The following is a 144179-nucleotide window of genomic DNA, read 5'->3' as shown; positions in this document are numbered from 1 at the left end:
GGGTCTCCACCTCTAGGATGCCTTTTACTCATATGACCTTCACCCCTAACTGGTCGTGTGGGTGGTGTAGTAACTGCAATGGGGCACGTAGCCTGAGTGCTTTGATGAAATAAGTCTCTCCCAAGTTTTTGACAATTTTTCTCATGATGTGCCTAGTATCACCGTATTCATAACAACTCCTTTGCGGGTTAGGCTGCTCATATTGAGTCTGTGCCAGAAAACTGGAATAACCATTGTAGGAACTCATGTCGGTGGTGCATTAAAAGAACTTACTGGAGCACCCCGAGTAATCCGATGTGCAGACTGGGCTGGACGACTGCCTGAGCCAAGTGGGCGGTGTTGCATTGGCTGGTCTGCCCTCTTCATAGGCTTACCACGAACACTGGTGGAGAATTATCTCTCCCAAGGCAAATTTCTTCTTTTGTTATGCTGACTCAACACTGTTGAGCTGACCCATTTCTTAACATACTCTTTGATTCTTCTTTGGGGTAATCCTTACCCCTATTTATACACAACGATCACAAAAGTAGAGCTCTGTACAGACAAATCTTGGCACGAACCACATAGTCCAGAATCTCGTCAACAACTATACTTACTCCGAAGCACTCCAAAATCCGTAACAGTGACGTCCACGCTGAGTAGACCTTCTACAAATTTAGAGTTTTTTCTATAACTCCTTTGCTATTGAAGTATAGGATTATTAAGGAGGCGGACATACCGCAAGTCCCAACCTTATCCTCTACAAAATCTCAGGTCTTAAACATGTGTAAATTTTAGGGAACCTTTCAGTACCACATATATACATTTCAGGCCAAAACTGATATAATACATGACCCCGCAATCCACCCATTGGTAGTGGACTCCCCCTACTCAGCGCGAAGTCATAGGTCACAACGTCCGATAATCCACAATAATAATCTTCACAACTTGTATAAATCAACCAGACGCCAATGTCCGTTGCACCCCGCACATGATTCACTAGGTGATCTCTCAATACGCCCACATCTTCAGTCGGAACCACACGTTAAGGAAATGTTTGAGCATCTCTGGCTCCCTCGTAGTCCATCTGCGGCATCACGAACCGTCGACACATAACTGATATTGAGTGCGCAATGTCATACATGAGTGGATACAAAGGAATATGAGATATATGTTTCACGCTAAATCAATGCCGCACGATAAGGAATCAAGGAAGTGAATATTTTCCTAACAGTTCCATAGCCTCCCAAAGATAAGTACAGACGTCTCTGTACCGATCCGCAAGACTCTACTAAACATGCTTGTGACTCATAATACCTATGAACCTAGTGCTTTAATACCAACTTGTCACGACCCCAAATTCCCTCCGTAGGATGTCGTGATGGCACCTAGTCTCTAAGACTAGGTAAGCCTATCAATGCGGAATAATAATAAATATCTGAAATAAATAAACTACAATTCAAACAATTTCAACTCCCAAAACCCGGTAGAAATAAGTCACAAGCTTCTAAGAATTTATTCTCAATGTCTCTATATGTCAAGGTCTAAATAAAATATAAGGAAGCAACATAAAATGATAGAAGGGGACTCCGGAGTCTGCGGACGCTGGCAGATATACCTCGAAGTCTCCGTGCGCAGGTAACTCAATGACGTCTAGGCTGGTAAAATGTACCTGGATCTGTACAAAAGATGTGCAGAAGCGTAGTATGAGTACACCACAGCGGTACCCAGTAAGTGCCAAGCCTAACCTCAGTAGAGTAGTGACGAGGACAGGTGAGGCCCTACTGAAATATAATAATGGCATGGTAAAATGTTTATCAATGTAGTAAAATAAAATGACATTGAAAATGAATCAAATAGTATGTCACATTTAATGACACCAAATAATTGCAAATAATATCTCGTGAAAATCAAAACAGAATTTCCTTCAACTTTATGAAAATCACAATAATAATCAAAGGCAACTACGGCCATAAATCAATATCAACAAGGGCACTCCCGAGGTACCGCCTCGTAGTCCCAAATCATAAATAAATTCACAATATCTCATTTCCTTATATCACCGCGGGAGCCTTCACAATTTATTTAAAGAAAATATTTTTTCCGAAATAGCATCCCGCGTTTTAGCCACCCTTATCACACCGCATGACTTCTAGTAGTTCCCCTACTAGCCACGCGTATCAAGCCACCCTTATCTCACCGCATGCGTTTCAACACCCAGACCTTATACCACCGCACGCGTATCAATATCACAATATATCACAATTTGCACCTCAAGTGCTCAAATAATTTAACTTGCCAAAATAATTCAACAACAATATTTTTTCACAATAAAGAGCGCACGGCTCATGCCAAAATAAATCATCAATAATAGTTTGCCACAATAAAGAGCTCACGGCTCATGCCAAAATAAATCATCAATAATAGTTTGCCACAATAAAGAGCTCACGGCTCATGCCAAAATAAATCATCAATAATAGTTTTCCACAATAAAGAGCTCACAGCTCATGTCAAAATAATTCATCAATAATATTCTTCCACAATAAAGAGCTCACGGCTCCCTCACAATGAGTATAAAAATATTCAGGAGTAAATAATTTAGGAAAATAATATTTCAAAATCTTTACTACGTTGCTTCAATATCAAGTTTAAAAATGTCAAATACTTCATATTAATAATATTTAATTTAAAAAAAATCAACCTTCAAATAATGCACAGAATAAAAGAAACCAAGTTTTAACTAAACAGGTAAAACAATTAGTAAGAAAAGATCAAACAAATTGAAGTATATATCTCAGATCAATGATGAAAAATATAACAAGATAAAATAATTAAATAAATGTGCAACAGTGATCTACACAATTTAAAAATATAATCTTTCGCAATTTAGCCCGTGTACACACTCGTCACCTCGTGCACATGACTTTCAACACATTTCAATAATTAAATCAATACCAATCCTAGGAAAAATTTCCCCCACACAAGGTTAGACAAGTCACTTACCTCGACTTGCTTCAATTTAACCAAGTATTATGCTTTTTCCTCGAATTTCCGACTCCGATCGACTCGTATCTAGTCATAATTAATTCGATACAATCAACAAAAATTATAGTAATCACTTTCATAAGAAAATATTACATTTTCATTAAAATCCGAAATTAGCTCAAAATTTGCCCGTGGGGCCCACATCTCGGAATCCGGCGAAACTTACAAAATCCGACAACCCATTCAATTACGAGTCCACCCATACCAATTTTACCAAAATCCGATAACAACTCGACCTCCAAATCTTAAATTTTCGTTTTTGAAAGATTTTGCAAAAATCTTGATTTCTTCCATTTAAATCCGAAATAAATGATGAATATGACCATGGATTTATGAAATATAATCACATTTGGATATAGGACACTTACCCAAGTTGAAGTCTTGAAGAAATCCTCAAAATCGCCCAAGAACCGTGCTCCAAAACTCCAAAACGAAATGAAGGAAATGATCATTTTTGGTCCTTAAGTTTCTGCCCCAAAAACACTATTCCGGTCGCTAAAAGTCCAATCCTGTCGCTAAAAGTGTCACATCTGGTCGCTAAAGGTGCACACCAGGACTATTTATACCAACAGTTTTATTTCACTAAAAAAGCTCTAACTCCATCATACGAACTCGGAATTCGACGATTCTTGTTCCTATGAGTCACAAATAAAACTACGAACCCATTCGTTCAATCGAAACTCAATTCGGAGCTCATTTGCTCAATGTGATACCAATTTTGCTCGTTAAACAATTAACTCATATTTCGCGCTTAAAACTCAATCGCGACTTGATGAAATTAGACCAAACTTTCCAGATCACTCCTATAATTCATTATCAAAATGTCGAAAGTCTCGAAATCGAATTTCGATCTCTAGAACTAAAAATGGACTTTTGGATCATTACATGCTTATGTTGAAAATATCAAACTCTTCCTCGATAGCCTGTAGTGTATCAATCATAACTTCTTGTACTCAACTCCAACTGCCAAACGGTTTAAAGTTCTGCAAACTAGATACAAAGTACTACAACTTTCATGTTTTGCTCATTGCCCAACTCCTTATAGATTGCCAGATATAAGCTCCCAAAGTCAGCCCTGTGCAGCAGAAATTTCTGGCGATGCACACTGCTGTAGCAAAAATCTGCAGTAGCAGCTTCAGTCAATCGATCATAACATTTTGTATAAATGTCTGAATGATAAATGGTTTATCATTCTAGAAACTAGAATCAAAGGGCTACAACTTTCATGGTTTGAAAATGTTCAGATTCCTTATAGATTTCGAGATATAAGCTTCCAAAGTCAGCTGTGCGATTGCACCGGTTGCTGTCCAAAAACAGCTTCTGCAGCAGAAAAATTCCAGCAGCTCCTTTTTGTCCGAAATTCATTCCGTTAACCTTTTGAAATCCACCCGAGGCCCTCGGTACCTTAACCAAATATACCAACATGTCCCAAAATACAATATGAACTTAGTTGAGGCTTCAAACCATGCCAAACAACGCCGAAATTACGAATCGCGCATCGAATCGAATTATGAGTTTTCAAATCTTCCAACTTCTATATTTTGCGCCGAAACATATCAAATCAATTCCGATTGACCTCAAATTTTGCACACAAGTCATAAATGACATAATGGATTTATAAAAAATTTCAGAATCGGATTTCGACCCCGATATCAAAAAGTCAACCCCTCGATCAAACTTCCCAAAAATTCAACTTTCGGCATTTCAAGCCTAATTCTACTACGGACTTCCAAATAAAATTCCGATCACGCTCCTAAGTTCAAAATCACCATACGGAGCTGTTGGAATCATCAAAATTCTATTCCGGGGTCGTTTGCACATAATTTGACATCCGGTCACTATTTGAACTTAAACTTTTAATTTTTTATCAAAATTCCATATCTCTGGCTAGGGACCTCGAAATTTGATTCCGGGCATACACCTAAGTCCCAAATCACGATACAGACCTACCAAAATTGTCAAAATACTGATCCGAGTCTGTTTGCTCAAAATGTTGACCAAAGTCAACTCAGTTGAGTTTTAAAGCTCTAATTCACATTTTAATCCATTGTTCACCTGAAAACTTTTCCGAAATTTTTTTACGGACTGCACACTCAAGTCGAGTAATGGTAAATAGTGCTTAGATCACATAATTAATCATTAAATTTAAAGATGACATTTTGGGTCATCACATTATGTAATAGCACACATATGGTATATAGAAGTTTTAACAATAACGTCATACTTGCAAAAATTATGATATTGGTTAATGTGCTTCAAAGTATATTCTTATCCCTGAATTGTACTTTCGTCTTCCGAAACTAAGGAATATCCTTTTAAATTTGTGTGAAAATAATTTTTAGTATGTTTATATTTTGCAAATATAATAAATAAAGCATAAGGACATACATCCTAAATATTCACTACTAAAAAATAGTTGTTTACCGACGCAGTAGTACCGATAAACCTTTTTCCGTCGGTATACCGAGGGACTTTCCGACGGAGTCCCTCGGTACTTTTGAACTTTTTAATTTCTAAGTTTTTAAAAAATAACCTACGGACAACTCTCAGTAAATAATGATATTTTGATCAGTCAAAATTTAATTAGTTGTACCGATGCATTCTGTCGGTAATTTACCGACGGACTCCCTCGAAACATTTTGTATTTATATTTTTGAATTATTATTTTAGGTACCGATGGGGTCTCTCGGTGCTTTTAAAAAACATAAATGAAAAATAAAATAAAGTTATCGACATACTCAATCGCTATTGCATTTATATAATATTTTGAATTTTGTTCTTACAGTACCGATGGACTTCCATCGGTAATTTAAATATATAATATTATACATAATTATTTTGTATTTCTTATTACACAATACCGAGGGAGGCCGTCGGTAAGTCTTTCGATAAGTATTTACTTAATTATCTTAGTGGTTGATAGCCTATTTATTGAAATTTACACTAAGTGGAGGTAATTACACTACTTAAATATATAAGCTTAATAATTTATAATTACACTAAGTAAAAGTGAATTTGTAGTATCCTTAACTACATTGATTAACCTATATATTAATAGTTACACACTAAGAAGAAGTGTATTAGTCATTTTTCGTAAGAAATATTAGTGATGGTTTATCTTATAAATTGATAATTACTGTAAGTAGAAGTGTATTAACGGTGTCCTTAAGTAACGTTAATGTGATGACCTAAAATGGCATCTTTAAATTTAATAAGTAATTATGTGTTCTAAGACCTCGAAAAGCACTATTTATCATTCCTCGACTTGCGTTCGCAGTCCGTAAAATTTTTCGAAAAGTTTTTATGTGAAAAATAGATTAAAATGTGAAATAGAGCCTTAAAACACAACTGAGTTGACTTTGGTCAACATTTTGAGCAAATGGATCCGGATCAGTATTTTGATAGTTCCGGTAGCTCTGTATCGTGATTTGGGACTTGGGCATAGGCCCGAAATTTAATTTGGAGGTCCCTAGCTCAAGTTATGACCATTTAACGGAAACTAGTAAATTAAAGGCTAAAGATTTTCAAGTTTGACTATGGGGTTGACTTTTTGATATTGGAGCCGGAATTCGATTATGGAAATTGAAATAGCTTCGTTATGTCATATAGGACTTGTGAGCCAAATTTGAAGTCATTCCGGATTCATTTAATATGTTTTGGCACGAGATTTGCAAATTGAAAAGTTTAAAACTCAAAGTTCGAATCGAGGTGTGAATTGTAATTTCAGCGTTGTTTGACGTGATATGAGACCCCGAGTAAGTCCGTATTATGTTACGAGACTTGTTGGTATATTCAGACGGGGTCCCGAGTACCCCGAGAGTGGTACGGATTGAAATCGGATCAAGAATTGGACTTAAGGAAAAATCTAAAATTTCTGCCTCTGATGTAATCACACCTGCGAGGGTATTGGCCGCAGGTGCGGCGGAATTGCGCAAATGCGGGACTGGGCGGGCTTGGAGTCTTCGCAGGTGCGGCCATTTTATGCAGAAGTAGATGTCGCAGGTGCGACGGGAATGTCCGCAGATGCGGAACTTCTCCTGGCAGCCTGGCTTCGCAAATACGAGTCCACAAATACGGAACGTTTATCCGTAGATGCGAACATGACTAGGCAGAGCCCATAAATTATGAAATTTCCATTTTTACTCATTTTTTAGTTTTAAGTGCTACGACCCAAAATCCAATTAGTCGTGATGGCACCTAACCCATCCCGTCAGGTAAGCCAATTTCCAACTAACCAATTTCAATAATAATTATTAAAGCAATTTAAGTGAATAAAGATCCTGATCTTATACAATCCCCAAGAACTGGTAGTACAAATCATGAGCATCTAAGAATAGAGTATACAAAGCGGAAATGAAATAAATACATAGTCCGTTTGAATAGTACATAAACAAAGCTTTTATAATTTAAGGCTACCATGAACAAGAGGCAGCTACAACAGGAACACACGTACATCTTCAAATCCCGCAACCATCAAGAACAGCAACAACATCAGTCAACATCTGCACGCAATGTGCAGAAGTATAGTATCAGTACAACCGACCCCATGTACTGAGTAAGTAACAAACCTAGCCTTTGGTTGAAAGTAGTGACGAGCTTCTACCAAAGTCGGGTCCAAATCCACTAATCCACAACAGTTAGTAACGACATAAAGCAAATAATACCAGAAGTAATTTAGAGATAAAATGCTTAGTCACATCATGATTTCAGCAATAATAGTTCTTCCTTTCAAGTACATCAGTGAAAACCTAAATCTTTTTCCAAAGTTACCAAAAATGTAAATAAGTTTGAAAACAGAAAATTTTCCAAAATCCTTTCAATAATAGATAAAATATCTCATTTTCTTTTCAGATAACCATTGTAAAACAAAGGCATCACTATGCCCATCTGTCAACATGTGTGAGAAATCATGAATAATGTGATACCGTACAGCATGAGAAAAACACATCTCTATGCATATATGTCATGTGTGCATGTCAATGCAATGTATCTCAGAGATTGTACTCATGTAATCACACTCTCAAAGTACTCAATCTCACTGTTTCGCATTCTCTCTCACTGTGCTCAGCACACTCAATAACTCAGCGCTATACAATACTTGCTGCGGCGTGCAGCCCGATCCCTGTTTATAGTCGACTGCGCTCACTGGGGTGTACAGACTCATGAGGGGCTCCTACAGCCCAAGCTCTATAAGTACGGACAACTCACGTGCTATATAATAATATCTGGATCTGCACGACCGACTCACGTGCTATAACAATAACTGGATCCGCACGGCCAACTCGCGTGCTATAATAATATCTAGATCTGCACGGCCAACTCATGTGCTATAATAATATCTGAATCCGCACGGCCAACTCACGTGCTGCACGGCCAACTCACGTGCTGCACGGCCAACTCACGTGCAATAGTATAATATATATATAAAGCCAACATGACCTGCTGCGACGTGCAACCCGATCCCAAAAAAATATCCTCACAATCTGTGATGACCCAAAATGTCATCTTTAAATTTAATAATTAATTTTGTGTTATAAGACCTCAAAAAGTACTATTTATCATTTCTCGACTTGCGTGCACAGTTCGTACAATTTTCCAGAAAGTTTTCAGGTGAAAAATGGATTAAATGTGAATTAGAGCTTTAAAACTCAATTGAGTTGACTTTGGTCAATATTTTGAGCAAACGGACTTGGATCAGTGTTTTGACAAATTCTGGTAGGTCTGTATTGTGATTTGGGACTTAGGCGTATTCCCGGAATCAAATTCCGAGGTCCCTAGATATGGAATTTTGATGAAAAATTAAAAGTTTAAGTTCAAATAGTGATCGGATGTCAAATTATGTGCAAACGACCCTAGAATAGAATTTTGATGATAACAACAGCTCCGTATGGTGATTTTGCACTTAGGAGCATGATCGGAATTTTATTTGGAAGTCCGTAGTAAAATTAAGCTTGAAATGCCAAAAGTTGAATTTTTGGGAAGATTGACCAGGGGGTTGACTTTTTGATATCGAGGTCGGAATCCGATTCTGAAAATTGGAATAGGTCTGTTATGTCATTTATAACTTGTGTGAAAAATTTGAAGTCATTCCGAATTAATTTGATGTGTTTCGGCACAAGATATAGAATTTGAAAGTTCAAAGTTCATAGATTTTGATTTGAGGTGTGATTCGTCGTTTTGATGTTGTTTGATGTGGTTTAAAGCCTCGACTAAGTTCGTATTATAGTTTGGGACATGTTAGAATAATTGGTTAAGGTCCTAAGGGTCTCGGGTGGATTTCGAAAGGTAAACGGAATGGATTTCGGACAAAGAGGGTTGCTGGAAATTTGCCGAAATTTCCCCAGAACTTTCTGGTACGTGGAGCCAAATTTGAAAGCTTATATCTCGCAATTCATAAGGAATCAAAAGGTTTACAAAACATGAAAGTTGTAGTCGTTTGATTCTAGTTTCCATAAAGTTGAACCATTCATTATTTGGACATTTGTACACAACGTTATGATGGATTGAATGAAGGCTCCTAGAGCAGTTTCGTCATAAATTCGGATGCGTGAAGCCGACTTTAGAAGCTTATACCTCGCAATTCATAAGGAATCGAAAAACTTGCAAAACATGAAAGTTGTAGTCGTTTGATCCTAGTCTCCAGAAAGTTAAACCATTCATCATTTGGATATTTGTACATAAAGTTATGATCGATTGAAGGAAGGTTGATAGAGCAGTTTCTGGTGGACCTTTAGTGACGGAAAATAGACTTTAAGTGACGCATGGACAGAAACTTAAGGACCAAAAATGGTCATTTCCTTCATTTCTTTTTGGATTTTGGAGCACGGTTCTTGGGCGATTTTAGGGCGATTTTCACGGGAAAATATTGGAGTAAGTGTTCCTTATCCTATATTGTTTATATTTCATGATTCCATACTCATTTACATCATGAATCTGTGAATTTATGGAAGAAAAATCAAGATTTTTGCAAAATTTTCCAAAAACGAAAATTTAAGATTTGGAGGTCGAGTTGTTGTCGGAATTTGAAAAAATTGGTATGGGTGGACTCGTAATTGAATGGGTTATCGGATTTTGTAAGTTTCGCCAGATTCCGAGATGTGGGCCCCACAGGCAAATTTTGAGCTAATTTCGGATTTTATTGAAAAATGTAATATTTTCTTATGAAATTGATTACTATAATTTTTGTTGACTGTATCGAATTAATTATGACTAGATACGAGTCGATCGGAGTCGTAAAATCGAGAAAAAGGTATAATACTTGGTTAAATTGGAGCAAATCGAGGTAAGTGACTTGTCTAACCTTGTGTAGGAAAAATTTCCCTAGGATTGATAATTGTAATATGTGAAAAGTCGTGTAAACGAGGTGACGAGTATGTACACGGGCTAAATGTGAAAGATTATGTTTTAAATTGTGTAGATCACTGTTGCGCATTAATTAAATTATTTCATTTTTTTATATTTTTCATTATTGATTTAATGTTTATATTTTTAAATTTGCTTAACCTTTTCCTGCTAATTATTTTATCTGTTTAGTTGGAACTTGGTTTCTTTTATTCTGTGCATTATTTGAAAGTTGATTTTCTTTTAATTAAATATTATTAATATGAAGTATTTAATATTTTTAAACTTGATATTGAAGCAACGTATTAAAGATTTTGAAATATTATTGTTGAATTATTTTGACATGAGCCGTGAGCTCTTTATTGTGAAAAAATATTATTGATGATTTATTTTGGTATGAGCCGTGAGCTCTTTATTGTGAAAAAATATTATTGATGATTTATTTTGGCATCAGTCGTGAGCTCTTTATTGTGGAAAAATATTATTGTTGAATTTATATTGACATGAGCCGTGAGCTCTTTATTGTGGAAAAATATTATGAGCCGTGAGCTCTTTATTGTGGAAAAATATTATTGATGATTTATTTTGGCATGAGCCGTGATCTCTTTATTGTGGAAAAATATTATTGTTGAATTATTTTGACATGAGCCGTGAGCTCTTTATTGTGAAAAAAATATTATTGATGATTTATTATGGCATGAGCCGTGAGCTCTTTATTGTGGAAACATACTATCGATGATTTATTTGGGCATGACCCGTGAGCTCTTTATTGTGGAAAAATATTATTGTTGAATTATTTTGACATGAGCCGTGAGCTCTTTATTGTGAAAAAATATTATTGATGATTTATTTTGGCATGAGCCGTGAGCTCTTTATTGTGAAAAAATATTATTGATAATTTATTTTGGCATGATCCGTGAGCTCTTTATTGTGGAAAAATATTATTGTTGAATTATTTTGACATGAGCCGTGAGCTCGTTGAATTATTTTGACATGAGCCGTGAGCTCTTTATTGTGGAAAAATATTATTGATGATTTATTTTGCCATGAGCCGTGAGTTCTTTATTGTGGAAAAATATTGTTGTTGAATTATTTTGGCATGTTAAATTATTTGAGCACTTGAGGTGCTAATTGTGATATATTGTGATATTTATACGCATGCGGTGGTATAAGGTCTGGGTATTGAAACGCATGCGGCGAGAGAAGGGTGGCTTGATACGCGTGGCTAGTAGGGGGAATTACTAAAAGTCATGCGGTGTGATAAGGATGGCTAAAACGCAGGATGCTATTTCGGGAAAAATATTTTCTTTCAAATAAATTGTGAATGCTCCCGCGGTGAGATAAGGAAATGAGATATTGTGAATTTATTTATGATTTGGGACTACGAGGCGGTACCTCGGGAGTTCCATTGTTGATATTGATTTATGGCCGCAATTGCCTTTTGATTATTGTGTGATTTTCTTAAAGTTGAAAAAAAAATTGTTTTGTTTCCACGAGGTATTTATTTGCCATTATTTGATGTAATTAAATGTGACATACTACTTGATTCATTTTCATTGTCATTTTATCTTATAATATTGTTTAAACATTTTACCATGCCATTATTTATTCTCTAGTAGGGCCTGACCTAACCTCGTCACTACTCTACCGAGGTTAGGCTTGGCACTTACTGGGTACCGATGTGGTGTACTTATACTACGCTTCTGCACATCTTTTTGTGCAGATCCAGGTACATCTTATCAGACCACGCATTAGTAAACTAGTTGTACGAGGAGACTTCGAGGTATATCTGCCAACGCCGCAGACTCCGGAGTCCCTTCTATTCTTGTTATGTTGCTTCCTTATTTTCTTTAGACTCTGTTATATAGAGACATCGAGGATAAATTCTTAGAAGCTTGTGACTTATTTCTACCGGATTTTGGGAGTTGAAATTGTTTGAATTGTAGTTTAATTATTTCAGATATTTATTATTATTTCGCATTGATAGGCTTACATAGTCTTAGAGACTAGGTACCATCACGACATCCTATAGAGGGAATTTGGGGTTGTGACAAGTTGGTATCAGAGCTCTAGGTTCATAGGTGTCATGAGTCACAAGCATGTTTAGTAGAATCTTGCGGATTGGTACGGAGGACGTCTGTACTTATCTTCGAGAGGCTATGGAACTGTTAGAAAATATTCACTTCTTTGACTCATTATCGTGCGGTATTGATTTAGCTTGAAACATATGTCTTATATTCCTTTGTATCCACTCGTGCATGACATTGCGCACTCGGTATCAGTTTTGCCTTGACGGTTCGTGATGCCGTAGATGAACTATGAGGGAGCCATAGATGCTCAAACATTGCCTCAACGTGTGGTTCCGACTGAAGATGCGGGTATATTGAGAGATTACCTAGTGAATCATGTGGGGGTGCAACAGACGTTGGTGTCTGGTTGATTTATACAAGCTGTGAAGGTTATTATTGTGGATCATCGGACGTTGTGACCTATGACTTCGTGCCAAGTGGGGGGAGTCCACTACCAATGGGTGGATTGTAGGGTCATGTATTATATCAGTTTTGGCCTGAAATGTATATATGTGGTACTGAAAATTTCCCTAAAATTTACACATGTTTAAGACCTGAGATTTTGTAGAGGATAAGGTTGGGACTTGCGGTATGTCCGCCTCCTTAATAATCATATACTTCAATACCAAAGGAGTTATAGAAACAACTCTAAATTTGTAGAAGGCCTACTCAGCATGGACGTCACTGTTGCGGATTTTGGGGTGCTTCGGAGGAAGTACACTTGTTGACGAGAGTCTAGACTATATGGTTCGTGACAAGATTTGTCTGTATGGAGCTCTACTTTTGTGATCGTTGTGTATAAATAGGGGTAAGGGTTACCCCAAGGAAGAATCGAAGAGTATGTTAAGAAATGGGTCAGCTCAACAGTGTTGAGTCAGCATAACAAAAGAAGAAATTTGCCTTGGTAGAGATAATTCTCCACCGGTGTTCGTGGCAAGCCTATGAAGAGGGCAGACCAGCCAATGCAACACCGCCCTCTTGGCTCAGTTCTCATAAACGCTTTTGAAAGAGTTTGTTTCCCGGACTCTCCTTAATGCGTGGCGTATAGGGTTTGAACGGTTGCGTCAGGTCACCATTGACGATGTCAGAATATGCCATCAAGTTCAATAAGTTAGCCCGTCATACTCCTACTTTGCTTCCTACAGCTAGAGGGCGAGTCCACAGACTCATTAAAGGACTCAATTATGATCGTAAAATTTTTTACGACTCGGGAGCTACAAGATGATACTTCATTTCTGCTAGTTGTATAAATTGCCAAGATATTAGAATGTGTTCGGGGTGAGGAAAAAAGGAAACTAAGGAGACCAAGATGTCTTGAGATTCTGGGGGATTCAGTGGATTCTACTCTGCAAGTATAAATCATTATGGAGGGGGCTCGGGCAGTCGGCCAGCCCAGTTCGCACATCGGACTACTCGGGGTGCTCCAGTAAGTTCTTTTAATGCACCAACTACATGAGTTCCTACAATGGTAATTCCAGTTATCTAGCACAGACTCAATATGAGCAGCCTAACCCGCAAAGGGGTTGTTATGAATACGGTGATACTAGGCACATCATGAGAAAATTATCCCAAACTTGGGAAAGACTTATTTCATCAAAGCACTCAGGCTACGTGCCCCATTGCAGTTACTACACCACCCACATGACCAGTTAGGGGTAGAGGACAGACAGGTAGAAGGCGTCCTAGAGGTGGAGACCCAGCCATTGATATATTTGTTTTACGGTATGGCAGAGGTCGCTACATCAGATGGTGTCGTTACAGGTACGACCTCGATTTAATATAAATGAATAATTTCCTTAACTTGATTCGATTCTCAGTATCGAAATGAGTCCTCTTATTGTGCTCCACTTATGAGTGAGATTCATAATTCTATAATCTACTTATGTGTTTACCCTTGTTAGGAGATTTTATGGAGATAACTATGCCTATCATTTTGTGTTGGTCACTAATAAGAGCTGCGAGGCTAAATGTGACTTTCTGTTACTCATTTCGGTAAAATTTGATGTAAATTCCAAAATATTAATTGCAAATTGTGAATTATATGCCCTACCAGTGTGGGGTTCATTATGTGTTGTGATTTGGTGTAATCAAAATTATTTAAAAGAAGAAAATGGAAATTTTCAATTGGCACGATGTGCATATTACTTGTGATTCAGAACTGAGGACGAGATCCTCACATTTTTATATAAATTGATATGTTTAAACCGGGCTACGAGCTGCAGTGGAAGTTATATAAGGATGAGATCCTTGTGAGGAACATTCTTGTGTTTAAGTTCTCCCTTGTGAAATTAAATTTGTACTATAGTACTAATAGGGAGTCATGCCTGTTAGGCTTATTTGAAAATTTTATATGAAATTCTCTGTGCATACTTGCCAATTTTGTGTTGTAATTATTGAGTTTTAACCTACGAGGTAGGTTCCCGCCTAAGTGACGTTAAATGTGACTCATTAATTCGGGTAAATAATTATGAGGTCTTCATGCCTCGTATCTCGTCATCAGTATTGTGAAGGTTTAAAATGAGATTTTTTGTTAACATGAAGTTAATTGATGATTTTGTAATTGATTATGAACAACTATTAAGACCAGATTGACCCAGAAGGGTGCTCCGTTCATATGGGCCGAGGAATATGAGGAGAGCTTCAAAAAGCTCAAGATATATTTGACTACAACCCCAATATTGGTATTACCTACAGGTTCAGGGTCTTATATTGTGTATTGTGATGCGTCGCGTATTGACCTCGGAGCAATGTTGATGCAAGACGGTAGGGTGATTGCCTACGCGTCCAGATAGTTAAAGGTGCATGAGAAGAATTATCATGTACACAACCTTGAGTTAGCAGCTATTGTTCATGCCTTAAATATTTAGCGGCATTATTTTTATGGTGTCCATTGCGAGGTCTACACCGATCACCAAAGTCTACAACATCTATTTAAACAGAAGGATCTTAATTTGCGGCATCGGAGATGGTTGGAGTTGCTTAAGGATTATGATATCACCATTCTCTATCATCTTGGGAAGGCCAATGTAGTGACCGATGCCTTGAGTCGTAAGACGGAGAGTTTAGGCGGCTTAGCATATTTACCGGTAACAGAGAGGCCTTTGGCCTTCAGATGTTCAGGCCTTGGCCAACCAGTTTGTCAGATTGGATGTTTCCGAGCCGAGTCACGTTTTGGCTTATGTGGTTTCTAAGTCTTCTCTTTATGACCGTATCAGGGAACGTCAGTGTGATAACCCCCATTTAATTGTCCTTAAGGACACAGTTCAGGCACGACGATGCCAAGGAAGTCACTATTGGAGATGAAGATGTATTACGGATGCAGGGCAAGCTATGTGTGCCAAATGTAGATGGTTTGCGCGACTTGATTTTCCAGAAGGCTCACAGTTCGCGGTACTCCATTCATCCGGGTGCTGCAAAGATGTATCAAGACTTGAGATAGCACTATTGGTGGAGGCGGATGAAGAAATACATAGTGGAATATGTAGCTCGGTGCCTAAATTGTTAGCAGGTGAAATATGAGCATCAACGACCGGGTGGATTGCTTCAGAAGTTGGAAATTCCATAATGGAAATAGGAGCGGAACACTATGGATTTTGTTGTTGGTCTCCCATGGACTCGGAGAAAGTTCGATGCAGTTTGGGTGATTATGGATAGATTGACCAAGTCATCTCATTTCATTCCTGTGATTACTACTTACTCTTCGGAGCAACTGGCTCAGGTATATATTCGCGAGATTGTCAGACTTCACGGTGTACCGGTATCTATCATCTCTGACCGGGGTACATGGTTTTGGAGGGTTGTACATTGAGAGTTGGGTACTCGTGTGGAGTTGAGTATAACATTTCACCCTCAGACGGACGGGCAGTCCGAATGCACTATTCAGATACTGGAGGATATACTTTGTGCGTGTGTGATAGATTTTAGGGGTGCTTGGGATCAGTTCTTACCACTTGCGGAGTTTGCTTACAACAACAGTTGCCAGTCAAGTATTCAGATGGCTTCGTATGAGGCCTTGTATGGTAGGCGGTGCCAGTCCCCAGTGGGTTGGTTCGAACCGGGCGAGGCTAGGCTATTGGGTACAGACTTGGTTCAGGATGCCTTGGAAAAGGTTAAGTTGATTCAGGATTGACTTCGTACAGCCCAATCTAGACAGAAGAGTTATGCGAATCGGAAGGTTAGTGATGTTGTATTCATGGTTAGTGAGCGGATATTGCTCCGGGTTTCGCCTATGAAGGGTGTGATGAGGTTCGGGAAGAAGGGCAATTTGAGCCCTAGGTATATTGGGCCTTTTGAGATTCTTGAAAGAGTTGGAGAGGTGGCTTACAAACTTTCACTACCACCTAGTCTCTCTGCGGTTCATCCGGTATTCCATGTTTCCATGCTTCGAAAATATCACGGCAATCCGTATCATGTGTTAGACTTCAGTTCGGTTCAGTTGGACAAGGATCTATCTTATGTTGAGGAACCAATGGCTATTTTGGATAGGCATGTTTGAAAGATGAGGACAAAGAATATTGCTTCCGTGAAGCTTCAGTGGAGGGGTCATCCAGTCGAGGAGGCGACTTGGGAGACCGAGCATGATATGCGCAGCTGTTATCCACACTTATTCACCAGCTTAGGTACTTTTTCTAACTCCGTTCGAGGACGAACGTTTGTTTTAGAGGTGGAGAATGTGATGACCCAAAATGTCATCTTTAAATTTAATAATTAATTTTGTGTTCTAAGACCTCAAAAAACTCTATTTATCATTTCTCGACTTGTGTGCGCAGTTCGTAAAATTTTCCAGAAAGTTTTCAGGTGAAAAATGGATTAAATATGAATTAGAGCTTTAAAACTCAACTAAGTTGACTTTGGTCAACATTTTGAGCAAACGGACTTGGATCAGTGTTTTAACAGTTCCAGTAGGTCCGTATCGTGATTTGGGACTTAGGCGTATGCCCGGAATCAAATTTCAAGGTCCCTAGCCCGAGATATGGAATTTTGATGAAAAATTTAAAGTTTAAGTTCAAATAGTGACCGGATGTCAAATTATGTGCAAACGACCCCAGAATAGAATTTTGATGATTCCAACAGCTCCGTATGGTGATTTTGGACTTAGGAGCATGATCGGAATTTTATTTGGAAGTCCGTAGTGGAATTAGGCTTGAAATGCCAAAAGTTAAATTTTTGGAAAGTTTGACCGGGGGGTTGACTTTTTGATATTGAGGTCGGAATCCGATTCTGGAATTTGGAATAGGTCTGTTATGTCATTTATGATTTATGTGCAAAATTTGAAGTCATTCCGAATTGATTTGATGTGTTTCGGCACAAGATATAGAATTTGAAAGTTCAAAGTTCATAGATTTTGATATGAGGTGTGATTCGTCGTTTTGATGTTGTTTGATGTTGTTTGATGTGGTTTGAAGCCTCGACTAAGTTCGTATTGTATTTTGGGATATGTTAGAATAATTGGTTAAGGTCCCGAGGGTCTCGGATAGATTTGTGGAGCTAATTTTGGAAGCTTATATCTCGCAATTCATAAGGAATCAAAATATTTTCAAAACATAAAAGTTATAGTCGGTTGATTCTAGTTTCCATAAAGTTAAACCATTCAGTATTTGGACATTTGTACAGAACGTTATGATGGTTTGAATGAAGGCTGGTAGAGCAGTTTCGCCAGAAATTCTGATGCGTGGAGCCGACTTTGGAAGCTTGTATCTCGCAATTCATAAGGAATCGGAAAACTTGCAAAACATGATAGTTGTAGTCGTTTGATTCTAGTTTCCAGAAAGTTACACCATTCATTATTTTGGTATTTGTACATAAAGTTATGATCGATTGAAAGAAGGCTGGTAGAACAGTTTCTAGTGGACTTTTAGTGACGGAAAATGGACTTTTAGTGACGGATGGGCATAAACTTAAGGACCAAAAATGGTCATTTCCTTCATTTCGTTTTGGATTTTTGGAGCACGGTTCTTGGGCAAATTTTGGGCGATTTTCACGGAAAAATATTGGGATAAGTATTCCTTAACCTATATTGTCTAAATATCATGATTACATACTCATTTACATCATGAATCCGTGAATTTATGGAAGAAAAATCAAGATTTTTGCAAAATCTTCCAAAAATGAAAATTTAAGATTTGGAGGTCCAGTTGTTATCGGAATTTGAAAAAATTGGTATGGGTGGACTCGTAATTGAATGGGTTGTCGGATTTTGTAAGTTTCGCCGGATTCCAAGATGTGGGCCCCACGGTCAAATTTTGAGCTAATTTTGGATTTTATTTAAAAATGTAATATTTTCTTATGAAATTGATTACTATAATTTTTGTTGACTGTATCGAATTAATTATGACTAGATACGAGTCGATCGGAGTCATAAAATCGAGGAAAAGGCATAATACTTGGTTAAATTGGAGCAAGTCGAGGTAAGTGACTTGTCTAACCTTGTGTGGGGGAAATTCCCATAGGATTGATAATTGTAATATGTGAAAAGTCGTGTACACGAGGTGACGAGTGTGTACACGGGCTAAATGTGAAAGATTATGTTTTAAATTGTGTAGATCATTGTTGCGCATTAATTAAATTATTTTATTTTGTTATACTCTTCATTATTGATTTAATGTTTATATTTTAAAATTTGCTTGACCTTTTCCTGATAATTATTTTATCTGTTTAGTTGGAACTTGGTTTCGTTTTTCTGTGCATTATTTGAAAGTTGATTTTCTTTAAATTAAATATTATTAATATGAAGTATTTGACATTTTTAAACTTGATATTGAAGCAACGTATTAAAGATTTTGAAATATTATTGTTGAATTATTTTGACATGAGTCGTGAGCTCTTTATTGTGGAAAAATATTATTGATGATTTATTTTGGCATGAGCCGTGAGCTCTTTATTGTGGAAAAATATTATTGATGATTTATTTTGGCATGAGCTGTGATTGATGATTTATTTTGGCATGAGCCGTGAGTTTTTTATTGTGGAAAAATATTATTGTTGAATTATTTTGACATGAGCCGTGAGCTCTTTATTGTGATTATTGATGATTTATTATGGCATGAGCCGTGAGCTCTTTATTGTGAAAAAATATTATTGTTGAATTATTTTGACATGAGCCGTGAGCTCTTTATTGTGAAAAAATATTATTGATGATTTATTATGGCATGAGCCGTGAGCTCTTTATTGTGGAAAAATATTATTGTTGAATTATTTTGACATGAGCCGTGAGCTCTTAATTGTGGAAAAATATTATTGATGATTTATTTTGGCATGAGCCGTGAGCTCTTCATTGTGAAAAAATATTATTGTTGAATTATTTTGACATGAGCCGTGAGCTCTTTATTGTGGAAAAATATTATTGATGATTTATTTTGGCATGAGCCGTGAGCTCTTTATTGTGGAAAAATATTATTGATGATTTATTTTGGCATGAGCCGTGAGCTCTTTATTGTGGAAAAATATTATTGATGATTTATTTTGGCATGGGCCGTGAGCTCTTTATTGTGGAAAAATATTATTGTTGAATTATTTTGACATGAGCCGTGAGCTCTTTATTGTGGAAAAATATTATTGATAATTTATTTTGGCATGAACCGTGAGCTCTTTATTGTGGAAAAATATTGTTGTTGAATTATTTTGGCAAGTTAAATTATTTGAGCACTTGAGGTGCAAATTGTGATATATTATGATATTGATACGCATGCGGTGGTATAAGGTCTGGGTATTGAAACGCATGCGGTGAGATAAGGGTGGCTTGATACGCGTGGCTAGTAGGAGGAACTACTAGAAGTCATGCGGTGTGATAAGGATGGCTAAAATGTGGGATGCAATTTTGGGAAAAATACTTTCTTTCAAATAAATTGTGAAGGCTTCTGTGGTGAGATAAGGAAATGAGATTTGTTTATGATTTGGGACTACGAGGCGGTACCTCGGGAGTGCTCTTGTTGATATTGATTTACGGCCGCAGTTGACTTTGATTATTGTGTGATTTTCTTAAAGTTGAAAAGAATTTTATTTTGTTTCCACGAGGTATTTATTTGCCATTATTTGATGTAATTAAATGTGACATACTACTTGATTCATTTTCATTTTTATTTTATCTTATAATATTATTTAAATATTTTTCCATGCCATTATTTATTCTCTAGTAGGGCCTGACCTGACCTCGTCACTACTCTACCGAGGTTAGGCTTGGTACTTACTGGGTACCGCTGTGGTGTACTCATACTACACTTCTGCACATCTTTTTGTGCAGATCCAGGTACATCTTATCAGACCACGCATCAGTAAACTAGTTATACGAGAAAACTTCAAGGTATATCTGCCAACGCCCGCAGACTCCAGAGACCTCTTCTATTCTTGTTATGTTGCTTCCTTATTTTCTTTAGACTTTGTTATATAGAGACATCGAGGATAAATTCTTAGAAGCTTGTGACTTATTTCTACCGGGTTTTGGGAGTTGAAATTGTTTGAATTGTAGTTTAATTATTTCAGATATTTATTATTATTCCGCATTGATAGGCTTACCTAGTCTTAGAGACTAGGTGCCATAACGGTATCCTACGGAGGGAATTTGGGGTCGTGACACAATCAGGCCCTCGGCCTCCCTCAGTCATCAATCTCTCCAGTCTCTCTTTCATGGTCTCACAATGTCATGAGAATAGCCCAAAATGATGATATGATATATCAATAAATAACAACATAGACTGAGATATAATATGAAATGAAATGAATATGACTGAGTACGAATTTTCAATTTAAACAAATAATCCACAGCAATATGACCTCCGTGGGTCCCAATAATACTGGCACATAGCCCCAACATGATTTTTAATATGCTTTTCAGCTCAATTTCTTTAACTCATAAAATCGCATAGAAAATGCCAAGATTATTTAACTACAAAATTCCACAAAAATAATTATGTCACAATTTCTATAGTGCACGCCCACACGCCCGTCACCTAGCATGTGCATCACCTCCCAAATTTACATAATACATATATTTAGGGTTCATACCCTCAGCTCCAAGATTAGAAGAGTTACTTACCTCGAACAAGTCAAATCCAATGCCGAGCAAGCTAAATAATGCTCCAGAAATCCCATTATGCGCGTATCAACTCCCGAATGGTTCGAAGCTACCACAATTAATTTGATTCAGTCCACACAATTTATAGGAATTAAATTCCATATCAAAATACTAATATTTTCCAAAAAATATCCGAAATTGCGCCCCAAAAATCACCTATGGGGCCCACATCTCGAAATCCGACGAAACTCATAAAATACGATAATCTATCCAATTACAAGTTCAACCATACTAGTTTCACACAAATCCGACTCCAAATCGGTATTCAAACTTGAAAAGTTCATTTTGTAACATTATAGAAATTTCCTTCTATTTCTCTTGAAGATTCAATATTCTTACACCAAAAATGAAGATTAATTCATGGAATATAATCACAAGGGAGTTAAGAACACATACCCCAAGTTGTGTAGAAAATTTCCTCTCCAAAATCACCCAAACAGTGCTCCAAAATCCAAAAATGAGAAAACATTCTCGAAACCCTCATTTTAAACACCGACATGCATTTCCGCACCTGCGGTGCCTGGGCTCGCATTTGCGGAATAAATTGCGTGCCTGCGGACAATGCCAACCTCTCAAAACCTCGCATCTGCGGCACCCTTCTCGCATATGCGGGCTCGCAGATGCGCAAACCCTTTGCACCTGCGTTTGCCCCAGGCCAGCCCTAGTCCGTATCTACGCCAACACCTTCGCACTTGCGGCCTCGGAGATGCGGAAAATTCCTCGCACCTGCGAGCACTGCCTAATCCCACTCTTGGACGCTTCTGCGACTGATCTCTCACACATGCGGCTTCGCACCTGCGATCAAAAGCTTCGCAGGTGCGATCACACCAGTAGGCAGCAGTTCCAGAAATGTTTCAAGTTGAATTTGATCTGTCAACCATCCGAAACTCACCCGAGCCACTCGGGACCCCATCCAAATACACCAACAAGTCCTAAAACACACCACGGACCTACTCGAGGCCTCAAATCACATCAAACAACCTCATAAATATGAACTACACACGGATTCAAGCCTAATATATTTTGAAATTTTCAAATTCTACAAACGACACCGAAACCTATCAAATCACGTCCGATTGACTTTAAATTTTGCACACAAGTCACATTTCACATTACGGACCTTTCAAATTTCCAGAATTTTATTCCGACCCAGATATCAAAAAGTCAACCCCCGGTTAAACTTCCCAAAAATTTAACTTTCAGCATTTCAAGTCAAATTCCACTACGTACTTCCAAATAATTTTTCGGACACGCTCCTAAGTCCAAAATCACCATACGGAGCTATTGGAATCATCAAAACTCCATTCCGGGGTCGTTTACACATAAGTCGACATCCAGTCACTATTTTAACTTAAGCTTTAAACCTTGAAACTAAGTGTTCCAATTCATTCCAAAACCTCACCGGACCCGAACCATTTACCCCGGTAATTCACACAACAATTGTAAAGTACAATTTGAGCAGTAAAGGGGGAAGCAAGGTTGTAATACTCAAACGACCGGCCGGGTCGTTACATTAAGTCTCGAATTTGGGCGATTTCAAAGGAGATTTTCACGACTTTGAAGTGGGTAATTATTCTATAACCAAAAGTGATTATATTTCATGAATCCATGTCTATATTTATCACTTATTTCAGATTTAGATTCAAGAAATTGGAATTTTTGTATAACTTTTCAAAAACAAAAAATTTAAGATTTGAGGGTCCATTTGACATCGGAATTTGATAATTTTTGTATGGTTGGACTCGTCTCGGAATGGGTGTTCGGATTTCGTAAGTTTTTTCGAGATTTGAGACTTGGGTCCTACTGTCTAATATTTAAATAAATTTTGGATTTTTATCCGGAAAATTAGTAAATTCATATGGAATTAATTCCTATGATTTGTATTGAATATATTGAATTGTTTGTGAATAGATGTGAAGCTTTTAGAGACAAATTTAAAAAGAAAAGCTGTGGTTGAGTAATTTATTGGAATTTGCAAAGTGAGGTAAGTGTCGTGGTTAACCTTGACTTGAGGGAATAGAACCCTTAAACTATTTGTTATGTGAAATGCATGTGAACGATGTATAAGTGAGGTGACGAATGTCTATACGTCGTCAAATTAATTGTTTGCATAATTACTTGAAAAATCAAAAATCGTTTTAAATCATGAATTAATTATTATAATAATTGTTTCTCTCCTATTCTTTGTCAAATATTAATTCTTTAATTCCTGCATTAATTGTTACATGCTATTTGAATTATGTGTCTTAATTGTTATTTGACATTTAGCATATTAAATATCAAACTGCCTATTTTCTATATGATTTCCATAATAACTTGCTATTTGTCATTGTTGTTTCATAGTTAAATCATAATTATTGTATGCTTGTTGTTTTATAATTTTATATTAATTATTGCATTTATTGGGGAAATTTCTTCTATAAGAATTGGTAAATGAATATATTAGAGGATCGGGTTGCACGCCGCAACAGACTTATTAAAAGTCAATATTGGAGGATCGGGTTGCACGCCGCAACAGCCTTATTAAAAGTCAATATTTGGTGGATCGGATTGCACGCCGCAATAGACTTATTTAAAAGTCAATATTGGAGGATCGGGTTGCACGCCGCAACAGACTTATTAAAAGTCAATATTTGGGGGATCAGATTGCACGCCGCAATAGACTTATTTAAAAGTCAATATTGGGGGATCAGATTGCACGCTGCAACAAACTTATTTAAAAGTCTATATATACTTGATTGAAATAAATATACAACAGACTTAATTAAAAGTCTATATATACTTGATTGAAATAAATATATAACAGACTTATTTAAAAGTCAATATATATATTTAAAAGTCGACATACATATATATATATTGGGGGATCGGGTTGCACGCCGCAACAGACTTGATTAAAAGGAATATATTGTGAGAGCGGGTTGCACGCTGCAACAAAATTGATGGAAATGATAATTGGTTATGACTGCTGAATTGGCTTCAATTTTTATAAATGAGTTACCTGATTATTTCTATTATTTTTTGTTGCTACTAATATTGCGTACAAGTTAATGTAAGTGAATCGCCTTAGCCTCGTCACTACTTGGTCGAGGTTAGGCTCAGCACTTACCAGTACATGGGGTCGGTTGTACTAATTACTACACTCTGCACTTCTTGTGCAGATTTCGGAGTTGGTCTCAGCGGCATACCATAGACTTGCTCGGATTTCAGCTACTCAGAGGAGACTTGAGGTATAACTGCACGGCGTTCGCAGTTCTGAAGTCCCCGTCTATTTTACTTTAGCTGTGTGTTTATTTTCAAACAACTTTATTTTATTCAGACCTTTATTTGTATTATTCTAGAAGCTCGTGCACTTGTGGCACCAATTCTGGGAAGGTATTTAGACACCGTTAATTTTATGAATTATTCACTATATTTCAAACCTTACTTCCGCATTTAATTCTTTGTTATTAATAAATTTAAAAAAATTGTTTAGAATATATTATTCTAACGTTGGCTTGCCTAGTAAGTGAAATGTTAGGCGCCATCACGGACCAAAGGTGGGAATTTCGGGTCGTGACAGTTAACAATTGATTATCATACACATTGATAATATACTAAGTAAGCGTGCATTAGTTGTATTTAGCTTGTAGATTGATAATTACACGAAGTATAAGTGTATTAATAATATATTTGTAAGTAATGTTGGTGACTGATATATTAGCATGTATACATTGATAATAGCACTAAGTATTAGTGAACTAGTGGCATCCTTATATAAGTAATGTTAGTGATTATATTGATTAGCCTATACATTGATAATTATACACTAAATGGAAGTGTATTAATGCTATTTGTGAGAAATGTTAGTGATTGTTTATCTCTAAATTGATAATTAAAGTAAGTAGAGGTTTATTAGTGGTATCATTAAGTAATATTAATAATTGATTAGCCTATATATTGATAGTTACACTAAGCAGAAGTGTAATAATTATAATTAGCTTATAGATTGATAATTAAAGTAGAAGTGTACTAATAATATATCCTTAAGTAATGTTAGTGATGCACTAACTTATACATTGATAATTATACACTAGGTAGAAGTTTATTAATGGTATACTAACAAATATTAGCAATTGTTTAATTATCTTAACTTGACAACTAAAGTAAGTAAGACTATATTAGCAATATCGTTAACTAATATTAATAATTTATTAGGCAATTCATTGATAATTGTATTAAGTAAGAAGTGTAATAGTTACAATTAGCTTATAGGTATTGATAATTACACTAAGTAGAAGTGTACGCACTAAGGATATATCCTTAAGTAATGTTAGTGATGCACTAGCCTATACATTGATAATTACACACTAGGTAGAAGTTTATTAATGGTATAATGACAAATATTGGTAATTGTTTAATTATCTTAAATTGACAACTAAAGTAAGTAAAACTATATTAGCAATATCGTTAATTAATATTAATAATTTATTAGGCAATTCATTGATAATTACATTAAGTATAGAAGTGTAATAGCTACAATTAGCTTATAGATATTGATAACTACACTAAGTAGAAGTGTACGCACTAAGGATATATCCTTAAGTAATGTTAGTGATGCACTAGCCTATACATTGATAATTACACAATAGATAGAAGTTTATAAATGGTATAGTGACAAATATTGGTAATTGTTTAATTATCTTAAATTGACAACTAAAGTAAGTTAAACTATATTAGCAATATCATTAATTAATATTAATAATTTATTAGGCAATTCATTTGTCACGACCCGAAATTCCCACCTTCGGAACGTGATGGCGCCTAACATTTCACTTGCTAGGCAAGCCAACGTTAGAATAATATTATCCATTTTAAAACAATTGTTTTAAATTTATTAATAACAAAAATAAATGCGGAAATAAAGTATGAAGTGTAGTGAATAATCCTTAAAAACAACGGTGTCTAAATACCATCCTAGAATTGGTGTCACAAGTGCACGAGCTTCTAGAGTAATACAAATAAAGGTCTGAATAAAATAAAGCTATCTGAAAATAAACACACAGCTAAAGTAAAATAGACGGGGACTTCAAAACTGCGGGCGCCATTCAGTTATACCTCAAGTCTCCTATGGGTAGCTGATATCCGACCAAGTCTACGGTACGCCGTTGGGACCAACTCCAAAATCTGCACAAGAAGTGTAGAGTGTAGTATTAGTATAACCGACCCCATGTACTGGTAAGTGCTGAACCTAACCTCGACGAAGTAGTGACGAGGCTAAGGCGGGTCACTTACATTAACCTGTACGCAATATTTAGTAACAACAACAAATAATAGAAATAAATCAGGTAACTCATTTATAATAATTGAAGCCAATACAGCAGTCGTAACCAATTATCATTTCCATCAAATTTGTTGCAGCGTGCAACCTGCTCTCACAACATATTCACATTTAATTATGTTGCAGCGTGAAACCCGCTCTCCCAATATATTCCTTTTAATCAAGTCTGTCATATATTTATTTCAATCAAGTATATATAGACTTTTAAATAAGTATGTTGCGGCGTGCAATCCGATCCCCCAATATTGACTTTTAATAAGTCTGTTGCGGCGTGCAACCCGATCCTCCAATATGAACTTTTTAATAAGACTATTGCAGCGTGTAACCCGATCCTCCAATATATCCATTTCAATCAATTTTGTTGCGGCGTGCAACCCGATCCTCCAATATATCCATTTACCAATTCTTATTGATGAAATTTTCCCAATAAGTATAACAATTAATATAAAATTATAAAACAACCAACATACAATAATTATGAAACAAACAATGACAAATAGCAAACAATGAGGGAGAAAATAGACAGTTTAATATTTAATATGCTAAATGTCAAATAACAATTAAGACACATAATTCAAATAGCATGTAACAATTAATGCAGGAATTAAAGAATTAATATTTGACAAAGAATAGGAGAGAAATAATTATTATAATAATTAATTCATGATTTAAAACGATTTATGATTTTTCAAGTAATTATGCAAACAATTAATTTGACGACGTATAGACACTCGTCACCTCGCCTATACGTCGTTCAATTGCATTTCACATAACAAATAGTTTAAGGGTTCTATTCCCTCAAGTCAAGGTTAACCATGACACTTATCTCGCTTTGCAAATTCCAATCAATTACTCGACCACAGCTTTTCCTTTTAAATTTGTGTCCGAAAGCTTCACATTTATTCACAAGCAATTCGATATATTCAATACGAATCATAGGAATTAATTCCATATGAATTTACTAATTTTTCGGATAAAAATCTAAAATTTATTTAAATATTAAACAGTGGTACCCACATCTCGAATCTCGAAAAAACATACAAAATCCGAACATCCATTCCGAGACGAGTCCAACCATACAAAAATTATCCAATTCCGATGTCAAATGGACCTTCAAATCTAAATTTTTCGTTTTTGGAAAATTTTACAAAAATTCTAATTTCTTGCATCTAAATCCGAAATAAGTGAGGAATATAGACATGGAGTCATGAAATATAATCACTTTTGGTTATAGAATACTTACCCAATTCAAAGTCATGAAAAAACTCTCAAAACTTCGCCTTAACCGAGCTCAAAATAACCAAAATGAGTAAAAATGTCGGACTCTTCGATATATACACTGCCCAGGCATTTCCGCACCTGCGGTGCCTGGGCTCGCACTTTCGAGCTCGCATTTGCGAAAAAATCTTGCACCTGCGAAATGGGGCTGCCAGGTGAGGCCTCGCATATGCGGAGGAAAAATGCGCACCTGCGCTGACCTCCTCTTCTGCGATTATTGTGTCAGCTTCTGCGGACACGCGGGTGCGTGCAGATTTCCGCACATGCGGACCTTTGCCCAGCCTGCCTAGGCCACTTTTGCAATGGAAGGCTCGCTTTTGCGAGCTCGCACCTGCGGTCAAAAATCCACAGGTGCGATTACAACAGAAGGCAAAATTTCAGATTTTGCTTACGTCCAATTCTTGTTCCGATTTCGATTCAAGTCACACTCGGGGTACTTGGGACCCTGTCTGAATATACAAACAAGTCCCGTAACATAATACGGACTTACTCGGGGTCAAAAATTACGTCAAACAACATTAAAATTACAATTCACACCCTGATTCGAACTTTGAGTTTTAATCTTTTCCATTTGCAAATCTCGTGCCAAAACATATTAAATGAATCCGGAATGACTTTAAATTTGGCACAAAAGTCATAAATGATATAACGGAGCTATTCCAATTTCCAGAATCGGAGTCCGGCTCCGATATCAAAAAGTCAACCCCGTGGTCAAACTTGGAAATCTTTAGCCTTTAAATTCCTAGTTTCCGTTAAATGGTCATAACTTGAGCTGGGGACCTCCAAATTAAATTTCGGGCCTACGCCCAAGTTCCAAATCACGATACGGAGCTACCAGAACTGTTAAAATACTGATCTGGGTCTGGTTGCTCAAAATGTTGACCAAAGTAAACTCAATTGAGTTTTAAGGCTCTATTTCACATTTTAAATCCATTTTTCACATAAAAACTTTCCGGAAATTTTTACGGACTGCGCACGCAAGTCGAGAAATGATAATTAGTGCTTTTCGAGGTCTTAGAACATAGAATTACTTATTAAATTTAAAGATGACATTTTGGGTGATCACATCATTGATAATTACATTAAGTATAGAAGTGTAATAGTTACAATTAGCTTATAGATATTGATAATTGCACTAAGTAGAAGCGTACGCACTAAGGATATATCCTTAAGTAATGTTAGTGATGCACTAGCCTATATATTATTAATTTCACACTAACTAGAAGTTTATTAATGGTATACGTGAACAATCTTAGTGATTATTTAATTATTTTAAATTGATAACTAAAGTATGTAAAAATATATTAGTTGTATCGTTAATTAATATTAATAATTTAATAGGCAATTTATTGATAATTACATTAAGTATAGAAGTGTAATAGTTATAATAATTAGCTTATAGATATTGATAATTACACTAAGTATAAGTGTACGCACTAAGGATATATCCTTAAGTAATGTTAGTGATTCACTAGCCTATACATTGTTAATTACACACTAAGTAGAAGTTTATTAATGGTATACCTGAAAAATCTTAGTGATTATTTAATTATCTTAAATTGATAACTAAAGTAAGTAGAAATATATTAGTTGTATCGTTAATTAATATTAATAATTAATTAGCTAGTATCCTTAAGTAATGTTAGGTTCAATTACATTGTAAATTGATAATTACATTACGTAGAAATGTATCAGTGATAATTAATTAGCTTATAAATTGTTAATTACATCAAAATTATGGGTCATTAATTTTGGTTTATATAATTACATGTTTGCTAATTACTTAACCAAACTTAAACATAAATTAATTTGGTTAACAAATAAGCACTCCGCCTCCCTGCTTAAACATAAACATAAACATAAACTTTAGAGATGTGAAATCCCCGCTTCATTAAACATAAGAATATACATTGACCAAATTAAACACTCCGCCTAACTGCTTCTAGGGCAAATCCCCGCTTCACCGGCGTCGTCGGCACTCAATCCAAGCGGCCATCGTCGGCGGCGGCGGCAATAAGCGGCAATCGTCGGCACTCAGACTCCTCTCCATCTCCGGTAAGTTTTCTTTTTCTTCCACCTCTCTAACTGATTTTAGAGATGTGTTTTCCATGGTTGACATTGGATTGTTAGCCGAGCTTCTGGGGTTGTTTTGGGGGCCATTTCAATCTACTTTTGTTGGTGGTTTGGGGTTGTTTTAAGGTGGAATAGAGCTGGTTTTGGGGGTGGTTTGAGGTGGGTTTTGGGTAGTCGTTTTTGGGTGTTTTGAAACTGTTTTTTCGCTGTGTTTTGAGCTGGTGCTGCATATTATCTGTTGTAGATTGTGCTGGATAGTCACATAAATAACTTCTCAAGTCTGTTCATTATTGCATTTGTGTCACGACCCAAAACTAACTCATGTCGTGATGGCGCCTATCGTGGAACTAGGCAAGCCGACTCATTTCCAAAACAAACCGATATTTTTATTTTGAAGATAATTTCAAGGTTATTTAACATAAAACCTCCATTTAAAAAGTTCAAATCAAAGAAAAACAGAAGTGCGGAAAAGAAAAGCCCGACATCAGGGTGTCACTAGTCATGAGCATCTGCTACAATCTGTCTAACAATATCAAAGCTAACTCAGCCTGAAAAATAGCTAAATACAACTAGAGGAAGATAAGAGGGAGAAGAGCAGGGGACTGCGATCGCCAAATAGCTACCTTGCTACCTCCAAGAAAATCTGCAACCAGAACACTCAATAACCGCTACCGTGTCCAGCTATACCTGAATCTGCACATAAGGTGCAGGGAGTAACGTGAGTACGCCAACTCAGTAAGTAACAACAATAAATAAAGACTGAGCAGTAGTGGCGAGCAATAAAGCATATAACATTCATATCAGGAAATCTCAGTAAAATACCACATGCTTTAAAATCAGGATTTGAATCAAACATCTCGTTTAAACCCAGTTCCAGTAAAAATCATTTAAAGATATTTTTCCAACAGTTTTTCAAATGAAGGCTCAAAGCAAAAGTGAGCAAAAATGATGAAATCATAAACAGTCCCTCTGGCAAAACATCACTCATATATAGCCCATCGGGCAAACCTCACAGTCACTCGTGCCACTCGGGCATACCTCACAATCACTCTTGCCACTCGGGCATACCTCACAATCACTCTTGCCACTCGGGTATACCTCACAATCACTCATGCCTCCCAGTCACTCAGCACTCGGCACTCACACTCAGTAGGTACCTGCGCTCACTGGGGGTGTGTACAGACTCCGGAGGGGCTCCTTCAGCCTAAGCGCTATAATCTGCACGGACAACTCACGTGCGATAATAATAAAGTATGCTGCAGGCGGGCAGCCCCGATCCACACTCATCCTCACAAATCAGGCCCTCGGCCTCACTCAGTCATAAGTATGCTGCAGGCGGGCAGCCCCGATCCACACTCATCCTCACAAATTAAGCCACTCGGGCATTTCAGTAAAACAGGGCATTCGGCCCAAAACATTTATATGCATCAAAATAGAGTCATAAAACTGAGTTATGCGGTAAACAAGTGTAACCATGACTGAGTATAAAATTTTCAATCCAAAAACAGTGAGAGGATGGTAAGAAACATCCCCTAAGGGTCCAAACAGCATTGGCGCAAGGCCCAAACATGGCATTCGGCCCAATTTATAGAAAATCTTTCTAAAACATATAAGTATCAATGGTTTCAACAAAGTATGCAACTTTACAGTTGCTACGGGATGGACCAAGTCACAAATCCCCAATAGTGCACGCCCACACGCCCGTCACCTAGTATGTGCGTCACTTCAAAATAATAGAATGATACGAAATCTGGGGTTTCATACCCTCAGGACTAGATTTACAATCGTTACTTACCTCAATCCGAGCAATTCTTTATTCCAATAAGCCTTTTCCTCGTGATTCGGCCTCTAAACGCCTCGAATCTTAGTCAAAATAATTTGATACAATCTACACGAGTTGTAGGAATCAATTCCATATGAAAATGCCAAATTTCACAAATAAATCCGAAATTAACTCAAAAATCAACAGTGGGGCCCACATCTCGGAACCCAACAAAAGTTATAAAATATGAACGCCCATTCAACCACGAGTCCAACCATACAAAATTTTCTAAATTCCGAGTCCGATTCGGCCTTCAAACCCTCAAATCAATTTTTGAAACATTTCTATTCTAATCCCCCAAATCATGAAATAAGTGCTGGAAATAATGTTAGATTCATGAATAACGGACCAAATCAAGTTAAGATCACTTACCCCAGTCCAATTTGTGAAGTTCGCCTTTGAAAATCGCCCAAACTGAGCTCCCCAACTATTTTTATGTCAAAAATGGCCAAAAGACCCGTTTATAGAGCCTCTGACATTTTCGAGCGTCACAGGTAGCGTGGGGCGCTGCCTGTGGCGCAATTTCCAATACCCTTAAATATCCCAGTGCCAGAGCTAGCGCCCCACGCTACCCTGGGCGATCGCGGCGATGGAAAATCTTTTTCGATACGGAAATGGGCATAACTCTCTCATACGATGTCCGAATTCGATGATTCTTTTTGGTATGGCTCAAAATTTTCAATACGGATCTAATTCTTCAATCAAATATTAATTTGGAAATCATTTGCTTAATGTGATACCACTTATTCTCGAAGAAACGACGTCGGAACATTCTACATTCGATGCCGAAACCTAGCAAATCAAGTCCGATTGACCTCACATTTTGCACATAAGTCGTAAATGACATAATGGAGGTATTTCAATTTTTAGAATCGGATTCCGGCCCTAATATCAAAAATTCAACTCCCCGGTCAAACTTCCAACTTAAATTTCTATTTTAGAGACTAAGTGTCTCATTCCACTTCGAAACCACTCCGCACCCGAACCAACTAACCCGGTATATCATATTATAGCTTAAGAGCTTAAAGGAAACAGAAATGGGGGAAACGGGGCTATAACTCCCGAAATGACCGGCCGGGTCGTTACATCCTCCCCCACTTAAATATACGTTCGTCCTCGAACGTGCCGAGAGTTGTTCCAAAAGCCAATAAATGGCTGTGTAACTTTCCCATGCACATACCCGGGGGTGATCCCACGTCACCCTATCCCATACAGGTCTGATAGCACAGCATAACTGAAATTCCTCAATTCAACCTAGCCCACAAGCCTTCGAATCAAATTTTCGACATCCAAAATTTCTTATAAGATTAGAAGTTCGCATCTACATACCGTATAAATCTGAACAAGCTGTACCAAAAGCCGTAACCATAACTCAAATACTCAAATTCAAATAAACCCAGTGCTGGTAATAAACCTCATATTAGACAAAACCTCGTTCTAAAACCTTCGTACACTGCCGATGATAAAAGAAACATACCGAATTCATAACCATTCATTAGACCAATAGGTCATGGAGCTCCCGTTCCTTCTATAAGAACTATAGCCAATTTCAAAGCTGACTTCTGATATTATCCTCCCAATTATACCACAATCAAATCTGATAGCATTCATTCTAGGCCCCATGACCCCGTCTCATCCAACACGACCACTATAGTGACATGACACATCAATACAATCTAAAGCCACAACCTGTGCAATCCGTGCACCAGATGACAACATTCCAAATGTACCTAATCGTAACAATGACCCAAAACAGGAGAACCATTCTGCAAGCTCGACGAGTACCACCCCGACGCAATGCTAAGAACCCATCACACACCGCAGAACCATAACACATGAATCTTACATGAGGGATCATATTTCCACATAACTCTGCTGCAATACGCGACCCTATCCAAATACTGGTCCATATGAAACACCTCAAGCCACCCTGCTAAATCAATAACCATGCGCAAATCGACATCAAGTACCCAAAGTGCATTACCATAACCATGGAGAAGCAAACGACACAATGCCACATAAAACCCAAAAAAACATAACCAATACGTCATCAATCAAGCAATATCCAATACTATTCTCACTCAAATTCCGCTATAAGGCCACAATAGAGCCGCACCTTATCTGCATATTACCAACGAATCACAACTCCTCGTAGCATAGAAGAGTAACTCACAGATCATTTCAGAACACGAATAAGCTTCACATCAACCGAATGGCACATCCTTCAACAATAGCAGTATGAAGCCAATCAATCCGGCTCGGTGTAGAATACACATCCTAATTGGGCCTACCAATGGGCTCCAAATCAATTATGGTCAGCCACAAATAGATAAACAACCTCCGAAAGTCCAGAATGACGGAATCATAACACTTTCTATCATCTGGCTAGCTCCGGCCACAACTTCACAGTCCACAACCATGAAACAATCTGCTCCTGAGAACTCCCAATCTCCAATTCCATAGAACACATGAATCACCATATTTGATTCCACCTCCACCGCCTGAATGCCTAACACCTCTCTCTTACACAATCATCCCACGAGAAATACTTTAAAAATTCTTTCGTGCCACCTGGCAAAAAAAAAATTTGAATATCAACAGTCGATCAACCAGGAGAGTGCCGCAATACCAGCGAAGTACCCATAAATCAAAACACACTGCCCCTTCTGAAATGTACACTCTCATCAGGTCATACCAAATAGTAATATCATTGTCATACCAAATAGTAATATCATTTACCTAGATCTGAAACCGTCCATGCTGCCTACGAATTTATGTCCTTCCCTTCAAAACTGAACTGTGACCTTGTACATGTAAATTTTATTCCCGCACAACACACCACATATATTATGCCATCATGTGACAAGCACAAGAATTCCATTATCAACTCTGAGTCACTAGCAAATTACATACCTTATTAGTCAGAAACCTCTTTCTTGCTTCTTTCTAGGAGGAAATCATAATACACAATATGTTCCGTACATCGGTAGAAAATATCTGGTTCAAACCATGGTAGAACCCATCATGAACACTTTGAAATCGATTTGCACATAACCAAGCTATCTGAACTGAATTTCTCTAACTCCACCAAGCCACACAGGTTGCCAAATTCGAGCGCATTGCCACGAAACACCTGTAGATACTAGCCACATCATAAGTACCCAAAGAACCGATCATACCCATTACTGTGCTAACCCAACCTACTACCAAGCTGTCCTATTTCTCCAAGTTCTTTCTAAATTGCCTTCAAATTGCTACTTTTTCCTTGTTAGAACTCTACTATCCTTAACTAAAACTTACCCCACGAACTATAGCATAGAATTACGCCGCCTTAAGGCTTATAAGCCGCCAAATTCCCTTTTTATATATCCCAAAGGTTCCACAACCAAAAATGCTTACTCCGAAGAGACTTCATGTGAACCTAAAACTGTTTCCTTCACCTTCTTGATACTGAAATGCATAATTCACAATGATATAAGATGCCATGAGTCTCAACAACATTCAATGCAACTCCTAGTTTTCTAGTCATATTTATAAATCTTAAATTAACCAACCAAATGGAACGAAACGACCTGTGCCCCATTAGCACACCAACACCCCAGGGAATAAAGAATAACCCATATTCCTACGCAACCGAGCAAATTCCCGCTCCATGTACACTACATTCTCTGTGAATAACCACTCAATTATTTTATGGTCCTCTTATAACCATAGAGTATAATACAACTTGTGTCCAGAAATTCTTTTACCCGAGTCATCCTCGATCTCGACCTCTGCAAGTCATAACTGATTCACCGGTATACCCCGAACCGAAACTAATACGACCCATAATCGTGTAATCAACTCGTCGATAGCAGACTCCCCCACTTAGCCTTAAGCTGCAATTATATAAAATTAGAACCCGCAAGGATTTCTCCTTCTCAATTACCAAGATCTCGCACCGTTAACCCGCCAGACTTCTCGAAGTCTTTTTGTAACGACCTGGCCGGTCGTTTCGAGAGTTGTAACCCTGTTTTCCCCATTCCTACTTCTTTTGGTGTCATTCAACAATATTAGATTATATCGGGTTAGTTAGTTCGAGTCCGGAAGGAACTCGGAGTGAAATGAGACACTTCGTCTCATAATTGAAAATTTTAAGTTAGAAATGTGGACCGGATATGGACCTATGTATAAACGGCCTCAGATTTAAATTTTGATGATTCCAATAGCTTCGTATGGTGATTTTGGGCTTAGGAGCGTGTATGGAATATTATTTGGAAGTCCGTAGAGGAATTAGGCTTGAAATGCCGAAAGTTTAATTTTTGAGAAGTTTTACCACGGGGTTGACTTTTTGATATCGGGGTCGGAATCAGATTCTGGAAATTGAAATAGCTCTGTTATATCATTTATGACTTGTGTGCCAAATTTGAAGTCATTCCGGATTCATTTAACATGTTTTGGCACAAGATTTGTAAATTGAAAAATTTGGAAACTCAAAAGATCGAACCGAGGTGTGAATTGTAATTTTAGCGTTGTTTGACATGATATGAGACCCCGAGTAAGTCCATATGATGTTATAGGACTTGTTGGTATATTTGGTTGAGATCCCGAGGGTCTCGGGTGAATTTCAGATAGTCAACGAAATTTAATTTTGGCATTTCAAGAACGTTCGACGTCGTTTCTTCGAGAATAAGTGGTATCACATTAAGCAGATTAGTTCCAAATTAATATTTTATTGAAGAATTAGATCCGTATTGAAATTTCTGAGCCATACCAAAAAGAATCGTCGAATTCGAACATCGTATGAGAGAGTTATGCCCATTTTTGCATCGGAAAAGATTTTCCATCGCCGCGAGCGCCCAGGGTAGCGTGGGGCGCTAGCCCTGGCACCGGGATATTTAAGGGTACTGGAAAGTGCGCCACAGGCAGCGCCCCACGCTACCTGTGACGGTCAAAAACATCAGAGGCTCTATAAACGGGTCTTTTGGCCATTTTTGACATAAAAATAGTTGGGGAGCTCGGTTTGGGCGATTTTCAGAGGCAAACTTCACAAATTGGACTGGGGTAAGTGATCTTAACTTGATTTGGTCCGTTATTCATGAATCTAATATTATTTCCAGCACTTATTTTATGATTTGGGGGATTAGAATATAAATGTTTTAAAAATTGATTTGAGGGTTTGAAGGCCGAATCGGAGTCGGAATTTAGAAAATTTTGTATGGTTGGACTCGTGGTTGAATGGGCGTTAATATTTTGTAACTTTTGTTGGGTTCCGAGACGTGGGCCCCACTGTTGATTTTTGAATTAATTTCGGATTTATTTGTGAAATTTGGCATTTTCATATGGATATTGATTCCTACACCTCATGTTGATTGTATCGAATTATTTTGACTAAGATTTGAGGCGTTTGGAGGCCGAATCGCGAGGAAAAGGCTTATTGGAATAAGGAATTGCTCGGATTGAGGTAAGTAACGATTGTAAATCTAGTCCTGAGGGTATGAAACCCCGGATTTTGTATCATTCTATTATTTTGAAGTGACGCACATGCTAGGTGACGGGCGTGTGAGCGTGCACTGTTGGGGATTTGTGACTTGGTCCGCCCCGTAGCAACTGTAAAGTTGCATACTTTGTTGAAACCATTGATACTTATATGATGTAGAAAGATTTATGTAAATTGGGCTGAATGTCATGTTTGGGCCTTGCGCCAATGCTGTTTGAACCCTTAGGGGTTGTTTCTTACCATCCTCTCATTATTTTCGATTGAAAATCTATACTCAGTCATGTTTATGCTTGTTTACCGCATAACTCAGTTTATTACTCTATTTTGATGCATATAAATGTTTTGGGCCGAATGCCCTGTTTTACTGAAATGCCCAAGTGGTTTGAGATACTTATGACTGAGTGAGGCCGAGGGCCTGATTTGTGAGGATGAGTGTGGATCGGGGCTGCCCGCCTACAGCATACCTGAGTGAGGCCGAGGGCCTGATTTGTGAGGATGAGTGTGGATCGGGGCTGCCCGCCTGCAGCATACTTTATTATTATTGCACGTGAGTTGTCCGTGCAGATTATAGCGCTTGGGATGAAGGATCCCCTCCGGAGTATGTACACACCCCCAGTGAGCGCAGGTATCTACTGAGTGCGAGTGCGAGTGCCGAGTGCTGAGTGACTGGGAGGCATGAGTGACTGTGAGGTATGCCCGAGTGGCAAGAGTGATTGTGAGGTATGCCCGAGTGGCAAGAGTGATTGTGAGGTTTGCCCGAGGGGCTGTTTATGATTTCATCATTTTTGCTCACCTTTGCATTGAGCCTTTGGTTGAAAAACTGTTGGAAAGATGTCTTTAAATGATTTTCTTTTTACTGGAACTGTGTTTAAACGAGATGTTTGATTCAAATCGTGATTTTTAAAAGCATGTGGTATTTTACTGAGATTTCCTGATATGAACGTTATATGCTTTATTGCTCGTCACTACTGCTCAGTCTTTATTTATTGTTGTTACTTACTGAGTTGGCGTACTCACGTTACTCCCTGCACCTTGTGTGCAGAATCAGGTGTGGCTGGACACGGTAGCGGTTATTGAGTGTTCTGGTTGCAGATTTTCTTGGAGATAGCAAGGTAGCTGTTTGGCGATTGCGGCCCCTGCTCTTCTCCCTCTTGTCTTCCTCTAGTTGTATTTAGCTATTTTCCAGGCTGAGTTATCCTTGACGTTGTTAGACTGATCGTAGTAGATGCTCATGACTAGTGACACCCCGATGTCGGGCTTTTCTTTTCCGCACATCTGTTTTTCTTTGATTTAAACTCTTTAATTGGAGGTTTTATGTTAAATAAACTTGAAATTATCTTTGAAATGAAATTATCGTTTTACTTTGGAAATGAGTTGGCTTGCTTAGTTCCACGATAGGCGCCATCACGACAGGTTAGGTTTTTGGGTCGTGACACTTTTATTAAGTTTTCACGAACATTCTGAATCGCCAGCCACAATCACACACGCGACCTCCTACCGGGTATCAAGTAATATTCCTCGCAAAAGCTTCATCAACATCACGCCACCGCTAGCTGCACACAGGAGATAACCCACCTGTGGAATCCCTTACCAATATCTCCCAATGACACTGCACTGAGTGCAATGACCATGAAATCCGTAAATTCTCCTGAGTTCATGCTCGCCCACCATAGTATAAGTCTGCACTTTCCCTATTGACATCAATTGTACGTCAACAATACCTTCTGAACTCAAGTCATATTGCACCTGGCATGATAATCAGATCTTCACGCCTCTATTCATTTCAAACACACTCCTTTCTGCCATATTCAATTTTCCTTTGTATACTAAGCATCACTCCAAATAGAGTTTGCAGGCCGTTTCACATACTAACACGATTCCAAACCATTCTACACTTTCTTAAGGTGCACGACTACCCTACCATTGAATTCATATGCCAATCTGCCACTCTTACTTCGGTTAAATCATCTCTTTTAAGAAATTTCTCAACCTTTACTTCTCCTACTTGACCTGCTAGTACTTCAACCACCGTGAAACACTTCCCGTCATATCTTCCCTCGTACTTTGCTACCCAACTGCTGCATCAAATCGAAATGTATCTCTGTCGCACCTGAACCAATAAAATATTACCGACTCTAAGTCTCTTCGAAGATTATCTTTCTCGAACCATCAACATCAAAAATACCCATTCGCAATCACAATTACTACACAATCACTTACTCTTCTTGAGTCCAAACTCATTGACAAGACATGAGGATTTAATTTTTCCCAAAATTTAACAACGTGAAAGATCCTTCAAAATATTCACACTCGAGACTGTACGTCACATCAAAATAAAATTCAAGCCCCCAATGGCCTTCCTTTACATTTCAAGGAAACACTTCTCGTCACATTCAAATCGTCTTAACACATCCCGCAGTTACATCATACTCATCACAAATCCATTCCACCGTTCATCGAGCCACGAATTCCACTCATAGGGGTATTACCGGACATATGAATCCAAATGTACAGGTTACAACTGAAGCTACCGAGACAAAACTACGGTTTAAACCTGGACTCAAGTCCTCCAGACTAGCCCATCACCAAAACACATAATACACACCTCGAACCTCGTTCATAGAATCACAAGCCGGCGATGCACAACTGATACCGAGCGCTTATGTGCGCATATGAATGCGTGGAAGGAATTTAAAGAGTTATGTTTCAAGCTGAATCAATTCTGCATGATAGAATACAAGAAAGTAAAATTTTCCTAAGGGTTCTGCAGCCTCTCGAAGATAAGTACAGACGTCTCCGTACCGATCCGCAAGACTCTACTAAACCCGCACATGACTCGTGAGACCTATGTAACCTAGGCTCTGATACCAATCTGTCACGACCCAAAACTAACCCCTATCGTGATGGCGCCTATCGTGGAACTAGGCAAGCCGAATCATTTCCAAAACAAACCGATATTTTAATTTTGAAGATAATTTCAAAGTTATTTAACATAAAACCTCCATTTAAAGAGTTCAAATCAAAGAAAATCAGAAGTGCGGAAAAGAAAAGCCTGACATCGGAGTGTCACTAGTCATGAGCATCTGCTACAATCTGTCTAACAATATCAAGGCTAACTCAGCCTGGAAAATAGCTAAATACAACTAGAGGAAGATAAGAGGGAGAAGAGCAGGGGCTGCGATTGCCAAACAGCTACCTTGTAAGAAAATCTGCAACCAGAACACTCAATAACCGCTACCGTGTCCAGCTATACCTGAATCTGCACACAAGGTGCAGGGAGTAACGTGAGTACGCCAACTCAGTAAGTAACAATAATAAATAAATACTGAGCAGTAGTGGCGAGAAATAAAGCATATAACATTCATATCAGGAAATCTCAGTAAAATACCACATGCTTTTAAAATCAGGATTTGAATCAAACATCTTGTTTAAACCCAGTTCCAGTAAAAATAATTTAAAGATATTTTTCCAACAGTTTTTCAAATGAAGGCTCAATCCAAAAGTGAGATAAAATGATGAAATCATAAACATCCCCTCGGGAAAAACATCACTCATATATAGCCCCTCGGGCAAACCTCACAGTCACTCGTGCCACTCGAGCATACCTCACAATCACTCTTGCCACTCGGGCATACCTCACAATCACTCTTGCCACTCGGGCATACCTCACAATCACTCATGCCTCCCATTCACTCAGCACTTGGCACTCGCACTCATTAGGTACCTGCGCTCATTGGGGGTGTGTACAGACTCCGGAGGGGCTCCTTCAACCCAAGCGCTATAATCTGCACGGACAACTCACGTGCGATAATAATAAAGTATGCTGCAGGCGGACAGCCCCAATCCACACTCATCCTCACAAATCAGGCCCTCAGCCTCACTCAGTCATAAGTATGCTGCAGGCGGGCAGCACCGATCCACACTCATTCTCACAAATCAAGCCACTCGGGCATTTCAGTAAAATAGGGCATTCGGCCCAAAACATTTATATGCATCAAAATAGAGTCATAAAACTGAGTTATGCGGTAAATAAGTGTAACCATGACTGAGTATAAAATTTTCAATCCAAAAACAGTGAGAGGATGGTAAGAAACAGCCCCTAAGGATCCAAACCGCATTGGCGCAAGGCCCAAACATGGCATTCGGCCCAATTTATAGAAAATCTTTCTAAAACATATAAGTATCAATGGTTTTAACAAAGTATGCAACTTTACAGTTGCTACGGGACGGACCAAGTCACAAATCCCCAATAGTGCACGCCCACACGCCCGTCACCTAGCATGTGCGTCACTTCAAAATAATAGAATGATACGAAATCCGGTGTTTCATACCCTCAGGACTAGATTTACAATCGTTACTTACCTCAATCCGAGCAATTCTTTATTCCAATAAGCCTTTTCCTCGCGATTCGGCCTCCAAATGCCTCGAATCTTAGTCAAAATAATTCGATACAATCAATACGAGCTATAGGAATCAATTCCATATGAAAATGCCAAATTTCACAAATAAATCCGAAATTAACTCAAAAATTAACAGTGGGGCCCACGTCTCGGAACCCAACAAAAGTTATAAAATATGAACGCTCATTCAACCACGAGTCCAACTATACAAAATTTTTTAAATTCCGAGTCCGATTCGGCCTTCAAACCCTCAAATCAATTTTTGAAACATTTCTATTCTAATCCCCCAAATCATGAAATAAGTGCTGAAAATAATGTTAGATTCATGAATAACGGACCAAATCAAGTTAAGATCATTTACCCCCAGTCCAATTTGTGAAGTTCGCCTCTGAAAATCGCTCAAACCGAGCTCCCCAACTATTTTTATGTCAAAAATGGCCAAAAGACCCGTTTATAGAGCCTCTGACGTTTTCGAGCGTCACAGGTAGCGTGGGGCGCTGCCTGTGGCGCAATTTCCAGTACCCTTAAATATCCCAGCGCCAGGGCTAGCGCCCCATGCTACCCTGGGCGCTCGCGGCGATCGAAAATCTTTTTCGATACGGAAATGGGCATAACTCTCTCATACGATGTCCGAATTCGATGATTCTTTTTGGTATTGCTCAGAAATTTCAATACGGATCTAATTCTTCAATCAAATATTAATTTGGAACTCATTTGCTTAATGTGATACCACTTATTCTCGAAGAAACGACGTCGGAACATTCTACATTCGATTCCGAAACTTAGCAAATCAAGTCTGATTGACCTCACATTTTGCACCTAAGTCATAAATGACATAATGGAGGTATTTCAATTTTTAGAATCGGATTCCGGCCCTGATATCAAAAAGTCAATTCCCTGGTCAAACTTCCAACTTAAATTTTTATTTTAGAGACTAAGTGTCTCATTCCACTCCGAAACCACTCCGCACCCGAAACAACTAACCCGGTATATTATATTATAGCTTAAGAGCATAAAGGAAACAGAAATGGGGAAAACGGGGCTATAACTCCCGAAACGATCGGCCGGGTCGTTACAATTTGGTAGTACTGTTAACTGCTTTTGTTTTTCCATTCTGGGACAAGAATAATTACCAACTCATGTTGCTACAATTTATCGTGAATTCTTTTGCCTGATAAGGTTCAACATAAAGTGACCAGTCATTACATACAATAAGAATGTATGCAATTAAGAAGATAAAACATCAGGCTACCATACTCTTTAAGGAATCATTTTAGTGTTTAGTGAAGCTTAGTTTTTTTTTAAAATCAAAATGCTTACTAAAAGACCCTTTATAGGTAGATGGTTTTCCACTCTGCTTTTTTCTGGTTCTTGGTCTAGAATATGGAAATTCTGTGATAGTTGTTCCTTTGGAAGAGCTCGTTAGGAGTCAGCCAACCAATGAGCAAGGCCAGCCAATTATGCCATCGGAGGAAGAAACTCTCCCATATTGGTTGAACATGGTTGGATGAGTGTATAAGGGTAGAGCATACGGCCTTTCCTCCGAGCGCAACTATCATCGCCTCGAGTGTGGACTACAAGGTATATACTTTTTTGTTAATAACCTCTTCTTTTTGTTAGCTGTGTTTCGGGGGCTGTTATTGGCAAAGATTACCAGCGTTTCACTAATGTTTGAGAACATATATGAAGCAAATGTTTTACTATATAAAGTGCGTAGTTGTGGAATTAAGTACATTTTGGTTATATTTAGATTCTGCACTTCTGTTTTAGGCAGTGATGCAAACTTATATAAAATTTTGCACTTATGATAATTGTAGTAGGATTTGTTTAGATTCTGCACTTCTGATAATTGTAGTAGGATTTGTTTTGGTTCTCCCAAAGAGTTTGAGAAGGCAATTTATACAAGCAGTTGAAGAAGCAGATGAAACTTCTAAGATGCTGAGCTCATAGGGTCCATTCCATGTGCTAGCAAGTTGCAACATATTGTAACATCAATGAATGCAATATCTAATTAATCTTTTCCAGTCGTTCCATTATAAAAAATTATTTCTATTTGTTACTCTCTTCGAATCGTATTAACGAAATTCATAGTATGAGGGTTAGATTATTTAATTTTCTATGTGAATTTGGATATAGATTCTTTAATTTTTTAAAATAAACTTTACACATTCTAAAATAATATAGTATGAAAGTACTATACTGAAGCCAAAAAAAAGTACTATGTCTATGTATATTACAATAATTAATAGCTTAAGATATTGAAATAACACTTAAAATGATAGTTAAGGAAAAATTTCTTTAAATAGAACACATGGAATAGAATTTTATATAAGTTTGCACCTCTATTTAAATTATACTATTTCCTGTCAAACCGTAAATTGCAAATATTGCATCGTATTGTTCAAGTATTGTAGTTGTTTTCAGTAGATCTGACTTTTTATGTGTTAAATGTAAGTCAAAGATGTAATTTTGATGACAAAAACAATGTTGTTTGAGCTCAATTTTTCCACACGTGTGTCTCAATTATAGCCATTCTTAGTGGGGTTTGTTTTGTTTTCTAGATCTTCAAATTTTCCTCTATTTAATGATGCTATTGTGAAATCTGCTAAGAGGAGATTGGTAATTATTTAAAGATCTCATTCTTGATTTTTTCTAACATTACTTGAATTTATTAACTCGTTTTGTTTCATTTGCAGAAAGCTGCTCTTAAGAGACCCGTGAAACGTGGTGAAGTTTGGAAGAAGACCCACACAAAAAGCAAAGTCGGGAAAGAAGCTTGGGTGTATAAGGGTAGAGTATACGGCTTTTCCTCCGAGCGCAATTTTTATCGCCTCGCGTGTGGACTTCAAGATATATACTTTTTGGTTAATAAGCTCTTTTTTTTGTTAAGAAACTCTAAGGTTTGCAAATACTACTTTATAGGCTATCCTTTCCAGCTAAATATTTTAAGTCTTCTATGAGAACCCTTAGAGATATTGTCACGACCCGAAATTTTCTACCGACGAGACCGTGATGGCGCCTAACATTTCACTTGCCAGGCAAGCCAACGTCAGAGAATCATTAAACCAATTCCTTATTTCCATTCAGTAAATAACAATAATTGACTAAAATAAAATATAATAAGTGCGGAATATCAAACACTGTACTAATTACTACCACCCGGATCTGGAGTCACAATTCACGAGTATTCTAGAATTTTACTACAAGTAATAGTCTGAAAGAAATATAACTGTCTGAATGAAAGAAAACAGTAGGACATAAAAAGATAGACAGGGACTTCAAGGTCTGTGAACGCCGACAGATCTACCTTGAGTCTCCGGACAATGGACCAATAGCAAATCTCAATCAACTTGAGTCGGTATCAAAATCTGCACAGAAAGTACAGAGTAAAATCTCAGTACAACCGACCCCATGTACTCGTAAGTGTCGAGCCTAACCTCGACGAAGTAGTGACGAGGCTAAGGCAAGACACCTACAAATTAACTTGTACAATTTAACAGTGTATACGCAAATAACAGGAATGAACAACTAAACAGGAAATGTCGGGAGGGGAAACATACTGAGGTGAATATAAGATAAAGAACTACAACAGAATAATCACCGGAGGAGTCAATATACCATGAATCAACAGGAATAGTGAATACAGTAAAGAAAAATGCACGGCATCACCCTTCGTGCTTTTACACTCGATATCACCATAAAATTTATAGAAACGGCACGGCATCACCCTTCGTACTTTTACTCTCATATCATGGCACGGCATCACCCTTCGTGCATTAACACTCACAATATGGCACGGCATCACCCTTCATGCATTAACACTCATAATATGGCACGACATCACCCTTCATGCATTAACACTCTCCATTACTATAATGCAATGCGTAAATAACAACAGGGAGATAGAATAACAAGTACAAACCTTACTTCAATATTTGGTTCCATAATATCAATCTCAACTTGAAATAAAAACTCAATTATTACCAGAAAATTCCGTAAACATGATAAGAACGATAATTTGAACAACACTAGTATAACATGTAGCAATTTGGCATAGGAATGAGACAATATCAGAAAAATAGAGAAACATGGAAAAACAGGTAAATTGGCGGTACATAGGTACTCGTCACCTCACATATACGCCGCTCACATGAATTTCACTTAGCAAATAATCTAAAGTTCCTAATTCCCTCAAGTCAGAGTTAGACACAACACTTACCTCGCTCCGAAGGCCACTTAATTCTCAATCACAGTTTTTCCTTTGGAATTCACCTCCAAATAGGGGTGTTCAAAATCGAACCAAAACCGAAAACCGAACCGAAACCGAAGCTTAATGGCTTATTGGTATCGGTTTAACGGTTTAACGGACGGGGAACGGATTAAAATTTTTTTATTAACGGCTTATCGGTTTGGGGGCGGATTATTCAATTTTCTTAACGGATAATCCGTTAACCCGTTAAGAATATATATATATATATATATATATATATATATATATATATATATATATATATAAATCCTTCTTCCACTACTAGTACTCTATCTATTACTAATTTACTATTAAATATTTAGTTATAATTTATTATTCCAGTTAGTTACTATTAGATAATTTTGATGTCATGTGTTATACCCGGTGTTCTCTTCTATTTCTTATAATAGTTATAAGTTGTTAATAGGCTCATCCCCAGAGATGATTCTACTGGGAAATAAGCTGGAATGTAGCTCTATATTTCTTCTATTTAGCTCTTTTCTTAGGTGCCATATTCTATAGACTGGAATGTAGTCTGTTGAGCATAGAAATTTTATTTTGAGTCACAGCAGTCAGCAAACAATCCGATAAACCACCCGATAAGAGCTAAACCGATACCAATCCGCTCGATATCTTATCGGGTGGCCAGCGGATTAATATATTTAAAAGCCGATAACCGATAAGCCAAACCGTTAAGAGCAAATAACCGCCCAATCCGCCCGATAAGCAGCCCTACCCCCAAATCACCCATATCTATTAAAAAATGACTTAATAATATCAAATATTGCTAAAGGAATCAATCATGTTGCATAAATTAAATTTTCCAATTTTTCCTCCAAAAGTCGAAGAATCGACCCCGGGCCCGCTTGGTCAAAACCCGAGGTTCGGACCAAAATCTTTTTACCCATTCACCCACGAGCCCGAATATGTAATTAGTTTTAGAATCCGACCTCAATTTGAGGTCTAAATTCCCAAATTCCCAAAATCCCTATATTCTACCATAACCCCTAATTCTACCATGAAAACTCTAGATTTTAGGTTAAAAATTCATGAAATGTAATGGGTAATAAAAAGAAAATGGTTTAGAATCACTTACCAATAATTTGGGGAAGGAATGACTCTTGAAAAATCGCCCCTCACCGTTTGGTTTTTTGAGAAAAATGAGTTTTTTGGTAAAAATCCCGTTTTGGATTTTGTTAAGTGATGGGCGACAGTGTTCATCGCGTTCGCGGGAGCACTATCGCGTTCGCGAACTGTATGGGCTGCCAAGCCTTCGCGTTCGCGAGGCAATGCTCGCGTTCGCGTAGGCTACCCTTCCCTGGTCTTCGCGTTCGCGAGACATTGCTCGTGTTCGCGATGAAGAAAAGGCTAACTCCCCCTCCCCAGTGCCTAATGCTACACGTTCGCGAAGGGTAACGCCCCCATTGCATCGCGACCAAGCCTTCGCGTTCGCGAAGAAGAAATCCTCAGCTGCCCAATTTACTCTTCGCGTTCGCGAGAGTACCTTCGCGAACGTGAAGAAGGACATGCCAGAACACAGATTCTGCAGAAAAACCAGATTTTCAAAGTCCAAAACATCACGTGACCTATCCGAAACTCACCCGAGCCCTCGGGGCTCCAAACCAAACATGCACACAAGTCTAAAAACACCATACGGACCTGCTCGCGCGATCAAATCGCCAAAATAACACCTAGAACTCTAAATTTAGCACCAATTCAAATGAAATTCTCAAGACACTTTAAGATTTCTATTTTCTCAACTGGACGTTTGAATCACGTCAAATCAGCTCCGTTTCTCACCAAATTTCACAGACATGTCTTAAATATCATAATAAACCTATACTGGGCTCCGAACCAAAATACGGACCCGATACTAACAATGCCAAATATCAATCAATTCTTAAAAACAAATAATTTCCAAACTTTTAATTTTTATCAAAAAATCATAACTCAAGCTAGGGACCTCCAAATTTGATTCCGGGCATACGCCCAGGTCCCATAATTCGATACAGACCTACCGGGACCGTTAAAATACGGAGCCGTGCCCGTTTACCAAAAATGTTTACCAAGTCAACTAAAATCAACTTTTAAGGCAAAAATTCTTATTTTCATTAGTTTTCAACATAAAATCTTTCTGGAAACCTGCCCATACTGCGCACGCAAATCGAGGAGGGTAAAAATGAGATTTTAAAGCTTAAGAGCGCAGATTCGAGTTCTAAAATATAAGATGACTTTTTGGGTCATCTCATTCTCCACCTCTAAAACAACCGTTCGTCATCGAACGGACATAGAAAAATACTTGGGCTGGTGAAAAGGTAGGGATATCTACTCCGCATATCGGACTCGGACTCCCAAGTAGCTGCCTCAATAGGCTGACCTCTCCACTGCACTCGAACTGAAGGGTAACTCTTTGACCTCAACTGACAAACCTGCCGGTCTAGAATGGCCACCGGCTCCTCCTCGTAAGTCAAATCCTTGTCCAACTGGACAGAGCTGAAATCTAACACGTGGGACGGGTCACCATGATATTTTCGGAGCATAGACACATGGAATATTGGATGAACTGAGGATAACCCTGGAGGCAATGCAAGTCGATAAGCTACCTACCCCATTCTCTCGAGGATCTTAAATGGCCCGATATACCTAGGGCTCAACTTTTCCTTCTTCCAAAATCTCATAACACCCTTCATGGGCGATACCCGAAGCAATATTCTTTCTCCAACCATGAATGCAATATCACGAACTTTACAGTCAGCATAACTCTTTTGCCTGGACCGAGCTATACGAAGTCGATCATGTATAATCTTGACCTTGTCCAAGGCCTCCTGAACTAAATCTGTACCCAATAACCGAGCCTCCCGGGGCTCGAACCACCCAACTGGCGACCTACACCGTCTACCATATAATGCCTCACAGGGAGCCATCTGAATGCTTGACTGGTAGCTGTTATTGTAGGCAAACTCCGCTAACGGCAAAAATTGATCCCAAGAACCTCCAAAGTCAATAACACAGGTGCAGAGCATATCCTCCAAGATCTGAATAGTACGCTCGGACTGCCCGTCCGTATGAGGATGAAATGTTGTGCTCAACTCAACCCGCGTACCCAACTCACGCTGAACTGCCCTCCAAAAGTGCGAGGTAAACTGCGTACCTCGATCAGAAATAATAGACACGGGCACACCGTGAAGACGGACGATCTCACGAATATAAATCTCTGCCAACCGCTCCGAGGAATGGGTAACTGCCACAGGAATGAAATGCGCTGACTTAGTCACCCTATCCACAATGACCCAAACTGCATCGAACTTCCTCTGAGTTCGTGGGAGTCCAACCACAAAGTCCATAGTGATACGCTCCCACTTCCACTCAGGAATATCTAACCTCTGAAGTAAACCGCCAGGTCTCTAATGCTCACACTTTACCTGCTGGCAATTTAGGCACCAAGCTACATAGGCAACTATGTCCTTCTTCATTCGCCTCCACCAATAATGCTGCCTCAAGTCCTGATATATCTTGGCGGCGCTCGGATGAATAGAATACCGGGAACTGTGGGACTCCTCAAGGATCAACTCACGAAGTCCATCCACATTAGGCACACAAATACGACCCTGCATCCTCAAAACTTTGTCATCTCCAACAGTAACCTCCTTGGCACCACCGTGCCGCACTGTGTCTCTAAAGACAAGTAAATGAGGATCGTCATCCTGTCGATCTCTGATGCGCTCAAACAAGGAAGCCGAGCGATTGTACAAGCTAGAACACGGCTGGGCTCAAAAACATCTAACCTCACGAACTGGTTGGCCAAGGCCTGAACATCCAATGCAAGCGGTCTCTCACCAACTGGAATATATGCAAGGCTACCCGTACTGACTGACTTTCTACTCAAAGCATCGGCCACCACATTGGCCTTATCGGGATGATTCAATATGGTGATATCATAGTCTTTTAATAGCTCCAGCCACCTTCTCTGCCTCAAATTGAGTTCCTTTTGCTTGAACAAATACTGCAAGCTCCGATGATCAGTGAATACCTCACATGGCATACCGTAAATATAGTGCCTCCAAATCTTCAGCGCGTGAACAATGGCTGCCAGCTCTAGATCATGAACAAGGTAATTCTTCTCGTGAACCTTTAGTTGCCGTGAAGCATATGCAATAACCTTGCCACCCTACATCAATACCGCACCCAAACCAATACGAGATGCGTCACAATATACTGTATAAGATTCTGAACATGTGGGTAACACCAATACCCGTGTCGTAGTCAAAGCTGTCTTGAGCTTCTGAAAGCTCGCTTCACACTCGTCTGACCACCTGAACGGGGCACCCTTCTGGGTCAATCTGGTCAATGGGGCTGCTATGGAAGAAAACCCCTCCACAAATAGACGGTAATAGCCCGCCAAACCCAGTAAACTACGGATCTCTGTAGCTGATGTGGGTCTAGGCCAATTCTGGACTGCCTCAATCTTCTTAGGATCCACCTGAATACCCTCTGCTGATACAACGTGACCCAAGAAAGCAACTGAACTCAACCAAAACTCGCATTTTGAGAACTTAGAATATAACTGGATGTCTTTCAGAGTCTGAAGAACGATCCGAAGATGTTGCTCATGCTCCTCTCGACTGTGGGAGTAGATCAAGATATCATCAAAAAACACAACCACAAAGGAATCCAAGTAGGGATTGAACACCCGGTTCATCAAATCCATGAATGCTGCTGGGGCATTTGTCAGCCCAAATGACATCACTAGAAACTCATAATGCCCATACCGAGTCTGAAAAGCTATCTTAGGAACATCGGATGCCCTAATCCTCAAGTGATGGTAGCTAGATCTTAAATCAATCTTTAAAAACACCTTGGCACCCTGAAGCTGATCAAATAAATCATCAATCCTCGGCAATGGATATTTATTCTTGATGGTGACTTTGTTCAACTGCCGATAATCTATACACATCCTCATCGATCCATATTTCTTCTTCATAAATAACACAGGTGCACCCCAGGGCGAGACACTACGTCTAATGAAGCACTTATCAAGCAAATCTTGCAACTGCTCCTTCAATTCTTTCAACTCTGGCGGGGCCATGCGATATGGCGAAATGGAAATAGGCTGAGTGCCCAGAGCCAAGTCAATGCAGAAATCAATATCCCTATCGGGTGGCATCCCCGGCAGGTCTGCAGGAAACACCTCTGGAAACTCACGAACAACCGGCACTGAATCTATGGAAGGAACCTCCGCACTAAAATCGTGGACATAAGCCAAATAAGCTAGACACCCCTTCTCGACCATATGTCGAGCCTTCACATAAGAGATAACCCTGCTGGCAGAATGGTCAAGACTCCCTCTCCACTCTAATCGAGGCAACCCCTACAAGGCTATGGTCACCGTCTAGGCATGACAATCTAATATAGCATGATAAGGTGACAGCCAATCCATACCCAGTATGACATCAAAATCAACCATGTCGAGAAGTAGAAGATCTACACGAGTCTCAAGACTCCCAATGGTGACCACACATGAACGATAAACACGATCTACAATAATAGCATCTCCCACAGGTGTGGACACATACACATGAGCACTCAAAGAATCACGGGGCACAATCAAATAGGAAGCAAAATAGGATGACACATAGGAGTAAGTAGATCCCAGATCAAATAGAACTGAAGCATCTCTACTGCAAACTGAAACAGTACTTGTGATAACAGCGTCAGATGACTCAGCCTCAAGCCTGGCTGGGAAAGCATAACACCGGGGTTGGCCCCTATCACCCTGAACTGCGTCCCTAGGACGGCCTCTAGCTGGCTGGTCTCCACCTCTAACGGCCTGACCTCCACCTCTAACTGTATGGCCCCTACCTCTGGCTGCCTGACCCCTGCCTCTGGCTGGCTGAGCAGGTGGTGCAGCAACTGGTGCCAGAAAAATGGCACGAGAACTCTGATGTTGTGAGCTGCCCGTTGCCCGAGGGCAAAATCTAGCAATGTGCCTCGGATCACCACAAGTATAACATAACCTCGGCTGCTGTGACTGCTGACCCTGTTGACCTGAATAGCCACCCTGATAACTCTGGAGTGGAGGTGCACTAATAGGAGCTGGTGGTACACTATAGGCTAGCTGGTCTAAATAATGCATCTGAGGGCCACGACCACCTGAGGCACCGTGGTATGCCTGTAGCGTTGAATGAAACGGCCTGGGAGGATGGCCTCTACCAAAAGTACTCCTGCCTCTAGATGAGGCACCGCTGAACTCACCGAAATGACGAGGCCTCTTGTCAGACCCCTGAACTCCTTGAGTAAGAACCATCTCGACTCATCTGGCGATATTAGCAGCCGCCTGAAAAGAAATCTCACTCCCAGTCTCCTTAGCCATCTGCAATCTGATAGGCTGAGCAAGTCCATCAATAAACCTCATCACCCTCTCTCTCTCGGTGAGAAGCAGAAGAATAGCATGACGGGCCAAATCCACAAAATGGGTCTCATACTGAGTAACCGTCATACTACCCTACTGGAGACGCTCAAACTGACGGCGACGCTCCTCTCTCAATGTGATAGGCAGAAAATTCTCTATGAAGAGTTGAGAGAACTGGTCCCAAGTAAGAGCAGGCGACCCAACTGGTCTGGTCAACAAGTAATCTCTCCACCATTTCTTGGTGGAACCAGTCATCTGAAATGCAGCAAAATCGACCCCATTGGTCTCCACTATACCCATGTTCCGTAGAACCTCGTGACAGCTGTCAAGATACTCCTGGGGGTCCTCTGAAGAAGCACCACTAAAGTGAATAGGAAAGAGCTTGGTAAACCTGTCCAATCTCCATAAAGCCTCAGAAGACATAGCTAGCCCATCTCTGACCTGTGCCGTAATAACCGGCTGAACTAATCCGATTGGCTAAGCTGCTGGAGCCTGATACTGTGGAGCTATCTGCTCCGGAGTGGGAGTGGTAGGACTCCGGGCTCCTTCTCCAGCCTGAGAGACTACTGGTGCCATGGGAAATGCGCCATTCTGGGCAACACTCTCCATAAGGCCCACCAAACGGACCAAAGCGTCCTGAAGTACTGGGGTAGCAATGAACTCCTCTGGAACCTGAGTTGGTCCGACAGGAACAGTCTGGGCTGGAACCTCCTCGCCAATCTCTATCTGAGGCTCCACTGCTGGGGCTGCTTCTCGGGACCTAGGTTGAGCCCTGCCCCTGCCTCGGCCTCTGGCACGGCCTCGGCCTCTGCCCCGCCTAGGAGCTATCACTGGAGGCTCTGGCTGCTGCTCAGCTGAGGAAGCGGTACGTGTTCTCGCCATCTGCGAGAGAATAAGAGTAGAAGAGTTCAATCAGTATTGAGAAAGCAAAATCGCACAATAGAGAAGAATATAAGTGAAACTTGTTCCTAAACTTCATAGCCTCTGGAAGATAAGCACAGACGTCTCCGTACCGATCCTCCAGACTCTACTAAGCTTGCTCGTGAATCGTGAGACCTAGGCAACCTAGGGCTCTGATACCAACTGTCACGACCCAAAATTTTCCATCGACGGGACCGTGATGGCGCCTAACATTTCACTTGCCAGGCAAGCCAACGTCAGAGAATCATTAAACCAATTCCTTATTTCCATTCAGTAAATAATAATAATTGACTAAAATGAAATATAATAAGTGCGTAATATCAAAAACTGTACTAATTACTACCACCCGAATTTGGAGTCACAATTCACGAGCATTCTAGAATTTTACTACAAGTAATAGTCTGAAAGAAATATAACTGTCTAAATGAAAGAAAACAATAGGACATAAAAATATAGACGAGGACTTCAAGGTCTAAGAACGCCGACAGATCTATCTTGAGTCTCCGGACAACGCACATGTATAATTTAACAGTGTATATGCAAATAACAGGAATGAACAACTAAATAGGAAATGTCGGGAGGGGAAACATACTGAGGGAAATACAAGATAAAGAACTACAACAGAATAATCACCGGAGCAGTGAATATACCATGAATCAACAGGAATAGTGAATACAGTAAGGAAAAATGTACGGCATCACCCTTTGTACTTTTACTCTCGATCTCACCATAAAATTTATAGAAACGACACGGCATCACCCTTCGTGCTTTTACTCTCATATCATGGCACGGAATCACCCTTAGTCCATTAACACTCACAATATGGCACAGCATTACCCTTCGTGCATTAACACTCATAATATGGCACGGCATCACCCTTCGTGCATTAACACTCTCCATTACCATAATGCAATGCGTAAATAACAACACGGAGATAGAATAACAAGTACAAACCTTACTTCAACATTTGGTTCCATAATATCAATCTCAACTTGAAATAAAAACTCAATTATCACCAGAAAAATTCATAAACATGATAAGAACGATAATTTGAACAACCCTAGTATAACACGTAGCAATTTGGCATAGGAATGAGACAATATCAGAAAAACAGAGAAACATGGAAAAACAGGTAAATTGGCGGCGCATAGGTACTCGTCACCTCACATATACGCCGCTCACATAAATTTCACTTAGCAAATAATATAAGGTTCCTAATTCCCTCAAGTCAGGGTTAGACACAACACTTACCTCGCTCTGAAGGCCACTTAATTCTCAATCACAACTTTTCCTTTGTAATTCACCTCCAAACCACCCGTATCTATTAAAAATGACTCAATAATATCAAATATTTCTAAAGGAATCAATCATGTTTCATAACTTAAATTTTCCAATTTTTCCTCCAAAAGTCGAAAAATCGACCCCAGGCCCGCTTGGTCAAAACCCGAGGTTCGGACCAAAAAGTTTTTGCCCATTCACCCTCCCGGCCCGAATATGTAATTAGTATTGGAATCCGACCTCAAATTGAGGTCTAAATCCCCAAATTCCCGAAATCCCTATATTATACTGTAACCCTTAATTCTACCATGAAAACTCTAGATTTTAGGTTGAAAATTCATGAAATGTAATGGGTAATTAAAAGAAAATGATTTAGAATCACTTACCAACAATTTGGAAAAGGAATGACTCTTGAAAAATCGCCCATCACCGTTTGGTTTTTGAGAAAAATGAGTTTTTTGGTAAAAATCCCGTTTTGGATTCTTTTAAGTGATGGGCGACAGTGTTCATCGCGTTTGCGAGAGCACTGTCGCGTTCGCGAAGTGTATGGGCTGCCAAGCCTTCGCGTTCGCGAGGCAGTGCTCGCGTTCGCGTAGGCTACCCTTCCCTGGTCTTGGCGTTCGCGAGACATTGCTCGTGTTCGCGATGAAGAAAAGGCTAACTCCCCCTCCCCAGTGCCTAACGCTACGCGTTCGCGAAGGGTAACGCCCTCATTGCTTCGCGACCAAGACTTCGCGTTCGCGAAGAAGAAATCCTCAGCTGCCCAGTTTACTCTTCGCGTTTGCGAGAGTACCTTCGCGAACGCGAAGAAGGACATGCCAGAACACAGATTCTGCAGAAAAACCAGATTTCTAAAGTCCAAAACATCACGTGACCTATCCGAAACTCACCCGAGCCCTCGGGGCTCCAAACCAAACATGCACACAAGTTTAAAAATATCATACGGACCTACTCGCGCGATCAAATCGCCAAAATAACACCTAGAACTCTAAATTTAGCACCAATTCAAATAAAATTCTCAAGAACACTTTAAGATTTCTAGTTTCTCAACTGGACGTCTGAATCATGTCAAATCAGCTCCGTTTCTCACCAAATTTCACAGACATGTCTTAAATATCATAATGAACCTATAACGAGCTTCGGACTAAAATACGGACCCGATACTAACAATGCCAAATATCAATCAATTCTTAAAAACAAATAATTTTCAAACTTTTAATTTTTATCAAAAATTCATAACTCAAGCTAAGGACCTCCAAATTCGATTTCGGGCATACGCCTAGGTCCCATATTTCGATACGAATCTACCGGGACCATCAAAGCACGGATCCGGACTCGTTTATTAAAAATATTGACCGAAGTAAACTAAAATCAACTTTTAAGGCAAAAATTCTTATTTTCATTAGTTTTCAACATAAAAGCTTTCCGAAAATCTGCCCGAACTGTGCACGCAAATCGAGGAGGGTAAAATGAGATTTTTAAGGCTTAAGAGCGCAGATGCGAGTTCTAAAATATAAGATGACCTTTTGGGTCATCACAGATATACTTTGTATAACAATGATAAGACCTCAGTTAAGAATTTAAATTTATTGTACTATCGTGATGTCACTCAATATCTGCACATAACTGATTAAAAGTTGCATTTTCATAAGATCTGTAGCCTCCAGTCTGTTATTAGTAAGGACAAATTGGATTTTTAGAGGTATAAGAAAGACGACAAGAGATATAGATTCTTCTTGTGGTCAGAGAGGCTGAAAAGCTAAAGGTGTTTAAGAGGGAGTTATTGGTGCACTCTTTTGACCTTGAGTTTGCTTGGTCACCAAATTAATTTATAACATTCGGCTCCAAGTCATAGTAGAAATTTAGCATCACTAGGAATCAAATGGTTGGACAACTTTCACTTACAATTTGTTGACAATGCTGATCACTCTTTACGGGAAAAGTTAGACAACTTTAGTTTTTCTAGTGTTAATAGTTACGTTTTGTTAGAGCAATTTCAAATTTATCAACTTGCCTGTTACAAAATCAACTCCCTCCATATCATAAGAATTAATTGAACTAGTTAGTTTTAAGTAGTTGAAGATGTTCTCTACCATACTAAGAGTATCCCTATATCTAGTGAAAGTAATATGCTGCTCAAAACTTAACCGAAGTTTCTACTTCATGGTATGTATGGTAGTCGATGTTCCCTAGTTGAAGTTTATGAAGTTAGGTGCTGAATTATTCAATTCTAACTCTTCGTGTATTTTTTCCATTTCTCTTTTTTAGATTACAAGGTATTGGGACATCCGCCATCGTGCAAAATGAGGACCTTGAGGAGATGCGGCGAACAATTCACCAACTTTCTAGGAACTATGTGGATGAACGAGAAAAAAGAAAGCATGAAGAGAAGATTAGAGACGCACTTAGGAATGACATCGACTCCCTCAAGGCTCAAGTGAACCACTTAATCGGTCTGCCCCGCTCTCCGCCAAAAAGCCACATTCATAAAGAGGATGAAAGTGATGGAAATAATATAAATGATGAAGAAGATGAGGGGGAATCCGAAGACGAGGAGTGATTTTATGTTTGGTTGGATGTTAACTTTGAATGTTACATTTTGAAGTTTGGTTGGATAGTTTTGATGTTTGATGGGATAATTTGGATGTTTGGATAGTTTATAAAGTTTTGTTGTTGTTAAGCTGAGTTTTGTTGTGGTTGCATTTTTGTTTCTATTATAATGTTCTGGCTGGCAAGTCTATTGTAATATTCTGGCTGGCAGGTGGTGCAACAAAAAATAGGCACTCCCTGGCAAAAATGTACCAGATTTACCGAGGGACTTACTGACAAAGTCCGTCAGAATAATTATTCATTTTCCATCCAGCATTCTTAATTAGTGAGGGAGTCCGTCGGTAGTCTTGAACCAAATTTTTAAATTTTGTTGAAAATACCGACGGATATCCATCGGAATATGAATTTATTCATATTTTAGATTACTAAATTAAAATTCTAAACTTACCGATGGTGTCCGTCGGTATTATTAAATTATTATTTTTAATTTACCGACGGACATCCGTCGGTATTGATATTATTAATATTATATTATTTTATAATATACCGACGGATATCCTTTGGTAATTACTGACGGATTCTGTCAGTTTATTTTACCGAAGAAGGATTTACCTACCAACCACTTACCGACGGACTTCCGTCGGTAAAGCCTTGTTACCGAGAGACGTCCGTCGTTAATTGACGTCGGTAAACATGTGATTTTTAGTAGTGTATTGGATTATATTTACCGCAATATATTTTCTTGCACGAACAACTGTATGTTGCACTTTCAAGAGTGATATCAAGATCGACAACAAGAGTTCTGATTAAGGCAGAGCAACCAACGAATTAGGAGGAAACATAAACAAAAAAAAATATTGTCCACAAAGAAATGTTCGTTAAGATACCATCACAATATATACTTTTAAACTATAATATATAATTATCTAACTAGCATGACAAAATTGATCATTTGTGTAAGTTTTGATGATGTCCTTTTATTTTAAATATTATTCTAATGTAATAATATTTTTCGGCATTTAGATGATTGTTGTAATATTATACAAAAAATTTCTCTCATTAATTAAATTTTATTATTCCTTCATATAAATAAATATTTAAATCAACACGTGTCATTATTAACGTGCAACATAGGTATTAGTTTTCTGAAAATTTGTTTTGACACGCCCTGCCTCATTAAGACTTTGCCCCGCCCTGCCCCATTTGCCATCCCTACCGATCAGGGTGGTGGGTCATAAGTGTGTCTGGTTGTTTTGGCGTGATAGCAAGCTACTACTGACCAAGACTAAACTGAAACCGCGTAAACTAAGATTAACATTATAGTAGTATATAGTAGTAGTAGCAGCCTTATATGTCGTCGTCTTAGGATTTGTAATTGAGCTTGCTCGGAACTTTCACCATACTAAATTTATCAGCTCCCTCTGCCTTAGACAAACTATGGATACACAAGTAGGTGTGATTGGGGAATAAGTACCAGACAAAGTTCAACCAAATGAATTTAGTCACTATGTTCAGTTAGTTTTGATTTGGTCAAACGAGGAAGCTTACTAGCTCTGAAAGTCCTCTCTCTCAATAACCAAACGAAATATCTTCAACTTTTCCTTCTTTCAACTTATATTTGACTTTTCTTTCTACAATTATTGGGTTTTGGTCTAATTATAGTAGTTAAGGAATTTACTGGTCGAAGAGTAAGAAGTTTCGTGATACTGAAGCCCACCCATTTGAGAGAGCTTAAACACATCTTTGATAGAGCTTTAGCTTTGAAAGGTGGTTGCTTGCACAAGCACAACTGCTTTCCCAACTCTCGGACTAACCGAGTTTTCAAAATGCAAAATTCACGATGCCACTTCCTAATTTTTTTTTGTTCAATTTGTCTCCATCATTAGCTTTTGCCGATACATAATGCCAATAAGTGGTAAAGATGAAACTAGTGTTGTAAAGCAGGTGGATGTAGGCATAATTCTTGATATGGAAACAAATGTGGCAAAAGTAATGCACACATGTATCTTGCTAGCTCTTGAAGATTACCATGCCGCTAATCGCAGTGCCATTCGGATAGTCCCTCACTTCAGGGATTCCAAGAAAGATGACGTTGAAGCAGCATCCGCTGGTAAATTCAGCTCTATGATTTACTTCTATCAAACTAGCTCATCTCTACTCGCTTTGTTCATGACATACTTTGGTAGTTAGTACTCACTTCATCCCAATTTATATGATGATCTTTGATTAGGCACGAAATTTAAGATAACTTACTAAATACGTAAAGTATCGAAATTCGAAAGTATCCTTTTAAATGAGTGGTGGTGAGAGTTTCTCATGTTTTCTCATTTTAATTGTGTGGAGGTGAGGTCCCGACAAGTTATGTTAATAAGAGTATAGTGGGGATGCAAAGATTAAGTAGTTTCCACAAAAAAAGGTATCTTTGTTTTTTTTTTTTTTTTTTTGGGGGGGGGGGGGGGGGAATTCCTTTCCCTTTGGTTTTCCTATTTTGAAAGGGATGTTCAGACAATTTCTTATAGTTTGATTGTGTATGTGCAGCCATATACTTGCTAAAGGATGCCCAAGTACATGCTATCTTTGGGCCACAAATGTCTACGCAAACTGACTTTGTGATTGACATAGGGAAAAGAGCAAAAGTCCCTATCATTTCTCCAGCAGCAAGTCCTTTACTTACAGTCAAGGAAAATCCCTACTTCATCAGAGCAGCACTTCCTTCTTCCAGCCAGAACAAGGCCATTGCAACAATTATTAAGAGCTTTGAATGGAGGGAGGCTGTAGTCATCCACGAAGATAGCCTCTATGGGACCGGGATAGTTCCACATTTGACTGATGCCTTACTGGAAATCAGCACCTTAGTCTCCTATAGATGTGTTATTTCTCCTTCAGCCAATGATGATCAAATCCTCAAGGAGCTATACAAGTTGAATACAATGCAGACCAGGGTCTTTGTTGTACACTTGCGACCTTTTCTTGCCTCGCGCCTTTTCCTCAAGGCCAAAGAAGCCGGGATGATGAGCAGTGGATATGCATGGATCATAACGGATGTGCTAACGAGTCTTCTGGACTCGGTAGATCCTTCAGTGATTGAATCATCAATGCAAGGTCTTCTTGGTATAAAGCCTTATGTTCCAAGATCAAATGAGCTTAACAATTTCACCAAGAGATGGAAAAAGAGATTTCGTCAAGAGTATCCAAACATGGACCAAGTAGAACTCAATGTTTTCGGGCTATGGGCCTATGATAGCATTACCATCTTAGAAAAAGCAGTAGAGAAAGTGGGCACCACTGCCATCCCAGAATTCAAGAAACCAGACACTAGAGAGAACTTAACGGACTTAGAGGCACTTGGAACCTCAGAATTGGGATCTCTGCTCATCAACTTTATGCAAAACACAACGCTAAAAACCGGACTAAGTGGTGATTTCCGTATCATTGATCGAGAATTGCAGCCATTCCCATATCAGATTGTGAATATAATTGGAAAAGGAGAGAGAAGCGTTGGTTTCTGGACAGAGAAGGATGGAATTTCCTATAAACTGAGGATGAATGGTAAAACATCTAATAAGAGTAATAATAAGCAACTAGGGACCATCATTTGGCCCGGTGATTCTACTATTGTTCCAAGAGGCTGGGAGATTGCCACAAGTGGTAAGAAGTTAAGGGTTGGAATTCCTGTCAAAGGAGGGTTGGAGCAATTCATTAAAGTGGAAATAGATTCAACTGGTTTCTTTGCAGATGTCTTCGGCGAAGTCATCCAAACTTTGCCATATGCTCTCCCTTACGAACTTATTCCATTTCGAATACCAGATACCCACACTCTTCCAGACTATGATGATCCTGTTTACAAGTTCATTTTTAAGGTAATATATACTCCCGGTTCGTAGTAACCTCTTTGGTTGAATATCTTGCTCACATGCTCCTATTTGGGACCTTCTTATCTACTTTCTGCTTTTGTGACCAACCGTAATTAATGCCATAATCATTGTTTGCTTTAACCAGGAATATGATGCAGTTATAGGTGATGTGACCATTTTAGCTAACCGATCCGAGTATGTAGATTTCATACCTTTTACGGAGTCGGCTATTTCTGCAGTTGTGCCAGTACGGGATGATGAGAGGAAGAATGCGTGGATTTTCTTGAAACCTCTACAGAGCAAACTTTGGATAACAATTGGAGCATTTTTCGTCTTCATTGGTTTGGTGGTTTGGGTACTCGAACACCGTGTAAACAAAGAGTTTCGAGGACCCAAAGGCAAGCAAGTTGGGATGATATTCTGGTTTTCCTTCTCAACTCTCGTTTTTGCTCACAGTAAGTCTCTAACTCAAAGCAAGTTACATATGAAAGCTTTATATTCTCCTTGTTTCTTAACAGATCATATGGCTGGTTGCAGGAGAGAGGGTAACAAGCAACTTGACAAGATTTGTGGTGATTGTGTGGGTTTTCGTGGTTCTGGTGTTGACATCAAGTTATACAGCCAGCTTAACATCTATGTTAACGGTTCAACAACTACAACCTACTATAACAGACCTCAATGATCTCATCAAGAATGGAGAATATGTTGGGTACCAAGAAGGTTCCTTTGTCAAAGATATCTTGAAGCACATGAGATTTGATAGCGCCAAGCTTAGAAGCTATAGCAAATTGGAAGAGTATAATGATGCCCTCTCGAGAGGAAGTAATAATGGAGGTGTTGGTGCAATTGTTGATGAACTACCTTATCTCAGTCTCTTCCTCAACAAGTACTGCTGGAAGTATATTATGGTTGGTTCGACTTACAAGACTGCTGGCTTCGGATTCGTAAGATTTTCTCTGCATCATTTAATTGGAAAGGTTCCATAACTGAAGTTATACTACCAATGGTAGTTTACTTTATCTATTCCTGTATTCCACTCTTTTCTCCACAATTTCATGCAGGCGTTTCCAAAAGGATCTCCATTGGTACCTGACGTCTCAAGAGCAGCCTTAAGAAGGGAGGGGTTATGAATAACACAATACAGAACTGGTCTGGGAATGAAACAGATTGTCCAGAGAAGGATGGAATGCCTATAACATCTGATAGCCTCAAGCTAGATAGTTTTAAGGGCCTTTTCCTCATAGCTGGTTTATCAGCAAGTTCCGCTCTTCTCATATTCTTCCTCGTCTTTCTTTATCAGAACAGGGAAATCTTAGCCACTGATGATTCTATATGGCAAAAGCTTACTGCTATAGCAAAAGTCTTTGATGACGAGAAAGAGAAACCTAACTCTAAGTCAGAAAAGCCGGGTGAAGGCAATGAAAGCCAAAAGACTACACCATTCACAGCAAGTGCAGCTTCCCCTGAAATATTGCCCAACTTTCCATCGCAAAGCCCAGAAACCAGAATTGCATTGCCTCCAGATGAAGGGTTCTCTACAACAGAACCTGGAACTACACTTGAAGAAACCATTACAGAGGAGAATGAAGAGAGATGATACATATAACTGCCACTAAAATTATGTAACAGCCTAAGAGAGATCACATAGTGATGAACTAGCTTGAGAAAAACTCAACCAAATTGCACTATCATTTTGGCACTCCTGGCCATAATATTTGTATCGAGATTTTAGATGGATAAGCAAGATTTAAGAAGATATTTTTGCGCTCTTGGCAAGATTTTATGCGGATAAAAGCAAGATTTAGAGGAAGAGTAACAGCTATTTACTTTGAATGTCTTAAATAATTCAACTCCAAGTGGTTCATGAAAAGATAAATATTAGGTTTGCTAACTCACCACACTTAGCCAGCCTAGAATGGCTGGTTTGAAGTTATATGCAATCTGTTATGGTCGTGCATCAACATAATCCATCAAGCATCAAACTTATTTCCAAAGTATTGTACTGGAGTAATGAAGGAAAAGAGTTCAAACTTCCAACCATGATTTTTATGGTGGTGTTAGCATTCAAAATTAGAAGATTTATTTTTGAAAAGTATTATATAATGTAAGTCGTATTGGTATTATTTCATTAGTTTTAGATATTTAGTTCAAGCTCGTAGGAAATAAAGCATACAACAATTCTACTCTACCCTCTTCTTCCTTCTCACCCTTTTTGAAGACGGAGAAACGCTGCTTCGCTGACCCTGGCGGTTACTTTCGGTTATGTTCCGCAACAATCTTCAAAGGCTCAATGACTTATATTACACAGGTGAACATTGGGGTTGATGCATTATGACAACCCCATGGCCATTGGACAAGTTTCGTTAGAAAAACGGAAATAAGTTTCTTGACAACAGAAGCAGGTTCTAAAAATAAACATTATCTCAATTCTATCCAACAAGTATCAAGGTCTATCGGCTATATTATTAGCATATAAATGTTTTTATGCAAGCTCCAGCAGACGAGCACCGTATGTAATGCCAGGAAAGTACAAAATTCATTTGAGAGAAGAAATAAAGCCCGAGATCCAACCTTGTTCAGTTGGTCTCATTCTTCGGGAGAATCTGAGCGGATGGCTGTTTAAAAACCAGCAAAAATGTTTATCAGTAAGCGGAAAGCACAGCTTGCAATGGCATTAAGAGAAGAGAGCAAATAACATATATACAGGCCATATAACCCATCCTCCATGCCCCATACCCTCATCTAAAACATAAAAAAGAAACGTATGCAGAAATATGGAATTAATATTTTCAGAAGTGCATACAACACATGACAATGCAGACATGACATTTCTTAAAGATACAAAAGGAGACAAAAAGATAAATTCCTATTTACCATAATTCATTTGTTTTAGAAATTTTAACATGCGAGGAGAGTCACTCCAATTAAAGAGCATGTATAAACACAAATAGAAGCATCTATACATCAACCATATACATTAACAACAATCAGCAGTCGCCAGTCGCACGTGGTGTCATCATAATGATCCTCTGATTCTTTTTCTTTCTCTTAATGAGTCCAACTTCCATAATTTCAGTTAGACCTTGTACTATGAAAAGAGAACAAGAGAAGAAACACTTTTTGAAAAAGGGGAGAAAAGATGATATAAATTGCATAATTTAAGCATTTCATCTTGACATGTTGAGAATATAAATGTATAGGTATATGATGAAGTGGGTGAAACGATATCCCAATGCACACTCTACAGCAGTGATTAGAAGTGAGAAAAGAATATCTTTAGGGGGAATAAACAAGAAAGAGCAGAGAATTAGTAGGCAACCAGATGGACAATATTAAGCAAATGATCGACTCTAGACAACCACAATTTGGGGAATATTTGAAGGAAGTAAATGAGTTGACTGATTTCAGACTAAGCTTTTTAGAGAGGCAAACAGCACCATCTGAATATTCAAATAAGTGAGTCTCAGCATCGCAAAATCTGCGGAAGTGGATCTATGATTTGAACTTTATGGCTTAAAAAGCTACCAAAGGCCATTTGATTTACTAGGTTCAAAATCTATTATTTGTATTAATTTAGTAAATTTTCTAGCACTATACAAGATCTAAGCTAAAGCTATTGGGTTGAGATGATCACGTATTGATTACCCTACATCCACCCCTGAGTCTGCCAAGTTAATTATCAACCGTTCGAGGTTTAAGTGGATATGATATCCACATGCAAGTCAGAAGAGCAAAGATTTCACACTCCACCAAATAAAGAAACTGGAGTGGATAAACTATTACACTAATTTTAGTTTCAACTGGTTGGTTATCTCTCTCATCAAGCCAAAGAGCTTAATAAGAACATTTCGTGTCTAGGAGCTGAAAAACGATGGCCATTTTCTACTGATTCTAGCTAGGAATTCTCCTTTTATAATTAATAGAACGGTTAAGAGAACAACTCTTACAAAAATCTAACAGAATTAATAATATTAACAATAATCTCATTGCATTCTGCAATATGAACAGAAAACCCTAGATTCAGAAATGCCACCTACTAATCACACAAAAGAGACCGAAGATAGCCAATTTGCGAATTTTAATCCATTCACAAATCCTACCACTAAATGCCCGGTGATAAAAAAGAGGAATTATTGAAACATTAATACGAATTGATACACAAATAAGGAAACCAAAGATCTGAACTTTAAGCTTCTTAATTGAAAGGGAAAAAGTAAAAAAAAAAAAACAGAGAGATTGCTTACTGGGTTTCTGAGGCTTGCCATCGACCCATTTGGAGACGGAGTAGTGGACCTTCTCACGGGTCAGGGCTTCGGACTTGTAAGGCTCTTTAAGGCAGTTCCTAACCAGGTTAGCGCATAGGTTTGAGTATGTTATGTAAGTCATCCCCGCCGACCTCCAAAACGGCGCCGCTGCGTTTGAAGCCATTTCTCTGCTGCTCTCACGTTCTCTTTCTGAATCGCACTCTCTTTCTCTCTCGCTGTTTTTTGTAGTCACAGATGAAATGAGTACTCCGCTAAATAGATCAATTCAATTTATAACCAACTAATGTGATACTTTATTTATCCTCGTCGTTAATTTTTGTTTAAGTACACCCTTACCCTAACAAAGCTTAGGCTACAGGCAATATACTACAACAACAACATAACAACATGCTCAATATTATCATATACTGTAGGGTCTGAGCAATATGGGAAATATAATGTGTATATATACCTTACCTTACCTTATGAGCAGGGGTGACAAAATGGTTCAAAGAAAATAATTAACTACCCATTAAAAACGGATCAAATATGGATATGAACCATATTATCCATTTAAAAAGTGAATAACCAATGGATTAACATTGAATAATTAATGAGTTTAACTTTTACATTTGTAAAGCCTCAAATTGGGGATTTTTTAAGTTTGGAGAGTATGAATTCTCCCAAAATTGATCATATTCAAAAAGCCATGGATAATATGGTTACTCATATTATTCGTCGGTTAACCCGTTTTTTATCTGTACTAAATATGGGTCAGGTTGGGTAATTTATCTGTTTTTTCATTATCCGTTTTGACCCGTCTCATATCCGACCCGCCTATTTGCCACCCCTACTTGTGAGGATAGAGAGGTTGTTTCGAATAAACTTTCGGCTCAGGAGGCTACATGCAATATATAAGTGTAAATTTTGTTGCTTTGCAAATTTATATGAGGTATTTTGAATTGACACAAAAATTTAAAGGTAATTTGAGTTGACACAAATTTAAGAATTTTTTTTTTTTGAAACTTATGATTTTAAACTTATTTTAAGCTAGCGTTTGGATATAGATTTGGTTGAAACTTGAGAAAATGAGTTTTTAAAGATGTGACGAAAAATATTTTTTGAAAGTTGAAATTGTACTTGGACAAGCATTTTACTTGAAAAGAATTTGAACTTTTGTGAGTAGAAAAGTGCGAAAACTACTTTAGAGGAGTTGGGATTTGAAATTTTTTTCAAAATCTGTAAAAAAAAAAAAAAAAAAAAAAGATTAAAATTTATAAACAAACAGATATTTAAAAATAAAATTAAAAAAAAAACTCCCAAATTTATGACCAAACCGGAGCTAATTATCTTCTAAATTTGTTAAGTTTCAACCCTTGATTAAAAAACTCCAAGTTAAAAATGTAATTTAATTTTCTTGATATACTAAAAATAATTACTCGATTTTTCTTCAACTCTAAAAATTACTCCAATGCAATGGTTTTCACGGCTGCACCTTGTGCCTTCACAATGCAGTATCCTCAGGCAGCAGCTGCCCCGGAGAGGGCGTGCGCCCATAACCTCGTGGTCCGGCGATCAATTTGCTTCTCCACCAAAATAATCATTTCGGGGGGTCGACAGCTAGCCTTCAATTTCAATTTCAAATCCACAAAGTTCAGCTCAGCACTTCCGTCCAGCGGTTTGAGGTCTATGTCAATATCGCGTCCGGCAAACCACACTGTTGTACGAGCAAGTTCGACATCTTCGTCGTCGTCATCTTCATTCTCCAGCTCATCCTCACCGTGGGATGAAAAACCTTACCAAGTTTTATCGAATGGCAAGATAGTCTACTTGGACGAACAGGATGTTGTCACATTCCTTGACCCTCCCAAAGAGCTTATTCCTTTAGACCCTTCTTCTTATAATCCCGCTTCTTATCTTTGGTATATCTCTATTACTGACTTGCTTCATTAGTTAATTTTGATGCATTACAGTTCAATTCCCCAAAAAAGGCCTAAACAATTATTTATAGAAAGAGTAAGGTTAACTTTGGTCACGAATTTCTTTACTCTCAGCATTTCTCATTATTATGTGTTGTTGTGGTTAGGAAGAAAATTGGGGATATTCCCGACGAAAGGCGGCACAGGCTATTATCCTTGCTTAACCCAAGGTTTGTCTGTTACTTGATCTGCTTTCTTCTCTTGCTATTATGAGTTGTGCTTCATGAAGCAGAGAATGCTCCCTATATGACCATTTATGATGTGTTTGAGTGAGCATGGAGTTTAATAGGATAATTTGACTTTATGACTATTCCTACTATATTGGTAAGACCAGATGATAATGTTAAATTCATTGGTGCGAAATCAGTGTCGTTAGCAAAATTACCTTCACGCTAAATTTGAATTATTTAAAATGAATTTGAAATCTTCAAACAAGTTAAACTTTATTTTATGAACACTTGAGTATAGGAAGTATATTTTAACTGTTGAAATTGGAGGAAGTGCTGGGCTTTTATGTATTCGTGGTTGTTAGACATCTTAAGATAGTTCTCCCCCTAATCATCAGCTATCTAAAACCCTCAGGCCGTCCTTTTGCTTTGTTATCTATGAGCTATTACAAATTTGTGACATAAACTTGCTTGTGTGAATTTTATTATCTTGCGGAGTCTCATGGTATAATTGCTTAAGGTGAGGGGAGAATCTATGGGTATAAGACAAAGCATGATTATCTCCCCCTTTCCCTCCAAGAAAGCTTGCTATGTTCATCACATATAATTGCATCTCCAGCTTTAAGCAATTTGTGCCTCTTTTAAAAATAGCACATCCTATGTGCGCTTAGCTTATGCAACATAACATATCACACAATTGATAGTGTTACAATTTTCTCATATTTTTAGTTGAACTTCAAGCAGGTTGATATCACAAGCTTGGGAGATTGCTGGCACACGGTACAATAATTCAAAGCTGGTACAGAAAAGTGCATCTAGCTTGCTAGCAATCGGAGATACTGAAACAGTTGCTGAATTTTGGAAGTGCCGGACGAGTGGAGGTTACTCATCTTGATTTTGTCATTTCATGATCCAAATTGTTCTCTTTTCTGATTTATGCTTCTAATAGTACTGGACTATGATAAAAAAAATTGTCCAAGTTTAGCCAACATTGGTGATCTGATCTTTATTCTATTTTGCCCTTACCATCTGAAGTTTCAAGAAAATTAGACGAGAAATTTAGATGATACTGGATTTTAAAGTCACCTGTACTCAGAAGGAGTTTGATGTTAATTCATACCCATCTGTACGCATGTTTGATTGTGGGTGAGGTAGGGTAGTCACGGAGGGAGAGTTTGATGGTTGTGCCATATGATCTTTAGGTCCTTAGTGCAGCCTGTCCTACTTTTCTTACGTGACATGTTTTCTATCCGTTAGTAACATACCAGTGTTTCTGTTGTTTTCAATTCAATATTCAGATAATGATTTAAGATACTGCAAATATGAACAGGGCCACTGCAGATTGCCTGGTTAAACTTCTTCAAAAAGGTTATTCCCCTTAACTGGTGTCTTTTGGACCGATTTTCAGAGGCATTCAACTCTGGTAATTTGGTGCTAATACGCGAGTTCTTTAAGACTTTAACTAATTTTTATTCCAGGTTGTATTTCGCACCGGTGATGGGAGGGCATACGGGCGACTCATTAGTAAGTTCATTAAGAGCTATCTTCAGCTATATGCCAACACATTATGTCGATCTTTTTTTTTTTTTTTTAAAAATGTAAAGAAGATAGTTGTTTGTTTCAATCCTGTTGCAGTTTGTTACTTGTCTATTTATAAATGAGTATTATGCTAGCTTGGAAATGTTGCTTTATTATTATTACAAAGACAACAATCTCAGATATATGATGTATGTCTGATAATGGTCAGGAACAATATTTAAGAATCAGGCAACATATGTTAAGCAGCTTATTAGGTTCCACACTTACCACTGATTAACTTATGATATGCTTACTGCTCAATCGATTGCTTGTCTACATTTTCCTAACCAATCATCCACATTATGCAGGCGAATCAGTTTTCTCTGGGCTCTCAAATTCATTTTATCCTCTGTACTTTACTGTTAGTGAACTCAAAGAAGTGATGTCAACAGAACAGCCTTGTGATTTAGCATATGAATTCAAAGATGGACTCTTGGATCTCCCAGATTTTCCTCATGGTTTCCCTAAGCCAGGTGAGAGTTATTGCATCAGATATCTTGTTAAACAGGGATAGAGAGCTTCTTGTGCAAATCTCGCATTGCCCATATGCAATTTGTGCTTTGTGGTTAATTTCTTACACTTCAGTGACCTATCTACCCTAACCACTCTTGAACAATTGTTGCTTTACATGTCTTGAAATACCAGTTTTGGTAGTGAGTCTTATAGTTGTTTGAATTTCTATTTTCCTTTCTATTGCCAAGTTGACTAGCTCAAAACCTTCTCTAGCCGGTTCACATGGAAAATTTTATGGACCCTATGAGAGCCCACTATGTTCTGTATGGCACGAATTGTACAAATAAAAATGTTATGCATGAAGTTTCTGCTTAGGTCAACCTTTAGACACCTTTAAATGCTTTTCTTGCTTTCGAAGTCATATCTGACTCTCAGCTGCCAAATCTTCTAGTTCTTCTGTTTCTCTTCCAATTTCCATGGAAAATAAAAGGTTTGGGTTGGGGGAGGGGGGGAGTGGGGGAGGACTGGGGCAATGCTGGTAGATTTATTCCTCGATTAGGTTGATATTATAAACATTGCTAGTAAAGAAATACCACGTCATGGATCCTCTTCCTTGGCAATGATATAGTGTAGGCGAGTTTTCTTTGTTGTTTCTTTTAGTGCAGTTGAATTACTTACCTAATTAAGGTGTTTTAACATCTCAGCTGAGCATCCATGGCCCTTTAACGATGAGATTGTCATATACGTACGCCATGTGGGGCCAGGAGTGATGGTAGGGCAAGCCTGGCAAGAAGGAAAAGCGTTGCAACAGGTGCCTAAGAAGCTATGCGGTGAAATCTTGATGGTGAAAGAGTATTTATCTTCTCAGCCACAATCAAGCTAGTTATGCACTGTTTTTTGTGTCAACTCTTTATTCTCTGTTGTTTCTGTGACCAGAAGGTGCAGCTTTGTACAATAGGTTCAACTGAACTCAATAGTTCCGACGCCTAACATAAAATTCTAAAGGTTGAATTCAAAAAATTTAATTTCTAGACGCTGACCAACTTTCGGGCTGTAATTTTCAAGTGTACATGTCGTTCCTTCTAAGCTCTTTTTCTTGTTGTTCCAACTTTTAAGGACACTAGTACTTTGTTTAAGTTTTATTTATGAAATTGTATCTATTCTTTCTAAAAATATCTTAGGGCTATGCATAATATGGTAAATACCGAAATACCGTACCAAAACCGAAAATTTTGGTATTTGGTATTCGATATTTCGGTATTTGATATGGTATTTGGTTTATATTTTTTAAAAATTTGGTATTAGGTATGGTATTTGATATTTAATTTTTTTTACCGAAATACTGATTCCATACTGAAATATATACTAAGTTATGCATTACAGATATTATTGATTATAAAATACTATAAGTTACACAATACTTTTCTTTGGCTTACATGTTGAGGTCGGCTACGTAATGTTTCTATGATTTCAAGGTGTTTCTCACTTCATTACTCGTTTATTTTTGTTGCATCAGTTGCACTAATCTTTATTGTATTCTTTAAGTTCAACAAATAACTCTAAGCAAGTAATAAGATATTTCCAAAGATCAAGTTATTCCTTTATGTACCTTTTTTCTCCTGGTTGATACTAGGATTGTTTAAAATCGAACCGTAAAAGTGGCTTATTGGTATCGGGTTATCGGACTAACAGTTGGTGAATGGATTGAAGTTTTATAATTAATGGTTTATCGGTTCGGGGCGAATTACTCAATTTTCTTATCGGATAAATCGTAACCCATTAAAAATTATTATATTTAAAATTTTACCTCTATGAATATAAAGTATCCTTTCCACTATTTGAAAACCTAATTTTTTATTTACCTAAATTTTAGCAGCAAACATTCTCTATTTCTCTCTAACAATTCTTAGGAAATAACGACACCGGTCAGACTTACAATGAAACACCTTTTTAGCAGCCTAAGCTTCAACGTCATCATAACTTGTTTTGGGGTAGGACTAGGCAGATCTTGATAGTTCTTGATATCCTGAATTTATGTTAACTGAACTTCTATGATTGATTAAGAATCCCTATTTTGTATTTTAGCTTGCTTATTGTAAAAGAATTAAAGAAGAAGAAATTGCTATTAACAATGAGAGCTTCATCAGCCTAATAGAGTGTGATTGTGATTGGATCATCTATCTATTGTTTACTGTCTTGCTTACTTATGTAGTTTTTATTGTCTATTTGATTTAGCCGATAAACTGCTCGATAAATGTCTGTTAATCGCTAACTCGATATCAATCTGCCCAATATCTTATCGGATGGCTAGCGGATTAGTACATTTACAAGTCGATAACCTATAAGCCAATCCGTTAAGCGTAAATATTCGCCTAATTCGTCTGATAAACAACTCTAGTTGATACTTGATGGTTTTGGATAAAGATTTTGTCAATAGTCACGTGAGACTAGAACATTTTCAGATTTGTATTTATCAGTACTTTAATTAAGAATATTACAATTAGTATGCAAGTCAACATAATTAGGTATGGTATTGATATAGTATTTTAAGAAATTGAATATCAAAAATACCAAATCGAAAATATCGAAATATCGTAACGTACCGACCGATGAACACCCATAGTCCCAGTAGTTTTAATATAGGAAATACAACGAAAAAACTCGCAAACGTTTTAAAGAGAAGAAAAAGAAAGAAGGAAAGATACCGTGGAGTAGAATCAAAGGAGTATATAACAAGAATTATAGTTGAATCTACTAGTATTGGTAATTTGAGGTGGATTTTATTGATTTTGGAAAAATAATTGAACGGGTAAGGTTAAGATAAGGAAAAGGCTTCAAGTAACCTTTTTAAGAAAGATTTTTACCATAATTAGAAGAACAAATATCATATAATTATGTGCTATAACTAGAAGATTTCCCCCCCACACATTATAGACTAAAATGAAAAAAGAAAGAGTGAGTAAAAGAAACTTGTGTAATTAATCAATCAAAAAGCAATAGTTATGGCAGTGAAGGTAGAGTAGAGTGCACGCACCAAACCGAAAGACGAAAAAAGTCATATCCCAAAAAGGCCGAAAGGCAACGGCAGGCAAGACCAAATGTCATTATCCATTCTGCATTTACATTAATTCTTAGCGTCTCAGGTTAAGTCTTACGGCTTGTTCCGATGTTTCTTAGGTATCGTTTCATAATATATTATATAATATTTTATTGTATTATATTATTTTAATATATATAATATTTGGATAGATTGTACTGTTTGTCGTCGTTTCATAATGTCATGCACCAACAATATGAAGAATAAATTTGTAATATTATAAAGAAAAAGAAAAGTACGAGGTAATATTATTATATAAAAAATAGGATAAAGGATAAAATAGGCCTATTTAATAATAAAAGAAGGCAAGATGAGAGAAAAAAATAAAAAAATGACGCAACCGCACCAAATCGATCGTTCTATAAAGTAATATTTTTCGTAGTTACGTAACGATGACTTTAAACGTAAAATTAAAGTAATAATCAAAAATCACTTTTGCTAAGAATGTGGGATTTTCTAACATGAATAATCAAGATCCACAGATATTTAATAGGAATACCAAACACCTAGTGATCCAGCTGAACCTTCAATTGTTTTTTTGTTAAGAGGTTAAAGGGTGGAGGCATGTTCCGATGACACCAAAATGATGAAGTGTTGTGTGGAGTGATTTTACGGTGCGCCTCACATAACTGGCATTAGTTGTGTGAGATTTTCTTTTATCTCATACATTTGTGTACGCATATCTAACCTATACATTTTTATCATGCATGGTGTTAATATTTAAATAAATTGAGAAAAAATTTGTATTAATTAAACTTAGTAAGTTTAAGTAATAATGGTGTGTAGAAATTTACAGTAATTGTGAATCTTAAATTACTAGAGCAAATGGATCTAATATTTATATAAATTTAAATATCTTTATTAATCTACAAAATAAAGTGAACATACTTAAAAATAAAATAAAAATACTATAGGATCCATTTGTCCATAGATTTTTTTCTTTTCCCGGAATTTTATTAAAAAATATGTTTGTCCCTAAAATTGTGCAAATTTTTGGAGAATTTTTGAAAATGAATTTTTCAAAAATCAAGAGATGGTTTTGACCACTTTTTCAATTTTTTCGGAAAAAACTTTTTTCCCCGCACAAAATTAGAATATTTTTTCAAGTGAAATACATGTCCAAACATAATTTCAAATTTTAAATACTATTTTTTAGCTAAATTTCAAATACTACTCTTTTTCAAAAATTATAATTTTTATGTCCAAACGCCTACTAAAAATCACAGCTATTTTAATTAAAGTATTTAAAAGCTTAACAAAATTACCTGTCCAAGAAAGGCAATAACAGAATAGTAGGATAGCCGAAATTGCAGGATTATACATTTTATGATCAGATGGGGCCCATTTTGGGGTCGAAGTCCTCAATAAATCGTGACCGTACTGATTTTCTTTTTTTCCATTTACATAATATATGCTCAAAATTTTGTGAAAAAACACAAAAAGAAAAAGAAAAAGGAAATTTTGGGGACGATAAAGGCGTTGGGTTTAGGCGCTGAATCGTTTTTAAAAGAAGTGTCGGTGGCATAAAATTTTAAAAATAAATTTGTGTAAGAGCCACTCTGTCCCTGTACTGACTTATTAATTCCGGACTCGGCCCTAATTAGTCCAAGTTATACAATTGCTGCTAATTCTACTTTATTACCAAAATTAGTGACTTTGTCCCGCCGGATATTTTGCTTGTAAAGCATTCATTTATATACATAAAAAACCCCGTAATCCTCATCAAATTCCACTGTAAGTAGCTGCTCCAAGTTCGAAGCAACCGCAGCTCCTCACTCTCCTTTTACCTTGCCTTAGAGTAGTGACAGCCTACTTTCCAGTTCTTGCATTTTTAGTTCATTAGTGAACAGAGTGTGTGAAAAAATTGGCTGTTGGGTTTGCCTTTAACCATTCGAATTGCGTAGAGGATTGTGGATCTAGTGAGAAATGGGGGTGGATCCGAGACAAATGGTGGCTGGTGTACTTACAGTAACTATGTTCGTAATGCTTGGCAACATGATCAAGAATGACCACTTTGATTCCCTTCCTGTAATTTCTTTACCACTTTCTTACTACTGTAAATTTTGATTTAATTTGCTGTAATCAACTTGTTTTAAGACGCTCAACCATATATCATAATATATTCTAGTTTTTTCTATCAACATAAATCTTTCATCAGCTTCTAGCTTTGGCAGTTGCAGCAAACTTTCACGGCCATTACTAAGAAGACTTTACAGTTTGTTTTTGGCTTAGCCTTAGCTAAAAATGTTTATCTCGTAAGATCCTATTAGATTATGCCAAAAATAAAAATGCGAACAGATAAACTAGTGTCCATAATGTCAACATTCAATTATGTGATATTCTTTGTTTAATTTTTTGATTTGGTTTGATCCTTTTTGTTTCGATTAAGGTGGACTCTGATACATCTATCCATAGTATCAGTAAGCAGAGTATTGGAAATGGCCCTTGGAAACAGGACGGCGAATCCCTAAAGCCTTGTTGGACTAAACCAGTTCTCCGTGAGTGATTTAATAACCTTGAGTTATTAAAGTTTTATCTTTTAATATTACCTTAATTTTCTTCTATTGGAAACAGCCTCTCTAATATTATCTTAATTTTCTGCATATGCACTATCCTCCCAGACCACACTTGTGGGAATATAGTGGGTTTGTTGTTGTTGTAATTTCTTATATAGCTTATTCTATGATGTTTTCTAACAGAAGAAGCTGACCAATCACAAGGGTTTGTTACCTTTTCACTCACTAATGGTCCTGAATATCATGTTTCTCAGGTATCTTACTAGCGTAACATCTTGAGTTTTTCATATTAAACAGCAGTATGTAGGTGGATTGCTATCAGTAATTTACTTAATGAAATAATTGCAAACACTAGGTTCTATCTTATAGACAAGCATTTGTTTGCTGCATATGGTACCTACAAATTTGCTTTTGATGTTATTGGCTATACAGGATTTACTAATGTTTAACTAGCTGTTAAAGTGGACAAAATCACATGGAACATCCATTTTCTTTCCTTTTTTTTTTTTTTACACTTGAGTCCCTTTTTTTTGTCTTTACTCATGGGTTTTTATAATCGTCTGAGATTACTTGTCTAACCTAAATTTTCAGTTGGTCTGTTTGCTTCTGATATGGTCACATTCATCATAATAATCATATGCATGGCCTACACTCCAGCTTTCAGAACATACAAATATTTCCATCGGGTCATGTGAATTACAGTTGTTTCTGCTGTGTAGGAGTGCTAAGCAGCATAGTTACTTTGATGGGTGTCTTTTATCCATATTTGTTGTTTATTCTTCTTGGTTGAGTGTGGTTTATCATAGTGACTACAGTTTCTCTCTTCAATAACATCTGGTTATGCCAACCGTGCAGTGGATAAGGGTTGGATGGGATAGGAATTGAACTCTAAGCCGCTACTTGATTATTGTTGTATTGTTTGTTTCATGGTTATTGCTCTATTAACATGGAGGAATCAAACATTAATCTGGCATTTTCTTATATTACATCATTTATTTCACCTTGTTTATGCTGTCAGCAAAGTGCAGATTCTTATAATGTTTACAGGATGAGTTAAGGCTTAAACTGAGTTGTGTCTATGTTTGCCTTCTCTTCTATTGTCTGTTCTGTGTGGCAACTGGCATATGCAGATTGCTGATGCAGTGATAGTAGCAAGATATCTGCGTGCAATTCTTGTAATCCCAGACATCAGAGGAAGCAAACCTGGGGATAAGAGGTCGGTGTTCTCAATGCTGTTTCCCCTATCTTCTCAGTCTTGCAATGTTCTAGTGCTTGTTTCAAATGAGAATTAATTAAGGAATTTATTGCGTATTTCTTTTAACATTCGAGGTTGCTTAATGTATTCTTTGAAAAGCTCTGTCGAAACCTAAGGCTTTCAGTATTGCTGGGTCACCTGTGAATTTCATCGTTTTCTAGTTCTCGTATCATCCAGGTCCACACTTTATAGTTACCCAAAGTTTGAAGATTCATAAAGGGTTTTTGTGACATTCAGGAACTTTGATGACATCTATGATGTTGAACACTTTGTGAGAAGCCTCGATGGGGTTGTCAAAGTAGCATCAACTCAGCCTACTGAAGTCTCAGCAAGAAATCTTGCTGTGGTGAAGGTTCCAAATAGAGTTTCTGAAGATTATGTTGCTGAAAATATTGAGCCAGTTTTCAAATCTAAGGGGAACATAAGGCTGACAACATACTTTCCTTCGGTAAACATGAAAAAAATGAAAGAGAAGAGCAATATCGAGTCAATTGCATGTATGGCGATGTTTGAAACTCTAGAGCTTCAACCAGAAGTTAATGAAGTAGTTGAGTCCATGGTGGAGCGCTTAAGAACTTTGAGCGCAAAGTCAAAAGGACAGTTCATTGCAGTGGATCTGAGGGTTGATATACTGGAGAGAAAGAGTTGCCAAGGAAACAGTGCTCTTAAATCAAAGAGCTGCTATGGTCCAGAGGAGATAGGTGTGTTCTTGAGAAAAGTTGGTTTCAACACGGATACGACTCTATATCTGACTCAATCAAGGTGGGATAGCAGCCTTGATGCATTGAAGAATCTCTTTCCTAAAACGTATACAAAGGTCCGGTTTCTTTCCTATTGTATTTACTGTTTCACGGTTTACTTCTTTATATTTTGCCTCACTCTCATAGACTTTAGATTATGGTAAGTGTTTTCGTTCAATATTTTTTTTTTCTTACTACGACGAAAATACAACTGCAGGAAAGCATAATGCCCATTGACAAAAAGGCAAAATTTCTTGACTCAGAGTCTACTGAACTGGAGAAAGTAATCGACTTTTACATGTGTTCTGAGAGTGATGTTTTCGTACCAGCCATCTCAGGCCTCTTTTATGCCAATGTGGCTGGTAAGAGAATCGCTTCTGGAAAGACACAGATACTTGTTCCAGCTGATATTCCTGGCTCTTCTGCTGCTTTAACAGATTACATATCTCATTATGTCACAAAAAAGAACCACTTCTCCTATTCATGTTTCTGCTAGCTCGCTGTTAAGAAAGGTTGAGAATGCAGATGTTGATATTGGCTTTATTCATTGCGCGTTTATTTGTAAGACACGCAGATTTGGTTAATAGAATTAGGCCAAACCATTAGTAGAGGTCTTGGTGGAAAAGGTCAGGCCCCAAACAGTCGAATGTTGTTGAATTTACAATTTGTAGAACAGATGTTTTACATGTTCAGTATAGTTGTTTCGAACAAGACTCGTGGCGCGTCAAGTTTTGTTATGATTGCTGTCAACTCCATTCCAATCAATGGAGTATTCGCTTCTATATATTGCAGTTAGATAGACTATGACCCTCAATAGGCGTCATGTACTATGGACAAGCTCCAATGCCTATCTCAAATCTTCGGTCTTCTCCAGTACTACAGTTTCCAGTTATTATAAAAAGAATACCAGGCTCATTTTTCTCAACTTTGTTAAGTTTTGGAAAAACTACCATGTACAGCACTTCAAAATTTTAATAGTTTATAATTTCCTCTATGGACCCGAAATGTTCCTCCAACCCAAATATATTACATTTCATAGCCCAATCTATAATACACTGACCCACCCACGCTTTTAACTCACTCACATTTTTTCCTATTGTACTTGGTTCCCTTCTTTGTACTCGGTTCTCTCTAACACAGCTTCTCCATTTTTAGTCTCGCTCTCAATGTAAGTCAAAATTTCAGTAGGTTTTCCAATTTTTGTTCATAATCGAGTCTATAATGGAGGAAAAGAAGTCTTTGAAGAAAAATAGAAAGTTTAGGGCATCTCCAAATTCTATGAAATTAGCTAGTAAATTACTGAAATATAACCCTAGTTTTAGTAGGAATAATGATGACGATTTTGAAGATTTACCTGAATTTGGGTGCGATTTGGGGCATGCAACCCCTAAATCTGTTGAAGCAATGAAAGATACCCCTATTGAAGGAATGCAAAGTACCCATGTTGATAGAAGGACACGTTCACATATCGGGACTCCCAGCGATAGAGTAACGAGGTCACAAACTACTCAGCGTGTAGTTGTTGAAAAAAGACACAAGTTCAAAAAGAAAGATTAAAATGGTGGGAAAGGATGTTGTGAAGGATAAGGGTAAAGGTTCTAAAAGGAAGGCTAAAAGGGATGGGATGATGTTCCATCAAAAAAGAGAAAAGTTTACGTTGATCAAAAATGTTCTAGCTCATTTGATTTGAAGGTATTTCTAATAATATAAATCTGACTTGTGTGCGCTTAGTTTATTTTAGTATGTAGAAAATTTATCCAATATAGCAGTTATGTTCCAGATTTGTATATAAAATGTATCATTTTTTTTTATAATATATACAATTTGTATCAAGTCAATAAGTAATGTGCAATTTGTATATAAAGTTTATCGTATATCCACATAGTGTATACTTAATTTTGTAATGTGCATATTTGTGGTTGTTATGAAACTTATATATATTTATATTTTTGTATTGTCTGCAACTTTGGGATTAATATGTTCCTTTGGGTGATCATTAGAGTACTCGTATCAGTGTGCATACAAACTATAGTATTGTGAAACATTTAAAAGATACTTTGGATGATCAACATATTGAGATGTTTAGAAGAACATGTTTTGGTTATTTTGTGGATTTGCCCGAATTTTTTAAATACAAAACCAACTTATCCATTTACTATTGCGTAGGGAAGTGGTGTTACCTAAAGATGACGAGTTATGGATTAAAGTGAATAGCACCAAGTTGCACTTTTGACTTGCGGAGTTTTGTATTATCACAGGTTTAAAGTGTAATGGTGATTCCAATAAAGATTATGAATCTGTCCAGTCGAGTCGGTTGATGGAATTGTACTTTCCAAGCATGTCAAAAGTGTCTAAGAAATTGTTAACTGATTGTTTCTTAAAAAAGATGTAAAAATATGATGAGGACGCATTAAAGACTGCAGTATTGTATTTCATTCACAGTTTCCTATTTTCTATTACGAATGATGATTTCATAAAAAAGAATAATTTTCTGTTGGTTGAATCTGGTGATTTTGAGACTTTCCCTTGGGGAAAAATGGTTTTCAATGCTACGTTGGAGTCAATAAAAGATAAGGTTCGTAGTAGGAGAAAGATGTACCGATATGGTGGTTTGCCTTTGGCATTCCAGTGTTGGTTTTATGAATGCTGCCCATATACTCTCAAAAACCTCGCTTACCGGATTGGAGATCTTGTGCCACATATACTAAATTGGACTGTAAAGAAGAAGGTGACCTTCAAGAGGTTGAGGAAAGAAAATTTCTTTTAAGTCGGGAGCAGTTAAAAAATATTTTTATTTAGTTTACAACATTTTATAGCAATACATATGAATTTCTTCTGATACATAAATTATATATTTCTGATACATAAATTATACATTTTTGAAACATAAACTATACATTTTATGATACATATTTAATACCTTTAATATACATAATATCAATTAACTGTATGATGTGTAGTTTTTACAAGTAATATATTGGTTGTCTTTTATTTTTTTAAAATTTCATGATTGCTAAGTTTTATTTTATTTGTAGTTGGTGTTTGGTAATATTGCCCGAACAAATGTTGAACGAACAAGGCTTGAATTGCATGATTTTGTCCCGGTGTATGAAGATAAAAATGAGATGTATATCGAATCTGGAGTCGTAGCTGCAGTTAATCCAAGAGATGATGCCGATGATTTCAACACTCGACCTAAAAACAATGCTAAGAAGCACCCCAAAAATAAGCTGAAATCACAACCTATAAATAATGCGAATGCAGATCCACAGCCCAGTAACTTGAGTTCAAGCAAGAATGAGCTGAAACTTCTGAGAAGTGAAATCAACAATGTCATTTTCTTTTATAGGTAAACGACAAGGTTTCTGTCACGACCCAAAATCTTACCCGTCATGATGGCGCCTATCTCAATACTAGGCAAGCCGACAATATCAATAAATCACATATCTTTTAAATTTGAAAATACAATAATTAAATTCAGCGGAAGAAATCTCACATGTACAAATATAAACACTCCCAAAATCCGGTGTCACTGAGTACTTGAGCATCTAATATGAATACGAGCCTGGAAAATACGACCTATTATAGTTTGAGACCAAATACAGTAAACAAAGAGATAGGGAAGGAGAGACAAGGTCTGCGAAACACGACAGCTACCTCTAAATCTCCGAAAAATTAACCGTGCGAAAGAATCAGCACCCACTGTATCCAGGAATACCTGGATCTGCATAAGAAGTGCATGGTGTAGTATGAGTGCAACCAACTTAGCAAGTAACAATACTAAATAAAAAACTGAAAGTAGTGACGAGCTTCACAGCTGAGTCCAATTACTGTAATTTACAACATAATAAGATAGGCATGCTTTTAAGTTCAACATTTAAGGCCAAAGCAGTAATTTCATGTGAAGTTCAACTGAAATATAAGATAATATCTCTCAGAAATTTCCAAAACAGTGATATATGACAGCTGAAGTTCAACAGTAATGAAATCAATTGCATCCTCTCAGGACCACAGTCACTTAGCCATTCCATTCACTCAACACTCGCACTCAGTAGGTACCCGCACTCACTGAGAGTGTGTACAGACTCCGGAGGGGCTCCTACAGCCCAAGCGCTATAATCCGCACGGACAACTCACGTGCTGCACGAATAACTCATGTGCTGCACGGACAACTCACGTGCTATAGTATCAATATCTGGATCTGCACGGATAACTCACATGTTGCACGGATAACTCACATGCTATAGTATAATATCTGGATCTACACGGACAACTCACGTGTTGCACGGACAACTCACGTTCTATAGTATAATATATGGATCCGCACGGACAACTCACGTGCCACATGGACAACTCACGTGCTGCACGGATAACTCACGTGCTATAGTATAATATATGGATCCACACGGACAACTCACGTGATGCACGAACAACTCAAGTGCTATAATAAAATATCTCACAATTAGGCCCTCGGCCTCACTCAGTCATAAATCTCTCCGGTCTCTCGGGCTCTCAATGATCATGCAAATCAGCCCAAACAACAATAATATGATGCATCAATAATGAACAATAGAGACTGAGATAAAATCAACAAGTAAACTGTGACTGAGAACAAAACAACAATTTAGCAGATAATTCAACATGTGCACGACCTCTGTGGGTCCCTACAGTGCCAACACATAATCTAAACATGATTTTTGTTTCAATTTCTCTACTACATGGAGAATGTACAAATAACCACAGATTATTCAACTACACAGTTCCATGGAATTTGACCAAGTCATAATTCCTACGGTGCACGCCCACACGCCTGTCACCTAGCATGTGCGTACCAAAACCGATCATATAACACATAATCCGGGGTTTCATACCCTCAGGACCAAATTTAGAACTGTTACTTACCTCGAACTTTGTAATTCTTTATTCTGCTATGCCTTTGCCTCGCGAATCGGCCTCCGAACTCGTCAAATCTAGCCACAGTTAATTCAATTCAGTCAATACTAATTATAGGAATTAATTCTATATGAAAATACTAATTTTCCAATAAAATCCGAAATTTAACTCAAAAATCTCCCGTGGGGCTCACATCTCGAAATCCGACGAAACTCACAAAATACGATAACCCATTCAATTACGAGTCTAACCATACCAATTTTATCAAATTCCGATAACAACTCAACCTCCAAATCTAAAATTTTCGTTCTTGAAATGTTTTGCAAAAATCATGATTTCTTCCATTTAAATCCGAAATAAATGATGAATATAACCATGGATTTATGAAATATAATCACTTTTGGGTATAGGACATTTACCCAAGTCAAAGTCATGAAGAAATCCTCAAAATCGCCCAAGAACCGTGCTCCAAAAATACAAAACGAAATGAAGAAAATGACCATTTTTGGTCCTTAAGTTTCTGCCCATCCGTCACTAAAAGTCCATTTTCCTTCACTAAAAGTCCACACCAGAACTTGCTTGCACCACCAGTTATTCTTTTCACTAAAAAGCTCTAACTCCATCATACGAACTCGGAATTCGAAGATTCTTATTCCTATGAGTCACAAATAATAATACGAAGCTAGTCGTTCAATCGAAACTCAATTCAGAGCTCATTTGCTTAATGTGATACCAATTTCGCTTGTTAAACAATTAACTCATATTTCACGCTAAAAACCCAATCGCGACTTGATGAAATTAGACTAAACTTTCCAGATCACTCCTATAATTCATTATCAAAATCCCGGAAGTCTCGAAATCGAGTTTCAATCTCTAGAACTAAAAATGGATCTTTGGATCATTACATGCTTATGCTCAAAACACCAAACTCTTCCAAAAACTCTTTCAAAACTCATCCGAGCCCATGGGACCCCAACCAAGTATACTAACAAGTCCCATAATATTACACAAAGTTAGTAGATGCCTCAAATTATATTGAACAACACTAAAACACAAATCGCACCCCAATTCAAGCCTATTCAGAACTAACAAATTTCAAATTCTACATTCAATGCCGAAACCTATCAAATCAAGTCCGATTGACCTCAAATTTTGCACACAAATCATAAATGACATAATGGAGGTATTCTAATTTTTATATCGGATTCCTCCCCGATATCAAAAAGTCAACTCCCCGGTCAAACTTCCAAACTTAAATTTCTATTTTAGCCATTTCAAGTCTAATTTAGCTACGGGCTTCCAAATAATTTTCCGGACACACTCCGAAGTCCAAAATCACCATATGGAGCTATTGGAATCATCAAAACTCTATTCCGGAGTCGTTTACATATAAGTCGACATCCGACCACTATTTTAACCTAAGCTTTAAACCTAGGAACTAAGTGTTCCAATTCATTCCAAAATATTACCGGACCCGAACCAATCACTCCGGCAAGTGACATAATAATTGCAAAGCACAAATTGAGCAGTAGATGTAGAAACGGGGTTGTAATATTCAATATGACCGGCCGGGTCGTTACATTTTCCCCCACTTAAACATACGTTCGTCCTCAAACGTGCCAAGAGTTGTTTCCAAGCCATCACATCACTATTCCATCTTACCACGCACATACCCGGGGGTGATCCCATGGCACCCTATTCCATATAGGCCCGACAATACAACATAATTGAATATCTTTACTTTAACTTTACTCCTTAAAACTTAGAACCCAAATTTCCAACATCCAAAATTCTTTTCAAGACACGAATCTCACATCTACACACTGTATAAGTCTGAACAAGCAATATCAAGACATAACCATAACCCCAAATATAGTCACATAACATACTACACAACTCGCATACTCGCAGCACCATTTAGGATCATAGTAACTACTCAAAACTAACCGGTACTAGTATTAAACCCCATACCAAACAAAACTTCATTCCAAAACCTTCGTACACTGCTGATAATGAAAGAAACACACGGAATCTCATAACCACTCATCAGATCAACAAGTCATAGAGCTCTCTCGCCCCAACCAGAATCATAATCACATTCTAAGATGACTTTCAATATTATTCTCCCAATATACCTTAATAAAATCTGATAGTACCCTTTATAGGTCCAATAACCATATATTATTAAACACAACTATCCCACTGACATGCCATACCAATGCAACTCAAGCCACAATGTCAAGACCCAAAAGTAACCCCTATTGTGATGGCGCCTATCGTGGAACTAGGCAAGCCGACTCATTTTCAAAACAAACCGATATTTTCATTTTAAAGATAATTTCAATGTTATTTACCATAAAAACCTTCGCAAAAGAGTTCAAATCAAAATAAAAGTGCGGAAGAAAAAGCCCGACATCGGGGTGTCACTAGTCATGAGCATCTACTACAATATGTCTAACAATATCAAGGCTAAATCAGCCAGAAAAATAGCTAAATACAACTAGAGGAAGATAAGAGGGAGAAGAGCAGGGGCTGTGATCGCCAAACAGCTACCTTGCTATCTCCTAGAAAATCTGCAACCAGAACACTCAATAACCGCTACCATGTCCAGCTACACCTGAATCTGCATACAAGGTGTAGGGAGTAACGTGAGTACGCCAACTCAGTAAGTAACAACAATAAATAAAGACTGAGCAGTAGTGACGAGCAATAAAGCATATAACGTTCATATCATGAAATCTCAGTAAAGTACAACATGCTTTAAAAATCAGTGTTTGAATCAAATCATCTCGTTTAAACCAGGTTCCAGTAAAAATCATTTAAAGATATTTTTCCAATAGTTTTTCAAAAAAAAGCTCAATGCAAAGGTGAGCAAAAATGATGAAATCATAAACAACCCCTTGGGAAAAACATCACTCATATACAACACCTCGGGCAAACCTCACAGTCACTCGTGCCACTCAGGCATACCTCACAATCACTCTTGCCACTCGGGCATACCTTACAATCACTCATGCCTCCCAGTCACTCAGCACTCGGCACTCGCACTTAGTAGGTACCTGCGCTCACTGGGGGTGTGTACAGACTCCGGAGGGGCTCCTTCAGCCCAAGCGCTATAATCTGCACGGACAACTCATGTGCTGCATGGACAACTCACGTGCTATAATAATAAAGTATGCTGCAGGCGGGCAGCCCCAATCTACACTCATCCTCACAATCAGGCCCTCAGCCGATATCAACATGCTGCGGCGTGCAGCTTGATCCCATAAATATCCTCACAAATCAGGCCCTCGGCCTCACTCAGTCATAAACCTCTCAAGCTACTCGGGCATTTCAGTAAAACAGGGCATTCGGCCCAAAATATTTATATGCATCAAAATAGAGTCATAAAACTAAGTTATGCGGTAAACAAGTATAAACATGACTGAGTATAAATTTTCAATCGAAAACAATGAGAGGATAGTAAGAGAAAGCCCCTGAGGGTCCAAACAGTACTGGCGCAAGGCCCAAACATGGCATTCAACCCAATTTACAGAAATTCTTTCTAAAACATATAAGTATTATATAGTTTCAACAAAGTATGCAACTTTACAGTTGCTACGGGACAGTGAACGCCCACATGCCCGTCACCTAGCATGTGCGTCACTAAAAATATAAAATGATACAAAATTCGGGGTATCGTACCCTCAGGACTAGATTACAATCGTTACTTACCTCAAACTGGTCAAATCTCTACCCCGCAATGCTCTTGCCTCTGGACTCGGCCTCCAAATGCTCCAAATCTATTCACATTCAGTACAATACCATCAATATATGCTAATGGAAAAAGCTTCAAAATTAGACCAAAACCCGAAATTGGCTCAAACCCGGCCCCCTGGTCCACATCTCAAAATCTGACAAAAATCACAAAACTAAAAAGCTCATTCACTCACGAGTCTAACCATACCAAATTCATCAAAATCCGACATCGTTTGGTTCTTCAAATCCTTAAATTACTCTCCAAAATTTCCAAGCCCTAACCCCTCATTTTCAATAATTACAATGATTAAACAACGGGAAAATCACCATATATACGAGTATTAGGCTCAAGTAACTTACCTCAATGAAAACCCCCTTGATTCCCTCTTCAAAACTCTCCAAAAAGCTCCAAATCCGAATAGAAATTGTGAAGAATGCCCAAACATTCGCGAAGTGTTCCTATATACCTTCTGTCCAGGCATCTCGCACCTGCTGACCCTTTTCTCGCACCCGCGCGACCGCACCTGCGGTCCAAGGAGCCGCTCCTGCGCAACTCACTTATCCGCCCAGACTCCACATCTGCGGCAAACTCGTCGCACCTGCAAAGGCGCATCTGCGCGTTTCCTCCGCTTCTGCGAAGCCTGCCCAACATTCCCCTTTCCGCATCTGCGCCACAGGTTTCGCACCTGCGGGCTCGCAGATGCGACCTCCAACTCGCACCTGTGCAACCTGCCTAGCCCAGCATTTCCAGCACCTGCGCACTCCCCACGTGCACCAGCAGCCTCGCACCTGCGACTCTTCCTTTCGCAGGTGGGGAAATAGCAGAAGCAGCAGCTCCAGCTGCAAATTCCAACTTCGACAAATCCGTTAACCACCCGGAATCACCCCAAGGCCCTCAGGACCTCAATCAAAAATACCAACAAGTCATATATCAACATACAAACTTAGTCGAACCTTCGAATCACTCAAAACAACATCCAAACACCAAATTACCCTCGGATTCAAGCCTAAGAACTTCTAAATTTCCAAATTCGGCAACCGATGCCGAAACCAACCAAACCACATCCGAATGACCTCAAATTTTGCACACACGTCACAAAATGACACTACGAACCTACTCCAACTTCCAGAAATCCATTCCAATCCCGATATCAAATTTTCCACTACCGACCGAAATCGCCAAATTTCCAATTTTACCAATTCAAGCCTAATTCTACCACGGACCTCCAAATCACATTCCGGACGCACTCCTAAATCCAAAATCACCTAACGGAGCTAACAGAACCATCAGAATTCAAATACGAGATTGTTTACATATATGTCAACATCCGATTGACTTTTCCAACTTAAGTTTCTACTGAAGAGACTAAGTGTCTCAATTCACTCTGAAACCACTCCGGTCCCGAACCAACTAACCCGATATAACATAATATAGTTGAATAACACAAAAAGAAGTAGAAATGGGGAAAATGGGGTTATAACTCTCGAAGCGACCGGCCGGGTTGTTACATCCTTCCCCTCTTAAATATTCGTTCGTCCTCGAACGGGTCTAGAAACATATCTGGAGTTTCGAATGGGCATGGATATCTACTCCGCATCTCCCGCTCGGTCTCCCAGGTGGCCTCCTCAACAGGCTAACCTCTCCATTGCACCTTCACTGAAGCTATATCCTTTGACCTCAACCTTCAAACCTGCCGATCCAAAATAACCACCGGCTCCACATCATAAGTCATATCACCCTCCAACTGAACCGTGCTAAAATCCAAAACATGGGACGGATCTCCAATATACTTCCGGAGCATGGAAACATGAAACACTAGATGCACACTCGACAAGCTGGGTGGAAAGGCAAGCTTATAAGCCACCTCCCCTATTCTCTGAAGCACCTCAAAAGGACTAATGAACCGGGGGCTCAACTTGCCCCTCTTCCCAAAACTCATAACACCCTTCATGGGTGATACCTTCAGCAAAGCCTTCTCCCCAACCATAAAAGACACATCACGGACCTTCCTATCCGCGTAGCTCTTCTGCCTAGACTGCGCTGTGCGAAGCCGCTCCTGAATTAATTTCACCTTATCTAATGCGTCATGGACCAAGTCTGTACCTAAGAGCCTAGCCTCATCCGGCTCAAACCATCTAACCGGAGATCTACACCTCCTCCCATATAAAGCCTCGTACGGAGCCATCTGAATACTCGACTGATAACTGTTGTTATATGCAAGCTCTGCGAGTGGCAGAAACTGGTCCCATGAACCCCCAAAGTCAATGATACAAGCACACAACATGTCCTCCAATATCTGAATAGTGCGCTCGGACTGCCTGTCCGTCTGAGGGTGAAAGGCTGTGCTTAACTCAACCTGAGTACCCAACTCTCGTTGCACGGCCCTCCAAAACTACAATGTGAACTGAGTACCCCTACCTGAAATGATGGAAACTGGGACACCATGCAGGCGAACGATCTCTCGGATGTAAATCTCTGCTAACCGCTCTAAAGAGTAAGTAGTACCAACTGGAATGAAGTGTGCGGACTTGGTCAGCCAATCCACAATAACCCAAATAGCGTCGAACTTCCTCGAAGTCCGTGGGAGCCCAACTACAAAGTCTATGGTGATCCGCTCCCACTTCCACTCTGGGATCTCTAATCTCTGAAGCAAGCCACCCGGTGTCTGATGCTCATACTTAACCTGCTGACAGTTGAGACACCGAGCCACAAACCCAACTATATCCTTCTTCATCCGCCTCCACTAATAGTGCTGCCTCAAATCCTGGTACATCTTCGCAGAACCCGGATGGATGGAATACCGCGAGCTGTGGGCCTCCTCAAGAATCAACTCTCGAAGCCCATCTACATTAGGCACACATATTCGGCCCTGCATTCTCAGCACGCCATCATCACCAATAGTCACATCCCTAGCATCACCTCTCCGAACCCTGTCCTGAAGAACGAGCAAGTGGGGTTCATCATACTGACGCTCCCTGATACGGTCATAAAGAGAGTACCTGGAGACCACACAAGCCAATACCCGACTAGGCTCCAAAATATCCAATTTGACAAGCTGGCCCGCTAAGGCCTGAAAATCCAATGGCAAAGGTCTCTTTGCTGCTGGAAGATATGCTAAACTCCCCAAACTCTCTGCCCGGCGACTCAAAGCATCGGCCACCACATTGGCCTTCCCCGGATGGTACAAAATAGTGATATCATAGTCCTTAAGAAGCTCCAACCATCTTCGCTGACGCAAATTAAGATCCTTCTACTTTAATAGATACTGCAGACTTCGATGATCAATATAGATCTCACAACGAACCTCGTACAAATAATGATGCCAAATCTTCAAGGCGTGAACAATGGCTGACTCAAGATCATGGACATGATAGTTCTTCTCATGGGTCTTCAACTAGCGCGAGGCATAGGCAATCACCCTACCCTCCTGCATCAAAACACAACCAATGCCTATCCTCGAGGCATCACAATACATGGTGTAAGAACTTAAAGCAGATGGTAGAACTAACACTGGAGTTGTGGTCAAAGCAGTCTTGGGCTTCTGAAAGCTCTCCTCACACTCATCCGACCACCTGAATGGAGAACCCTTTTGGGTCAATTTGGTCAAGGGCGATGCAATAGATGAAAATCCCTCCACAAAGCGACGATAGTAACCCACCAAACTAAGAAAGCTCCTAATCTTCGTGGCTGAGGACGGTCTAGGCCAACTCTGCACTGCCTCTATCTTCTTCGGATCCACCTGAATACCCTCGCTGGACACCACGTGTCCCAAGAATGCTACTGAGCTGAGCCAAAACTCACACTTGGAGAACTTTGCATAAAGCTTCTCCTCCCTCAATCTCTGTAATACAATCTTAAAATGCTGAGCGTGCTCCTCCTGGCTACGAGAGTACACCAAGATGTCATCAATGAATACAACGACGAATGAGTCCAAATAGGGCTGGAATACACTATTCATCAAATGCATGAACGCTATTGGGGCATTGGTCAGCCCAAAAGACATCACCAAGAACTCATAATGGCCATATCGGGTCCTGAAAGCTGTCTTAAGAATATCTGAATCCCAAATCTTTAGCTGGTGATAACCGGACCACAAATCAATCTTGGAGAACACCCTCGCTCCCTGAAGCTGGTCGAATAAATCATCAATACGAGGCAAAGGATACTTGTTCTTGACTGTGACCTTGTTCAACTGCCTGTAATCAATACACATTCTCATGGAACCATCCTTCTTCTTCACAAATAGAACGGGTGCACCCCAAGGTGACACACTAGGCCGAATAAACCCCTTATCAAGGAGTTCCTGAAGCTGTTCTTTCAATTCTTTCAACTCCGCCGGTTCCATACGATATGGTGGAATAGAAATGGGTTGAGTGCCTGGCACCAAATCAATACCAAAGTCAATATCCTTGTCAGGCGGCATGCCTGGCAGGTCTGCATGAAACACATCCGGAAAATCACGTACCACCGGAACAAAATCAATGACAGGAGTCTCTGCACTAACATCCCTCACAAAAGCCAAATAAGATAGGCAACCCTTCTCAACCATGCGCTGAAACTTCAAATATGAAATCATCCTACTTGGTACATAATCTACAGAACCGCTCCACTCAACTCTCGGAATTCCTGGCATAGTCAACGTCACAGTCTTAGCATGACAATCTAGAACAGCATGGCATGGAGATAATCAATCCATACCCAATATCATATCAAAGTCAACCATACTGAGCAACAATAGATCCACTCGGGTCTCTAGACCCTCAATAGTCACCACACATGACCGATATACGCGGTTCACAATAATAGTATCGCCTACAGGAGTAGATACATGTACATATAAAACTAAAAACTCATGGGGTATATCCAGAAAATGGGCGAAATATGAGAAAATATATAAATACGTGGAACCAGGGTCAAATAATACTGAGGCATCTCTGTGGCAAACTGAGACAATACCTATAATCATAGCATCTGAAGCAATAACATTTGGTCTGGCCGGGAGAGCATAAAAACTGGCCTGACCACCCCTTGATCTGCCTCCCCCTCTAGGGCAACCCCTAGCTGACTGACCTCCACCCCGAGCTGACTGGGCGGGGGTGAGGTAACTAGTGCTGTAGTCGGAGGCTGACTCCTCTGCTGAGATAAACCTCCATGACAACGAGGACACTGCCTCCACATATTCCCAAGTTCCCCACACTCAAAATAACTCCCTAGTGCTGGCGGCAGAAACTGAAAGGAACCCTAGCACCGGGACGACTGGTAGAAGAACCTGGCATAGAAGAGCCCTGAACAGGTGGAGCACGGGACAAACTCTGAACTGGAAGGGCACTAAGTGATGAGTTGCTCTGATGAGAACTGTGAGAACCATGGCCAGATGATGCTCCCCGATGAAATGGCGGAACTGACTAAGCCTGCCTGAAATGACAACCTCTACTGTGCTGGAACTGACCCCCAAAAGGAGCACCGCTGAATCCACCCTGACCACGAGGCCTCTTGGCCTCCCTCTCAACCCTCTCCTGACCGCGAACCATCTCAATCTGTCAAGCAATGTCGACCACCTCATCTAAAGTAGCACCCGAAACCCTCTCTCTGGTCATGAGCAACTGTAGCTGATAAATGAGACCATCAATAAATCACATGATCCTCTCCCTGTCTGTGGGAACCAACCAGATAGCATGACGGGCCAACTCGGAGAACCACATGTCATACTGTGTCACAGACATATCACCCTGGCGAAGCCGCTCAAACTGTCTACACAGCTCCTCTCTGCAGGATCGAGGCACGAACGTCTCCAAAAAGATCACAGAGAACTGCTGCCAAGTAAGGGGTGCTGCGCCAACAGGCCTACGCCTCTCGTAAGTCTCCCACCATCTGAGTGCAGCCCCAGAAAACTGAAAGGTAGTGAATGAGACCCCACAAGTCTCCAGAATACCAGCAGTACAGAGTATCCTTTGACACCTGTCCAAAAAGTCCCGAGCATCCTCTCTCTCTCTGTACCACTGAAAGGTGGTGGTTGGTGTTTCCCAAACCTCTTCAACTTACGATGATTATCCTCAGGCATAGCAGGAACCACATAATCCTGAGCAACTACAACCGGCTGGGCTGGTGGTGCCTCCGGTGTCTGAAGTCCCTGAATAACCTGCTCGGGTGTACGAGCGACGGGAGTCTGAGTGCCTCCCCTGGCCTGAGAAGTGGTTGCGGCCGTCAAAATAGAGACCGCCTGAGCAAGGCTAGTACACGCTGTCAGAATTCGAGCTAGGACCTCCTGAAGGCCTGGAATCACAATAGGCACAGGTAGTGCCTGAGCTGGTGCATCAACAACTGGAACCTGGTCCTCATCTGGGACAACAGGTGGATCTGCAGGTACTGCCCCATCGGTTGTATAGGCTGCACCTCTGCCCTTACCACGACCTCTACTGCAGCCTCTGCCTCTCGCAGCCCTGACTGGTGGTACTGATGGCTGGTCCTCCTGATCGGTAGCACGAGTCCTCACCATCTGTGAGAGAATGAAACAACAGATGTTTAGTTACTAGAATCAACAGATTCGCATGACAAGAATTCAAGAATGTGGATTTTCCTAATGGTTCTGCAGCTTCTCGAAGATAAGTACAGACGTCTCCGTACCGCTCCGCAAGACTCTACTAAACTCGCTCATGACTCGTGAGACCTATGTAACCTAGGCTCTGATACCAATCTGTCATGACCCAAAACTAACCCTTATCGTGATGGCGCCTATCGTGGAACTAGGCAAGCCGACTCATTTCCAAAATAAACTGATATTTTCGTTTAAAAGATAATTTCAATGTTATTTACCATAAAAACCTTCGTAAAGGAGTTCAAATTAAAATAAAAGTGCGGAAGGAAAAGCCCGACATCGGGGTGTCACTAGTCATGAGCATCTACTACAATCTGTCTAACAATATCAAGGCTAACTCAGCCTGAAAAATAGCTAAATACAACTAGAGGAAGATAAGAGGGAGAAGAGTAGGGGCTGCGATCGCCAAACAACTACCTTGCTCTCTCCAAGAAAAGCTGCAACCAGAACACTCAATAACCGCTACTGTGTCCAGCTACACCTGAATCTGCACACAAGGTGCAGGGAGTAACGTGAGTACGCCAACTCAGTAAGTAACAACAATAAATAAAGACTGAGCAGTAGTGACGAGCAATAAAGCATATAACGTTCATATCATGAAATCTCAGTAAAGTACAACATGCTTTAAAAATCAGTGTTTGAATCAAATCATCTCGTTTAAACCCGGTTCCAGTAAAAATCATTTAAAGATATTTTTCCAACAGTTTTTCAAACAAAGGCTCAATGCAAAGGTGAGAAAAAATGATGAAATCATAAACAGCCCCTTAGGAAAAATATCACTCATATACAGCCCCTCGGGCAAACCTCATAGTCACTCGTGCCACTCAGGCATACCTCACAATCACTCTTGCCACTCGGTCATACCTCATAATCACTCATGCCTCCCAGTCACTCAGCACTCGGTACTAGCACTCAGTAGGTACCTGCGCTCACTGGGGGTGTGTACAGACTCCGAAGGGGCTCCTTCAGCCCAAGCGCTATAATCTGCATGGACAACTCACGTGTTGCATGGACAACTCACGTGCTATAATAATAAAGTATGCTGCAGGCGGGCAGCCCCGATCCACACTCATCCTTACAATCAGGCCCTCGACCGATATCAATATGCTACAGCATGCAGCCCGATCCCATAAATATCCTCACAAATCAGGCCCTCGGCCTCACTCAGTCATAAACCTCTCAAGCCACTCGGGCATTTCAGTAAAACAAGGCATTCGGCCCAAAACATTTATATGTATCAAAATAGAGTCATAAAACTGAGTTATGCGGTAAACAAGTATAAACATGACTGAGTATAAATTTTCAATTGAAAATAATAAGATGATAGTAAGAGAAATCCCCTAAGGGTCCAAACAGTACTGGCGCAAGGCCCAAACATGGCATTCAGCCCAATTTACAGAAATTCTTTCTAAAACATATAAGTATCATATGGTTTCAACAAAGTATGCAACTTTACAGTTGCTATAGGATGGACCAAGTCACAATCTCCAATAGTGCACGCCCACACGCCCGTCACCTAGCATGTGCGTCACTACAAATAGTAGAATGATACAAAATCCGGGGTTTCGTACCCTCAGGACTAGATTTACAATCGCTACTCACCTCAAACCAATCAAATCTCTACCCCGCAATGCTCTTGCCTCTGGACTCAGCCTCCAAATGCTCCAAATCTATTCACAATTAGTACAATACCATCAATATACATTAATGGAATGAATTCCATAAGAAAAGCTATAAAATTAGACCAAAATCCGAAATTGGCTCAAACCCGGCCCCCGAGTCCACGTCTCTAAATCCGAAAAAATTCACAAAATTAGAAAGCTCATTCACTCACGAGTCTAACCATACCAAATTCATCAAAATCCGACATCGTTTGGTCCTTCAAATCCTTAAATTACTCTCCAAAAATTTCAAGCCCTAACCCCTCATTTTCAATAATTACAATGATTAAACAATAGAAAAATAACCATATATACGAGTATTAGGCTCAAGTAACTTACCTCAATGAAAACCCCCTTGATTCCCCCTTCAAAACACTCCAAAAAGCTCCAAATCCGAATAGAAATTGTGAAGAATCCCCAAACATTCGCGAAGTGTTCCTATATACCTTCTGTCCAGGCATCTCGCACCTACGGACCCTTTTCTCGCACCCGCGCGACCGCACCTGCGGTCCAAGGATCCGCACCTGCGCAACTCACTTATTCGCCCAGACTCCGCATCTGCGGCAAACTCGTTGCACCTGAGAAGGCGCATACGCGCGTTTCCTCCGCTTCTGCGAAGCCTGCCCAACATTTCCCTTTCCGCATCTGCGCCCCAGGTTTCGCACCTGCGGGCTTGCAGATGCGACCTCCAACTCGCACATGAGCAAACTGCCTAGCCCAGCATTTCCCGCACCTGCGCACTCCCCACGCACACCAGCGGCCTCGCACCTGAGACTCTTCCTTCCACAGGTGCGGAAATAACAGCAGCAGCAGCTCCAGCTACAAATTCCAACTTTGACAAATCCGTTAACCACCCGGAATCACCCCAAGGCCCTCGGGACCTCAACCAAAAATACCAACAAGTCATATATCAACATACAAACTTAGTTGAACCTTTGAATCACTCAAAACAACATCCAAATACCAAATTACCCTCGGATTCAAGCCTAAGAACTTCTAAATTTCCAAATTCGGCAACCGATGCCGAAACCAACCAAACCACATCCGAATGACCTCAAAGTTTGCACACATGTCACAAAATGACACTATGAACCTATTCCAACTTCCAAAAATCCATTCCGATCCCGATATCGAATTTTCCACTACCGACCAAAATCGCCAAATTTCCAATTTCGCTAATTCAAGCCTAATTCTACCACGGACCTCCAAATCACATTCCGGACGCACTCCTAAGTCCAAAATCACCTAACGGAGCTAACAGAACCATCAGAATTCAATCCGAGATTGTTTACACATAGGTCAACATCCGATTGACTTTTTCAACTTAAGTTTCTACTTAAGAGACTAAGTGTCTCAAATCACTCTGAAACCACTCTGGTCCCGAACCAACTAACCCGATATAACATAATATAGATGAATAACACAAAAATAAGTAAAAATGGGGAAAATGGGGCTATAACACTCGAAACGATCGGCCGGGTCGTTACACACAACCACGCAACCTTGTACCCAAAATGGAAGATATCTCAAAGTAGAGAGCCGTATTGTGAGTCCAACGAGAACCACCACAACTGCAATGCTATAAGATCATTATATATTGTAGAACCAAGACACACGAATTTAATAACAGTAACCAGCTCTTCTAGAGCTCACATTAACATCACTCGCACGGATAACTCACGTGCCAATAATATAATCCGCCGGGCATGGTCACATGCCTCCAGTCCAAGCATATGATACCGGAGCAATCAAATAAGTACACATGTATATGATAAATGAATTTTGATTCTCATGCTCCTGAACTAGTATAAATAACACGTTATTGAGTAGGCAGCTGCAAAGTGTGCTATCACCACTCAAATCAGCAAGTTAACGCAGAAATAGTAACTACCCAATTTATTCAGGGAATTAGCCTCTTTGTAACCTCAAGTGTAGTCCATATAGTTCTCAACAAAGGTACAAATACGAGAAACGCTATAACTTTATGCTTAACAGTCAACTCTAGGTTTATCACAACCTAGGAGTTCTTCCAAGTATGAATACTTGCTCCGACGCCCGCACATGGGCTCAAACCATACATATATGCGCACTCATAACGCGTAGATATCACAAATAATTAACGCAACTAGTGCCTCCATTGAGTTTAAATAAAACACTCACATCAAACAGGCCGTAACCCTAAAACAATATGCTTCTGAGAACTCCCAGTCTCCAAATTCATAGAACACATGAATCACCGTAACTGATCCTAACTCCAGCATTCGAATGACTAACACATCTTTCATGCACGATCATCCCACGAGGAATTCTTCCAAAAAAAATATTTCTGTGCCACACAGCAATAATTAGAATATCAACAATCTATCAACCAGGTGAGTACCGCAATACCGATGAACATCTGTAAGTCAAAACACTATGCCCCTTCTGAAATGCACACCTTTCTCAGGATTACCGAATAGTTACAACATTCATTCAAATATCTGAAACTGACCATTCTGTCCAAACTTCATGACCTTCCCTTAGTGACCGAACTGCCACCTTGTACATGTAAATCTTAATCCCACATAACATACCACATCTATCATGTCATCATGTGACAAGAACAAGAATCTCATTATGAACTCTGAGTCACCAGCAAATTACATACCCGGTTAGTTAGAAACCTTTCTCTTGCTTCCTTCCAAGAGGAAATCACAATACACAACATGTCCTCCAAACCGGTAAAAGATATCCGGCTCAAACCATGGTAGAAACCATCAAGAATACTTTGAAATCCATTTGCACATAACCAAGCTATCAGAACTGGATTCCTCTAACTCGACCAAGCCACGCAGGTTAACAAATCCGAGAGTATTGCCACAAAACACTCGTAAATCCCCACCTCATCATAAGAACCAAAAGAACCGAGCATACCATTACCATACTGATCCAGCATGTTACCCATTTGTCCTATTTTCCCCGAGTTTCTTCTGAATTACTCTCAAGTTAACATTTCTCCTTGTCAGAACACTACTATCCTTACCCAAAGCTCACTACAAGACATCCTAACATAAAACCACACCGCCCTAAGGCCCACGAGCCATTGGATTCTTCTTAAGCACCCCCATAAGTACCACAACTGAAACGCGCACTCTGAAAATACCTTATGTGAATTTAAAATTGTTCTTTTACCTTTCTTATACTGGAATGTAGAATCCATAGTCATACAGAATTACTGCAAGTCCCAGCACCATCAAATGTAAATCTCATATTCTATCCATACACAAATCCGAAAAAATTCTCGATTTCTATATATAAATCTCGAACTCATTAGAACCTTCTAGACAGTCATCCACTCTGCTCAAATCTAAATTGCACTGCCCAAATGGGCCGAAAGACACATGCTCCCTTAGCTTAACAACACTCAAAGAGGTAACATTGCCTTAACATCACCAATCAATTCATACTCCATGCGTACTATATCCAACAATAACAACAATCATCCCATGATTTTCATATGCTCATAAAGTGCAATATAACCCGTATCCAGGAATTTCTTTACTCGAGTCATCCTCGATCTCAATCTCTGCAAGTCATAACTGATTCACATGTATGCCTCAAACCGAAACCAGTACAACACATAACCATGAAATTAAATCGTCAATAGCAGGCTCCCCCACTTGGCTCAAAGCCATAGAACAAAACATTCCATAACTCAACAGTATCCATACTCTATTACTGCCATAATACTGCAGTCAGTTCAACGAAAATTCTTCACAAGCTCGGGTAACACAAACCATAAAATACCTCAATTTATCTGCTAAGCTCGCCTTCATTCTCGTGACAGTCAAGTCAACTTTCTCAACCAGATTCAAATTCAAATATCAACACATACACTCTACTGGTAGAAAAGAAACTCTTCACTCAACATTATAAGGAACACACCTACGTAGGTTACTCCGCTAGAGATAACCCACATGCTTAGCCTCAAATTGGTATCTTGTTATACCCTTTTGCAGCCATAATTACTACGCAATCACTTAATCTTTCTGGGTTTGAACTCATCAACACGACATGAAAAATCTACTTCGCTCCACAATTAAACTGCATGACAGATCCTTCAACACACTCATAACTCAAGACCGTACGTCACATCAAAACGGAAATCAAGCACCCAATGCCCCTTTTTACATCTCAATCAAACTATTCTTGGCACCATCAAACCATCTGAACACATTATGTAGTCACATCATACTCATCATATAGCTATTCAACCGCTCATCGAGCCATAAATTCCACTCATAGGGACACTTCCGGACATATGAGTCCAAATGTATAAGTTTACACAACTGAAACTACCGAGCCTAAGCTGCGGTCTAACCCTGGCCTCAAGTCCTCCAGACTGGCCCATCACCAAAACACAGAATACATATCATGAATCTCGTTCATGGAATCACAAGCCGATGATGCACAACTAATACCGAGCGCTCACATGCACACACAAATGCGTGGAAGGAATTCAAAGAGTTATATTTCAAGCTGAATCAATTCCGCATGATAGAATACAAGAAAGTGAAATATTCCCTAAGGGTTTGGCAACCTTTCGAAGATAAGTACAGAACTCTACTAAACCTGCTCATGACTCGTGAGGCCTATGTAACCTAGAGCTCTGATACCAACTTGTCACGACCCAAAATTGCACCCGTCGTGATGGTGCCTATCTCAAAATTAGGCAAGCTGGAAATCTCAATAAACCACATATCTTTTAAATTTGAAAACACAATAATTAAATTCAATGGAAGAAATCTCACAAGTACAAATATAAACACTCCCAAAATTCGGTGTCACTGAGTACATGAGCATCTAATATGAATACGAGCCTGGAAAATACGGCCTATAATAGTCTGAGACCAAATACAGTAAACAAGGAGATAGGGAAGGAGAGACAAGGTCTGCAAAACACAACAACTACCTTAAATCTCTAGAAAATCAACTGTGCGAAAGAATCAGCACCCACTGTGTCCGGGAACACCTGGATCTGCATACGAAGTGCAGGGTGTAGTATGAGTATAACCAACTCAGCAAGTAACAATACTAAATAAAGAACTGAAAGTAGTGACGAGCTTCACAGCTGAGTCCAATTATAGTAATTTTCAACATAATAAGATAGGCATGCTTTCAAGTTCAACATTTAAGGTCAAAACTGTAATTTCATGTCAAGCTCAACAAAAACATAATATAATATCTCTCAGAAATTTCCAAAACAGTGATATATGATAGCTGAAGTGCAACAGTAATGAAATCAAACGCATCCTCTCAGGACCACAGTCACTTAACAATTCTATTCACTCAGCACTCAGCACTCAACACTCGTACTCCAGTAGGTACCTGCGCTCACTGGGGGTGTGTACAGACTCTGGAGGGGCTCCTACAATCCAAGCGCTATAATTCGCACGAAAAAATCACGTGCTGCACGAAAAACTTACGTGCTATAGTATCAATATCTGGATCTGCATGGACAACTCACGTGCTATATAAAATATCTGGATCCGCACGGGCAACTCACGTGCTGCACGGACAACTCACGTGCTATTGTATAATATATGGATTCGCACGGACAACTATCCGCACGGATAACTCACGTGCTATAGTATAATATATGGATCTGCACAGACAATTCACGTGATGCACAGACAACTCAAGTGCTATAATATAATATCTCACAATCAGGCCCTCGGCCTCACTCAATCATAAATCTCTCCAGTCTCTCGGGCTCTCAATGATCATGCAAATCAGCCCAAACAACAACAATATGATGCATCAATAATGAACAATAGAGACTGAGATAAAATCAACAAGTAAACTATGACTGAGTACAAAACAACAATTTAGCATATAATTCAACATGTGCACGACCTTTGTGGGTCCCTACAGTGCCAACACATAATCTAAACATGATTTGTGTTTTAATTTCTCTACTAGATGGAGAATGTACAGATAACCACAGATTATTCAAATACACAGTTTCATGGAATTTGACCAAGTCACAATTCCTACGGTGCACGCCCACACGTCCGTCACCTCCAAAACCGATCATATAACACATAATCCGGGGTTTTATACACTCAGAACCAAATTTAGAACTGTTACTTACCTCGAACTTTGTAATTCTTTATTCTGCTATGCCTTTGCCTCGCGAATCGGCCTCCGAACGCCTCAAATCTAGCCATAATTAATTCAATTCAGTCAGTACTAATTATAGGAATTAATTCTATATGAAAATACTAATTTTCAAACAAAATCCGAAATTTAACTCAAAAATCGCCCATGGGGACCACATCTCAGAATTTGACAAAACTCACAAAATACGACAACTCATTCAATTACGAGTCCAACCATACTAATTTTATCAAATTCCGATAACAACTCGACCTCCAAATCTAAAATTTTTGTTCTTGAAACATTTTGCAAAAATCTTGATTTCTTCCATTTAAATCCGAAATAAATATTAAATATAACCATGGATTTATGAAATATAATCACTTTTGGATATAGGACACTTACTCAAGTCGAAGTCATGAAGAAATCCTCAAAATCGCCCAAGAACCGTGCTCCAAAAATCCAAAACGAAATGAAGGAAATGACCATTTTTGGTCCTTAAGTTTCTGCCCATCCGTCATTAAAAGTCCATTTTTCGTCACTAAAAGTCCATTTCCCGTCACTAAAAGTCCACACCAGAACTTGCTTGCACCAGCAGTTATTCGTTTCACTAAAAAGGCTCTAACTCCATCATACGAACTCGAAATTCGACGATTCTTGTTCCTATGACTCACAAATAATAATACGAACCTAGTCGTTCAATCGAAACTCAATTCGAATCTTATTTGCTCAATGCGATACCAATTTCGTTTGTTAAACAATTAACTCATGTTTCGCGCTAAAAATCTAATCGCGACTTGATGAAATTAGACCGACTTTCCAGATCACTCCTATAATTCATTATCAAAATCCCGGAAGTCTCGAAATTAAATTTTGATATCTAGAACTAAAAATGGACCTTTGGGTCATTACATGCTTAGCTCAAAACACCAAACTCTTCCAAAAACTCTTCCAAAACTCATCTGAGCCCATGGGACCCCAACCAAGTATACTAACAAGTCCCATAATATGACACAAACTTAGTCGATGCCTCAAATTATATTGAACAACACTAAAATACGAATTGCACCCCAATTCAAGCCTATTCAAAACTAACAAATTTCAAATTCTACATTCAATGCCGAAACCTATCAAATCAAGTCCGATTGTACTCAAATTATGCACACAACTCATAAATGACATAATGGAGGTATTCCAATTTTCAGAATCGGATTCCGGCCCCGATATCAAAAAAGTCAACTCCCCGGTCAAATTTCCAAACTTAAATTTTTATTTTAGCCATTTCAAGCCTAATTTAGCTACGGGCTTCCAAATAATTTTTCGGACACGCTCTTAAGTCCAAAATCACTATATGGAGCTATTGAAATCATTAAAACTCTATTCTGTGGTCGTTTATACATAAGTCGACATCCGGTCAATATTTTAACTTACGCTTTAAACCTTGGAACTACGTGTTCCAATTCATTCCAAAACTTCACCGGACCCGAACCAATCATCCCGGCGAGTCACATAAGAACTGTAAAGCACAAATTGAGCAGTAAATGCGGAAACAGGATTGTAATACTCAAAACAACCGGTTGTATCATTACAGTTTCGTCTTTGGAGCAGTTAATGATTTCTTCATTTGAAAAGATATTTAAAGCTTTAGGTGAACGTGGTGCTTCAAAGGTATTCTCATGGATATGTTTATTTGTTATTTTTCCCTGTTATTATAAGCTTTATAACTTTTTGTATATTTTTCCTAAACAGGGTGATAGAAAAGATGATGACCATCATGATAGTCATGGCCATCATGATACTGGTGATATTCATAATGATTATTTTGGCGATAAGGAAGTTGCATAGAATAATTTTTGTAGTGAGAAAGTTATAGAGAAACATATTGGCAGCGAGGAAGTTTTAAAGAAAAAAGTTGCCACTGAGGTAAGTCTAGAGCAAACTGTTGATGTTATGTAGGGTGTGGTGAAGGATTCTATAGAAGCTAGTAAAAGTAGTGAAGGAGTTGGTGATGACGAAGCCAGGATTGAGGATGCCGAGCCTGAAATCACTGCAATCACCCAGAGATTTTGTGACAAAAATGATGTTGATGGTGATAATATAGTTAATATTGCAGAAGTTAAGAAAAATACTGCTAATATAGGGGGTTTGGTGGAGGATTCTGTGCAAATTGTTGGTAAAAATAGTTGTGAGGAACTTGGTGAGGACAATGGGTGGACTAGTGATGCTGAGGCTCAAATAACTACAATCACCCAAAAGTATTTCGATCAAAATATTGTACATGGTGATTGTTTAGGAGTGGAGAAAAATGTTGCTAATATGCAGGAAGATCGTATAGTTGTTGTTGATCATGACACACCTGAATTGATCCCTAGAGAAAGCAAACCAGCAGGGGTCATGAAGTCACCATTCAGGAACTCATTTGACTCTGGTGGCACCATCCAAGTTGTTCAAAATAAGCCAACTAAGTCAAAGAAGCCCATCTTGAAAAATAAGCCAAATAAGTCCATCTTCACTATAAAATATCCTTTTTTGGGAAAATGTTGACAATCCTGTTGATTTCAGAATATTGTGTAAGTGGAACACTTTCATTAATAGATGCTTAAGGACTAATGCACCGTAAGTTTTATGTTTCAGTTTTTTCTTTTTCTTTTTTTTTCCTTGTTTATTTTTCGTGTTATGAACCATATCTCTTTATCGTGATTCATCAGGGGCGGTCGGTGTTTATAGAGAGATTAGAAATAAGCTAAATAAAATCTTTGAATTTGGAGTTGATGATATTGGAGAAAAAAAATGGTTCTTCACATTTGCATATCCCGACCTACCCCTGTGTGATTCAGTAAGTCAACATTATCATGGTTCTTCATATTTTCAGCATATTGATGTTAATTCGTTAGCATAAATGCCATTTCTTTTCTTTTATCCATGTTATAATTACATATAGATTATATCTGTAATAAAATGAAAAATGGGACTCGGCAACCCTTGGATAGTAGGCAGAAGAAAGGACTAGAACAATAATGGCAATAGAAAATATAGTATCAACTTGGAGAGTATATTTTATGTATATTTGCAGTATCTTCTATAAAATATATAATCGGTTTATACATAAAATATACATTGTAGTTTTCTCATAATGTAATTTTCTGACTATGTGTGTTTATTCTTCATATTTCAGCATATTGATGTTATTTTTTACTATTTGAGAAAGAAAGAGAAGTACGGTGTTGATGTTCCAGTAAGATTCACAACTACCGACTGTTGATTTAACTGCTTGATTTCGAATTTGTACAAGGAGATTTTGGAGAAAAACAGAGACATGAATTTGATTACTGACACAAATCCAATTGCTGATTATATACTTGGATATTTTTTAAGATGTAGTGTTCCTTGGTGTACTGTTGATGAAGTCCTTTTCCCTATAAATCTATCTGATAAGTGGCACAGGATATTGGCGAGACTGTCATTCAAAGATCTGCGCATTTATATATACGATTCCATGAGTGGCGTGCGACAAAATAGTGCAGTGCAGAGATTAGTTGAGCCATATTCAGTGTTGTTCCCATATTTCCTTTATCGTATTGGTTTTTGGGACACAAAGGAGAATCATATGGGAATTCCCGCCATTGATCCTTTTGAGATTCATGTCGTTGATGAGTTGCCAACGCAAGATAACACGTAAATTATATTTCTGATTCTTAATTCATTTTTATATATGAGTTCCTATTTGGATATTATACTAACTTATTCAATGTTTATGTGCGACCTTGTATGTAGTGACTGCGTTATTTATGCTGCTGCATTTGCTTAGTACATCATTCAAGGAAACAATATTCCTAAAACTATTGATATTGATGGGATACGGAACCTATATAATATATTGCTATGAGATTATGGATTGAAGAAACAAAGAGCACATGCTATTAGTGATGACGAGTCTACTGGTAAATTGAAGGATATGACAGAAAAGGATAACAAGTAAAAGGGCAAGTCGCATGCCATTGATGATGACAAGGCTTTGAAGGATAACAAGAAAAAGGGCAAGACACATGCCGTTGGCGATGACGAGACTTTGAAGGATATCAAGAAAAAATGGCAAGTTGAAGGGCAAGATGAAGCAGTTTGGGATAGTTTAGCGGAAAATTGACATGTAGTTTTAAGATGAAGTAGTTTGGTTCTGATATTGTCTTATAATTAGATACAGTTGCATACCTATATCACGTTTTATGTTTTTTTTTGGGATATTTTTGAACAATATGTTTGATATGCTAATGTTGAATATTACTTTTAATTGCAACTTGTTTGTTTTCGGTTAATAGTGAAATTTTGAAAGTTTCATATTTTTTGTAGTTTTGACTTTTCTACAATTTTAGTTTTGTAATTTATACAGTTTTAATCTGTTTCTACAGGTTTTGCAAATTTAGCTGGTGTTTCTAAGTTGTTATAGGAAGTTTTGGGGGCAACTAAACTGTATATAAATTGTATAGCGAGAGTCTATTTTATATAATTTTTGTATAGTAATAGTCTTTTTTGTATAATTTTTGTATAGTAACAGTCTTTTATATATATTTTGTATAGTAACAGTTTGTTTTTGTATATATTTTGTATAGTGACATCTGTTTGTATAGTCACAATCGTTTTTGTATATATTGTGTATAGTGACATCTATTTTGTATATTTTTTATATAGCACAGTCTATTGTATGTAAATTGTATATACAATAGTGACGATCTATTTTTTATTTTTTTTGTATAAATATACAAATTCTATTTTGTATATTTTTTGTATAGTGATATCTACTTTATATATATTTTGTATAGTCACAGTTTATTTTGTATATATTTTGTATAGTGACAGTCTATTGTATATAAATTATATAGTGACAGTCTATTTTGTATAGGTTTTGTATAGTGACAGTCTTTTTATATATATTTTGTATATTGACATCTATTTAGTGGCATCCATAATAGTCTATTGTATGTAAATTGTATATATAATAGTGACAGTCTTTTTTTTTTTGTATAAATATACAAATTCTATTTTGTATATTTTTTGTATAGTGACAGTCTGGTATATAAATTGTATAGTGACAGTCTATTTTGTATAGTTTATAGTGACAGTCTTTTTTTGTATATATTTTGTATATTAACATCTATATAGTGACATCCATAATAGTATTTGGAATAAAACTTCTACCAATACTTTCATTACGACAAAAAGTAGTATCTTTATTCATACATCAGAGAGAATCTGATTGCAATCTCATTATTTTTCCAATATTCTAATTGTAACATTCACAAGGAAAAGAGTTACAAAATACTAAATCATTGTAGCAACATCTACTAGTTGTCTCGAGCATTCCTACATGTTCTTTTGTTGTGTCCTTATTTTCCACACAGTGCACATGTAACTGTTTCAGTATATAAATATTCATAAAGTTCCTTGCGTCGCGACTTCATCGGTCTTCCTGATTTGCCCTTCACTATCAGTGGTAGGACCACATTATCTAACACCTCTGTTGGAAGGTCCCATGTAGTTTCATCTGGAAGTGGATTAACTGACACTTCATATGTCTTCTTGAAGTATTCCTTGGTATAATAGGAAGAATAATATTTGGGTGCTTCTATGTGTGTATAGTCCAATACTGCCATAGCACGTGGACAAAGAATCTCATCCACTTGAAATCGTTTGCACGAGCATTCCCTTTTTTGCATGCAGACTATGTTTCGCCTTTGTTCAACATCCATTACTATATATACATAATCGGTTGAAGGCCTCACCTAAATTTAAATAGATATCATTCGTAAAACAGGGATACGACAAGTATTAATACACTTTTGTCAAAGTATATTATTTAGGCGTATGAAGTAAGACATGATAAAGGAATATTTACCGTCATCTTCTACGATAAACTGCTATTTTCCTTCAGTACTTCGTTATATTTTTTTTCTAGGCCAGTAAATGTACTCATTGCAGTAATTCTATTTGTATTATTCCATTCCATAACCAAATTCATCATGTAATCTACCAAATTCATCATGTAATCTACCAAATTCATGATTGGTAGCTCTCTTGCCTCTCTATTTTTTGCATTGAGTGACTCGACAATATTTGAAGTCATTACCATGGATCTATTAACAGTGGAATTCACTATGGACCGCTTTTCATAACCAACTTGGAACAGGTAACCCCTTACCCTCTTATCAATGTTGTCCATATCTTGCATGAGGCGATTAAAATCTTCAATTTTGTATGCCCAGGCCATTGCAAAAAATATTTTCCTCAGCCGGTCATGGCTCTTCTTGAACTGCTTCTTTATGTTATTCTAAAGATGGAAGATGTATACATAGTGAGATACCTCCGGATACACAATCAAAGCACCCCTCAATATGCTTGCATGATGATCGGATACGATGCATATCCTTTCCCTTTCTCCAAAAGCCTGTCTAAACATTTCAAAAAACCATTCCCAGGAAGCATCATTTTCAGAATCGACAACAGCATATGCTAGTGAAAAACTTTTACCTGGTTAAGCAAATAAGAAAGCATCCACATGTTATTTTTGTTATACACGAATAACAATTATCTATACCGTATATAATTATTATACGAGACTACGACATATTCACCTGCCGCATCTTGTGTGCTAGCTGTTAACATTCTCCCCCTGTGTGATGATTTAAGGAATGTCCCGTCAACCACTACAATAGGGTAGCAGTATTTCCATCCTATGATTGATGCATTTAGTGCGACAAAAATATACATGAAGCGCCCATCCTCTGATTTATGTAACATTGTGACAGAACCAGGATTTATCATATTTATCATATACAAGTGACCCGGCAGTTTACTATATGATTCGCGTGGTATCCCTCTTAGCAGTTCAAACTCCTTTTCTTTTGTTCTATAAGCTTTTACATAACTCATATTAATCCCATATTATTGTTTCATGTCGTTCATGATGTCTGCCGGAGTGTATGTTATTTTTGGATTGACATATTTGTTGCAAATCATTTTTGCAATGGCTGATGAAGTAGCATGGCGTTGTGAAAAAAGTCTACTCGTCTCTGGGCAAGTGTGAACATTGAACCGTCTAACCTTGAAGACATTTGATTTATGTAGACTTGAAGATCTAAGACTCCATTTGTAACTTTTATCCACGCATGTAAGACAATACCTATGTAAAATATAGTGTTATGATAATGCACTTCTTCAGATTTTTACACTTGTGTCTCAAATGAACAAGCAGTATACATATGCAATCTCATTATACAAATATTATATATTGTTTATACAAGCAGTATACATAAAATTACAGAGAAGTGCAATCTGATACGTAGAGATCATACCTTGTTGTAGATGATCTATCCACTATAAATTGACATTTTTCTCGTATTGCGTAGTGCTTTATTACACTAATGAGTGTATCTTTGTCACGACCCAAAATCCATTAAAGGTCGTGATGGCGCCTAACACCACTGTCAGGCAAGCCAACAATAAAAGTTTAACTTAATTACTCATTTTAGTATATTTGAAATCGTAAATTTCCTTCACTTAAATAGTAAGAGATAAAATTTTACAGAGTAAATGATAATATCTTCACAACAATAATACGGAACAACCAATAATCATCCCCAAAATCAGGTGTCACAAGTGCATGAGTATTTACTAGGAAGTAAAATAAAATACAACATCTGTCCAGAATGAAAATTGGACAGGAGAAAATAGATAACTCTGAAGGAGACTCTGCTGGCTGCGGATCGTAACATGAAATGTAGCTCACGGTAAGTCCCCGCATCATCCGCGCCTCTGCGCCCAAAGGACCACCGGACATAAAATTACCTACACAAAAATGTGCAGCAAGTGTAGTATGAGTACGTAAATCAACGTGTACCAAGTAAGTATCTAGCCTAACCCCGGAGGAGTAGTGATAAGGGGTCGACATCGACACTCACTAGTGGTCCAATAATATCAGGTACAGTAAAGAGGTAAACAAATATGAGGCAGAGTAGATAAATAAAATAAATGAGTATAAATACGTGGTACAATTCTTATCTTTACAATAGGCTCAAGCTCTCAATTAGAAAATTTCCTCCTCAACTGGAGCATACATATAAATATATAGTGGACCTCACCAAAATGGGTCGTTATACTTCAAATTAGGAAGAACTCACAGGTACACTGGCTTCTTGCCAAATGTTACGCACGATTTCATGAGCATATTTTTATAGAAATGCCGAGGCGTACGACCCGATCCCAACATAATATGTGCACTACCGAGGGTCGAACGGCACAAACCATAGATGCATCTATTAACCTGCCGAGGCGAATGGCCCGCTCCCATGAGAGTGTGGTACATAAATCCTATCAAGGCGAACAACCCGATCCCATTAGAGTAAGAAGCTTTAACGGGTACTTGACCCCACTCACGAATAAACGTGTGAGTTATAATTTCTTTAACGAAAAATCTTTCAATGAAACATACATATATAAATCGCGGACACAATTTCATAAGAGGAGTACAATTGTTTCGTAACTAATCATGAAACTTGTGAAGTCTCTACAATAACGAGTCTGTCACTCTACGCATGTCTAGTCTCAAGTCAAAATGCGAAATACAAGAATTAAATGAGCAAAGCTAATCTCTATAGCACAAGTATAGCTGTCACGCCCCGAACCTGGGAGGGAGGGGGGGGGAGGGACCGGCACCCGATGCCTCACCTAACCTTGCGTACCAACTTGTGACTAAGGAACTCTGAACATGTGATGTCATACTTTAGCCATGGGCCGCATTGCAAGACAACTGCGAATGCTGACTAAATATCAATATAAAGCTGGGCCGACAAGGCCGTCATAACTACTACAACTGGCAAACCAACAAAATATAAATAAAAGGCCTACCAGCCCAACATACTGCACTAACTGACAGGATATATATACAAGCCTCTACTGGTGGGTATACTGTGATCGGAACAGCTCCCCGACCTACTCATAACATATATACAAATATACACAAGGTGTACATAAAGCTCTAGACCCGGCAACTCCGAAAGGCATGGATCTTACCGATCAAGCTGAACTCGGGCAACACTTAATGAGGAGGTCTACCCGTCTGTCTATCTCAACCTGAACGCATGAAATGTAGCGCCCCCAGAAAAAGGGACGTCAGTATGAAATAATGTACCGAGTATGTAAGGCAATATACTGAAAGCTGAAACTGAACTAATAATATAATAAGTGAAAGCAATTGGAAGTCAAAGATAATCTGAAGATATGCTTACCTGCTGATAGTGACTCAACCCTCTCAATATAGTAAGTAAAATATTTGTCCGGCCCTATAAGGCTCGGTATATATATATAACTGCTCTACCGTAGTAGGCTCGCTCATAGGCGCTCGGCCATACTAGGCTCTGTATCTCAACCAACTGGGCTCGCTCATAGGCGCTCGACCACAGTAGGCTCGGTATATAACTTACCATCTGATCAGAGGTTGCCCAATAGGGGCCTGCTCATCGATTATAGCTCGATGGTAATGAAAATACTGTAATACTGTATATATAGACTTTCTGCTCTCTTGACTGGAAAAAGGAAATACTCAATTGAATATGAAGTCCCGATAAGGAGAATATTGTAACTTACAAGACTAAGAAAATATACATAAATTCCGGAATATGAATTTCTCTTTATGCCTCATTATCAAACTCGTATAATTACGAGATCATGCCAAAATGAAGGAAGAGCTTAGCCTTAACATACCTGGAGTAGGGAAAAATCCGTGTGATATCCTTGAGAAGGATTACACCGTACTCCCTTAAAATCGCAAAATTTTACGTTGCTAATAATTCTCGTTGGATTCTTTTTGGTTGCAAGAATTTACGTTTCCTTGTGGGAAATTGGTAAGAACTTATCCCCAAATATCGAACTTCGACGTAATTTATTTTTTTCGATTTGCTTACCCTCTCACCTTCACGAATTTACTCAATACTTATTTGAAATAGCATAAAATGCTTATAATCTTAAAACATTCTCATTCCCGAACTTACGTCGATTAATTTACGATGAAACTTTAACGTACGAAAAATGCGAGATGTAATATCTCATTTTCGAGCTTTCATCAATTTACTTATGGCTTACTTTCACGTACGAAAATATGGGGTGTAACATTATTTCCCCCTTTGGAACATTCATCCTCGAATGTTGACTGGTGCACTTATCATTTTTATGTCTTCCGAATACTTTAGTACTCTCCTTGCCATCTAGGCAACTGTTCTGTGAATAATTTCAAAGGCCAGGGCATTTCCCTCCTTTAATCCTTCCAATCTCGTAATTGTTGCTACCTTCTATCACGCAGCCTGTACGACTCTAACCTTGTAAGTGCGCTTACGCGTCTCTTCTTTCCTTTTTCCTTTGATTTTTAGCCATTACTGAAGTTCTTCGCTTGGTATTTTGTCGAACTTATGAATATTACTATATCTTATTTCATAGACCTGGTTATCCATCCGTATGACTTTACTGTATCTAAGTAGGTCATACTATACCATAACTCTTACCTCGATCTCTCGTTACTGAGATCTGCTACCAAATTCCAGGTTACTTTTATTGCTTATCCAGTTTGTATAAATCTATGTCCTTTACTGCTTCCACATTACTGTTCATCTTAAGAATGACTGCCTAATCTCATCTCATACTTTATAACTTTTATCCATCCATTATTGATTCACCTCAATATTGATCTATAATCTACCTCTGATAACTTAACCTTTTATGTAACACTGCCGCTAGAGTTCACGTTTCATCGGGGAACATCTGAAATGATTAAACTGATCCACCTAGGGCGATACCATTCTTTCATAACGGTATCTCATAGCATCCCAATGTGATTCACCTTACATGGGTATTTTAATCCTGTCCAATTCATGGGATCCCTTTCTTTTCTTCGTCAGATAATTACTCAATCGAAGGCCCAAACGTCATCCTTTATCTATCACAATTACACCCTTATTCTATTACCAGGGCAACATTCCATCTCTTCTAAATGCTATTAGTCTTAAACTCCTTTGATTTTATTCAGGCTATAGTGAGATTTGTATAACTTAGAGAAACCACCTGCTCTTCTTGTTTTCATGGGCTTAATCCTGAGGACTTATCCATTTTTGTTACCTTCTCACTCGCCCGTTCTTATCTTTACTCCTGTCTTCTAGAACCTTGTCGCTTCACCATATAATAGCTTGCGACCTACACATATCTATTTATACTACTTGCAACCTTTCAACTTGGTTGCATCATAAATTTCCTTATGTCATTTCGGAATATCAAGCGAGACATCATATCGTCTCTAACTCTTCTTTACTCTCTTAATCTGGCTTTTCGATACCTAGACCATACGCTGGAAGATATGCTACTGACGATGCTGCTATTATTCCTAGATATTGAATCCCCGCGCTTCTAGCCTTTTATCCGAAGTATGGACTATTCACGATCTTCTACCTTTGAGTATCTCATACGTTGTTCACCTTTACCTTACTTACCTTAAAATCTCGCATCGTATCTTCTATCTCTTTCATGACCTCCCTTCCACCTAGGTGTAATTCACGTCCATAACTTGAAGCTCTATTATAATATTTGCACCTCTGGTGCATACACAATCCGGTGGGAGCTTTGTACTGACTTCTTATAAGGCTGGTACTTTTCTAACCGGCTTTATTGTAGGGCTGTTATAGAATATGTTTGTTGTACTATACCTCTTGTACTTCTAATATTAAGAGTGACCCTGTAATGTGCTCAATCACGATTTCTATAATTTTCTGGGTCCAATAATCAGATTCCTGATTTACTTCGTTGATGTAACTCTTTAGTTTCCTCCTTCTTCTGATCAGCCTTTATGTAGGGTTAAGCTATCTCCTGATTTGCGGTTCATGGTATTAGTTATTATGTTTAACCTTTCATGGGCGCTATGGAATATTCCTGATATAATTCTTTAACAATTCGATCTATGAACTGGGCTCAATTCTTTCTTTTAACTTATACCGGAATCTTCCACGACTGTATATGCTGCATGCATAAAACTCCAAACTCTTAAGTGCAACCATAACGTAACTAACTCTGGATCATTGATCGAATAATTTCTTTTGTTCCTTCTCAGCTTTCTTTAAACGTAAGCTTTTATTTTTCCTGGTCTTTCTTCCCCCTTGCGTGTGCATACTTAGCTTATCTTAGTGCCCACACATATTGGAATTCCATACAACTCATATGATCGTGGATATCACTTCTGATTTTACTTCCCGTTCATTAGCCACGGTAGGTGCCATTTTCTTATGGAGTGCATACAATGTTGTTGTAAGACTGTTGTTACACGACCGTTTCCTCTTTAGGTCACTGTACTTAGGTTGAAGCTTTCTTCCTTATTTCCTCAGCTAGTTTTTCATTGTAGTACTTAGGGAGAACCCTTGACTCTCGTAAAGCGGTGAGCTTATTACAGACCTTTTGATGTCCTTCCTTACCTATAATCATCCGTAGTTGCTTACCTCCGTGCCCTCGCTCTTGTAGGGTTGCTTCTGAACTGATATTTTGGCTACCTTCCCAGTGGCACTTTCTTTTATCCCCGTAACACTCATACGGTACCTTTAACTATCCCGACTCTTATTTGAATATATCTCAAGTATTATAATGACATTACTGCGAGGCTGAATTCTCCATGTTTGAGTTTACTACATTTATCTTGCATGATCTGCTGATTTGTCTGTAACTTCTTGTTTAGTCATGACTAGGCTCTTCCTGAATCAACTACTAACTACTCGTCGACCCATTCTCATATCCATATTCTGCGTAATCTTTCTTGGGTTATTTTCTTGCCTTAACTTTCCTCACATACTGGCGCCTCATCTATCAACAACATCCCAAGCAGGAACCCTTACTTCCTTTGTTTTTGATGACGTGCTTACATAACGTTCTGGAATCATAGCATATCTGTAACATTTGGATAAGTGCAATCTCATCCCTTTCTCATTTTTATCGCATTTTTCCTTTATCATTCCATATTCCCCCCTTTAGGGGAATACTAAGACTTGGAGCTATGACAACCTGCCTATAGATGTTTTTCATCTTCATCTTTGGCGTCCTTTCATATCATCAATGATCCTTACTCGCCTTGCGGTAATCCTTTTGTACCAAGGATAACAAAATTCCTCACTCGCGATGGTGACACTTAGTGTAACTGGCACATACCGTCCCTTAAGCTTAACTTTGCTCATATTGCTTGCTTTAGGGAAGCGTCTCCATGAATGACCATTCTCTGAATTCATCATGGACCTTCTTCTGTTGTCCATTCTATTATTGCCGGAATACAATATGAAATTCTTATGATGCTGACTATTATCAAATTACTCAGTTCCTAATTCATGTTTAGTTTATCTTGTTCACTAGTCTATACTGATTTCTATTACTCTGGGGTCTAACTTCCCCTTCTGTTAATCACGTTAGAGTCGCGAACTTATTTCTCGAAATGAGGATATGACTGTATGGCCTATACACTTTTGTTATATTAAGGCCCATCACCTCTCGTCTCTTTCTTCATTTGACTATAGATTCTGTAACACTCTACCGTTGCCATCCATGTATCACATCTCACTCATAATGCTTCATTATCCCTCTTCGTACTTCCCTGCTAATATTTCTATTTATCACTTTATTCTGAAAATTCGAACAAAACATTCTTTTGCTTTTAGCTCCCCTTGCTCCATCCATTGGCTCTTCGAATTTCCAAACATTCTTTCTCTACTAGGGACGGGAGCAATACTAAGGTAATATTTACCCCTTCCAGGATTCCAGTGCACGTCTTTGTAGTACTCATATCTAGCTATACTATTTTAGAGTGCACCATCTAGGTATCTCACAAGGAGATCCATTAGCACATTTGTAATATCCTTCAAAAATGTCAACTAACGCAAACCATCCATTCATCATTTTGGGTTACTCTAACCCCAGCCGGATCCTGCTATCCTATCCTTCTCTTAAACCGTATCCGTTAGCTCCCATAGGGCATGACTGAGATAGGTGTGGTCAATTGTACGTACATCTATTACTGTTGAAGATAATTCAAAATGCTTATATCTTCCTTCCTGAATGGTAAATAATGATAATCTTTATTAACTGGGTACCTCGTACCCTTCTTCACCTTGCTTCTTTTACTTGCTGCAACTCGTGTCTAACTTCCGATTCCGTTATTCCTTTTTACCGTAAGAGTGGATATGTATTCTTTCCTAAAAGCTCCTTATCAAGAACCGTACACCTTTTAGTACACGCATGATCTGCTAAAGACCTCTCATTTACTCATCATAATCAAGATGCAAAATCTAATTTCTCTAACTCAACACTTCCACAGCTATATCTCTTATCGATCGTCTTTTTGAATGTAGGCATCGTCTTATTACGAATAAAATAGAAGTTCGGAATTTGAATTCTTATAAGTGAGCTCTACCACACGATCTAGAGTAAAAAGAAAGAGTGACAGTCCTAAATACCCTGTAGCCTCCTCCTAATAAGTGTGGTGCACAATGCACCCATAAACAAGACTCTACTAGACACGGCTTGTAGACTCCCTAGGATGGAACTGCTCTGATACTTCTTTTGTCACGCCCCGAACCTGGGGGGGAGGGGGGAGGGGACGAGACCGGCACCTGGTGCCTCACCTAACCTTGCGTACCAACTTACAACTAAGGAACTCTGAACATGTGATGTCATACATTGGCCATGGGCCGTATTGCAAGACAACTGCGAATGCTGACTAAATATCAATATAAAGTTGGGCCGACAAGGCCGTCATAACTACTACAGCTGGCAAGCCAACAAAATATACATAAAAGGCCTACCAGCCCAACATACTGCACTAACTGACAGATATGTCTACAAGCCTCTACTGGTAGGTATACTGTGATCGGAACAGCTTCCCGACCTACTCATAATATATATACATATATACACAAGGTGTACATAAAGCTCTAGACCTGACAACTCCAAAAGGCATGGAGCTTACCGATCAAGCTGAATTCGGGCAACACTTAATGAGGGGGTCTACCCGTCTGTCTGTCTCAACCTCCACGCATGAAATGCAGCGCCCCCAGAAAAAGGGACGTCGGTACGAAATAATGTACCGAGTATGTAAGGCAATATACTGAAAGCTGAAACTGAACTGATAATAGAATAAGTGAAAGCAATTGGAAGTCAAAGATAATCTGAAGATATGCTTACCTGCTGATAGTGACTCAACTCTCTCAATATAGTAAGTAAAATAGTTATCCGGCCCTATAAGGCTCGGTATATATATATATATATATATAACTGCTATGCCGCAGTAGATATATATAGGCTCGCTCATTGGCGCTCGACCATACTAGGCTCTGTATCTCGACCAACTAGGCTCTCTCATAGGCACTCGGCCATAGTAGGCTCGGTATATAACTTACCATCTGATCAGAGATTGCCCAATATGGGCCTGCCCATCGATTATAGCTCGATGGTAATGAAAATACTGTAATACTGTATATATAGACTTTATGCTCTCTTGACTGAAAAAAGAAAATACTCAATTGAATATGAAGTCCCGATAAGGAGAATATTGTAACTTATAAGATTAGGAAAATATAGTAAATTCCGAAATATGAATTTCTCTTTATGCCTCATTATCAATATGGGCCTGCCCATCGATTATAGCTCGATGGGTAATGAAAATACTGTAATACTGTATATATAGACTTTATGCTCTCTTGACTGGAAAAAAAAAATACTCAATTGAATATGAAGTCCCGATAAGAAAAATATTGTAACTTATTAGATTAGAAAAATATACATAAATTCCGAAATATGAATTTCTCTTTATGCCTCATTATCAAACTCGTATAATTACGAGATCATGCCAAAATGAAGGAAGAACTTAGCCTTAACATACCTGGAGTAGAAAAAAATTCGTGTGATATCCTTGAGAAGAATTATACTGTACTCCCTTAAAACCGCAAAATTTTAGGTTGCTAATAATTCTCGTTGGATTCCTTTTGGTTGCAAGAATTTACGTTTCCTTGTGGGAAATTGGTAAGAACTTACGTTGAACTCTCACATCTGATTGTAATGTTTTGTTGGCATTGAAATTATTAGAGTTTGAAAATGAAATATGGTTTGTATTTAAAATCATAGAATGAGATGTCCTGAAATCACTATACTAGGCTGCCACCTATTCACAAATGACCAAGAGTCATTTGTTTGATTATGGTCTTGCTGCCACGTTGTGTGTGTGGGGGAGTTAAAGCTTATCTTATAATTTATTAATTAATTAGGTAATGTCCCGTTACCCAATATTAATTAATTACCCACATAATTAAAAATTATCTCAGATTACTTAAATTACTACTTATTTTTAGCACACCTTATACACCTTACTATTATGGCCATGTGGTACTTTGTATGATACTAGTTCATAAATATCGGGTATTTTAACTCGTCCGTATTTTATCCCAAAATGTCGAACTTCGACGAAATTTATTTTATTCGATTTGCTTACCCTCTCACCTTCACGAATTTACTCATTACTTGTTTGAAATAGCATAAAATGCTTATAATCTTAAAATAATCTCATTCCCGAACTTACGTCGATTAACTTACGATGAAACTTTAACGTACGAAAAATACGGGATGTAATATCTCATTTTCAAGCTTTCATCAATTTACTTATGGAGTACTTTCACGTACGAAAATATGGGGTGTAACAATAGCATGGTGTGAACCTAAGTCTACCCGAAAAATAATATGAATCTAGCTACGTATGGACTCTCGTCACCTCATACGTACGTAATCCCCGCATCAAGTTACACATATTAAATAGATCACCTAGGGGTAGTTCCCCCCTCACAGAGTTAGACAGGAGACTTACCTCGCCTCAAAGCTTACTTTCCGGTCCACAATTGTGCTTTAAACCCTCAACTCGGTGTCAAACGACCTGAAACTAGTCAAATGACATTTAAAATAGTCAATACATGTTTAAGAGTTCATTTTCTAACTATTAAAGTGATTTTCCAACCCAAATTGAAGAATTCCTAAAATTCACCCCCAGGCCCACGTGCCCGGATTCTGAAAATATTCGAAGGAAATTATTACCCATAACCTCATGAACTCAAATATATGATTTTTATCAAATTCCATAACCATTTTCGTGGTCAAATCCCAATTTTATCAAAACCCTAGGTTTTTCTCAAAAATCCCATAAATCCCACCATTTTCCATGTTAACTCTACTTATGATTCGAGTATTTAGCTAAAGAATCGATAGGGATCACTTACCTCTTGGTGTTGATGGAACCCCTCTCAAAAATGCTCTCAAAATCGTCCAAGACCATATGGAAAATGGGAAAAATTTGCGACACCTCATTGCAAATGCGACAAAATTATCGCAAATGCGAAGGCTGGCCATCTCTGCCATGGTCGCAAATGCGACCAAAAACTTCGCAAATGCGAAGAGGGCGAGTTCGCAAAAGCGGCGGGTTCTTCGCAAATGCGAAACCCTCAGAGCCTTCCCAACTTTGCAAATGTGAATGGCTCTTCGCAAATGCGATCAAAGCTTCGCATTTGCGAGATCTGCGATTCCAGCCCAGAAACACCAAAAAACTGGAGCTTTTCCTCATTCTTCCGAACGTCCGAAACTCACCCGAGCCCTCGGGGCTCCATACTAAATATCCTCACAAGTCTAAAAATATCACACGAACTCGCTCGCTCGATCGAAACACTGAAATAACATCAAAAATCATGAATTGGACGCCAAAACTCATGGATTAACTCATGAACTCAAAAACTTCTAAAAATACTTTCGCGCGTCCGATTCCTATCAAATCAACTCGGAATGACACCAAATTTTGCATGTAAGTCTTAGATAACAATATGGACCTACTCCAACTTTTGGAACCAGAATCCGAACCCAATATCAAAAAGTTCACCCTCAGTCAAACTTTCCAAAAACTTCAAATTTTTATTTTTCGCCAAATGACCCCGAAACGACCTACGGACCTCCAAATCTACTTTCGGACGTGCCCCTATGTCCAGAATCTCCATACGAAGCTATTACCAGGCTCAGAATTCCAAACGGACATCGATAACATTGAAATGTACTTCAACCCAAATTTATGAAATCCATCCGCCGAAACGCTCCCGGGTCATCCAAAACCCGATCCGGACATACTCCCAAGTCCAAAATCATCATACGAACCTGTTGGAACCTTCAAATCCCGTCGGTCACTCGAAATCACACCTTAGTAAATTCTTCCAACTTAAAGCTTCCGAAATGAGAAATTTTCTTTCTAAATCAACTCCGTACTCCCCGGAATTAAATTATGGCCACACGTACAAGTCATAATACCTGAAGTGTAGCTGCTCATGGACTCAAACAGCCGAATGATACACTAGAGCTCAAAACAACCAGTTGGGTCGTTACAATCTTTGTCCCAATACAACTGACCTTCTGCAATTTCTTCATGTTGTGGATTGTCTATTATACAATTTCCCTTCATTATCTCAATTTTGTCTTCTTTTCCATAGTTATTCATCATCTCAACAATATCAGTTCCGTGTACTTCTTCTATGTTCTGACATTGTAAACCAGCTGAAGTTGTTCCGAGTAAGTTACCACCCAAGTATGAACTTGAATATGAGCATTCAACACTTGAACACACAGTTTTCAACGTTATTCATAATGGATATTCAGTGATATCCAGGTTTTTCTTTTTCATCTCCATATACAAGCGCACACTCATATAATTATATATTGTAATTGCTACATAGTCATCCTTCACTGTATATTTTATCTCCATCACACTTGTAATTGAATCTCTACCCAATTGCTTGTATATCTCATAAAAAAAAATACTCATAGCTACAGTCCGAATTGATCATCATGCCATTAACAAGGAAATTAACAAATTTACTCTCACTTACCCACTCACTACTGTGTTGAAGTAAAATCGAAATCAAAATTGGAACATTAGTTCCAACATTCACAATTTCCATAGACATTAGTTGAGTTTGTCGATTTTGTATCAATTTCAAATTTAAGAATGAAATCTCAACTCTATTAAGCTGATTGTAGGACGTAATTGTGCAATAACCGAGAATTTCAGCGTGATATTTTTGGAGCTCTGCTATGGGTTTACTCTTTAGAAACCCTAGAATTTTTTTGACAATGTGAATAATTGGGCGGCTTTTATACTGCTTAGGGGTTGAAGATTCCATACTGAAGGCGTGGATTTAAGATACAAAATCGATTATGAGTGATTTCTTTTTGGTTTGCGTTGAGCGTATGGTTTTAGAATTTTCAGTTGCTAGCCTTTGTTATTGTTTTTAGGCTATGACTTGTATGGGTTATTTTGTGGCTATTAAGTGATAAAAGTTTGACCCTAGTGGCTACAAATGAACTTCTCTCTTAAGTTTTTGTCATGCTCGCGGCTTCATGCTTAAATTGTTGGCATATTGAAATTAAGCTTTGCCTTCAGCAGAAGTTTATGGAAAACAAAAAATTTGGCCTCCTAAAAATATTTTGGCCTTATAGCATTTTCCTTCGGTCTCCTTAGTTGTGGAGGCAACTGATACAACCTAGGGAGAATCATACCCCAAAAGCTAGCTATTGAGGTGAGAGAGTCGAATGCTATATAAATATGTATACGGTTAAAACCGAGACAATCCGATATTACTGTTTGACCGAGACCGGGAGTTTGCATCGAAGGACGACTTCGAAGTGGATCGGATCGAGGCACAAAGACAAGGTACCGAGATCGAGATTCGAGGCACCTACCAAGTTCGAGGCCGACAACAATCGAGACCAAACAAGACAAGCATCGAGCAATACCGAAGATAGCGCAATAACGGAAAAGCGAGATATCCGCGACTGGTCAAAGATCATGGTGGAAATCTCGGAACGGGTCGAATCAAGAACGATTGTTTAGTTAATCATCGGATTTCCTTCTGTAATTAGAATTGAAACAAAAAAATATAGAATTCCTCTACTATATAAAGAGGGGTTCTAACCATTTGTAGAGACAACTAAGATAAAAGCAATATAATTTTCTTTCTCGTTCACACTCTTGTTCTTCAGCTTATTGTATTTTATTGTCCTTGCATCAACTAGTTCGAGGGTACTCCAACTCAAGGGCTGAGTCCTATTCAAACACCGGTTTAATTTGCCTTATAGTTCAATTAGGTCTTTAATATTCAAATTTATCAACTGGTATTAAGTGAAATCACGTATCCTTAAATCTACATTATAAGTTTAATTGTTATTGTGAACACCTAATTTTTGACCACACTCGAATTCTATACTATTTTAGTGTAAATATTATTTCTAGGTCTAATCCTGATATTTTAAACTTTTGTCTTCTTTTTAATAGGTTTTATTTGCGAAAAGTTAAAAATTAAAAAAAAATATTCACATACTTATAGTATAAATCTTATTCCTATTTATAAAGAGAAAAAGAAAAATTATAAAAATATATGATTTCTTTAAACCAAATTTATAATAAATAAGTTAGCTTAGCTTTAGTATATTTTGGGTATCATTTAAATTATAGTGTAAATATTTAGTTTGCCTATATTATTTTAGTCTAAAAATTAGGTAGTTAATTTTTCTTATCTTTATATTTTATCTTTTAAAGAAAAACAAAAAGGAAAAGAAGAAGAAGAAAAAAAAAACTAAAATAAAACCAAAAGTTTAACTTATATCTAATCTAACTAATCACTACCTACACACACACCACTTCACACACGTCTCACCCCCACTCCCTCACATCTCCATCTCCACACTAGCACACAAACTCAACTCCTCAACTTCACTTCAAAAACCCACGTCCCCTACTCCAAATTCTAGGAACAAAAAACTACTAATATTCTTCCCTATAAAGAGAAAAAGGGATACTGAGAAAAAGGGGGGAGGGGAGTCCAATATTTTAAGGAGGAGACCTAATTAAAAAAAAAAGGGAAGAAAAGAAGAGGAGCTAGCAGCACAGCAACTCTTTCATCTTCACAAATAAAAAATAAAAGTTTGTCTCCTCTTCTCATATACACTATGGGAGCTCCATCATCTTCTTTGTTTCGCCACTAACTTCATCATTTCAGCTTTTCTTTTTTATCATCATCTTACTATTAGAACCAGCTCTCCCCCACCACAAAAACCTGTTGAAATCAGCCTCAAAACAGTCCCAAACCCAGTCATTAGAGCCACCGAAAATTAGCTACTATTCACGTCAAAATACAGCCAAAATAGCCCCGAAACACTACTGAAACACAGCAAAATCAGCTGCAAAAACCATTAAAAAAAACTGCAGAAAAATTGATTCTTTTGGTAGTTTAGTCCGGGGTAAAAACAGTCGAGTCGAGGTTCGAAGTTCGTTGAGGTCTTCGTACGCGGTTCACAATTTCCAAATAATTTGTTGCTGTACATTTGAACTTCTCTTGTTAATATATTGGAAAGCTTATTCAAAGGTTCATCTTTTATCCCCTTATCTAATTTTACTTAAATATTGCTATGGCATTTTATATTTGAATATTGTTACATGATTATCTAAAATTCATGAGTTCAGTTCTACTGCCTTAGTTCGTAGTATCTCTCTTAGTTACTTTAATTAGTTTATCTATTTTGGTGATGTATGTAGCCTGTGTTCTTGAATGAATGCATTAAATTGTTAGATGGATTAAGTTGGCAAATCAGTGGTTCGTGTTAGAATGTTTAATGAGCTTATGGAATTTAATTTTTCAACAATAAGGATTGGTTCTGGCCCTTTTAAATAACTTTGAGTCCCAATAAGTCTGAATTTCTGCAAAGCCTAGTGTTAATGAATTTAGTAAATAACAGAACTTCTCCAACATCTTAATGATCTAATGGACTAGCTAAGGGAATCTTAATTAGTTTAATTTTTCCTACAATCCCTCCATAATCCGTGACACTGCAGTAATCTCGAACTTAGGAAATGAATAATAAACATAGTGTGCTTTAGGCACACTTTTGATTAACTATGTATACGTTCGCGTGACATAATTTTGATTTCCAAAATTAAAAACGAAGTATGCGTTCGCGCGATTTTGGGCAAAATAATCTTAATAAAATAAGGTGTTATTAGTTGTGTATACGTATGCGTGACATGATTATTGACACGCCAAATGAAATGAGTACACGTACGCATGACTCGTTTTAAGATAATTTCATAATTACTAATAATCAAGCAATTAAAAGCGGTAAAAAGGTAAATGTACATAGGTTCTAAAATGAGTAATTAAACCATTTAATTAAGCCAGGTATAATTAAAGCGACCGTGCTAAAATTACGGAATTCGAGAGTGCCTCGCACCTTCTCTCGGGTTAACAGAATTCCTTACCCGATCTTATGTGTTTGCGGACGGTAAAACAGAGTCAAATTTCCTCGATTTGGGATTTAAAATAAACCGGTGACTTGGGACACCAGATTTTATCCCAAGTGGCGACTCTGAATCTAATAAATAATCCCATTTCGATTAATGTCACTTAAATTAAAAAAACTCCTTTCTTTCCTATTCCCCCGGGAAAAAGGAGGTATGACAGCTCTGGCGACTCTGCTGGGGAACAGAACCCCGAATCTCTGGTTCAGGGTTCAGGGTTCAGAATTCGAGCTTGTAATGTGATATAAAGTTGGCTTTATTGATTTGATGTTATTACTGTATTTTTGGGCCTAATGTGCTAATTACCGCTTTGATATTATTTGAACTGTATTAAATTGTCTTCTTACGCCTCACTTCTGAGTCTTCTGAATTTATGGTGCACATATGCGCGTGGCCCACTTTTCTGTTAGAAGTCATACCAATTAGAACGAGGTTGGGTCAGTAACTAGGCCGGGTAGACTTTCGTGCTCCCGGTACATTGCTCCCACCTCGGCTCGAGTTGTCCGCTTGGGTAAGCCAGGTCTAAAACACTCCTTAGGATTTAAACCTAGAATAACATAGCCTCATGCCGGATCCCTAGTAGGAACGTTTGTTTGCATCATGTGCATTAGACTTTGGGGACCCAACACAGGGGTTGGGTCCGTCTAGAACAGGTGTACCTGAGAATTACATGACCATCATGACGCATCTTATGTGCTACTCGTGCATTATGTTTTATTTGGTTTGTGCATGTTTACGGGTTTCTGAAAATAAAATAAAAATAAAAATAAAATATTAAGAAAAATAAGGAGGAAGAAAATAAAAGAGTGAAATTTAGTCGGTTCTCATAAAATTCCTCTTTTTAAAAATCAAGCTGTGTCAAAATTTTATTCAAAAGATGTTGAAAAATAGACTAAGATTTTGAAATATTCTCCGCTTCTGACCGAACTATGCGGGTCTGATTCTCACCGGATGTGAGATACGTAGGCAAACCTCATCGGTTTCGGCCCCCATTTTCAAAAAATCCAAAAATATTTTCCCTTTCCTTAATTCTTTCTTAGAATTCTTTCCTTAGAAAATTCAAAAAAAACAAATTCATTAAATCCAATATATTTTCCTTTTTTCCGAAGTCTTTCATTCGAAAAACAAAAAAATAAATTTGCAAATCAAAATCCAAAAATATATTTTTTCCTTCTTTAGAAGTCTTTCTTCCAAAAATTCAAAGAAAGATCAATCAAAATCCAAAAAAAAAAATTTCTTTCTCCTTTAAGAAGTCTTCTTTCCAAAAATTCCCAAAGAAAAAATAAGAGCTAGTTTATGTACTTTGTTCCCGGTATTTTCGAACTACGCAAGATCTGATTCATGCGGCCTCATGATACGTAGGCAATCCCCATCGGATTCGATCATTGCCATCAAATAAACTGAGTAAAAAAAGAAGAAGAAAGGAGTGACAAAAAAAATAAAGAAAAACAAAGAGCGAAAAACAAAAAAAAAAAGCAAGAGTGAAAAAATACAAAAAGAGAAACTCTTTGTCCAATTTGAAAAAGAAAACTGCGAAAACTTTCTGTGAATCCTGTCAAATGGCACAAGCAAGCCGCCAAGGTAAAGACTCCAATAGATGAAGCAGAAATGGTTACGGTCTTCCTACAGGCCCAAGAGGCAGACTACTTCCAGAATATGATGTCCGTTATGGGTAATCCGTTCACCGAGGCTATCAAAATTGGAGAGATGGTCGAAAGTGGTTTTAAAAAGGGCCAAATCTTGAGTCATGCTGCCTTTAAGGCCACATCACAGACCGTTGAGAATGGTTCGGGGAGTTTGATGAACAGAAACATGAGGGAAGAGGGAGCCATGATGGCTTTGAGCTCGAAGAGGGCCTGCAGGTCATTCAACCAATCATATATACTTCCTAAGGTCCCACAACAATATTATCCCCATCAAGATTTTGTTTATGTTGTGGCACTGCCTCTCTATGCGGTGATAAACGTGCAACCTTACACGCGGCCACGACATTATACACAAAACCGAGCTCCACCTCCCAGAAATGCCCGTCCCTACCAAGCTCCATATAATCCCCAACAAAATGTTCCCCAATACAATCCTCACCCAAGAGAGCTCCTCAGAAGGAATCAGTTCACTCTTATAGGTGAATCATATTCAAGTTTGTTTCAAAAGCTAATCGGGATAGGTCTGCTGCTGCCAGTGGCTCTGAACCGGCCAAATCCTGAGTCCCCTCGCACAAAGCTTATGCTAGTTGTGAATACCACTCTGTAGCAGTAGGACATGATACAGAGGACTGTTGGACCCTCAAAGGGGAAATTAAAGAATTTGATCCGGCTCTGAAAGCCATTGTAGCCATTGCTGCAATAGAAAAGAAACCTAAAAATGGACGCCAAACCTGAAACTTTCCCTATCAGACAGAATCTCTGTAGCCGGTCTTGCTATCTTTTCTGTATTTCGGGTTATTTCAGGGTGTAATCCGAATTCCTTTACTTTACTATCTTACTTTCTGATGTAAACCCTTCTATTTTGTTTACATATAAAATTCAAATAAATGAAATCAATATTTCATCATCCATGAATGTCTCTTTTATTAATCTTGTCACCTTTCTTATTATCTTTTCAAGTTTTGTTAATGCATATTTTAATAACATGACATGCTTGCGGACTTCATGCCCAGATCCTAAAATGACGTCAGACCTTGAAATAATGAATCAAGAAGTAGAATGTGCCAAAGATAAGGCTTGTAAGAAAATAAACAAAGAAGGGACAACAAGCCTAAACCAAGTCCAAATGAAAACCGCCCTTACCTGATTAGTTTATGGCACTGTAGCCATGATATCAGTAGAAGTTGAAATTTCTTCTTCGGATCATTGTTGAAACCGAGTTCGAGGATGAAGATTGAGTCAAGACCCGATTGAAGAAAATGACTTTGGTTGATGAAAAGCGATTTACTGTAGTTTGCCACAGGCAGTTGTACTAACAAAGAATGGCATGTGCGTACAACAAGAAAGTGCGGCCCAAGAAATTTGAAGTAGGGCAACTCGTTCTGAGGCGTATTCTTCCGAATCACGAGGAAGCTAAAGGAAAATTTGCCCAGAATTGGAAGCTCCATACATTGTAACAAGATTGCTAACAAAAGGAAGTACTGTATTTGGGAGACATCGAAGGAAATGTTCCCAATACAACTGTTAATGCAGACGCGGTCAAAAGGTACTATGTTTGACCCTTTACGCAATTTTAATGCTCTCTGATTGGGATGACGAAGGCTTTCATTCTTACTACCGAAATACTATTAACCCTTTTCTAACTCTTTGAGCCAGATACTTTTTCCTTAGCTACCCTCTTTGGAACCTTGTATGTAATGAGAAAGAAAAAGGAAATAAAAAAAAAGAGAGAGAAAGAAGAAAAAAAGGAAAAAAGAAGAAGAAAAGAAGCAAAAGAAAACCAAAAAAAAAATCAAAACAAGTTCAAGTTAATTGAACTACGTTCGACCTGATTCCGAAAGGATACGTAGGCAGCTTCACTCTGGAGTTCGGTCATACCAAAATAAAAATCCACATTCCCCCAAAAGTGAAAACTAGGGTAAATGTTATAATGGTTCGGCGATGATTTCGTCCAAAAGGTTCCAAAGTTGTAATTCAATCCAAATTCTTTTTACCCAAATCCTTTCAAGTCCTTCCGATCAATTGGCGATAAGGTTCAAGAGTTCGAGCATACGATTACTAGGATCGGATGCAACTAAATTAGAGAAATAAAATGAGAGAGTCCTATTGGTGAAAAACCTCATGGGCACTGTAGGGCGATAGTGAGTAGAGAAAATAAAATGAGAGAGTCTTGTTAGTGAAAACCCGCAAAGGGCACTATAAGACGATGGCGAGAAGAGAAATGAGACAGGCCAGCTAGCGAAAACCCGCAAAGAGCACTGTTAATCGAAAAGAGGATCCACGCATCCATGACATCAACACGGTCCTGAGCAAGATTTCTCGGTTTTAAGTCAAAAGTTGTGATGAGTTACTAAGAGTCGGACAGTTTACACAGATCAGATATCCAGTCCAAAAGGCATGTCATGTTCATTGAAGTCTGCATGTACTCCCAGATAAGTTCGCCTTTCTGTTCCCCGAAAGAGACACCTCTTGTTTTAAACTCATTCTCTATTCTATTGTTTGTTTTTCTTTGAATCCCTTTCGGTCTAAATTGTTTAGAAAATAAGGCAAAGAAAAGACGGCAAGACCGATTTACAAGGTTCTCGTTTGAAGTGAACTGATATATTCAAAAGGCGCCAAGCCTCAGTAAGGGCATCAGGTCAACCTCGACTGGCCATGATTGGCCGATGCTTTGAAATGGAAAACTTTGAAAGAAGCCAAAAGCAAAATGCCAACAAAGGCAAAATAAAGTTGAAATAGGTTAAGTCCCACACGACCAACCGTCATGGCAAAGTTTGGAAATGCCAAAGGTTCTTTGGGGTCAGAGATGCAGTTGGTATTAAGGAAATAATCAGTTGCAGTTGAAAAGAAAATGTGCCAAGATCAAGAGATCGAAACAATCAAGGCCACAAACCGACCTCCATTGTAAAACTAACAAATCTTTCTTTGTTTAGAACAGGAACACAACAATTTAAGAAACAGTTCGTGAAAAGACGAACACCATCAAGTGAAGTTCTCAAATCCTTGATTTTCTTCCAACATGCACGTAAATATGTTATTTTTAGTTTCATTATAGGGAATCAATACCGTATCTTAAATACAGGGTACTACATCCCCTGGTTGCATTACTTGTTGCCTACATAGGGTACGATATTCCCTAGTAGAATCTTAGAGAGACAAGAGCCTCATCTTATTGCCAACACAGGGTACTACATCCCCTGGCTGCATTACTTTCCGCCTACATAGGGTACGACATTCCCTAGTAGCATCCCAGAGTGCCAAGAGCCTCACCTTATTACCAATACATGGTACTACATCCCCTGGCTGCATTACTTGTTGCCAATATAGGGTACGACATTCCCTAGTAGCATCTCAGAGTGCCACAAGCCTCATTTTATTGCCAACATAGGGTACGACATTCCCTAGTAGCATCCCAGAGTGCCACGAGCCTCATATTATCGCCAACACAGGGTACTACATCCCCTGGCTGCATTACTTTCTGCCAACATAGGGTACGATATTCCCTAGTAGCATCTCATAGCGCCACGCGCCTCATTTTATTGCCAACATAAGGTACGACATTCCCTAGTAGCATCCCAGAGTGCCACGAGCCTCATCTTATTTCCAACACATGGTACTACATCCCTTGGTCACATTATTTTCTACCTACATAGGGTACGACATTCCCTAGTAGTATCTTAAAGAGCCAAGAGCCTCACCTTATTGCCAATACAGGGTACTACATCTCCTGGTTGCATTTCTTATTGCAAACGTAGGGTATAACTTCCCTAGTAGCATCCTAGAGTGCCACGAGCCTTATCTTATCGCCAACACAGGGTACTACATCCCCTGGCTGCATTACTTTCTGCCAACATAGGTTACGACATTCCCTAGCAGCATCTCAAAACACCACGAGCCTCATCTTATTGTCAACACAGGGTACTACATCCCCTGGTTGCCTTCCATCTTATTAACATAGGGTACGACATCACCTATTATCAAAGAGAAAAAAATGTCTTATTCAATTCTTTATTCTGCAATAGCAAGGATAGTTTAATGTATTTTCAATAACTCACAAAAACTTTCTAGTGCAAACTGGGGCAAAATATTTTGTTCGTTTTGTTTGTTTCTCATGGCTTGCAGGTTTTTCTGCAAAATACGGATTGGATGTGCAAGAAAAGACTCTAGCTCTCGCCAGAGAAAGTGGAACGTTTGATCTCAATACCATCCATAACCAGCTTTGACGTAATGCATGCGGAGACATAGGGTCTCAAGATCTATCTTCTCATCATCTGATCAAGAAACAAGCTTGTGAGAATATTTCATAGTCTGTTGCATCAAGAGCATCAAGTTTCAGTCTAAAGTCAATGGGAGAAGCAACTCAAGAATCAAAACTAGACTCCAGACGACCTTTAGATAGGAGTTTTGTAACTCTTAGATTTCAAGATTATGTAATTTTCTATTCATTTTCCTGTAATAGTAGGAACCGCGGACCGGAACCTCGACGGAACTTCGCTCGATTCTCCATCTAACCATACTCCGTCACTCTTCTTCCACTTGAACTACACGTGATATGATTCCCTTATAACCCGGGATATTTAGGCTGCCTAATACCAAGGCTCGGTCGCAACCCCTTCTTTTCTCTTCTTTTCCCTTTTAAATAATAGTGAGGTCAAAAATCAGTCACCTTGTTCATTTTCTTTTCCTGAAAACTCTTTATGTTTCCAAGCAAAGAGGGACATGCTGTGAACACCTAATTTTTGACCACACTCGAATTCTATACTATTTTAGTGTAAATATTGTTTCTAGGTCTAATCCTGATATTTTAAACTTTTGTCTTCTTTTTAATAGGTTTTATTTGAGAAAAGTTAAAAATTAAAAAAAAAATATTCACATACTTATAGTATAAATCTTATTCCTATTTATAAAGAGAAAAAGAAAAATTACAAAAATATATGATTTCTTTAAACCAAATTTATAATAAATAAGTTAGCTTAGTTTTAGTATATTTTGGGTGTCATTTAAATTATAGTGTAAATATTTAGTTTGCCTTTATTATTTTAGTCTAAAAATTAGGTAGTTAATTTTTCTTATTTTTATATTTTATCTTTTAAAGAAAAACAAAAAGGAAAAGAAGAAGAAGAAAAAAAAACTAAAATAAAACCAAAAGTTTAACTTATATCTAATCTAACTAATCACTACCTACACACACACCACTTCACACACGTCTCACCCCCACTCCCTCACATCTCCATCTCCACACTAGCACACAAACTCAACTCCTCAACTTCACTTCAAAAACCCACGTCCTCTACTCCAAATTCTAGGAACAAAAAACTACTAATATTCTTCCCTATAAAGAGAAAAAGGGATACTGAGAAAAAGGGGGGAGGGGAGTCCAATATTTTAAGGAGGAGACCTAATAAAAAAAAAAAGGGAAGAAAAGAAGAGGAGCTAGAAGCACAGCAACTCTTTCATCTTCACAAATAAAAAATAAAAGTTTGTCTCCTCTTCTCATATACACTATGGGAGCTCCATCATCTTCTTTGTTTCGCCACTAACTCCATCGTTTCAGCTTTTCTTTTTTATCATCATCTTACTATTAGAACCAGCTCTCCCCCACCACAAAAACCTGTTGAAATCAGCCTCAAAACAGTCCCAAACCCAGTCATTAGAGCCACCCAAAATCAGCTACTATTCACGTCAAAATACAGCCAAAATAGCCCCGAAACACTACTGAAACACAGCAAAATCAGCTGCAGAAACCATTAAAAAAAACTGCAGAAAAATTGATTCTTTTGGTAGTTTAGTCCGGGGTAAAAACAGTCGAGTCGAGGTTCGAAGTTCGTTGAGGTCTTCGTACGCGGTTCACAATTTCCAAATAATTTGTTGCTGTACATTTGAACTTCTCTTGTTAATATATTGGAAAGCTTATTCAAAGGTTCATCTTTTATCCCCTTATCTAATTTTACTTAAATATTGCTATGGCGTTTTATATTTGAATATTGTTACATGATTATCTGAAATTCATGAGTTCAGTTCTACTGCCTTAGTTCGTAGTATCTCTCTTAGTTACTTTAATTAGTTTATCTATTTTGGTGATGTATGTGGCCTGTGTTCTTGAATGAATGCATTAAATTGTTAGATGGATTAAGTTGGCAAATCAGTGGTTCGTGTTAGAATGTTTAATGAGCTTATGGAATTTAATTTTTCAACAATAAGGATTGGTTCTGGCCCTTTTAAATAACTTTGAGTCCCAATAAGTCTGAATTTCTGCAAAGCCTAGTGTTAATGAATTTAGTAAATAACAGAACTTCTCCAACATCTTAATGATCTAATGGACTAGCTAAGGGAATCTTAATTAGTTTAATTTTTTCTACAATCCCTCCATAATCCGTGACACTGCAGTAATCTTGAACTTAGGAAATGAATAATAAACAAGTGTGCTTTAGGCACACTTTTGATTAACTATGTATACGTTCGCGTAACATAATTTTGATTTCCAAAATTAAAAACGAAGTATGCGTTCGCGCGATTTTGGGCAAAATAATCTTAATAAAATAAGGTGTTATTAGTTGTGTACACGTACGCGTGACATGATTATTGACGCGCCAAATGAAATGAGTACACGTACGCATGACTCGTTTTAAGATAATTTCATAATTACTAATAATCAAGCAATTAAAAGCGGTAAAAAGGTAAATGTACATAGGTTCTAAAATGAGTAATTAAACTATTTAATTAAGCCAGGTATAATTAAAGCGACCGTGCTAAAACCATGAAATTCGAGAGTGCCTCACACCTTCTCTCGGGTTAACAGAATTTCTTACCCGGTCTTCTGTGTTTGCGGACGGTAAAACAGAGTCAAATTTCCTCGATTTGGGATTTAAAATAAATCGGTGACTTGGGACACCAGATTTTATCCCAAGTGGCGACTCTGAATCTAATAAATAATTCCATTTCGATTAATGTCACTTAAATTAAAAAAACTCCTTTCTTTCCTATTCCCCCGGGAAAAAGGAGGTGTGACAGTTATCCAATTTTGAGGGTAAACAGTTTGGTGCCCACCGTGGGGATAAGGATAATAGTGATTGCTAAATACTGATTTTAATAACACACACTACTTTATGCTTGTTCTTGTAAGTGTTTTATTTTTCAGGAAAAAATATGTCAAACTCACAAACAACACCCGTACATAGTGACAACGGTTTCGGATTTCACGGGGAGAATGGCGATATAACTGCCCTAGGAATCGAGGTGCCTCAGGCTGATCCCGAGGGAGTACCAATTGCAAACCCCATCTACGTCAGTTCATATATCGCCCTAAATACAAATTTGGGCGCTGATCTCGAAGGTAGCGTACGCAGGGAAGGTCGATCTGGTGATCGAGGTACGCAGGGCGGAGGAGATGGTGGAGTCAGCCTCCAATTGATATTTGAAATGTTACAGGCTTAACAAGCCGTTATAGCGCAACTAAAAATTCAACATCGAGCGCCGAGTGGTGTAGAACCAGAAGTCGTCCACAGGACCGAGCCATTGCCGGAAAGGTCGAATGCCAATGAATCGGGGACTGACCCCGTCATTATGAAAATACTCGAGGATCTCACTAAACGAATTGAAATGGGAGAAAAGAAAATCGAGGCAAATGACAAGAAATTAGAGACATATAACTCCCGGGCTGACCAAATACCGGGGGCGCCACCAATTTTAAAAGGTATGGACTCGAAAAAGTTCGTGCAGAAGCCGTTCCCTCCCAAGTGCGGCTCCGAAGCCCATTCCGAAGAAATTCTGCATGCCGGAAATCCCCAAGTACAATGGGACCACCAATCCAAATGAGCATGTCACCTCCTATACATGTGCATAAAAGGAAATGATTTAGAAGATTATGAGATCGAATCGGGTCTACTAAAGAAATTTGGACAAACTCTATCGAAGGGGGCAATGATATGCTATCACAATCTGCCACCTAATTCCATCGATTCCTTCGCCATGCTTGAAGGCTCTTTCGTAAAGGCACACGCCGGAGCAATAAAGGTTGCGACTAGGAAGTCGGATCTCTTCAGGGTAAAACAGAAAGATAACAAAATGTTGAGGGAGTTCGTATCTCGGTTTCAGATGGAACGCATGGAACTACCACCAGTCACAGACGATTGGGCTGTTCAAGCTTTTATTCAAGGTTTGAACGATCGGAGTTCGGTGGCCTCCCGATAGCTAAAGCAGAATTTAATTGAATACCCAGCGGTACCCTGGGCCGATGTACATAATCGATACCAGTCGAAGATCATGGTCGAGGATGATCAATTAGGGACCTCTTCTGGTTCCACTTATCCGATCAGGCCCGTTGGAAGAACTCAGAGAGATATCGACAGAGAACCTCGGTCAAACAGAGACCGATATCAACCATACAATGCAAATCATAGAAACAGCGGCCCAGGATGCAATCCCATCCAAAATGATCGAAGGAACGATCGAGGACAGAGCTCTCGAGCACTCATGAGCAAAAATGATTTCGATAAACGTGCCGATCCCACAGAGGCACCATGATTATCAGAATACAACTTCAGCATCGACGCATCAGGTATTATGTCGGCCATTGGGAGAATCAAATATACTTGATGGCCCAGGCCCCTACAGACCGATCTATCCCAAAGGAACCCCAATCAAATATGTAAATACCATGGTACGCATGGTCGCAGAACCAAAAATTGTAGACAACTAAGGGAGGAGGTGGCCCGTCTATTCAACGAGGGTCAACTTCGAGAGTTCTTGAGCGACCGAGCTAAAACTTATTTTAGAGACAGGGATGCAAACAGGAAAAACAAATAGGAAGAACCACAGCACGTAATTCACATGATCATTGGTGGGATCAATATTCTACAAGGGCCCGTTTTCAAACACACTAAGGTATTGATCACCAGGGAAAACCGAACTCGAGACTATGTACCATAAGGCACTTTATCATTCAACGATGAGGAAGCAGAAGGGATCTCACAACCCCACAATGATGCATTGGTAATCTCTATCCTTGTTAATAAAATTCAGGTTAAACGTGTTTTAATTGATCTAGGAAGCTCGACCAATATTGTTCGATCGAGGGTTGTGGAGCAGCACGATCTACAAGATCAGATCGTGCCGGCAGCTCGAGTTCTCAATGGTTTCAACATGGCAAGCAAAACGACTAAAGGAGAAATCATTTTACCAGTAAATATAGCTGGGACTATTCAAGAAACCAAGTTCCATGTGATCGAAGGCGATGTGAAATACAACGCTCTATTCGGAAGACCCTGGATTCACAATATGAGGGCAGTCCCTTCAACACTTCACCAAATGCTGAAGTTCCCAACACCGGATGGAATAAAAACGGTGTACGGGAAGCAGTATTCTACCAAAGAGATGTTCATGGTAGATGTAATGATACCGATATCGTCACTTTCGTCAACAAAAGGATCGGAGTCCAAAGGAAAACAAGAAGCTAAATAGCAATCACAACTGCCAGCCTCGACTCAATCGGAGAAGCAGGGAACGGACGATGACGATGACTATTGGATCCCTCGATCCTTCATAATCCCCGAGGATTTCGACGCCACCAAATTGACGGTCGAGGATCTGGAGCAGGTGGTACTGATCGGGCATCTACCCGACCGAAAGGTATACCTGGGAACGGGGTTAATCCCCGAGCTCAGGGAAAAACTCATTAAATTTCTTATCAATAATATGGATTGTTTTGCTTGTTCCTATTTAGATATGACAGGGATTAACTGAGCTTGGACCCGAAGTTCTGCCCGGTAAAACAAAAGAGAAAACCCCAGTCCGAGGTAAAACATGCATTCATCAAGGACGAGGTAAACAAACTTCTCAAAATAGGATCTATTTGGGAGGTAAAATATCCCGAATGGTTAGCAAACGTAGTCGTAGTCCCTAAAAAAGAAAATAAACTTAGGATGTGCGTAGATTATAAAGATTTAAACAAAGCATGTCCTAAAGACGCTTTTCCTCTACCGAATATCGATCGTATGATCGATGCCATGGCCGACCACGATATCCTTAGTTTTCTCGATGCCTACTCCGGGTACAATCAAATACAAATAAACCCGGAGGATTAGGAAAAGACTTCGTTCATCACTAAGTACGACACCTATTGTTATAATGTAATGCCGTTTGGACTAAAAAATGTTGGTGCCACTTATAAACGCTTAGTAAATCAAATGTTCGAAGAACAAATAGATAAGTCAATGGAAGTTTATATTGACGATATGCTAGTTAAGTCCCTGCGAGCAGAGGACCATTTGACACATTTGCAGGAGACCTTCGATATACTAAGGAAATACAACATGAAACTCAATCCGGAGAAGTGTGCATTCGGGGTCGGTTCGGGTAAGTTCCTCGGCTTTATGGTATCAAATCGGGGTATCGAAATTAACCCCGATAAGATCAAGGCATTCGAAGACATCACGGTCGTGGATAATGTTAAGGTTGTACAAAGATTAACAGGGCGCATATCCGCCCTAGGCCGATTCATCTCAAAATCTTCCGATAGGAATCACAAGTTCTTCTCACTGCTCAAAAAGAAGAACAATTTTGCATGGACCCCGGAATGCCAACAAGCATTGGAAGAGTTAAAGCGGTACCTCTCGAGCCCGCCACTGCTTCATACTCCGAAAGCAGACGAGCAACTCTACTTGTACTTAGTAGTCTCGGAAATTGCGGTAAGTGGAGTCCTAGTTTGAGAAGAGCAAGGTACGCAATTTCCTGTTTACTATGTTAGTCGAGCTCTAGGCGAGGCCGAGACCCGGTACCCACACTTAGAAAAATTGGCGCTTGCCCTAATAAGCGCCTCTAGGAAATTAAAATCATATTTTCAATGTCACCAAATTTGTGTGGTGACCACTTATCCTCTTCGCAATATTTTGCATAAGCCTGAACTCTCGGGCCGATTGGACAAATGGGCCGTCGAAATCAGCGGGTACGATATCGAGTATCAACCCCGAATGGCCATCAAGTCTCAAATCTTAGCAGACTTCGTGGATGACTTTACGCCAGCCCTTGTCTGAGGTCGAAAAAGAACTATTATTAAAATCGGGTACAACATCGGCGATGTGGACCCTATTCACAGACGACGCTTCGAATGTGAGAGGGTCCGGGCTAGGCATCATTTTGAAGCCGCCCACAGGTAATACAATTTGACAGTCTATCAAAACTTCTAAGAGCCCGTTTGGATTGACTTAAAAAAAGTAGTTTTTTAGCAGAAATAGCTTTTAAGCCAAAAAGCAATAAGTTGGGATTGCCCAGCTTCCTGCTTTTGGCTTGTTTTAAGCAGTTTTAAACTTATTTTAAGCACTTCTGGATTTTGCCAAACACTGAAAAAAGCTAAAAAGAGCTTAAAAGCTGATTTGACCAGCTTAAAAGTCAATCCAAACACCCTCTAAGTTAACTAACAATGAGGCCGAGTATGAGGCCATGATTGCAGGTCTCGAGCTAGCTAAGAGTTTGGGAGCAGAGGTCATCGAAGCCAAATATGACTCCTTACTTGTGGTAAACTAAGTCAACGGAACCTTCGAGGTTCGAGATGATCGAATGCAGAGATACTTGGATAAATTACAGGTGACACTACATCGGTTTCAAGAATGGACCCTACGACATGCACCTCGAGAGCGAAACAGCAAAGCCGATGCCCTTGCAAATTTGGGGTCGTCAGTCAAAGATGACAAAATTAGCGCGGGGACTATCGTGCAACTTTTGAGGTCAGTGATCGAAGAAGGCCACGCCAAAATAAACTCCACAAGTCTGACCTGGGATTGGAGGAATAAATATATCGAGTACCAAAAGAATGAAAAACTTCCGTCGGATCCTAAGGAATAGAGCACTCTACGTACGAAGGCCACACGATTCACATTGGCCAAAGATGGAACACTATATAGTAGGATGTTCGATGGACCATTGGCAATATGTTTGGGTCCCGGAGACACCGACTACGTCCTACGAGAAATTCACGAGGGAACTTGCGGAAATCATTCCGGTGCCGAATCATTGGTTCACAAAGTCATTAGAGTAGGATACTACTGGGCCAATATGGAAAAATATACGAAGGAATTTGTTCGAAAGTGCGATAAGTGTCAAAGATATGCGCTGATGATCCACCAACCCGGGGAGAAACTCCATTCGGTCCTATCCCCATGGCCGTTCATGAAATGGGTTATGGATATCGTCGGCCCTCTACCATCGGCCCCAGGTAAAGCTAAATTCATTTTATTTATGACTGACTATTTCTTTAAATGGGTTGAAGCACAGGCCTTCGAAAAAGTCAGGGAAAAAGAAGTTATCGACTTCATCTGGGACCATATTATATGTCGATTCGGAATACCTCCCGAGATCGTATGCGACAATGGAAAGCAATTCATCAGCAGCAAAGTAACAAAGTTTCTTGAAGACCACAAAATCAAAAGGATCTTGTCAACGCCATATCACCCCAGTGGGAACGGACAGGAAGAGTCAACGAACAAAACCATTATTCAAAATCTAAAGAAAAGGTTGAACGGCGCAAAGGGAAAATGGAGAGAAATGTTCCCCGAGGTCCTTTGGGCATATCGAACAACGGCAAAATCCAGTACGGGGTCAATACCGTTCTCTTTAGTATATGGTGCCAAAGCTCTAATCCCGGAAGTCGGGGAAGCTAGCGTCAGGTTTTAATATGCAACGGAAGAATCAAATCACGAGTCTATGAATACAAGTCTTGAATTGCTAGATGAAAAACGGAAAAGCGCCCTCGTTCGAATGGCCGCACAGAAGCAACGGATCGAAAGGTACTACAACCGAAGAGCCAATTTTTGACATTTTAGAACCGGGGAGTTAGTACTGAGAAAGGTCACCCTCAATATTCAAGACCCAAACGAAGGAAAACTCGGCCCAAATTGGGAGGGACCGTATCAGATCCTCGATATCGTCAGAAACGGATCTTACAAACTCGACACGATGAACGAAGAATAATTATCAAATAATTGGAACGTGTCACTCCTCAAACGATATTATTGCTAAGGTATGACCTTCTCCGTTTTCATTAAAATTTTATGCTAACCAATTACAGGCATTTTATCGGAGACATCGGAGCATCCTTCAACATGAAACCCTTAGGTTTGAAAGCATGCATTGCACTCTTTTTCCCTTCGACCGGGTTTTGTCCCAAATGGGTTTTTCTGGCAAGGTTTTTAATGAGGCAACCATTGTTCGTGCTAACTTAGAGCAATTTAAAAGTATCCGAGGTTTCTTTACAATCAACCTCGAATACTGGGGGGCATCACTCTCGGATAGCTACAAGGAAAATACTTCATGTCTATAGGGTCTCGATAGGTAGATTTTGTAGAGGACCAAACAGTCAAATGAACCGTGCCCATGTAGATCATTCGAGCCCTAAAACGGCAAAACATGTACGCATGTATAATCTATCGGAAGAAGTATATTTTCCTTACCAGATGCTCCATGATATAGAAAAATTTATACTTTACAATTTCGTACATGATCTATGGTGGAAACTGGCTTAAGGGCCGATCACAATTGAAGTTCAATCAATTTACCTGATACTTGGGACTGTCGCCCAAAAAATCGACACGGTCAATTCACTAAACCTCGAGATCGTAAGACCTTAAAAAGGCAATCCTCGATTTTATAGGCCACGGCCACCCCACTCGGGAACTGATACTTCGAACAAGTTCGAAGTATAACAGGGGAACAAGCCCAAAAGGCGAATCCCAAGTTAAAGGCTACGGCCAAATCAACACGGTTCGGAGACGTCCAATTTTCGTTATTAAAAAGGCCTTCGAATATTTTCACAAACCGGTTAAAAGGATACCCTCGGCTAAATTTCTAAGGGTCTCGATAATATCGACCCTTGAAAATCCTAATGGGTACGAAACTGTTTGAACTCTCGAACAAATCCTTTATTTTATGCTAAGGCATTACGAAATAAAGGGTCTCGGTAATATCGACCCTTGAAAATCCTAATGGGTACGGAACCGTTCAAATTCTCGAGAAAATCCTTTATTTCGTGTTAAGGCACGACAAAATTTATATGATTAAATGATAAACCTTTCAAGCCGAAAAGGGGAGAAAGCAATTCTTTTTGCCATGGCCATATCGGCCTAGTTCAAGAGCCTAAAGGGCCAGTTTATTTTTGAGTTTGAAGAAATCATCATCACTCAATTAAAACCTAAGGGTCACCCTATTCCGAGTTTGAACAAGTACTCACTCGATTATAAAACTTACACTAGTTCGGTTTCGATCAAAATGCCTAAGCCTCGAACTTATGAACAAAACTTTCACAAGGCATAAAAGAAATAAAGACAAGTTGGAAAGGAAAGAGATCTTTATATATATGAATATTTACAAGGTCCGATCAGGATCCTATACAAAATTTCAAAAGTGAAAAATCCTAAGGTTCTTGACCTCCTCCGGGGGCAGCTTCTTCTACATCGAGGTCCTCCCCATTCTCGGACCCGCTCTTACTGCCATCATCATCATCATCATCGTAAGTGGCCAGCGCTCCAGCTTTGGCTTCATGCTCTTTAGCCTCTACTATCTCGTTGGTAAGATCGAAACCTCGAGCGTGAATCTACTCGAGGGTTTCCCTCCGAGATTGGCATTTGGCAAGTTCAGCAATCCAATATGCTCGAGTTTGAGCGGTTTTGGATGCCTCTCTCGCTTGGACTTGAGCGGCTTCAGCATTGGCCCGATAGACGGCAGAATCGCATCCACCTGCCTTTGCATTTTCGGCTTCAGATTTGGCCTTGGCAAGTTCGGAAGCCAACCGAGCCTCGAGCTCCTCTATTTTCCTTGCTTGAGTCAAGCTCTTCTCCTTCATGCCTTGAAGTTGACTTTCGACCGATGATAATTGGGATCAATCAGTCTTTTTTTCTGCAGCAAAGTGGTCCATACCTTCTTTCCACCCCAAAGACTCTGCTTTTATCGTGTCGACCTCTTTACGGAACTGCTCGATCCTCTCGATCTTCTACTGCAACTATGAGATTGAAATGTTAGCCACCGCTCCCGAATCGAGCCCATGAGCTTTTAAGATTTTCATTACCTGCTCGATCAGGTCTGTCTGATCTTGGTGAGCCTTGGCCAACTCGGCTCGAAGATCTTTGATTTCTTCCTTTTTCTGCCCACTAAGAAGTTTGAGGGCATTTCTCCCCTCCGAAAGCCCTCGGAAGTCAGCCTCACATCGGCTCAGCTCTGCTCGAGACTTGGAAAATGCCTTCCGATGAAGAACTAAAGCCTATATGATAAAGAGAAAAAGTTAGGCAGAAAATGAAAGAATATGACATTAACAAAAGGGAATCGAGACTTACCCGATTCAGGGCTCATTGAGCCTCGAAGAAAATACCCGATGCGTCACTCAGGCAGGTAGCATCCTCGATACCTTTAAACAAATCAAGGAAGGAATCCTCTTCCTCATGAGCTCCGTCTACCTCGAGGGTCCCCAAAGCTCGGGCTTCCCGAGTCTCCGATTAGTATTGCCCCAAGTGAGTCACTTGGGGTGTTTTCCTCAGTTCGAAGAGCTTCAGGGTCGGTCCCTTCAGATATACCCACCATTTGTTCACTTCGGTGGGAGGCATCCTCGATCTCCAACGACTCGGGGAATTTGCCCAAGTCCTTCTCTGATACCCCCTCAGTTCGAGGCGGAGCCTCATTAACCACCATCGATCCAGCTGTCTTTGGGGCATCAATGGTTTTCTTTACTCGGGCCACCAGTATGGAGTCGCCGTTTTCTTCTTCTTCGTCTTCACCCCTTAGACGCCGAACAGATTCTTCGGTCAGAGGGATGGTGTTCTTTCTCGGCTTACGAGCCATCCTTGTCTTAAGTTCTGGGTCCTCGGGAGCCGAGGCCCTTTTTCTCTTGTTGTCCATCGTCGGTTTCAGAACTGGGGACGAAGTCTCTTCCTCACCAGATGGGGGCCTCATGACCGCATCTTTGCCTAGGGCTACATGCAAGAAAATTGGTTAAGTATAAGAAAGACATTTTGATCGAATCATCAAAGACATGGGAAATGGGCTTACCATGAGTTTTGGCCTCCCATCGGCCCTTTGATAAACCGCGCCATGAGCGCTCAGCATACGTAGAGGTCGAGGTCAGGTCCCGAACCCAGCTCTTGAGGTTAGGGATCGCACCGGGCATCCAAGCGACCGCTACATCACGAAAAAAGATATTGATAAGAAGAAGCAAAGGGGCAAAATAATAAATAAGAACTAACAGTGGGATTATACTTACGCTTCATATTTCATTTCTCAGAAAATGGCATCTTCTCGACCGGGAATAGGTCAGAAGTCCTCACTCGAATGAACCGGCCCATCCAGTCTCGGTCCTTGTCCTCGTCTATGATCGAGAACAGTACTTTGGTGGCCCGGCATTGGAGTTCCCGCCTCGATAAAGGCGGGGGCTGTATAACCTGATGAGGTGGTCGAGGGTGAAAGGCATCCCCTCGACTTTGCTCACAAAGAATCGGAGCAGAATAATAATTAACCAAAAAGAAGGATGGATTTGGCCTAGGGTTATTTGGTACTGACGACAAAAATCTATGACGACAGGGTCGAGGGGGCCCAGCGTGAAAGGGTAAGTATAAACACTTAAAAACCCTTCCACATGGGTGGTAATGTCTTCTTCCTGGGTCGGGATCACCACTTCTTTGCCTTTACAGTTGCAGTCTTTCCTTACCTGCTTAAGGTACCCTTCAGTTATCGAATATATGTACCTCGACACTGGCTCGTATCGACCAGGAATCGACTAGGCTTTATCGATTTTGAAGTCAGAAGTGTTAACACACCCCCCGGGAACACACTCTTCAGGTCGTGGCTCCACCGGTGTTTTGTCACCGGCCGGACGCGATAAAGAAACATTTTCCTTTTGAGGAATAGTCTTTGATATTTTTGCCATTTTTGTATGGATTTGAAGTTAAAAATAGATGAAGAGGATAATATTCGGTGTTTTGAGAAGATGGTTGCAGTAAAAATCGTGGATTTGTAGATGAAGAAGTTAGAAAATATAAAAAGCTTTGGAGATTAAGAATCTAAAAGAAAAAGTTAGAAATGGTGGAAAAAGGGGTTATTTATAAATTTCACAACGACGAATCAATAATGGCGGTGGCCGACCATCGACTGGCGTGCATTTAATGCCTAGGAAACTGTACAGACGGGACGTTTCAGTCACTTCCGTCGCTTACGTCACAAGGATGACGTCACGACAGATCGAGGTAGAAAATCGAAAGCTCAATTCGTTTCCTGTCATTACACTCCAAAAAAACTAGGGGACTATCTGTATATAGTTAAAACCGGGCTCACCCGATTTTATTGTTTGACCGAGACCGGGAGTTTGCATCGAAGGATGACTCCGAAGTGGATCGGATCGAGGCACGAAGACAAGGTATCGAGATCGAGATTCGAGGCACCTTCCAAGATCGAGGCCAACAACAATCGAGACCAAACAAGACAGACATTGAGTAATACCGAAGATAGCGCAATAACAGAAAAGCGAGATATCCGCGATGGGTCGAAGATCATGGCAAAAATCTCGGAACGGATCGAATCAAGAACGGTTGTTTAGTTAATCATGGGATTTTCTTCTGTAATTAGAATTATACCATACCTCTACTATATAACACTACTAGAAATCCGGTAAAAACCGACTAAAAAAACCGACCAACGTTGGTTGGTAATGGCCAAAAATCGACCAAAACGCGACCATTTACGTGTGGACGGTATTTTTGTGGTCGGAAAGGAATACCGACCAAAGTTGGTCGAAAATTACCGACCAACTTTGGTCGGTCAATTAAATTCAAAAAAAAAATATTGTAAAAAAAAACCGACCAAAGTTGGTTGGTATTTTAATTATGTAATAAAAAGATTCACCATCTGGGAATCGAACCGGGGTCTGTACTGTGGCAGGATACTATTCTACCACTAGACCATTGGTACATTTTGTTTTAAGACTGTCTTTTATTTGATTTATACTCTTTAATTGTATTTTCGCACGAAAATAACCGACCAAAGGTGGTCGGTTTTATTAAAAAGTAAAATTACCGACCAAAGTTGGTCGGTTTTTTAAATGATCCGCCGAATTAACAGACCAATTTTGGTCGGTTTTTTTAATATTAATTTTTATTTATTTTAATTGAAAAACCGACCAAAGTTGGTCGGTTTCTTGAAACATAAATTTTGCGGGACTCAAAAATAGTTTCCCGCATTTTTGCGCTAAAGAAAACCGACCAAAGTTGGTCGGTTTCGTAAAAAAAAAAAAAATTAAAAAAAATATTTTAAAAAACCGACCAACTTTGGCCGGTTTTTTGGTCGGTTTTTTGACCGACCAAAGTTGGTCGGTCGACCATGGTCGGTTTTTGCCGAATTTCTAGTAGTGTAAAGAGGGGTTCTAACCATTTGTAGAGACAACTGAGACAAAAGCAATATAATTTTCTTTCTCGATTACACTCTTGTTCTTCAGCTTATTGTATTTTATTGTCCTTGCATCAACCAGTTCGAGGGTACTCCAACTCAAGGGCTGAGTCCTATTCAAACACTAGTTTGATTTGCCTTATAATTCAATTATGTCTTTAATCTTCAAATTTATCAACTGGTATTAAGTGAAATCACGTATCCTTAAATCCACATTATAAGTTTAATTGTTATTCAATTTTGAGGATAAACAAAACTCCACATCAGCACTTTGTATTATCGATGTGGCACTTAATTCCCATTCCTTGCAATAGACCATAACAACCACTAACACATATAGGAACATACCCTTCACCCTTTCTCATCACGTACCTTTTTAGGAGGAAAAGAATAGCACATTGCAAATATTTTTGCACGTTAACCATCCTACCATATTATACTAAAATCATATCATATCATATCATATATATTATAAAAAAAGTTGGAAGCCCATAACCTAAAAATTAAAATTTACAAAAGTGCCCTTCTAATTAACTTATATTTCCTACTTAAAAAAGATAGTTATTTCGAAGAACAAATTTTGAAGAGCTAAGTCATGATGGTTCGTAAAAACTATAACAAACGTTGGTTTGCAGCACATCTATTTCTTATTATTCATCCGAACAAAACCAAAAGATGACTATTCTCCGGAAAAGCAAATAAAGAGAAGAATTATATGAGTGTGTTGGGGTTCTTCAACTATTACATGCATAAATTTATATTCCTTTCGGTGGCATATATATGCAAAGGAAATTAACATCAAAGCTTGAAACTTCACAACATTGGAGTGACTGTAACGGTTCTAAGAGTTTTCTTTCATTTATAACTTTCTTTGATCTTTTGACTCTTTTTTAGTCGTATTATGTATGGAGATAATAAGGCAAAGATAAATGACGGAGAAAATTAAATGAAGTGTTGGCAGCCAAAAAAACCATGCAATTTGGTCCTTTCAACATCGAAAATGAACGACTTGTAAGTGTATCTCTAATAGTATCATATTTATTCGGTTCGATCATTAAAGGAATCACATATAAATGGCAGATCCACACTTCAACTCTTTGCCTCGGTGGTGGAAGTAGACAAAATTTCAACCAATGAATCAAAATGAAAGCGGTAACAAAAATATGATTCTATATTCTTAACCTCATCTATTTATTTATTTATTTGTTGTATCTTTTGCCATTTTGGTGAAACTATTTGCTATAAATTATATGATCGATGTCTTATTATTTCATGATTTTGAAATGCATATATTTATACGCATATGTATAAAAATAAGCTGAATTCCTTACGTACAAAATAAAAATAAAATTGTATACGGGTGAAATCGGGCCCATAAACCGCCGCAGATCTCGGCACATATCTAGGGGAATCCAGTAATCAGTTGAACGGGAGATTTTTTTACCTTTTATAAAATTAGGAGATTTTTTTACCTTTTATAAAATTGTACTTAGGATAAAAC

The 144179-nt window shown here is 38.7% G+C and overlaps 7 protein-coding genes, 1 long non-coding RNA gene and 1 pseudogene across 8 annotated transcripts; 6 read left to right on the top strand and 3 right to left on the bottom strand.

Moving 5' to 3' along the window:
• The first annotated feature begins 43331 nt into the window (after positions 1–43331).
• Positions 43332–57413, top strand: LOC138895005 (uncharacterized). The gene is made up of 2 exons (XR_011409195.1): positions 43332–43457; positions 57010–57413. It is a non-coding gene; the product is annotated as an uncharacterized lncRNA (long non-coding RNA).
• Positions 57414–58658: 1245 nt separating this feature from the next.
• Positions 58659–62907, top strand: LOC104084882 (glutamate receptor 2.8-like; annotated as a pseudogene).
• A 672-nt stretch (positions 62908–63579) lies between these two features.
• Positions 63580–65667, bottom strand: LOC104084881 (ATP synthase subunit epsilon, mitochondrial-like). The gene is made up of 2 exons (XM_009588837.4): positions 65382–65667; positions 63580–63752 (listed from the first exon to the last, which is right to left on the bottom strand). The coding sequence occupies exons 1-2, from the start codon at positions 65563–65565 to the stop codon at positions 63724–63726; spliced, it is 213 nt and encodes a 70-aa protein (XP_009587132.1). The 5' UTR covers positions 65566–65667; the 3' UTR covers positions 63580–63723.
• Positions 65668–66734: 1067 nt separating this feature from the next.
• LOC104084883 (uncharacterized) lies at positions 66735–70589 on the top strand. Its single transcript, XM_009588838.4, has 7 exons — positions 66735–67303; positions 67468–67530; positions 68272–68408; positions 68858–68895; positions 69006–69051; positions 69414–69578; positions 70263–70589. The coding sequence occupies exons 1-7, from the start codon at positions 66858–66860 to the stop codon at positions 70439–70441; spliced, it is 1074 nt and encodes a 357-aa protein (XP_009587133.1). The 5' UTR covers positions 66735–66857; the 3' UTR covers positions 70442–70589.
• Positions 70590–74224: 3635 nt separating this feature from the next.
• LOC104084884 (protein MANNAN SYNTHESIS-RELATED 1-like) lies at positions 74225–77877 on the top strand. Its single transcript, XM_070177783.1, has 6 exons — positions 74225–74683; positions 75045–75153; positions 75355–75425; positions 76302–76387; positions 76664–77243; positions 77384–77877. Exons 1-6 carry the CDS (start codon positions 74582–74584, stop codon positions 77660–77662), a joined length of 1227 nt encoding a protein of 408 aa, XP_070033884.1. The 5' UTR covers positions 74225–74581; the 3' UTR covers positions 77663–77877.
• Positions 77878–78724: 847 nt separating this feature from the next.
• LOC138894727 (uncharacterized) lies at positions 78725–103871 on the top strand. Its single transcript, XM_070179455.1, has 9 exons — positions 78725–78755; positions 79425–79491; positions 79609–79894; positions 80202–80484; positions 101784–101860; positions 101942–102028; positions 102149–102634; positions 103368–103427; positions 103485–103871. Exons 1-9 carry the CDS (start codon positions 78725–78727, stop codon positions 103869–103871), a joined length of 1764 nt encoding a protein of 587 aa, XP_070035556.1.
• A 1702-nt stretch (positions 103872–105573) lies between these two features.
• On the bottom strand, positions 105574–105936 carry LOC138894726 (uncharacterized). Its single transcript, XM_070179454.1, has one exon. The coding sequence runs from the start codon at positions 105934–105936 to the stop codon at positions 105574–105576; it is 363 nt and encodes a 120-aa protein (XP_070035555.1).
• A 155-nt stretch (positions 105937–106091) lies between these two features.
• LOC138894725 (uncharacterized) lies at positions 106092–107116 on the bottom strand. The gene is made up of 3 exons (XM_070179453.1): positions 106819–107116; positions 106602–106714; positions 106092–106514 (listed from the first exon to the last, which is right to left on the bottom strand). Exons 1-3 carry the CDS (start codon positions 107114–107116, stop codon positions 106092–106094), a joined length of 834 nt encoding a protein of 277 aa, XP_070035554.1.
• Positions 107117–132749: 25633 nt separating this feature from the next.
• LOC138894724 (uncharacterized) lies at positions 132750–133726 on the top strand. Its single transcript, XM_070179452.1, has 2 exons — positions 132750–132824; positions 133289–133726. Exons 1-2 carry the CDS (start codon positions 132750–132752, stop codon positions 133724–133726), a joined length of 513 nt encoding a protein of 170 aa, XP_070035553.1.
• Positions 133727–144179: the final 10453 nt, after the last annotated feature.

Source organism: Nicotiana tomentosiformis, chromosome 6, assembly GCF_000390325.3.
Source record: "Nicotiana tomentosiformis chromosome 6, ASM39032v3, whole genome shotgun sequence".
NCBI lineage: Eukaryota > Viridiplantae > Streptophyta > Magnoliopsida > Solanales > Solanaceae > Nicotiana > Nicotiana tomentosiformis.
This window is presented reverse-complemented; position numbering and strand designations above follow the sequence as displayed.

Coding starts and splice junctions, on each gene's coding strand:
- LOC104084883 (XM_009588838.4), top strand. CDS start 66,858: ATGGTTTTCACGGCTGCACCTTGTGCCTTCACAATGCAGTATCCTCAG. Junction 69,052..69,413: donor GGCATACGGGCGACTCATTA/GTAAGTTCATTA, acceptor CACATTATGCAG/GCGAATCAGTTTTCTCTGGG. Junction 69,579..70,262: donor TCATGGTTTCCCTAAGCCAG/GTGAGAGTTATT, acceptor TTAACATCTCAG/CTGAGCATCCATGGCCCTTT.
- LOC138894725 (XM_070179453.1), bottom strand. CDS start 107,116: ATGAGTTATGTAAAAGCTTATAGAACAAAAGAAAAGGAGTTTGAACTG. Junction 106,715..106,818: donor TAGCACACAAGATGCGGCAG/GTGAATATGTCG, acceptor TTGCTTAACCAG/GTAAAAGTTTTTCACTAGCA. Junction 106,515..106,601: donor AAAGGGAAAGGATATGCATC/GTATCCGATCAT, acceptor TTCCATCTTTAG/AATAACATAAAGAAGCAGTT.
- LOC138894727 (XM_070179455.1), top strand. CDS start 78,725: ATGGTGGGAAAGGATGTTGTGAAGGATAAGG. Junction 80,485..101,783: donor TGAGCTGAAACTTCTGAGAA/GTGAAATCAACA, acceptor GTATCATTACAG/TTTCGTCTTTGGAGCAGTTA. Junction 101,861..101,941: donor GTGAACGTGGTGCTTCAAAG/GTATTCTCATGG, acceptor TTTCCTAAACAG/GGTGATAGAAAAGATGATGA.
- LOC138894724 (XM_070179452.1), top strand. CDS start 132,750: ATGATTTCGATAAACGTGCCGATCCCACAGAGGCACCATGATTATCAG. Junction 132,825..133,288: donor CTTCAGCATCGACGCATCAG/GTATTATGTCGG, acceptor AATAAAATTCAG/GTTAAACGTGTTTTAATTGA.
- LOC138894726 (XM_070179454.1), bottom strand. CDS start 105,936: ATGGATGTTGAACAAAGGCGAAACATAGTCTGCATGCAAAAAAGGGAA.
- LOC104084881 (XM_009588837.4), bottom strand. CDS start 65,565: ATGGCTTCAAACGCAGCGGCGCCGTTTTGGAGGTCGGCGGGGATGACT. Junction 63,753..65,381: donor TGGCAAGCCTCAGAAACCCA/GTAAGCAATCTC, acceptor GTTTTTAAACAG/CCATCCGCTCAGATTCTCCC.
- LOC104084884 (XM_070177783.1), top strand. CDS start 74,582: ATGGGGGTGGATCCGAGACAAATGGTGGCTGGTGTACTTACAGTAACT. Junction 74,684..75,044: donor ACCACTTTGATTCCCTTCCT/GTAATTTCTTTA, acceptor GTTTCGATTAAG/GTGGACTCTGATACATCTAT. Junction 76,388..76,663: donor AGCAAACCTGGGGATAAGAG/GTCGGTGTTCTC, acceptor TGTGACATTCAG/GAACTTTGATGACATCTATG.